This window comes from Emydura macquarii, unplaced genomic scaffold (assembly GCF_026122565.2).
Source record: "Emydura macquarii macquarii isolate MOO-44397 ecotype Brisbane River unplaced genomic scaffold, CSIRO-AGI_Emac_v2 contig_3477, whole genome shotgun sequence".
NCBI classification, from domain to species: Eukaryota; Metazoa; Chordata; order Testudines; family Chelidae; genus Emydura; species Emydura macquarii.
This window is the reverse complement of record NW_027133614.1, coordinates 1,843,975-1,988,153: the sequence shown is the minus strand read 5'-3', so window position 1 is coordinate 1,988,153 and position 144,179 is coordinate 1,843,975. Positions and strand designations below refer to the sequence as shown.

Sequence of the window (144,179 nt, the reverse complement as noted above, 5' to 3'; positions counted from 1 at the left end):
CAAAATGCCAAAGAAACACAATGTACCTATTTCACAGGCAGTTGATGAGGAGGGTATATATACACCAGTCTTAAGTTGGAACTAACCCTGGGGAAGTAACATACTCTTATTGCCCTCGGTGTGAGCTCACGTGGAAAATAATTGCCTCCCTGTGCAAATGCTGCTGTCCTTTTTGTGAGCAGGGATCCGGTTGTTAAGGTCCACACATTACCGGTGAATTGACACAGCTCCATAGACGTCAGTGAAGGTGCCCCATCCACTGTGGATCTGGTCCTCTGACTAGGGCAAGCGCTAGAGATGTGCAGTGCGCAGCACATACTTGCTATCACCTTGCTGATTGTGCCCCCTGCGTGGCTAAAAAGCTGGGAGCAGTGGCAATCTGATTTCCTCTTTGAAACAGTGAGAAGCTGAAAGAAGTGAGAGCAGTTTGTGCTGGAGAGCTCATTTCTGTGGGGTTTTGGAGGCCAGAACCCAAAACCTCAGTGTAGTTCAGGTCTCTTTGCCTTTGTACTTGCAGGATTTGGCTTTCTGAGGGGCTAACAAATTCACTCCCCTTTCCCCACCATCCTGAAATTATTAATTCTCCCAGCCCTAGTGTCCCTTGTGTTGGGGGAGGTGGGCAAATTAAATGCAAATGGTATGCAATGGCAGTTGAACCCTGATCTTTATGAATGTGCTGGTAAGTTAGGAGGGGCAGAGCAGAACTGGGAGAAGAGTTGATTCACAGGATGGAAAAATACCGGCCAGCCCTTCTAGCAGGCCATACCAAGCACTGTGTGCTTCCCTGCCATCCCAAGTCTGAGGATCTCAGACTCCCTGAATTCCTGGTAACTACTGACTCCATCCGCTCTCCTCCATGCTGCATCAGACCATGAAATTAAAATAGATGTGCTCAAAGCTCAATAGTTTTTGTAGAACTGGAGGGGAAGAGCTGGACACACTCTGGCCCCCCACACCAGTAAGCCTCTGGGCCCTGGTGTGCTAATTAGACGTCTCTCCCCTCTCTGCCCTGTTTGAACAGGGTGGCTTGTTTTTGTGCAAGCACGAAGTTATGTAAAGGCAGCTGTTAACGTAAACACTTTTGAAGCACAGGGCGAGTTGATCCTGTCCCCACTTTCCAAGAACCGTTAGAGGGAAAAAATAACCCCCTCTGCTGTCTAAGCCCTGCCTGCTCTGCTTCGCCTCTCCTCGCCACTGCCCCCCCCCCCCCGGGCACCTAGTGCCTGGGGCGAGGCCTGGCCTGCCAAAAGGAGAGTGGCACGGGGTGTGTAAGCAGACAAGCGCAGTTTTGCAATGCTGGGAATCCGGGCCGGGCCGGGCGAGGGAATGAGCTAACTTCACCCTGCCCAACATCCCTCTTCCCAGAAGTGCAATTCAAACCCAGGGCTGCCGTCCCGCCGCGCCCCACTCAGGGCATCCTTCGCCCCGTTCAGAAACGACATGGGAACCGGCCCCCCGGGAGCAGCTGTGGGGCCAGCCCTCCTGATTTAATCGCAGGGCTCCCGGCAGCGATCCCCCGGAGCCAGGGCTCAGGTAGGGGCCAGCCAAGGCGTGCACAAAGCAGCCCTGGCCCGCGGGGAATTAATTCTCCGCCTCTGCGGCGGCTCTGAGCTTGTTTTCTCTCCCCCTGCTGGAGAAGGCGGGGTCCCCAGCCCCGCAGGAGCTCGCTCTTGTTTTCCTCTCTCCCTGCTCCCTCCTGCCAGCCCAGCAGCAGCTGAGCTCTCCCTCCGTCTCCTCTCTCTTTCCTCCCGCCCCTTCTCTCCCTCCCTACCTCTCTCTCTCTTTCTTTCTTTTCCCTTCGCTGCTGTCTGTGGCCCAATGGCTGGGATCCACGGGCCGCCCATCAGCTGATCGTGTCGTGCTCCCGGCTGGAGGAAGCCAATCAGACAGCCCGGGGGCTGGCACCGGGCAGCCGATAAAGGGGCGGGCAGAGAGCCCCGGCTTCTCCAGACGAGCCGAGAATGGGAGTGGGTGCGCCTCTGTGAAAGTGACTGTCCGTCCATCCATCCATCCATCCGCCCAGCCTCCATCCTTTCTCCGCACCGCACCGCACCGCACCGCCAAGGTAACTGCTTCTGCTCAGACAATGGGGGTGGGGTGGCCCAACCCGGTGGCGATCTCTGTCTGTCTCCGTCCCTCTCCCCCTTCCCCCGATTAATATGTGCTTTGGCTGGGGGCGGGGGGGACTCTGTACTGTGGATTCTCTTGTCGCCGCGGTCCTGAGACGGGTGGGTGGTGGCCCCCACACGCTGCTCTGAGGCTGTTCCCGGGGCTAGGCTGGCGCTATTATTTTAATGGGGCTTTGTGGGATGTTGCTGCTTTTCCTTAAGAGAAATGCCGCCCCTTTAAATGAAATACGCCCTTCCCCTGGCAGGCTGTTTACCCAGAGGCAGAGAAATTCCCCCGGGGTGGAGGGAGTCCCCAAGCGGCCCAGGATGGCAATGCTGTGTTAACAGGTGACTTGGGGTTTATCTCCTGTCCTCCTGAAATGCCTCTAAATGTGTCTCGCTATTCAATCGTTCTGGCTTCCAATCAAGCTCCATCTCCTGGAGCAGGGAGATTCCTGCCCTAACAAAGGGACGGTGGGGTGTGTGGTACCTTTATTCCTGATGGGATCTGCTTCCTAGGCTGCTGTGCTCGGCTGCTTGGTATCACGAAGCAGGGGAAAGCTCCGATTTAGCTGTCTGTAAAGGGGGTGGGGGGAATAGCTAGCTGTAAATTTTCTAAGGGGCTGCACTCTGCTGGGAGCTCTCTGTGAAAGAAAATCTCCGCTCCACAGGCTCATTAGCAGTTTCCTTAAAAAACCCGGAGTGCAGGCTCCTGAGGGAAGAGGACAGGGAGGGATTTTGAGTGAAGAGAGAAACTGGCAGAGATCACATTTCTTCACTGACCATAAAGAGAAGAAGCCGTGGGGGGCAGCACTGGGTCCTCCATTTGGAAGCGTCTATTTGAGCAAACCTGGACTGACCCGATCTAAAGGCATGCAATCAAATGGGCAACACATACAGCGGTAGCAAGAGGGACTCAGAGGGAGAAAGGGATGCAGGAGGTTGGTGTCTAGAGAGTCTGCCTTCCGGCCAGTTGCAGGTGAGACACAGGCTGGGGATCCTGGTTCTGAGACCCCAACTGTTTCCAGGCTGGCGGCACAGTAATGCTACTTTTATTGCTGAGAAATAAATAAAGGTAGGGAAAGTGCTGAACAAAATCTTCGCTGCTTCTGAGAGTACTAGGGAGGACTCAAACCGGTGGCCTGCTGGGAAGGCTGAGATAGGATTGGCAAGGGCTGGCAGGGTACCATTGCCCATGATACAACTGCCGGTGGGACAGAGGCAAATCTACATTTGGGATAAGGGAATACACTGTCTTGAGTCAAAGCAGCTACTTCTCAGAGTTGGGGGGTTTCACCCCAGTATGCAGAGCCAAGGGGCTGAAAAAGATCTCCAGTGAACTCAGCTTGCATCCTTTGAGTCTGCCCCCGCTCTCCCAGTACACAAGCAGGGCTCCCCTGTCTCACTGTCTCTTTCTAAAGGGATTTGAGTCCCGGTTTTTCCTCTTTGGGACGCTCCATGACTTAGGGATCTCTGAATCTCTGCTGTTCAAAGGTTATACTTACTTTGCCTGGGGCTGTAGTTAGGGCCTCTCTCCTTTTCCTTAGATAAGTGTTGTGGATCCTCAGGTCACATGATCTGGAAATGGAGCTCTGGCTGGCAAGTGGGCCTTATTGGAATGGGGAAGGCCTCAGTTTAAGCCAAACTGGACATAAACGCTGCTCCAGGGCAGCAATGGAAAATGCAGTATTGTACCTTCTTAATTTGCATTTTGTGAAGTGAGGGGTTCATGGTAGAGTCAATGAGCCCTTCTGAGGTCATCTGCTCACTGATCTCTTAATAATCATAATAGCTAGAGACGGAAAAAACCAAGTCCAATTGGCTGCCAGGGCAGGACCCAAGCCCTCAGGAGATGAGATCTCAGATATCATCCAGATACCACAGTACATTTTTGAAGCCAAATGATTTTTCTAGCTAGTCCAAACCATGTCACTGCTCTACCATATTGATACACTATAGGAAACAGACAGAGTCTAACCTCCTATGTTCTATTTGTGTATAGAAGGCCAGATTCACAACTGGTGTAATCAATTGTGACACACTTTAAGGGATACCAGGTGCACACATCTCTTTCTCTCTTCTGTTGCTGAGCTGTGAAGATCTCCAGTTTGGTCATTCTCTTGTATAGGGGCGTGAGAGTTCATTTGCAGCACAGAAATATTCATGGTTGTTTGTTTTTTTTCTTCCCCTCCTGTCAGGAGCCTATAACACACCCTGCAGCCATGGCCACCTCAGCAAGTTCTCATCTGAGCAAAGCTATAAAGCAGATGTACATGAAGCTGCCTCAGGGCGAAAAGGTGCAAGCCATGTACATCTGGATCGATGGGACTGGGGAGCACCTACGTTGCAAAACCCGAACACTGGACCATGAGCCTAAGAGCATTGAAGGTAAGAGGACAAGTGTGCAATTGGCTCCATCCCAGCACACACAAGGCAAATGCTGGGACTACAAGCAGTGCATGGCCAGCTTCAGCTGGTGGGTTCGTGGTAACATAGAGCTTGGCTTGGGGTGTCCGACCACAGAGCTGCAACACTCTGCTGGGCTGTTGGAAGGCAAAGCTCCTTCTTTTCAAGTTGAGAGTAGTGGTCTCTCCCTCCTGCATGGGGGAAGTCTGGACCAGAGACAATCAGTGTGCTCAGCACTTTGAGTTATTTGTATCACGAGCATCACGTGAGAGAGCCTATCCCCCGTCTCACACACACACACACACACACACACACACACACACACACACACACACACACACACACACACACACACACACACACACACACACACACACACACACACACACACACACACACACACACACACACACACACACACACAGAAAGAGGTGAGAGGCAGTTCATAATCTCCTGATGTGGCAGGAGATTCAGGAGACCACCTCTCTTATTGCAGGGCAGAGGTATGACAGAGCTGTGAATGGGTAACATATCCCCATCTGCTACAGAGCGGTGTCTGTCTGCAGTGTATTTCCAGTATGCTGGCTCTTTACCTGTAAAGCTCTTCTGGCCCCGGGGAGATGGCAGGAAGAAAGTGATGAGGAAATAATAGACCTGTGCAGTGTAATTAAGAGCTTGTGTCTCTCAGAACAAACAGTCCCGACTTACACAATAGTAGCATTAGGATTTCTTTACTTGTTGCCATGGCACTGGCCAGAGACAGTTATAAAACGAAAATACTGTGTGTGACCAATCAGAATTCTTTTCCCCCTTCTCCCCGCAAGGAAGTGGCTGGCACAGCTTGTTTGAAAGCTTATCGCCTGCAGTGCATGAAGGAGATAATATCGGCTGGGGGCAGAGTTAATTCCTTCCCAGCTGCCTCAAACATGCTCACACTCCAAAAGCATTCAGTGGGGGTGCAATCCATGCTCGGCTGGAAGGGCACAGGTAGGGTGAAGGTGAAGGGTTCTCTCCCCACAAACATTGGACTATCCAGTTGGTGCCCCTCTGCCCCAACCTCATGCATTCTTACGCCTGGTTCTCTTTGCCAGCTCTGTGCAGCTGCATCAATGTGGAGGAGCCTGTTTCAGGGCCATCCAGCACTCAGGAGACAACTGAGGACACCGGTCTCCCTCTTTCTCATTCCTTTTGACTTGCAGCATTTCCCTGATTCCCTTTGTTTTGGCTAGGGAAATCCATCTGGGTCTTCATCTTACCATAGCATGTTTGCTGCAAGATACGAAGGGTTTGTCAAGGACGTCTGCAGTGCAGTTAGCTGAATGGACTTTGCAAAGATCCCAGCTTTTTGCTTTTTCACGGGGTAGCTCTAGTAGCAAAGAGCAGTTCCCTCACCCCATCTTTCACTTGGAGCAAAATCAGCAAAAAGTGCAGAATGTGCCAGTGTCATGTAATGAGCAATCTCTTTTGCACAATGGTAGTGCTGAATCAGGTGGTGACCTCATCTCTGTGGTTAAGGAAAGCTGCTAACCTAAGGTGGTGAATTTCTCTCTCCTGCTCCAGATCTACCCGAGTGGAATTTTGATGGCTCTAGCACCTTGCAGTCTGAGGGTTCAAATAGTGACATGTACCTTCTCCCAGCTGCCATGTTCCGGGACCCTTTCCGCAAGGACCCCAACAAGCTGGTTTTCTGTGAGGTCTTAAAGTACAACCGCAAGTCAGCAGGTATGGTGCAGGACCCCTCCCACCCACTGCATTGGCTGCAGTAGTCCTGGGAAGGGTGAAAAGACAGAAGGCCTGCTCCCTCTTGAAGTAAAGGAGAGTGGGTGGTGGGGTAACTGTCAGAAGAGTAGTTAATGGAAGACTTGACCAAATACCATTAATGCATTAACATTGTTTAAGACATACAAATCGTCCTGCCCTGAAGATCTTAGATATAGAGAAAACAAGATGCAGTAGGCGGCACCAAGGGGGAAAGTAGCTTAGATATTTGTCTATTCTGGTCTAGCCTGTCTCTCCACTGGCAACACTGGTGTGACATGGGTCAGTGCATGGGAATACTTGGGACTCTTCATGAGGAACAGCAAGGCAGCGAGGGCTGTGGGGACTGGGAAATCATTCCATGGGGCAGCATGAAAGAGAGTGGAGAAAGAAGTGAATTGGGTGGTATCACTGATGGAGGGGATAATGTGAACCTGAGGAAACAAAAACCTCTGAGATGTGGGATGTAGGCCTGGTCATGGGCGAGTAGCTTCTGTGCACGTGATAGTCTCCTGAACCAAATGCTGGTAAAGAACAGTATTTAACAATACAAGGAAGTCCATAAAATGGCACCGACAACCAACAGGAGTACCCTTTTTTTAAGGCCAGTGGTCCTACCTAGTACTTAGATCTTAAACTGGCTAATGATGGTGGGGACAGGGGATAGAGCAGAATAAGGCTCTTTGGGTCTGAATTTCTGGGCTGCCCTCAAGGTCTGGATGGGGAAATGAGTCCACCAGACAGCCTGTACAGTAGTGGCTTTGTCCAGAGTACGTTGGCAAGTCCTAGCTTCCATGGTAGGATAAGAATCTGAACTGTTCCACTAGAGCACTCTAACCAGTGGGACACCCAGTAGGCTAGAGCTAATAAGCTTTGTGCTTCTCTTCCATTCTAGAGACAAATCTAAGGCACACCTGTAAACGGATTATGGATATGGTATCCAACCAGAGTCCCTGGTTTGGGATGGAGCAGGAATACACTCTTCTAGGAACAGACGGACATCCATTTGGTTGGCCTTCCAATGGCTTCCCTGGGCCTCAGGGTAAGCTCCCAGGAGTTAATATCTCAACTCAGAATGAGATCTCTCATGAATACTTGTTATGATTTGGGGCTATCATCAATGAGTGGGATTAAGCGAAAATGTTTGAAGCGAGAGGAAAGATTGAAGGAGTTGCTAAAACTGGATCTCCACAAGCTACACCGACAATGACCAAAACTAAACAATGAAAGTAATCTTTTTTGTGACTGTACTGTAATCTTATATAGGCCAGATTCATATCTGGTGTTAGTTACATTAGTTTGCAATTCATTGACAATATTACAAGTTAGATAGGGTTTTCAGAAGTAGGAGCCCAAGTCCCACTTCCTCTCAATGGAGTCGGTCCTTATGTAATTTGTTCTACTGCTAGCTATTCCACAAGGAAGGCTAATTGAGATTTTCCAGAGACCTTGTGCCTTCTGGGAATCCTTTCCCAACTACACTCTGTGCTCTTCACTGAACTCCTGTTACAAGCTATCGGAAGACTATGTTCACCTTTCTTGTGCTCTGTGCCACTGCAGGTCCATATTACTGTGGTGTCGGAGCAGACAAAGCCTATGGCAGAGATATTGTGGAAGCCCATTATCGTGCATGTCTGTATGCTGGTGTTAAAATTGGAGGAACAAATGCAGAAGTGATGCCAGCTCAGGTAACTATATTGGCTTTACCTGCCACTGCAGACAGCTGGCACTGGCCAACAATGCATTGAGGGAGCTGATGCTGCTAGAACCCTGCCGCTGCAGTCGGACTGTACCCGGGGGCTTTGAAAATGTTCAGAGTGTAGGAGGGTGAAGGGGGAGAGAACAGCAAGTGGTTCTTCACCAAACTGAGTCAATGCTTCTTTTTCCTCTGCTCTCTGTAGTGGGAGTTCCAGGTGGGCCCATGCGAAGGGATTGAGATGGGGGATCACCTCTGGATTGCACGCTTCATCCTACATCGGGTGTGTGAAGATTTTGGGGTAGTTGTGTCCTTCGATCCTAAACCCATCTCTGGGAACTGGAACGGAGCCGGTTGCCACACCAACTTCAGCACCAAGTCCATGAGGGAGGAAGGAGGCCTCAAGTAAGTTTCTCTGCAGCTGGGCTAGTTGCATCAGTCTGGCAAGCTCAGATAGGGGAAAATGAGCTTAACCATAGCAGCAAGATTCCTGCAGAGCTGAGACTGCACTTGAGTCTGCACTACTTGGATTGCCAGGAGAATAGTGATGTGTCCTGCTCCATGCAAGAGATTTTTGGCTTGAATACCCCAGAGATTATAGATTTTACCGGTACTGAACTCCTTTCCCACTGTAGTGGTCGCTGCACTCAGAGGTTGTGCCTGCACTGAGGAGTGAGGAAATTCTCCCAGGAGTGGTCTAACACTGGGACAGTTCCACCAACACTAGCAATGGTGACAGTGCCAATAGGCAAGGTGCAGCCGTTCTTATCGCTGTTGTCTAACATGGGATTATCCACCTCTGTAATAAGGCCTGTGGTCAGTCTATAGTAGGAGTTTAGCTGGTACTAGACCAAAGGAAGGCAAATTTCTGCTTCACTGTAAACAAGGCCAAATATTGAAAGTAGATTCAGATGGGACTGTTTTTAGACCTTTGGCTTACAAATTCCACTACACTTGAGATTTTGGGACTTCATTTTTCAGGGACTGGATTAGACTTTTCAAGTACAAAGGAATTCTGTTGAGGGTCAATTTGACCATTTCTCTGCCCACTCCTCCCCCCCCCCCCCAGAATTTCAATTGGTGCATTCAGATGATCACTACACTTGCAGAACTCATGAGCTTCCTAAATAAAACGTGTCAAAGCACAATCAGTAGCTTCCCCCAGATAAAGAAAGCTGTGCCAGGCGTATTTGGTGGTATTGCAACTCAGCCCAATTATTGGTTCTAACTGGCACCCACAGAAGCTGTAATGTTCTTTACCTCTAGTCAGTGAGATTCTTACCTGCCTTTGGGATCCCCCCAAAATTCTCTGTGAGAGCCTCACTGTTCTGAATAGGCAAGGAGGGGAAAACGCCTAGCCCTACATGCAGGAGAACTGGCTTTAGGGAAGTAGGATTTGAACCATGTAACCAAGTGGTGCATTGGGAAACTGAATCCACGGTAGCTCACTAGAAGGGGCTCATGGCTGGTACTAGCTGGAGTGGAAATACTTGAAGATAAGGGACTGAGACACAGGATTTGTGTGTTTGAGTGGGGTATGGGAGAAGGCAGGATCTTGCCCACTGGGCCATCATTCTCCATGACCAAGTGAACAGTGGCACAGCCAGTGTTCTCCCCACACTCACAATGTCTTGCCTTCTGTCTCTAGGCACATAGAAGAGGCCATTGAGAAGCTCAGCAAGCGTCACCAGTACCACATCCGCACCTACGACCCAAAAGGAGGGCTAGACAATGCCAGGCGCCTGACAGGCTTCAACGAGACGTCCAGCATCCACGAATTCTCTGCTGGCGTGGCCAATCGTGGTGCCAGTATCCGTATCCCCAGGAATGTGGGCCAAGAAAAGAAGGGCTACTTTGAGGACCGCCGGCCCTCTGCCAACTGCGACCCTTATGCTGTGACGGAGGCACTAGTCCGTACGTGTCTTCTCAGTGAAACCGGGGACGAGCCCTTTGAATACAAGAACTAAGTGCTCTACCCCGCCATAGACACCGCCTCCCCCACCCCCAAACATCCCTTCTAGATGTAATCCTGAGGGCACAAGATACCACATTGTTTGTGTCCCAGTAACTCTTGTTGTGTTGCGGGGAGGGAGCGTTCAGTTCATGTTGATGTCTCTTGTTGATGATTCAGAAGAGGAGAGGAGAAGAGGGTGTTAGAGAAGAATTTTAACCACTGTTTTGTCTAATTAATCTGTATGTCTGACAGGACCCAGTGGCTTCCATAGACAGACAGTGCAATTGGCTGAAGGAAGGTGGATGGACAAGAGGCTGTAGTGGGTTTTGCCCAAGAGAGTTTAACTCATATGACAGTAACATACATAACAAGCTCTCCATAAACCAGTTGTCCTTGGATTACTGGAGTAAAGCAGTTGTGATAGATTCTCACCCCTTTGCACATACACACATGGTGGGAAATTTCCTTTCTCTGGCTATAAGAATTCTGGGCATCTTCTTGCATTCTACTGTCCCAGCCATATGTGGGAGCTGGTAGCAAAATTCCTCCTTGTTCTGTCACTGGAAGCCACTTGATCTCCTATGTATAACAGAGTGAAGTAGTATTTTTTTATATTTAAATGTAAAAACAAAAAAAATACTATATATACATTTTTTAAAAAGATGACGTTCCAGTAACTCAGCCAGCTAGAGCAGGCGGGGTTCCTGAAGGTACTGTTGGAGGTGGAACTCCAGCATGGGCTAAAGCAGAAGGAGGAATAAGGGGGTCCAGGAGGGGACAGTTGTTTGAGTGACTTTTTTCACTTCGAAGTGTGGCTTTGCCATTCCTGGCAGGACGTCAGTTCAGCACTTGGAAGCGAGTGGCAGCGAGCGTAACTTAAACGCGAGCCAGTGTGAGCCGCGTCCGCATGGCGTGGCTGAAATAGGAGGATGTTCTAAACTATGAGTTGGCTGGTCAACTTAACTGTGTTAACGACGGGGCAGTGCGTGTTTTATTTTCCAGTGGGATTAGCATGTCACTAAAGCAGGGCTTTTGATAAAAAGAAACAAGTTTTAGATTTTAATAATATTTCTAGGGTTTCTAAAGTTGTACAGTTTTACAGAGACCATTGGTGTTCCTGTTGGTGTGTCCTGGTGTGCAAACTGCCTGCCACCTAGCCAGGACTATACTAATGAGGGGGCTCTAAGCCCCTACCCTCACCCCTGGCTACCCCTAAGTTCTCTCAGGGGAATGCCTAGTGGGTTCAAACGTTCTGGGGTTTTAGGTGATGCCAGTATATTCCGTTGCATTTGGACTTACGAATAGTTTCTTTTATAATAATAACAAAACCCCCTTAAATCTGACTTTCTCCTCTCTGTGGTTTTATTCCTGTGAAATGTCACTTTGTGCGCTCTTCACTATCTGAAGGGATTTCAATATGGGTTTTTGGAAGGAATTTTCTCTCTCTCCTGGAATAAGATGGGGAATCTCGGATACGTGTTCATTCTCTACTGAGCAAAACTCCATCTTTGGGCTGGAGGGACTCTTGGGATTAGGATGGGGTGTATTCCTGGAGGTATCCTCACATGACATAATCTTTAATTCCTGGAGACAATCCTGGAGGGTTGGCTACCCTATGTGGGATGAGCTGGGGAACTCAGACCTGGGCCTTTTCCTTTAAAAATCCCCCTAGCATCTGAAGCCATTTAATTGTATTGGGACACATTTTTACAAAGACATTCAGCTCATTATGCCTGTATCTGTGTACCTGAAATGGGACTGTGACCTACTGTTGCTTAAATTCATTTTCCTTTAGTCTTCCCCTGAAATATTCCAACAAATCAAACCCTGGCCCTTTCCCTTCGGAAGAGGTTAATGCAGGAACCTGGTGCCTGTAGCAATGACATCGAGTTTGCCAAGCAGAACCTGGCAAGTGCTTGCAAATCCTGTCTGTTTCACTTGGGAACAGGGTCACTGTGATAAAGAATTAGGCACACATTTCCTGATTCCTAAAGTGCGATTTTCAGAAATGTTCCATGTTGACCTTCCTCTTTTCCCATCTTCGGAGTTTTACTGTTGACTTCAATGGAAGCACTTAGGCCAATGTTTTTGTGTAGCCCACGCAATCATTTTAGACCAATATTTATCATTCTTTACTTCCTTGAGATAGGCCTCACCTTCCTAAAACTATACAGTCCATGTGTTGAGCGTGACCTCTAGCTCCCCCTCCCAGGAAGACTCATCCCATTTTCTAGTTGTGCCAGGTAGCCTCCAGTGGGAGATGCCCTCACAGAATTCACATAGCATTACTGGGGACACTCTGGTGCTTAGTACAGGGGCCAAGTCTGTGCTCATGGCTCTGTGGTAGCCTTGATACCAACAGGTTTCCAAAAGTGAAGATTGGTCATACAAGAGCAGGCTGTCTGGGTCTGATGACTCAGGTCCCTCTATAGAGGACAGTGGATGGGAAAATGAGCGTGTGCCCCATACAGCCTGTATGGCAGCAAGGGCTTTAATAACCCCTGCCATCAAGAAAACCTGTGTCTAGAAAGCCTGCAGGCATGACTCAGATGGGCTGCTGCCCTAGCCTCTGAAGCATACAAGGCCTGATCATGTTGGCCGCACTGGGAAGGCGGGAGCTTGGCCATTTCAGCTCCACAAGGAAGGCTGCTTGCTCCAGGGGGAAGAGTACAGGGCATGGAGGACTTTCTTGTGTGGTGGTGGTTTGTGAGGCACTCTGATAAGGCTGTGGACATGGTAGTGGGCAAGGCTGGGATTATCGCAGGTGGAGAGGGGACTTGCATGCCCAAATCAAGTGCATCTCAATGGGATTTGGGAATTAAACTCTTATCAGGCCCCTGGGAGAATGCCAGTCTAAATGCTTAGATAAAGGTGAAAAACTTAACTGGCCTCTGAGCATCTCAGTGAGCAGGGAGGATTTCTGCTTAAACACTGACTCGCTGGTTTTCCTAACGCAGCAAAGCAGCTTCCCACAAACAAAGCCATGTTCGTGGCAGCTAATGTCAGCAGCCCTGCTGTGGCTGCATGACTCAAAGATTAAAATGTAAGTGGTACTCCCCGGAGGGAAGTGTGGGCTGCTGACTAGGCTAGGCTAAGGGACTGGGAGGCAGAAATGCGAGTTCTAGTCCCAGCTGTACAATACTCTTGCTGTATGACCTTGGACAAGGTATCTCTCCCTCCTCTTCCATGCTGGTAACAGGCAGAGGCTGCTTTTTTAATGGGTGTCTTGTGGCTTAAATCATAAACACAATCTGCCCTTGGTTAGCATATGCTATGGAAGTGCTGCATATTATTAAAGGTAGAAGTGAGCCAGTCTGAATCCCCTCATGCATATGATGCTCTGTCTGCACATGGTTCACAGTGCTTTGGGATAGTTTTGGGCAAGTGTGATATGCTGCCTATGGATCACTCCCATTTCTAACATGCAGCTACTTGTGGGGTGGAACATGTCAGCAACACAAGTGAAGAGTAAATTGTCCAGAGGAGCTTTAAGGAGCTAGAAAGTGGTCACCCTGCATCTGAATTTGGTCAAGGGAGTTAATGTTCCTGGTCTTGTTAGGAGTGTCATGAGTGTCCTGTGATCAACCATGAATGGTGAGTATCTCAGCCTTACCCACATGACAAGAAGCACCAGCACTGTTATTTATGAGTTTCCTCCCTGCATCCTGCGTGTCGGCTCAGTACTGCCAAGCATTCTTTCCACGCCCCTCCATCCTGCAGAGCCTGGGATTTCCTTGGATGTCTCCCATCCAGCACCAATCAGGCCTCACCCTCTGTAAATGTGAGATTTGACAAGCTCCCTGCCCGTGGTGGCACAGATGCAGGGTACCAGGAGTACAGGTATTTCCTCTTCTCCATCTTGACACCCCACTTTTGTTTCTTATAGAGTCCTTCCCATCAGGTGTTAGCCTTAAAATACTAGGTAATGGAGAGGTTCCCCCGGCACAAAAGAGGGCATGTGAGCCTAAGTTAGCCCATAAAGGATGCTGAGTGCCAAAGGCTGCAGGGCAAGGGTGTCTGCGTTTTATGATAGGGCTAAATGTAACCTATTCCTGTTTCCTGCCCCAAATGGCATTGGAGAACATGGAGCCTTTTTAACCTATACAAATAAAGGTGCTTATAATTGACATAATCAGCTGCCTTTGAGTTATGGGCATGACTAAGACAGTTGCACAGTCTCCCCAAATCCATTGCTTCTCAAGTTGTCTAACAACTACTAATTAAAACCTGGTACTTGTATAACAGCCCTGCTTTGTTCTCTGCTGATAAAAGAATAATCTACTCACTTTTAAGATGTCAAATAAAAACTGGGCTGAAATTTTACAACGATCATTAAACTATAAAACTGATGTCCCAGGTTTTAAAATCTAATTTATCTACTTTTTTTAAATTAAAAAAAATCCAAGCCTAAATCAACAGAATTCTTCACTTACTGAGAGAAAAAAAATCCTTTCTTTCTAAATAAACTCTTTGGTATTTTTGCTAAATCTTCACTTTTGAGTCTCTTATTATTTCCTGGGTATTACCTCTTAATTAGAGTGCCCAGAGCTCATTTTTTTATATTAGAACTTTTTAAAAGTAAAGATTCTTCACCTGAGATCCTCAGAAGATTAACTTACTATTTTTTTAAAATAAAATGTTTTGACTCCTACACTAAGCTCTTCACCCAATATGAAATGAATTAGTTTTATCATCATATTTTAAGGAACTGTTAATAAACAATGATGCAAAAGTAAATTCTTTATAAAAATAGAAGCATAACAGACAATTCAAACCTTGCTATATGATGCCTCTCAAGGTCCCTTCCTGCCCTACATTTCTGTGATTCTGTGCTGTACTTAGGGTTTGAAGAGTTTTGCTGTGTTGGCTTTTGGAACCAAGCCTGGCTGAGTCACAGTACATTTATTGATAAAATCATGGGTTTTCTCCAAATGTGTGATTTGCCCCCTTCTCATCTGCTGTCCTGTGATAACATCAAGCCGTATGACTTCCCTTGCTGTAGTTCTTCACTGCACTGTGAGAATGGGATTGTGGAGGGTTCACTGATGACCTTCACCAGAAGTAGTACAAGAGTGGGGGGGGGGGGGGAGGGTGGAAGTGTGGAAGAGGTGTCAGACTTGCTCAGAACCTTAGTGCCTAGAATGCAAGCCAGTCATAAAAATGTGTGTCAGCACTACAGTAGAGACCAAGACGGCCTCCAGCATCACCACTCTAGCACAGTTGTTGAACTTTCCCAGAGAGCCAACCAGTTAACCATCCCAGCTGGATGCCACCTGATCTGAGGCCAGCAGGTTGCCTGCTGTGAATAATTATCATATTTCATTTCAAAGATCAACCACACCTGGAATGACTTCACAGAACGTAGAATCCTAAGGCTCTGGAGCGCTCACACCTTAGCTTCTGTCAGGCCGGGGCACGTGAGCCTGGACACCCAGGAGATTCTGAAAGACCAAGGGATGCCTGTGCCACCCCAAGCATGGAGAGACCCACAACCCTTATGGTTAGTGAGGGCAAGCGAGAACCACTTGCACCCATTTCTGTCTGACAGTGCCAACACCCTCCTTTCTGAAAGAGGGCATTGCCCTGATAACCCTAAAGGGGGGTAGAAGGAGCTATCTATGAGTGAAATGAGGCAGGTCCTGCCCTTTTGCATGGGGGCCAAACTCTGTAAAGCAGCTTATTAAAGCAGAGTGGGAAGGTTGCTCCACCTGTGTCTGATTGATTGTTAATGTGCTGAGGTTACCACCAGGAACAGAAGATCGTGTCTTCCATCACCGTTGTTCTCTGTGACAAGGGCAGTGGCTCTGAACTGACTCCTGGCCTGCAACAACAGTTTCATTGGAGAATATGGGTGATGCGGTGTCACGCTTGCTCCACTTTTTATTTCTCTTCTTTGCTTTGGGTTTTATTTCTCACCTTTCAAGTCCATTTTCATTTCCCCCTGCTTTGCCCCCCTCCAGCCAGCCTCCCCCATGTGCAAAGTCCTAGAGTCATGTTGCTGGTGGCAAAAGGTTTGCCTGTTGGCAGAGGGCACTAGCTGAATGCTCCAATCGATTGTTATTTATACCACTTAGTAGATGTGCAGGGCAGATGAGAAGAGTGTCAAGAAAACAGACTCCTTTCCCTGAGGGGCTTACAAGCGAGATACAGTTGAAAATTTACTCATATCACACAGCAAAATTTCAGCTTTCTTTCGAGTAGTGACCAACTCATAGCTAGCTTGAACTGCTTCTTGAGAGCTCTGTTCATTTTTTCATATGGGTAGTCTGACCAACAGAGGGCTTTTAATTAAGAAACCCACTAAGAGTCATGGGATTTTGTGTCCAAAAAACCATGGCTGTCCATAATATTGAGTCATAACGCTGAGTTTCTCTGTCTACTACTTTTTTCTTAAAATCCTATAACTATAATGAAGACCCACTACACAAAGCTTCTGAGGAAGGCTCCATAAGCCATTCCCCTACTGAGTTGAAACATACAAGAGTATTCTGTAACTACCCTATTAAAGGAGTGTCTTAAAATGGGACCTGGAATCAGAATCTTTTGTATCCAACCTATGTGGTGACAGATTCAAGAGACATAGTAGATGAGGGAAAGGATAAACATCACCGAATAATACTGTGACTGTGTACTTCTTCTTATAGACTTGACGGCATTCAGTATAACTTTTTGCTGACCAATTTGGCCATGAACCAGCCTAGATCACCAGATAGTTTGGATAAATATTTTTCAGATTGTGGGTTTTTCAGATTGTTGACTCTGACTGTTTGCTCTTCATTATTTGTGAGGTATGGCTGGTCACCTAACAAAGGCATTGTTTTGCTTTCTGATTGGATGACAAACTTTGTCAGTAACAGAATAACAAATAGTTAGCACTAAATAATGCATTTCCAGCCTGAAATTTCAGACAAATAATCATTGTTGGTAAAATCTGTGAAACTTTCAGTACTCGCAAGCATTTTCAGGAATAACGAGCTAGTGGCTGTCTGAAACACAAATCCACAAACTCAGATCCATGCTTTCCTTCTGAAAATATTCACAGTCCATTTCTTTTTACTATTTGATCACCAACTTTATCTTTAACACAACTGGATCACCCCTGCCTTCCTCTTTTCTGAGCCAAACACTATTTAATATCAATATATTAAAATAAGGAACCAAGAAGATGTGTGTGCAACTAAGCAGATCTGATATCTTCTAGGGCTTGTCCATGTGGTGTGGCAGTATGGACTAGAGGGGTGTGATTTGATTTCTAAAGTGCATCAGTATGTTGCACACTAACTGGCCTGTGTAGACTCTGTTGGCATGCATTAAAAGTTCCCTAGCATATCTTAACTTAGTGCTGTTTGTTAACATGTGCACTTGATGGTGTGCTTTAGTAATCACACCTGTGTCGTGTGCATTGCTGTGTCACACAGACACTAGCCCTTACCATTTCAATCCTTGTCCTTCCTCTACCTCCACCCCTTTGCGTGTCATGCCTTACTGTCTAAATATACCTGGTCCTGAAACTGCTTATGCACCTCCTCAACTTTACTCATGTAAGTAGTCCCATTGGAATCAATGAGGATGCTCTCATGAGTAAAGTTAAGGGAACACATAAGCATTTGCAGAATCAGAGCCATTGACTGTAAGCTCTTTTGGTGGAGACCTGTTCTGAGGTGCTGGTAAAGACCATGTACATCTATGACACCATAGCAATGAGGGCCCTTTGTTAGGAATCAGGGCCTGCAGCTGAGCTAGTTTCCAGGCAAGCTCATCAGGACAGCTGGCCTGCAGCAAGTTGCCTGATTGTCCAGGACTCCTGATTGACTGGAGGGACCAGCAAGCTGGCTTTTAAGCCAGCAGCAGCTGACTGGCTGCTTAGTGTTCATACCCATCACTATGGTGTCTCCTAGGTTCCTATCTTGCACCCAGCCTTGCCTGTTACCCTGCTTGCTCCAGTTCCTGACCTCTGGCTTGACCTGTGGCTCTGGCTTCTGTTTACTGACTCCAGCTTTGATCCTGGGCTCTGGTATCCAGTTCCTGCCCTCTGGTTTCACCCTGGGCTCTGGCTACCAACTACTGACTTGGGCTCTGGCCCTTCCTTGGTCCTGACACTTGATTCTTGATGCCTGCTCTGATCACTAGGCTAGACTGTCCTCATCCCAGTCATCTGATTCCCTCTAGGTTCTGTCCATACTGACAGTTTTGGCCTGTATTAAGAAACTTAACATGGTTTTAAACTGAGTCACATTAAAAAATTCTAAAATTCATGTTGGAGCCCTGCTGGGAGGCTAATCTTGTACCGGCTTCAGTTTTGGACACGATTTGTCGTAAACCCATTTAGCTGTAGGTGTTCCCGAAGGTTCATGTAAGGCAATCCAACAATACACCCTGGCTTTATGCCTCAGCTGGACTTGCCTACTTATACATCTAACATATTATATCAGCTGGTGGAGAACGCTCCAACTACTACAGAGAACAATTCTCTCAGCTCTGGGAAGAAGCGTGGTGGCTGGATGACGAACTTCTGGCTGAAAAAAGGTGACTGGGCCTCAAGTGGCCAGGTCCAATTTCCAGCTCTGTCACAGACTTGCTGTATGACCTTGGGCAAGTCATTTAATCTCTGTCTCAGTTCCCCTTCTTTAAAATGGAGATGTTAACTTTTCTTTACTGTCTTGTCTCTATAGACTGTACCCTCTGTGATGCTGTCAGGATTGGGGTGACCAATTATAATATTATTGATATAAATATTGCAATATTACAATAATTTGTATGGGATATGCCATGTCAGGTACCATGGGAAAGGTTATAATTTGCTAAATATGATAATATTGTTTATGTGTATGTATCATCTTGGTACTGTAAGTTATAAATACGGATGGTATATCTGTATTTCAACTTCTGCTGTGTTTCTAAGCAACACTCAAGCAGGTTTAATGCTTCTGCCATCCTGTCTGAACAGCCCATTAAGGGAATTCACAGGTACAATAACAGGCCCAGGGAGAGAAGCCAGGGTTACACCTCATGAGTCACCAGGACATGTAAGAACATACCCTACGGACAGGGGCTCTGGGGCTTTTCCATGCCATGTGCTGTGTTTGGGACAAGCCACATGGGCAAAGGGTCATAAAAGGCACCTGCATCACATCCATATTGTCTTCATTCCTGCTTCCTACCTCTGGATCAATTCATCTACAACTGAAGCTGTGAAACAAAAGACTGAGAGCCATCCAGGTACTGGATGTACACCAGAGGGACTATACAAGCCTGCAAACGCCACAATCCTGCTGAGAATCTGATATATGTGGACTTGACAATCATTTGTATGTGTCCAATTGCTTTGAACACTTAACATTTCTCTTATTTGTTTTTTTCCTTTTATAGTTTTAGTTACTAAAGGATTGGCTGGCAGTGCGGTATTTTGGGTAAGATCCAAACTTACACTGTTTTGGCAATGTGTCTGACTCTTTGGGGATAAGCGAAACCTTTTTGGTAAAGGGAATGTTTTAATAACTTATCTCTTTACGGGACCTATTTGTAATTGGGGGCTAGAGACTGAAATGCAATACAGGGAGCTGTGTATTTCTCATTGTAGCTTCTTGATAACCAATGTGGGAAATTGGGAGCACTGTGACTGACTGGTCGGGGAATCTAACTGCAGCATTAGCCATCAGTTTGGGAGAATCTGTCCTCCTTTTTCCAGCCTGTCCTGACCTTGGCATTTTCAGGTGGGCTACCCTAGGCATGGGCAGGCCACACCCAGTTCAGGGCAGCCTGACTGGTAAAACTGGAGACAGAGGGCCATGTTCCCTGGAGGGGCTGTTACTGAGGAGACAGCAGGAAAAAGCGAATGTGGGGCGTTAAGGTGGTGTATGCCTTAAACGTTAGTTTCCTAATTCGTTTACCTGATTACCGGATCTGTCACGGGGTGAATTGACTGAGACTGATACCCAGCAACCAAACAGCTTTTATTTTGGGATGTGTCAAAAACACGATTCCCACTTAACACAGATGTAACACCACTTGAATAAACACGGGTGTAGAGACAGGATGGGGGAGTGAACCCCAGGACCAATACCTTAGAACACAACCCCTTTGGTCCCCTCAGTCTGCGAAGGTATTTACAGTTTCTTTTCTCTCCCTCCCAGGGAGTGCTGGTCACGATCTCCTTCGCTGGGTCCAGATCTCAACAGGTAAGTTTGCTCCGTCTGCTTCTCGACCTCGATCCGTAGCCGTGCAAAACAACGGTACCTCGCCATGCTACTGCTCAGATGGGCAGCCCCTTGCTCCAGCACGCACTGCCTTAAATAGCTTCCCAGGGGCTGATCTTAGCAATTCACTGCTGGGATTTTCCTGCCTTGCTCAAGCTTTGCACATGGCACCGATTCTTAGGTTTCCCGCCTTTCGCTGTTACTCGGCAGACTTCACCTGCTGGCAGCCTGCCAAGTGTTAGCATCCTGCCTGTCTGAGGCCAATTCAAAATGAATTCTAAATCTGAGATGGAGTTTTCCCTTCTTATTTATCCTATTTACAACCAAAAGAAGGGCACATAAACATAACTATTATTTTCACCTAACAGTGGAAGCAACTCAGTCACATGACCAGGGCAGTCATAAAGTTTAATAAAGTTCCACTTAATAAAGTTCAGCTTCTCCTGCATTCAGTGCACTCTTAGCAAATGAATCAGGCAGACAGTCTCTTAATCTGTGCATGTATAGTGCCTAGCACAATGGGTGCCTTAACTGCAATATAACTAATAACAATGAGAGTGACCGTGTCTGGGCGGAGATGCTCGTCGTATTCAGCAAGGGGAGAATGGTGGGAGAGGTACCAAGCCCAGATTCACATAGGTAGGATCCTTTTTCCCCTTCTTCTGCCCTCATCTTGGCTGAATCGGAGATGCCCCCTCTCAAACAGTGGGGTCTGCTCTCCATCAGAAAGCAAAAGGGACCAACTGAGAAAAGGAAGGCGGTGGAATGAAATGGGGAACTGAAAAGGAAAAGATTTGTCCTGGTCCTATCAAAGCATATTAGGTTAGCTCACCTGTATTTCTAGAGGCTTTTGTAACACCACTAGCAAGCTGGTGTAATTTAAGAACCTGGCCCTATTGAAGTCAATGGGAAATTTGCAATTGACTTCCACAGAGCCAGGATTTCACCCCGATCACAAGGAGGACACCAAAGCAGAGAGCCACTGAGGAAACCAGTATATAGGATGTGAATACTTCTTGAAAATGTCTTGAAAATGTCATTCAGGGTTTCCCTGGGGAATAGGCATCATAGGCGTGGCTGGAAGGCAAAGTGCTCATGATATATTTGGGATTGCATCCTGCTCTCCTGGGAGCTTTCTCCAGTCAAAGCCTAGAGAAATTCATTTCCAGAAAGAACAATGACTGCATCAGAGTCCTTAAGGCATCAAAGCTTCCCTTGTGTTATCTCTGATTTTTAATTGTAGTTAACCAGGTTATATAGTTGCCAGTTTCATGCTATTATGGCTCTTAATTGCAATTGCAGTCCTTATTCTGCTCACTCTAGTGCACTGGACTGGAGCCCTGTATTACTCCAAGCTGCGGTTGTGTCAGCTCTCACAAGGTAAGCAGGCTTTAGCTGGCTCAGCACATTCACAGTTTACAAAAGGAATAATAATACTTGGCTCACTTTCAAGCAGCAGCTCTCAAAGTGCTTTACAAAGGGAGTCAGTACAAATATCCATATTTTACATGTGGGGAAATTGAGGCACAGGGTGGTGATGAGTCATGCACAAAGTGCAGGCCAATGGCAGAGCTGGGACTATACTCAGGGTGTCCTGAGTCCCACCCAGTGCTCTACCCACTAAGTCACACAGTCTCAATGCTTTATTCATTCTGTTGTCCAGGCCAAGTTTCAGTTTGGCTAATTATCCGTCTAAAATCTTGTTAGTTCTAACTAGAAATGGGCTTTATTTTCCTGTCCTAACTCTGACTCACAGTATGTAGCCACCCACCAATGAAGGGCGAAGAGATCCTATAATACCGTCTAGTTTGTATAATCAGTTAATCAAGTTTGTAAAGTGCCTTGTGAGCCATTGTGAGGTGTGATTCCACCGTGCCAAAGGGCACCTTATTTCTTTTGTTGCTTTAGCATAGATCAGATTGCACTTCAGCCAGGAGGAATAATATTCACTGAATAGCTTAATTTATTTGTCAAAGTTTGAAATAATAAAAGATTTTTCCCCATTACCTTTTTCATCTTATAGAGCTGGGCAAGTTATGTTATCCTTGTTTATTGTTTGTTTCTGGTGCAGCTAGCAATGTGCTAGCTGCTTCGAGATTAGTCCCCTCATTTATGCTATGAATTTATTCACTTAATTTCCTGGAAATGTATGAAGGAGAGGTTTGTGTAGTTCTAGCTGCCCACTTCTCATGTACAGTACCCTGATCATCACTGAAATATGGCCCATCAACAAAACAATTATATTCTGTGGTACTTTTAAGGGGGGAAAATTAGAGTTTGGTCAAATTTGTGACAGGCAATTTTCCTCTCTTCTCTCCCACTCATCCACATCTTCCTGCCCCTTCTCTTCCCTCAAACTGCTTCCATTTCCCAGCAAACCCTGGCCTTCTCTCCATTTCCCTTTAGTTATTCACTGTGCTGTGGGAGAGGGATCATGGATCACAATCTTTTCTACAGCTCTGTAAAATCATCCAGCATCTTCACAGCAATCTGGGGTTAGGAACCTGGACCACAGCCTTTTCTCTGTCTTAGCCAGTCTGACAAGCCCCATAACTCTTGCTTGCCTTCTCCTCCTCCCTCTGAAATTCAGGGAAGTTTGAGCTTGAATAACTGTGACCACTGTGTGTGGCCACTGAAGCTGTACGGTCTGGAACATGCCATGTGCTAGAGTTCTAAAAGGCTGGGAGAATGGCAGCAGGAGAATGGAGTGTGTCCCGATCCAGAATGGAACAGGCTGGGTTGAGCTTGAAAGGATTGACTGACTCAATTCACTTTCTTGTTCTTCTGATCCAATTAAAGCTGAAGATAATTAAACAGTTGGGAGCTGTAACACTAGCAGTGAGGATGGGATTACCTTGAGTGATGGGATCCTTTGGCATAAACAAGGTGACAAATGATCATTGCGAGAAGGAAGAAAAATTAATTTTAAAAACACCTAAAAATGGACTATTTCTATGTAGATTGAAGGTCAATGCTTTGAAATGTACCTACAAATGTATGGGGCCCTGGGCTGACAATTGACTATTTCCAGCTCTGCCACTGGCCTCCTGTGTGACCTCAGGCAAGTCACGTCACTGCTCTGTGCCTCAGTTTCCCCCTTCTATCTATTTAGATTGTAAAGTCTTTGGAACAAGGACTGTCTCTCTCTCTCTGTCTTACAAAATGGGGCACCAATGTGTGTTGGGATCTCTCGGAGTTACCGTAACAAATAAGACTCCAGCAGTATTCTATGCCATTGAGATTCAAGTGAGCCACAAGAAATGATCCATTTCCCTAACTCTGGCTGGAAAAGAGACATTTGCAATTGCAGGGGACTTATTTACCTCAAAAAAGAACTAGGTAAAATGGACTATCAGGACTTTCTGAAGTGGCTAAATTCAGGTTGCAAATAAGGGCCTACTCATCTACTGTGCTAACTCAATTTATTGCTGTTACCTAATTTATCTTATTGTCAGACCTGACCCTCAAAGGAAAGCTGCACAACACTTTCAAAAGATGAGCCTGGGAGTTTAAATTCTTTACTGTGCTAGACACTAAGAAGCATGGACTAACAGAGACACTGGATTTATGACTTATTACAACAAAGCCACTAACACCCCCCTTTCTCCACCAGCCTTCCTTTCCTCCCTGTGACTGGGGTGTGAGGGGCAAGGGGGGATGTGAGGGGAGAGAACAGGCCACTTCGCCTTGAAATTGGAGGATTGGGCCAAAATAAATCTGATGAGGTTCAACAAGGACAAGTGCCGGGTCCTCCACTTAGGACAGAAGAATCCCTTGCACAGCTACAGACTGGGGACCGACGGGCTAGGCAGCAGTTCTGCAGAAAAGGACCTGGGGGTTACAGTGGATAAGAAGCTGGATATGAGTCAGCAGTGTGCCCTGGTTGCCAAGAAGGCTAATAGTATATTGGGCTGCATTAGTAGGAGTATTGCCAGCAGATCGAGGGAAGTGATTATTCCCCTGTATTCGGCATTGATGAGGCCGCATTTAGAGTATTGTGTTCAGTTTTGGGCACCCCACTACAAAAAGGATGTGGACAAGTTGGAGAGAGTCCAGCGGAAGGCAACAAAAATGATTAGGGGGCTGAAGCAAAAGATTTATGAGGAGAGGCTGAGGGAACTAGGCTTGTTTAGTCTGCAAAAGAGAAGAATGAGGGGGGATTTGACAGCAGCCTTTAACTACCTGAAAGGGGGTTCCAAGGAGGATGGAGCTAGGCTGTTCTCAATGGTAGTAGATGACAGAACAAGGAGCAATGGTCTCAAGTTGCAGTGGGAGAGGTCTAGGTTGAATATTAGGAAAAAGTTTTTCACTAGGAGGATAGTGAAGCACTGGAATGGGTTACCAGTGGAGGTGGTGGAATCTCCATCTTTAGAGGTTTTTAAGCTGTGGCTTGACAAGGCCCTGGCTGGGATGATTTAGCTGAGGTTAGTCCTGCTTTGAGCAGGGGGTTGGACTAGATGACCTCCTGAGGTCCCTTCCAACTCTAATATTCTATGTTCTATAAATGGTCCCTTGAAACACGTATTAATTACTTATGTGCTACACAATCTGTTCAAATCTTGTATTAGCAGTGACACTTGGAGTTAGTTTCCCAGCCCTGAAGAAGACCTCTGCATCAGCTCAAACACTTGTCTCTCTCATCTCACCCACCTTGTCTCTCATCATCACTATCATTTTCATCCAATTACAGCCTATGACCCCAAGCCACCTCTGGTGCAAATTGGTGTTGATTTCAATGACGCTCTATTGATTTACACTAGCTAATGAGCTGACTCTATTGTAATTAAGATGAAAAGGCATGATTGGCGGGTTGGATTTTGGGAGGCCCAACAAGCTCCTGCTCTTGTAGCCCTATGGCAAAGAATACGTGGGCGGGTACGCTAGAAACTGGGATGGCAGTTTTGGGTTAAATGCAGAGATTACACTGAGTGAGGTTCTCCTGTCAGTGTTCTGCAAGAGGTCAGACCAGATGAGTACCTCCAGGCCTGAAAATCTATGAATAAACACGAGGGATTTTATTACAGGGGCAATAAAGTTGCATACATCTGTCACTCTAATTTCTGTATTTCTGAGCTGCTCACGTACAACTGTCTGAAGGGGTTAACTGAGACTATCCTGGGCAAAAGTTCCGTTCCTCTCCAGAGCTCCTTATTGATCCTAGTTCAGTCCATGCCTCATCCACGTAGGTCCCTCGAACTGCTCAGCCAATGTTACATCATAGGTTGCTGGGGCAGGTATTTTGAGAGAGCTGCTGGTATGGTGGATGATTACACCCATCTGAATCTGTCACCAAATTTTCACATGTTCAAAGAAACCTTTGAGTGAAACTTTTCTTTCCTTGTCTTTCTACTCCTGACCCCACTGGCCAGAACGATGGGGGCCAGGGCCATATTATCAGACAGAAGCCACCATGAACAGCTTCCCCGGATGGTGTAACTTTTGTGTTACACCTAGTTTTACCTTCTTAAAAGACCATTTGTTAGGATTTGGTTTTTACCCAATATTAAACACATGACTAACTGTAACCCCATACCCAGAAACATGAGTGCCTGGAATAGGACCAGAATTCTGCACGCGTGCCATTTCATGTTTCTTTGCTGCATCAGATCACTTTATGCAGTTTTTAGTGTCTCGAATAAGCATCACTGAGCTGTGGTGCATGACACTGGCAGTGTGACGTCAAGATGACATTAATTGATATACTGAATAAGCTGTTCAGAACTGTATTTCATTGAATAGAAATACACTGAAATGCAATAGGGCAGAACTATGGAGATGACCTCATCAATGATCCAAGCCACATGCATAAAGCTGTAGGGCTCTGTTCACAACTGCAGCCCCATACCAAAATGCTGATGATGGCAAAGAAAACAAACTGTTCTTTTACTTCATTTTTGTAATTGCTCTGATTTTTATTTGCAGCAAATTCAAAACTTAAAACTCTCCTTTGCTGCAATGCCTAAAAAATCCCTTGACAACCGTTAGGCTGTGGGTGTGTTGACATCACTGTCACACTGACCAATATTGTCTCACTGTTTCCTCATACTTCCCTATTTGTCTGGATCCATCTGTCATCTTGGTCTGATACTTACAGGGTAAATTCTTTGGGGCAGGACATTTCATTTTGTTCTGTGTTTTGTATATGGAGTCCTGTTCCATGGCTCAGGCTCCTCGGTCCAATGGTAATACACTTAATAAATCCTGTAGCTATTTGTATTTGGGACCTTGCAGAATCCTCAAGCTGGAAGCAGCTTTTAAGACCTTTAAAGTCCTAAAGGTGTTCCCAGTCCAAATCAGTGCCCTCAGCCTGGTTTCGTTGAGAAGTTAGCCAGTATATGTACACTGGAAGACACAATCAACTGAGTGAAGGAGAGAACGTCCACTTTAACTTTGAATATCTTGCGTTTTGTTAATACAAGGAAGAGAGCTAGGATTCTATTGATCTGATTTTTCTAAATTTAATTTCAGTAAAACTTTGGCATTTGGTGAGCTATTCAAATAGACTGGGGCTGCTGAGGACTCTCTGTACAGTGCACATACCCATAATAAACAATAACTAATGCTAATACAAAGAGATTAGGTTCCTGCCAGGTGGGACAGAATGGTTTCAGGTTTCTGTCCTCATCTCCACCTTTTATGTAATCCTCACATCCTTACTGTTCTCTTTCCGGACTACTAGGTAAAGCTATGCAAACACATGATGCTGTAGAAACCAATGGCATGCTGTCACTGGGCAAACTGGCTTTCAATTTGAAAGCCAATTATTATTTGTCTGCAGCAACATCTACACTGTTTTAGGTGCTTTCCAGATATATAAAAAGGGATGATCCTTGTCTCAAGTTTCTCCCAGACTAAGGAAGGATAGAATAAAAGAAAAGTAGGTTAGGAAAGGGGAACAATAACAGGATTTGCTATCCAGCAAAACAAGATTCACGAACGATCTCACAGCAGAATGGATTTTTTAAGAGCGACTTAAAGAATCCCTGGAAAACTTGCCCAAAATGCAAACCAAATTACAGTCAAACACAGAGGTTTAAAAACGTTCAGATAACTTGGAAATTTCTTTTGCATATTCATGGGGTCTCTGTGCTTTTAGAGCCTGTTAGAGCAAAATGGCTGAATGACAGCCTGAGAAGCTATTCTTGCTGTATTTTCAGCCTGAGCAGAAGCAAGAGATGGCAAAAATCCTTCTCTGAAAGTCTGTTCTCATGAGATTTTTGGCCCAATTTAGCAGACCCAGGAGGATCTGACGGTTCAGCTAAGCTTCTGAACTTCAGTTCTGATCAAAACCTCCAGAGACTTGGCCATCCTTCATCAAGGAAGGATGCTGGCAAACCTGACCATGGTTGGCACATTTTTCTAATTCCCAAACTAACTTGAAGTTGGAGTTCAGGTGGCAAACATAGATCAGCAATTGTAGGGGAAAGGAATTCAGAGAGCATTGATACTTTGAAAAGACACTAATAGGAAATTCTAAGTTAACCTAAAACTTTAAAACTAAGTATGAGAAAGTATGGGAAGGAGGAGGTAAAGGAGAGTCCATGCTGGGTTTAGAGACTTCGGTGAAGCTTGTGAGCGTAACCAGCTCTGCTAAAGGCTTTAGGGAGCACGCAGGCTTTGATTGCCTGATCTTCAAAGTCCTTTGAGGGATTTACTGAACTGCTCATGCAAATCAGCTAGTTTAACAGCACAGGATGATTCTGAAGTGCATAAGAGTGTGGATCTGTGAAGGTAGCAACAGAGCTCACGAACTGGGACTCCTAGGCGCTACTGGATTACAAATAATAAATAATCAGCTATGCAGAGGCTGAAAAGACCATAGCAAAGAAGTCCAAATTGTAACCAAATCAAACATCTCCTTAAATATGCAAAACATGGGCTTTCCTCAAGGATAGATGATTAAAACACATTTGTTTTAATTGTATCATAGCAGAACTATAACATACCAGACACACAGATAAGACCATACAAAACTGGCAAACCCCTCTCACAATCTAATTGCCACATCTCTGCAAGGCCCCATCCCAACCCCCTCAAATGCACCCCAAAATTCTCCTGTGACAAGAGATTGCAAGGAAGCAATTTGGGGCCAGGTCCACCATGGCGGAAAGTGATGTAGCCACATTGACATCAGGGAAGCCATGCTGGTGTACGCCAGGCGGGGAGCCTGGCTCTAGTGTCCCACATTTGGTTGTGGGAACAGAAGGAAGAGGAGGAGACCAAGGTTGAGTTCAGTCCGGCTAATAGTGGAAGGCTAATGATAATGTATAACCTTGAGGCCCGATCCCAAGGGGTACTGCACCCCCACAGAGGTCAGGAAGTGAGGGTGCTTTCTGGGCCAGCTGCTGGAAATTAGCATATCTCCATTGACTTCAGCAGAGTTATGTCCATTTACACCAGCTGAGGTCTGACCATTGTTAATCTCTTAGGAGGATCAGGCCCTTACCTACGGATTCCTTTACATCTTACCGGTTGCTACTTTCTTATTCCTTTCAAACCTCTTCCCCATCCCCTTTAGCTTGTTTCCCTCTTTATGTTCCTCTCCTGCTTTCTTTCCACCCCTACCCCGCTTGCAACTGCCACCTCCTGATGTAAGGGTGTCAGATCAGTCAGCCCTGGTACCAGCTCAGCTGTCTGGGATCCTCCACGCTGCGCTGCTGCCCGGCTCTGAACTCCCAACCCTGCTTTACGCTCCTGAACAAACAGCCTCAGTCAGGGGCTGCAGGAGCGTTAAGCGTGATCATGTTTTTCTCTTCACACTGGGCTTCGCCCAGGCTGGCACAGCCAGGTCGTTTTGAGTCCATAAGCTCTGTTATGTAACCCACATCTTGAGTGGTGACAAGGTGCCAGTTTGGAATTCATAGAGAGGGAAAGAAAGGAAGGAACAGCATTCTTTCACTGCTGGGTTTAATCTCTGCAGCCAGTCGCTGTTAATTCACCTGGAGCAGTCAGATGTCTGTGCACTGAGGTTTCTAATCTCTCCTGCCTTTGCCAGCCACAGGTGTGACTTCTGTGAGTGCAGCCTGGAGGGGAGCCAGCTTCCATTGTCCAATGAAGGCTTAGTCAGTCCTGAGGGCTGCCCTAACTTGTGCCCCTGCTTTAGTGGCTCCTCTGGAGCTTTGCAGGGGGGGAGAATTGCCAGGATGCAATTGCTGTGGGCCTACCTGTCCCCAATGTACCACATCTATAATGTGGCCCATGCCTGTCCCACTTTCTCTCTGCACCTGCCTGCTTGTCCCCACTTGTCCCCAGCGCTGTTGCTGCACATGGGGCATGGAAGTGGTGGAGTTGATTCTGCCCCAAGGTATAGAGGCCATCTGCTCTCCAGGGTTATTCCCCCATGGGCCTCGATGAACACAGCCTCACTCAGTTTGCTTCCTTCACGCCTATAAGGGGACGCTGACTTCACCAGCTGGCGCTGGCAATGAGAAGGACAGGCTGGAGAATCCCATGCAGTGTCTCTCTACCGAAGGAGCAATTCTTGTTAGTTGGGAGGCTCGCCTCCTGCCCTTCAGCTCATGGTCTCCAGCCTGAATCCAGTCCAGGCCATTCAGTGATCTGCATGAAATGAGCTGGCGATCTCAGCCATCTCCCAGAGGATAGCTGTGCACATCAGTGCCACAACTGGCGCCGAGTCAGTCTGAATTCGGCAGTCTAGAGATTAGATTGGGTAGGCCAGAAAAGGTCTGTCTCTCCAGGTTAGTGTAGGTACATTGCTATAGTAGAATGGAAGATGTTTGCACAGCCAGTATCCTGTACAGTAGCCCACTCTGTGGATTAATAGGTGACTTCTGACTCCAGAGCTGTCAGGTTGGCACCTTTCCCCAGCACTAAATTCACTTGATTTATTATTAAAATTAAAATTGGATTTCCACACTACATGGAATTCTCCATGCCTTGTTTTAAATTGTACGTATTCATGCATATTTGAGATTTCAAGCATGCAAATGTGGCTTGTATGGATGCTGCCTTGTTCATTGTGTGATGCTAAGGTGTTTCTGGCTTGCTGAGTCCAGGTCTTGGAAATCAGACCTGGCTCCGTTGTCAAGATAGATTGGAGAAGTTAGAGAGCACAATCCTAGAAGATCTCCCTAGTTTTCTGTAAAGATCTAGGTAGGGATACTTGGATATATATAATTAATTCATGATCTAAAAGTACTGCAGGGTTTCAAATCTATCCTGTAAATCCGCCCAAAGAACAATCCTCTTGGCCCAGAGGCCTTCTCCCTGTCTAGTGAAAGTAACAAGAGTTTCTGTGTGAGCTATCAAACCAAGTGGATAACAATGTCTAGGTCTCTCTCTGTCTTCCGTTATGAAGCTGGTCTGGCGATTGTGAGGCTGTCTGTCTGTCTTGAAATTTGCCGGGTAGCACTTTAGCATACAGGAGCGTTGAAAGCCGTACATTTGCTTGTAGCAACTCATGTGCAAAGCAGACCACACCCCTGTGACCTTACCTCAGCACTGCAGCGCTGCATCACAACCCATCTGGGATGACAAAGCCTGAAACATGAAGCAGGAGGATTAATTTGCTCAATTTCTCATCTTTATTTTTGTGGTCAGCAGCTTTTGCCAAGATCTTAGCATCACTTCCTGGAGCAAAAACAGTTTAGACAATTTTTTTTGTCCCATTGCACAACCCTTCCTCCCTGCAATGGGGTATGTACCCTGCACAGGAAATGAAAGAGTTAATTGGAGACAGAGAGCAATCAGTGCACCTGGTTGCACCTGGCAAGTGGGCCAGGCCCAACTCAAGATGAAGCCCAGCTGGGGGGAAGAGGGAGGGTGAGCATAAAGGAAGGAAGCACAGAGGAGAAGGTGGTGGGTGATGCTGCTCGCTAGTGTGTGGAGGGAAGGCCTAGAGAGAACAGGCATACAGTAAGCCTGGAGGGCTGGGGGAAAGGAGGCTAAGTTAGGAAGAAGTCCAGGGAGGCTGCTGCCGCCGCCCTTGCCCTCCAAAGGGTCCCTGGATAGAGAAGAGGGAGGGCCTGGGTTTTCCTGCCTGTCCACCTGAAAAGGTAATGCAAAAACACCCTGACACAAAGGAAAGAAGGACTATTGAGTTTGGAGCCAGGCTTTCAGGGAGGAAGCCCTGGGAGGCGTCACTCTGAATAAGAGCTGGAGAACAGTCCTACAGAGCCACAGAAGAGGGGAAGAATGTGTACAAGGGCAAGCCTAGATGGAGGTGAAGAATTAAGTTTGTCTGAGATTACTTTATTGCACTCTGTTTGCCCTTGGAAGTGGCAGGACTAAATGTGACTTGGCTGAGTCCTGAGAAGAGGCAGAGCACCGTGGGGCCAGAGCGTACGGCAGCAGGGGTGCCCCGAGGAGAGTCTTCTACACCGTGCCCAGCCACAAGGGAGTGTGCCGCTGAGTTCTACACTCATGTGCCACTGTTACGTTGGCATTCAGGTCAGCAGTGCTGTGCTGTAGGGTGTGGATTTCTTGGAAGAGAGTGGCTGTTTTAGCCTGCAAGGTTTTGTATGAAGAGCTCTAAACACAGGGGCTCCTCCTGGGTGTCCCTGCATGGTCTCAGGGCAGCCCTGCACTTGGCCCCTCACCTCAGTTTCCCTCTTTATTCCTCAGATAAATGCAGTACAGCCTTGAAAATATATAAATAGCCCTTTTGGCAGGGTTAATTGGTTCCCAAAAGTCCCACTGCCATAAGCCAGAATCGCCCCCAGCATGGTCTAAACAGTACATTCATCCCAACGGCTCAGCTCTCCGCTCCAGCATCTCTCAAAGCGCCTCACCCCAGTGCCGCTAACTGGGGTGTTTCTCTGCTTCCCCCTGGGTCTGGCTCCAGCTCTTGCCTGGAGACATCAGCGGGCTCACGCCTCCATCATTCCCCAGACTTCAGCCCTCTCTGGCCCTCTATCTACCGCTGTCCAGCTCAGACAAACAGCTGGCGTCTCTCTCTGCTGCTCTCAGCGTCTTCAGCTGTGACTCTTTGGCCCTGTGGAGTTTGTAGGTGACACTTCCCCTTCCCCCATCACTGCTCCCTCTGTCAGAGGCATCTCCTCACTGGAGTGCCTGGCCTAGCCTGTCCTCTGAGCTCTTTTTACTCTCATGGCTCTGGTTTCTGAACTCCCATTTGTAATCCCAGGGGCCCTTCCGGCTTTCCCTTGATCCTGCAATGACACATATGGGAACGGTGATGTCTCTCCTGTGCCTTTCAGGCTTCAGTTTAGTAGCTCAGCACCTTTAGCCTTCCCAAGATGCCTTTTCTGGAAGGCATTTTCTGCATAAAAAACATTTTAAAACAATTTCTGAACAAATCCCAATACAGATGTTCAGACAACCATGAGGTGTCCCTATAAAGTAATCATGCAGCCACCATCAGGGCATGATCTGCGACTGTACAGCCTCGGATGTGATTTTGCTACATGTCTCAAGGAAAATGGGGGTGGCCTGGATTTGGATGGGAAAGCACCAGACCCCCCTCAAGTGGTGAAGAAAGCTGTGTTGCTGCGTCAGTGCTAGACCTCTGCTCCACCATAGCACTGGGTGGTGGGGTGCTGCTAGACCCTCTGGGCCTAGTTCTCCAAAGCCCTACGTTGTCATTGCCACCTGTGCAAAGTGGCTATACCGTGGCACCACTCTGATCTGCTGAGAGTTCCCACCCACTCTGTACAGGTTTGGGTGCACAAAGTGTCAGGTATGTACAGGTTTGGGTGTGCTGCGGGGACCAGTACTTTGGATGGGATGTCAAACTGTGTTCCTACCAGCTTGTGGTCATTAAAGATTTCATGGCAGTGTTAGTGCCAATCTTCTGCCCAAAATCCAACTGAGATAATTACATTCATGCTTTAAAAAAAGAAATCTGCTGTTGTTTATTGTCCCCCCCACCCCCCACACACACACTTTGTGTTGTAGGTGATTGTTTTGTGTGTGCTGTTGAAGCTGCTACATTTTGCCCAGATGGCTGCATTTCAATCGGAGGTGAAGTGCTCATCACAAATCTTGGGCTGCATCCATGGCTGGTGTGAGTAAGCTATGCTGATCTCAATGGAGCTATGTTGATTTACACCGGCTATGGATCTGGCCCAGGGTTTGCAAAGCACTTTTGGGATCCTTTATGGAGAAAGAGTGTGCTATATACTGTGACTGTAACAGCAGTCACTTCCTATAACTCAGTCCCTGCAGAACTCAGCAAGCTACCACAAGCCACTGCTTCCAGCCAGGACTGAGAGACTTCCCATTCCTAAAAGACAGTTTGATATAAACTATACATCTTACAAATTATAGCCTGTATACAACTTAGCACAGTGTATAGTTCAGTGCCCTTTGTGCAGAACACCTTGTGTGTAGTATATGGCTATATACTGTGCCATGAAAAGAGACAAGAATACCAAATTTTGTATTCTTATCTAGTCCTTCCGGGACGTATTAGCAGCACTCAGTGTTTGTCCCATGGGATAAGCTGTGTCTCACTTTGCCAGGTGCTACAGGTCAAACTCCAGGCCCAGTTTTGGGTTTCAAAAGCAACTTGTTTTGAACTTCAGCAGTGCTGAAGTCAAGAAAGAGCAGGCACAGATCTTCCAGAGATTGAAGTTGACCTTTTTTTCTAGCACACCTGAATGTATGTGTTTTCTTTTACAACAGAGACCATTCATTATTGCACAGGAGTCTCTCCACAGTGGTAGACTTCTAGGAGCTCTTCTGATTTCTCGGGCTGGTCCAGCTCCCATTGAAGTTAATGGCAACCATCGACTCTGGTGAGGGCAGGATAGATTCATACAGTGGTATTGGGGCTCTGATTCGAAGACCTCCTTTTCTAAACACTGCATTAGCCTGGCAAGCTGTCGTATCACCGCCAGAGCCTTCTGCACTCTGCTAGAGGAGAGGGTCTCAGATCCTGGGCTCCAGCCTGATCCTGGACATCTACACAGCTATTGTTAGCCCCACAAACCTGAGCCAGCTGACCCTGGCTCTGAGACTCCGTACTGTGGGTTTTTTATCACAGTGTAGACATACCTTGTCTAAAAAGACACCTGAACAATAATACAGGAAGCATCTGCCCAGGATAGAGACGTGCAGTGTGCCTGGGTTTGTTTTCAGTGTGCATTCTTCCTTCAGTGGAAGCCTGTGCCATGGTGCAATGCTGTATCTGCCATCCCCTTCCTTCCTTCAGCTCCTCCTGGCCAGTGTCCTGCTTTTGGGCCAGATTCTGTGGTCTGACTGATCGGTACTTAGTGCAAGACAGGCAGGGCTTAACTGGTAATGAAAGAGATGCCGAGGATCAAGCAATTTTTTTTTACCTTCTTAATTGAGGTGGCAAGCCCAGAGGTGCCGGGGCTATGAACCACCAAGCCTGAATGTGCCGGGGCTCAGCTCTGGCAAGTCCTGGCACAAATAAGCACTGAAGCTGGGGTGAATGATGATCCCGGGGCCAGTTAGCACTGACCTGGTCCCAGGAATACAGTAGAGCAGTCTCAGGACTACTCTAACGTACACTAGCTGCCAGTGACCAAAGGAGTCATTCCTACAGCAAGAGATCAGTGGGATGTAGGGACATCCCAGCCATATCTCCTGCTCCTCACCCACACCCCCTACTCCAGGGGCAGGATGGTGATGGTGGGGGGTGACCTAGAAGCTGCCTCAGCAGCCCTACACCTCCGGGGAATTCACCTATATGGGGGCATCCTCCAGTGCACTGGGTACAGGCATAATATTGCCTTATGGAGTCTCGGGCTCAGATATTGGAGAGCTATTGCCTCTGTTCTACACTAATGCCATAATGTTTACATTGTCCCTCTTATCCTAGGGTTACAAAGTATGTTACAGTGACAATTAAATGTCCCTCTCAACATCTCAGCGTGGACAGGGAAACTGAGGCACAGAGTGGTTACACGACCAGCCCAGTGTTACACATTTAAGCTTTAGCTTCTAAGCTAAAAAGAGAGCCCAGAACTCCTGACTCCCAATCTCCTGCTCTGGTATATATGAGAGTTCCTGTTGTCTCCTCACACATTGGCCGTGGGAGAAAGAGAGAGAGAGAGAGAGCGAGCGAGCGAGCATGTCTTGTTCTAGTGGAAGCAATTACAACAGCAGACTACTTTTTTTTTTTTAGAGCAGAGGAGCTCTCCTGTAGGTGAAGTGGTAGAGGCTGGTGTTTATAGAAGTGGTAGAGGCTGGTGTTTATAGAAGTCCTGAGCTTGATCCGTGCTGATGGCCATGTGCAGCCATGATTCATTACGCATGATCTATGTTGCCCACTTCTTCACTGCTGGCTAGATATGCTTTGCTTGCTGATGCTTCATATCATATCAACATAGAGAACTGTTCTAGGAGCCTTTGCTCATCAGATTCGTGTTTATTTTAGGGCTGAATGAGTACCTCCAACTTCCCTGCAATTTTGTTTGTTAAAAAGAAATATGATTTTGCTCAAATTATGTTTGCACCACTTTCATGTATGGATATCCTTGTGATTGAGTTTATTGGTAGGAATATTTGTGGAAACATCAACTTTTAAGTGAGTATTAGCATATTCATGGAAGGTGAATTTTTGAACTTGGAAAATGTGGTTGCCCTCAATGTGATTCCAAGAGTAACACACATCCAATTAGAGAACAGAAACCATACCATATAACTTAAGTTAATTTTGATTGGACACATCTTGAATACTCACAACTATTTACAGCCCAATATTTTCAGAAAGTGTTCAGGCAATGATAAAGAAAATCCTGATTTTAAGAGTTTATTCACTATCTTCTCATAGACCACTTGCACACAGAAAAAGGGAAAAAATGAATCAAATTAGTCCCATAAATTATTTTCTCTATTCTTGTTGGTTCATCTTTACATTTACTCTAGATTCAGTTTAATTTTCTGTGCCAATAATTTGTACGTGCGTATAAATACTATAACGGTATTGTGCCTTTCTAGAGGCACTTTCATCTGAGGATCTCTATTGCTTTACGGATTAATGTTTGTATGTGGCAAGAGAGAATTCAGGGGTGAACTAATTAAACCAGCTCCCACCCCACATATATGAAGGGGATATCACTTCATGCATGCCAGGGGGGGAACATGGAAATGAAGACTATTGTAAGTGCGGGGGGAGGATTCGGGCAGGCAGATGGGTGCTAGCCAGATCAGAAAGTGTCATGGGATTTGTAATGGTCACACAAATGGTTCAAACCGTAGATTTGTCTCATCCAAAAGACAACTTGGGGCTAATCCTGCAAGGTGCTGTGCACCCTCCCCTTCTATAGACTCCAATAGGCGTGAGATCATGCCGTATCTCACAGGATCAGGCCCTGAGAGGGAGCAGGACCTCTGAATGAACAAATGCCAACACCACATCTTACAGAACGCTGAGTGCTGTGAGGTTTCCCAGCCAAGTGCTAATCTAGCCTTCCTGGTTAGCTGGTGGGATCGGAGAACAGCCAGGTTTCAAGCTGTTGGTCTCAGACCGCCTCCACTCCACAGAACCTTTGCCATCCTGCCATAGGCTGCCCACACTTGCATATTGCAGCTAGGCCACAAACTCAGAGAGCAGTGGGGGTCCCTCCCACTCCCCCCGGCACCAGTGAAGTGGCTGTAATGCCCTCGGGCTGGCCTAAATGTGAGGGATTCTTAGCCCCTCACTGACACTGAGTGGGTCTTTTTGGTTGGCATCTCTTGGCACCAAAGGCCAGGGGAAGGGTTGATGAGGAACGGAAGCAGGTTCCTGAGACGGACAGCCCCCAAGGCCAGTAGGGAGAGGCCAACGCTTCGGATCAGCCTGACTGACAAGGCGGACAAGCCAATGAGGGAGCCAGGAGGCTGGGAAGGGACGAGGGGGGAGATCCCATTCTCCATGTGAGCTGGAGCATTGGGCAGACAGCGGGCTGAGCTAAGGACAAAGCAGCATCCTGCACCAGGCAGGCCAAAGGGGCCTGAGTAGCCACCCAGGGTGCTGAGCTGAACAGAGCTAAGAGCCTGGGGGCGTGTGGCCACTGGCAGAGCAAGTGTCTGACTCTGCATCTCTGCAGCGTAGCCATGGCCTGGGCAGGAGGACCGGGACATGTGAGAAACACTGTGAACGTCCTTCACACCCCAGGGATGCTGTGTGTGGTGCCCCTGGGCTAGGGGGCAGCTTTAGGTGTTTTCCTTTCACTTTTTTCCATTTTTTCCTTATTTTTTTATTGGTTGCTGTTTAATAAATTGTATTGATTTGAACTATATGCAGTGATCAGTGGGTCAAGGAAGTGTCCAGTGCAGAGAGGGTACCCTGCAGTGGGGACACCCTAGCACCTGCTCTAAGTGACCATGACAAGGTTGGGGGTCGAGCCCCCAGGAGTCCTGCGCCCAGGCTTGTTAGTGTTACGAGGACCCTGTCACACAGGAGAGTGGGAGGGGCTGCTCAAGGTCAGGCAGGCCTCTGGGTAAGGGAGTGGTGGAAGCGAGGATTTAGATCCTTTGGCTAACCAACTCCACCGGGTAGTGTACAAGCCGGGAAAGTTCCCCACAATAGCAGGACTATTTCCCTGCTTACATAAAGAAGAATAAGGAAGTGCTGAATAACCAGACTAAGAAAAGACTGAATACAAGTTTCCCTATCTCCTCACAGACGAGCAAATGAATGATTCACTTCTGCGGTAAGCATCAGGGTTGTTCATTTTCTTTGCTTGAAAGAACTCTCCCACCCACTGCTGTGCTGAGCATGTAACATAACTGCTCAGGCACATGCATTTTTCTTAACCTGTTGGGCTGAATGCCTAGCCCTTGTGTAGCTCTTATAGTGAATCTCCCTTCAGTCTGTCTGCTATTCCTTCCCATTGTATTGAGAGGTTGGATGGCGTAGCACAGGTGTTCTCAAACTTCTTCTGCTGGGACCCCTTTGAAAATATTTCAGGCTGTGACAACCCCCCACAAAAGCGATGACTCTTCTCCCCATGCCATGCCACTCTTACTGGCATGTGTGGGGACTGACCGCTCGGGACACCCTCCCTCATAATAATCTTGTGACCCACTGAGGGATCACAACCCCCAGTTTGAGAACCCCTGGTGTAGTGGGAGAAGCATCAGGTCCAAAACACTTCACCAGCCTGGAGCCATGAGTTTGACTCATGGCAGGGTAAACTCAACCCCTTGTCTTTTCAAGGCACCGGACACAAATTGCATCCCATGATATTTGTGTGGCTGTCTTTTGGAAGAGATCTTTAAAATTGAGGTCCTGTCTGCTCCGTATGTATGTTGAAATGTGGCTCTGCTCTTAAGACGGGCTCTGAAAAAAGGAACATGTGATTCTATGTGGATAGTGTCTCAGTCCCATTCAGAGCAAGTGCTCAGCTCCTAAGTGAGAAGAGGGGCTTTCTAACTACCAACCCTTCAAACTCAGCCTAGGATCTAAAAGTCTGTGTTTTGGCTTGTGAATCACCAGGAATAAAAACTCCAGAGACCAAATTACACCTTTAATCACACCTCTTCAACTCCACCGTCTTCCACTTCTGCCCTCACTTACACCTGTGTGCTTGTGTTGTTTTCAGAGGGATTGTACAGACATGGCTGAGGGCAGAATTTGCCCTTGCAATTGGAACTTAATTCCTGACGATGATGGGAGAGCCAGAATAGAATCTAGCTTATGCTTCCGCAACTGCATTGGCTCTGGCAGTGGCTAAAAGGAATAAAAACTGATTTGGACAGAAAAGTATATAGACATCACTTGGAATGCACAGAGAGCATATCTGTTGAATACAAAGGTGCTGTTTTTACACAGTCACTTTACTGACCAGACCCATACTGTGAAGAGTTTATGGCACGTTCGGAAGAGCTAGGTGTCTGTAGCAGGAAGGCAAACTACATTGTGAGCTGTTTCATGGTGCTGTTCGGTGGGAGTGACAGCTACTTCAGATTGTACTGTACAAGGATATGCTACAGGCTACTGTGGGGTGAGTGGTGGGAACACAGGCCATTGTGTGGTGTATTGCACAACATGCTGTAGAGAATGACCTGTAAAGGGGTCTTGCAGTATGTCTATTCCTACCCCACGCTATGCTCTCATGCAATATTCCATTAGGGATGTGCGTGCATAAAGAAATATTGAAATTCCTGAGCAGCCTGATTTTTTTGAAGATACTCCCGGGTACTCTGACACTCCGAGTCAGCTGGTACTTGGTACAAATGGCAGCTAGGGACTTGGATTTTCAAGAGGCTGTGGACAGCCAACCCTCCTTAAGTGCTTCTGAAAACTCCACCTTGAGTGTTTGGAACTTGAAATGCAGCAAAAACACCCTCTCTTTTGCACGTGTGTGTGTTTTTTCATTCATTAAAATGCACCCATCCCATCATTAGATCAACATATTCTTGTTACAAAGATACAAGATGCTAAATAACCAGGGATGTTTATTTTAGTAAGAAGAGAAGACTTCCTTCCAAGAGAGAAGATAAATCAGCATGGCCCTTAAACTGTGTTTCTTTAAATTATACAGGGTTCGTACCCTGTAATGACAGATGTACATACAGTCAGTTTGATACTTATGGAGAGGGGAGGTGAATGCATACCTATGAGGACAAAGGTCTTCGCTAGGAACAAGTAATAAAAATAGTTGGCAAATCCAATAATGCTAAGCATCCTGGCCAGACACACTGCATCACTACAAGAGCACACGTAAACCCTAGGGGCCACATCTTCAAAAAAATGCTCATTTAGACACCAGTCTAACTGACTAGCTTTCCAAAGGATCCCAGTACCCATGTGCAGACATGCACTCTTGACAATCTGGTGCCAGTTGTGAGTGCTGCACACTTGAAAAATCTGGCCCCGAGTTCTTCTGAAAAAATGGTTCCACTTAGTAGGCCTTCTATTTAGGGAGGGACAAATGGGTTGGGATACAATAAAAGCAGACAGGAACCTAGAACTGAAACCCAGACTTCCTTGATGGCAGGGGAAAAAAATCCTTTTATTGCCTTTTCATACCCTATCCACTTCCTGATTCACTTCCTGTGAGCGGTCCAGCCCAATAGCCAGACAAAAAAGTTTGGGGAGGAGTTGGATTAGCATCCAAATGCTTCTCTGCCCGGAATTTGGCAATGTGTTAACGTTTTCAGGGTTGTCAGCAATCCTACATCGCTGGGAATTATGCCTACACTCATGCCAGCTGAGCAAAGTGGCTCAGACTGCACCGTTACCAACCACCAGCTGCCAGCCAGGCTGACCGTCATCACCCTAACTACATCGACATAAGGCCTATGCCTCTCATGAAGGTGGAGTCATTATATTGGGGTAGTAGGGCACTTACATCAGTGGGAGGAAGGCTGTAGAGTGCACATGGACATAATTAGGTCGACGTAAGCTGACTTATGTCGACCTACATCTGTAGCGTAGACCAGGCCTTGGGAAGTGAACAACATGGCCTCAAAGCACTCTGTAGCCTCTAAAGATTTGGTCTTTCAGAATGAATTTTCCATGCCCTAGCTCCTTCCTCCAGCAAACCTGGTGGGACGATGTCTTAGGCGCTATGGACCTTTCACTGTTAGAATGCCAGTTCAAGTCCAGCTGAGGTCACGAGCGACTTATTTTTGTGTTCAGTGAGTTTGGTGTCTCAGTCAAATCTATGTCCATGGCATAAAACTGCCATGTCTGGTATTGACTGACGCTTAGAGTGTCTACTTCACCTGAGAAGCACAGGAGCGAGTGAGCTATGGAGACACTCCCTCTTCTCGTCTTTCTTCTCCCCTCTCTGGTGGTCCCTCCAGGTCAGGGTCAAGATACTGTGAGGTGGAGATACTTGCACTGCTTCTCCCTGTGCTGGACCTGTTCTGTGGATAAACAGCAGGTTCCAGGCCCCCAGGATCTCTGACCAACATCTTTCACCAGCACTAAATCCACTTAATCTAAACAAAAAAATGAGCTGATTGGCTTTTAAAATCCTTTAGTCTTTTAGGATGGGCTGTTTTTCTCCAGTGTATTGTGGGGGATCTGAGGAAAGCAATGCTGACGGTGTGGAGACAGATCTTTCTCTTTCCCTCTGTGTTGATGCTGCGCCCTTTGGAGACTGATATAGACTGATGTATATGTTCCCGTTTATTGTACAAGAGTATGTCTCCATAGTAACAAGCTAGCTGAGCTGCACTCCCTGCGAAGCCAGCGCTCCTGAGACTGAAGGAGTTAATTCCTGATCCCAGCTGCTTTCCTTGCCCTGTTCAGCAGGAAAAGGGATTGTGATAGGCAGGGGCACCACAGAGTGGGGGAGGAAAGAGCTTTATGTTTGGACCTTTTACCTAATTTTCTAAGGTTCAGACCTGATAGCCTTAGCAACAAGCTAACAGCTGCCTGATTGGAGACTCTTCCCAGCTCCAGCCTGCCCTTCCAACTAGACAGCAATCAGATGAGTTGCCTCCACTCTGCCAAAAAGCAGTTTGATTTGGTTCAGTACTTTCTAGGTCTCTCATTCAAAGGGAGGAGATCAAATAGCATCATCCGGGATCCGAAACTGACAAATTAGTGAGGATAGCAATGTTGTAGCTGAGGTGGGGACTAATGTAGCTGAGTGACTATTTGCTAGCAAATTCTATAGCTAGGGTTGCAAAATGTTTATAACCTCCTTGTTTCTTACAAAAAGCATCTCGTTTTGGATGAAACCTTTCCGCTGTGTTTGAGTGGCAAGTGTATGAAAAAATAGACTTTTCTTGCTCTCATACTGCAATATATTTCCTCCTCCCATACCAATCACACAAAATTATGCTTGTGAGTGGAAATCAACAAAGTGATGGAAATTTGAAAAGCTGTACTTATGTAGTAAGGTGTGCCTGGCACTCTCCAGTCAAATAAAAAACAGGGTTTTCCCCACAAGAAGCTTAAAACCACAGGATCCTGATCCTGCAAATTCTTTTCATGTGAGTAGTCTTGCGGTAGTAAAGCTCTGCAGCATAAATTAGATGCAACTGTGAGATATGATAATAGACCAAAGGCAGAGGAAGGTTTATGGGGCAATGAGGGATGAAAGATCATGAGTTATTCTTATTGTTACATATGCAGCTTGTTAGTCCCTCTTTTGGCTTTATTTATTTATGTTGCTCAGACTTCACATTTGCATCCAGGCAGTGCCCAAGCTAGAAAAATATAATGTGGCTCTAGTTGGAAAAGGAACCCTATAAAATTTGCATCTTCTTAATCAGCAGATCTGCTCCCTGTGTACATTCTAAACCACAGCTGCACACTTTAGTCACACATCCATTTTATTACTTGGTAGCATTGCACAGCCTATAGGAGGGTGAGCTAGATTCTATTCTGGCTCATGCAGAGTTAATATTAAGATACAGTAAACATGGAACATCTTGGCAATCACTTCTCAGAGCAGAACCGCCCTTTCAGCTGAACTTTTCAGAAAGTTATGAGCCTGTGACAACCGAGAATTATAACGACTGTCAGGAACATTAAAAACAGCAGGTGCTGTAATTGCTGTTAATTTTTCTGGGGTGGGGGGAAGAGGAGACAGAGAGTGTGTGTGTGTGTGTGTGTGTAAGTGTAAGTGTAAGTGTAAGTGTAAGTGTAATAGCTGACCTGGTTTAAACAAAATAAAGTTCACTGCCCAGAACCTTCCCCACCCGACCCAAACTCTGTCAAACCTTTTGAGGCTTCAAGAAATTTGGTTACGTTTATTTTCCCTGTGTTAGAGTGATGTTATACAACATGTACAGACAGTGGCAACAGCACCTTCCTTTGTGATTGCCAAATGAGGGCCTTGGTAAGAAGAAGGCAAAGCGTTTAAGCAGATGCTTAACTTTAAATCAATGACACTTAAGTGCATGCTTAAAGTTAAGCAAGTGCTAAAGTACTTTGCTAAATTAGGGTCTAATTCCTCTCCAGTGTGGGATGGCTTTGTTATAGCAACTTTTTTCCCAGAATGCCTTTCTGGACCTCGTCCTTTAAATTTGGCTGAGTTTACTGCATCTGTGTCTTTTGCACCTGGTAAGCATTAATGCCTGTTATGGTTTCCTTTTTCCATTCTGGAGGAGATGGCACATTTTCATAGGCCTAATTTATTTTGCACTCCCTTCTACACTTCTGACTCCTGGCTGGGGAGGGGAGTGCTGATGTATTGTAGGGTATCTCCAGTTTAACTGGAAGCAGGAACTTCCCCCACATCACAGCTGTTGGGACAATGACTCCCTTCAGAGCCTGCTAATGCTTCCCTTAAATCAACCATAGGCACAGAGTGGTGAGCAGTTCAAGGCACTTCTTCTACTCCACCTCCCCTGGAGGGATGAGCGTTTGTTGTCTCTGCTTCTACTGGACCTAAGAGCAAGTAATGAAGTCACATATCTTAAACTTTAGGCCATTTAATAATAAGTGTTTAATAAATCCAGAAAGTGACTAGACCACATTGTGAATCAACAGTTTGTCAAAAAACCATTTAGTGGCCTTAAGTCAGGCTGTCCTTTTATGGGTTGTATTTTGTAACACATGCATTCTCTTTGGATATGTAGGCAAGAAGGTTCCTGAAAAGGTGCTGAGTCGGGTTGGTGAAAATTTGCCCTTAAAACTGTCTGATGGAAAATGTGAGTTTGTCAACAAAACAATTTTTTTTTTTTGCAGAAAGTGTGTTTTCTGTGGACATTTTTTTACCTTAAATTGAAAGACCATAAGCCAAAAAGTGAAAACTTCTCATCAAGAAAACAAAACCCAAAAGCTTTTGAAAATTTCAATTTCCCCAACAGAAAATCAGAACTTTCTGTGGAAAAAATGAGCACACTCAATTCTTTCTGACCTCAATGGGGGATAAGGCTTCTCAGCGCCCTGCAGGATTGAGCCCAGAGGCAATGGCGAAATGCTCAGCAAATCTCTGGTGGTGGTGGTGGTGGCATCTGCTGTGAAAGTTGGTACCTGGTTTTTCTAAAGTTCACAAATCAGAAGTTCCCACAGGCAATAATGCATACCTCGAGGGTGTGGCACTAGTGACTGTGAAGGACAAAGAAGTAGTCGGTGATTTGTAGATATGAAAGGTCGGATTCTCTCTCAGTGATGTAAACCTGGAGGAATGCCATTGATTTTAAATGGAGTTAGTCCTGATTTATATTAGTGTATATATATTATACACTAGTGCTGACTGCCATATTGTATGACCCTGATACACCAATCGCACCCAGATACCAAGATATTTCTGTACATAATCGATAAAGCCATCTGCACCTTCTGAACCACTAATCTAGTAAAGACATGCTACGGTATTTCTGTGCCAGCCTCCAGCTTTCTGCCAGAAATGCCTGTTGAGGTGAGATTCTCTCTACATCCACATCCCCACCCAAAGCTGATGGGATCATTACTGGGTTGATACAGCCAGCTCAAAATTGAATGACTAAGGATGAACTAGAATTTGGATTTGAATGGGCTTTGGGTGATAGTCTGCATGAAGGATGCTGTAGGCATGCGGCCTGACCCAGCAGGGGGGGTTGCAGCTGTTCCTTGGGCCCAGACTCTGAGGAAGACCACAGCGCCTTAGTCTACAGCGGGAAAAAGCTAGCGGTCGGTGGGTCTTTAGCCCCCGGCCCTCGAGCAGGGTGGGGCAGGCCAAAGCAGCCTGTAGCCCCCGGTCATCAGACAGGCGGGGCTGGTAAAGTTCAGTATCCTCTGGCAGGCGGGTTCAGAGGAGCCAAGCACTCCCGGGGTGGGTAGGGAAGGGGGGAGGGGGACATAGGCCCACCTGACTCCACTGCGTCCCAGCCCAGGGCCCTATCAGTGGCAAAGCGGTTTGCTACTGAGTCAGCGGGGATCCAGCCGCAACACGCTGACTGGTTCAGCCACAGCCTCAGCCAAACTATATTTGACTGTCCCTGGGCTACTTCCTCCCACCCTGTACCCGAGTACCTGCAGCCAGGTGTCTTCCTCCAGGTCACTGGGGTAAAAAGCAAGTGGGAGCCCCACAAGTCCCTCACTGTCAACAGGTCTGGAAACTCCTCAGGATCATCAGCGAAGGGCAGCTCCTCCGGGTCCCAGGGGGTCCTCCGGTATATCAGGTGCAGGCAGCTCCAGTGGGTCCCCAGCATCGGGCAGCTCCTCCAGGTCAGGGCCGGCCTCCAGGGGGTTGTTCCCGTTCAGTGACCTCGGGTAGCTCTTCCCAGTCACTCGGGCCTAGTAGCCTGGCAGGCCCTGGAGGCTCCAGTTGATGGGGCGGTTGCTCCGCAGGGCCAGGGTCAGGCCTAGATCACAGCTTCAGGGAAGACACATCTGTCTCCAGCAACAGCTTCCCCCTTGACTGAGCTGCTAGGCTGGACTTTTATACTGGCCTTTCCTGTCCTGGCTCTGCCCCTTTTCTCCTGGGGTATTCGGCCTGCAGGGCTTTGTTCTGCCCACCAGGGGGGGTTTGCAGGGCCTTGATCTGCCTACCAGGGGGGTTGCAGCTGTTTCTTGGGCCCAGGCTCAAGGAAGGCCATACCGCCTTGCTACAGATGCCTATAAAACAAATTTGTATTGTGTTAACTAGGACCTTGACGGGACCTGTTTTGAGATGTGGCTGCCTTGCACGTGCTACTGCAATAGTGCAAAGCACATGTTCTCGCTGCCGTTCTGGTCCAGTTGAATGTATTCACTGTCTCTTCTCATGAGATTTCTAGACCCAGGAGGGTTGGCTAGTTCTGTTTAAGGTTTAGATGTGGATGCAAGGCTTTTCACCCATCACTATTATGAGAGATATAGCAATACCATGGACAAACGTTATTCAGTTTGGTTTGTGTCATTATGGGCAAGAGATTGTATATAATTCCTCTTATCCAGCAAATGGACAGGACCTTTGGTCCAAAGGAGGCCTGTTGCCTGATTTCTGGGTGTTTAGTAATTTGAATGGGGTTATAGGCTCACCAATTGATCTGATCAGAAGATAATGAGGTTCTAGTCCCGGAATCAGGCTCCAGAAGAGTTTTTTACAGGGACCCCCAGGATGCATGACAGGAATGCTCACACTGATAACCGAATCTGTATAATTTTATAAGCTTTTATTAAGATAACATAAAATGATAGACAAATGACTAATTAAAAGAAAATGAATAGTCAAATGGATAATGGGTAGGATTACAGTCTTATTCTAAAGACACGTGATCTATATATTTATACTTTATGCTTTGGATTGATATACTCATACCCTTTCCTGATGACCTGGTTGAGAGAGGTATACGTTTCCTCAACCCTTGAGTGGAGGGGTGGAGAGCTAGGCAATGCTCAAGAGCTAAGAGCTATAAGATTAAGACTACAAATAATACTAAGTATAAACGAAGAACAAAAGATCTTAACAAACACTAACTTAAAGAAGGAGTAGCTGACTATCGCACCCAAGCAACATGGCTTGCCCCTTTTTATACCCTGAACAATATGGGTCCTCCTTTGAAGTCCAAACTTGGCTTCTTCACCCCTGAATTATTAGGGTACACTTATTCTATAGGGTGGCAGGTTCATGCATATTGATGACAGATCTGTATCCTTTCCAGATGGTTCCTGATAGTTCACTTATCTCACCTTTGTTATTTCTGGCCCTTTCTGTGGGTTTTGTGGTGTACCTGTGAAGTTTACTTGGGCCATAAACTGAGGCAGCCCCCCATCTTGATGCCTCCTGACTTAACTAGGATAAAGGGTATAATCATATATATCTTATTCTTTAACTCATCATTATTTAACTGGGCCAAAGGTCCCGAACATATGTATGCTGACTGCCTTAGCTTTCATAAAGGATGTGGCCTGTAAGATACCATGCATTACAGCTATAATACTTTAACTTATATCTATGACTCTATTATAATAAAACAACAGTACTTAAATCTATAAGGAAAGGTATATATGTGCAAGCAAGCAGGCTAGTCCTATAGACTACAGGACCCAATCCTTCTGGGGAAGAGCTGAAAGGACTTGACCTATTCACAGGGTTGTGTGTTGTGGGCTAACTGCTGTTATGAATGTATGACCACAGAAAACTCCTTGGTGGGGTTGAAGGAGTGATTAGCTGCCAGGACCGTTGAGTTGGGGTTATCTCTGGGAAGGTTATTAGCATGTGTATAGGTTCTTTTATTATTTCAATGTTTTCTCTGTAATGCTTTTAGTTTAAGGATTAACGCGCTTGCTTAGAAAGGGGTGCTTGGTAACTTATAACTGGGCAATTATGCTGTTTATAGTCCCTGAGGAGCAAAGGAAAGCAGGCCTGCTTAGATAGTCTGGCTTGTTGGGGATATTGCAGTGTAGGCAGGGAACTGTGCAGGCTGAAAAACCCTTGTCAGGAGCGAGTGAGAGTCAGGTTTCTGCGTAAGAGCAGTGAAAGCTGTGGAGTCGGAAGCTGAAGGGTGGCTGTTCTTCGTGGGGAGAATACAGGTGCAGGTGCCCTAAACTGTGCCAGCTATAAGTGACACAGAAGCCTTTAGGGGCCATTTGTCAGTTTCATAGCTGTGTGGCTAAGAAATCAAATTCCCTACCTGTGCTCAAGAGCATCTGCTCTCAAGATCTGTGCAAATACGAATAGGGTTCTTATCAGGCCAGATTCATCAAAGGGACAAGGAGATATTGTCTGTAGAACTTTAATGAATAAAGAGCATTCCTTCCAATACCTGATTTATCTACTTCTAAATTCCAATGGCTAATTCTAGTGATAGCCACAAAATTTGCATGTTTATGGAGAAAAAACAGCACTTCATAGAAACTGAATTGTATTCAGATCCTGTATGGCAGGTACTGGTTTTATATAGGTTACAACATACCATGATTATAGTACTACAACCATGTGTTAAGGAACAAGAATGCCATTTATTCCTATGGGGCAGAGTATGGTCTTCTGCTCAGAGTTTGAGACTGGGAGTCAGGAGACCTGGGTTCTGTCTTTCAATCCATTGCTAACCTCCCGGTGTCTAGCTGATCACCTGAAAAATAAGGGTGTTAATAAAAATTTGTCTCCCATCATCTTTGTAAAAATACTTTGAGATCCTCGAGTGAGAGGAGCTGTGCAATTCTAATTCTTATTAAGTCAATAAATAGAGGAATTGGTAATGAGGTCCTGGAGAGCTTCACCTGCCCAAATCCAGTGTAGCTGGGTAGTGACCAAAAGCTGTTGTGAGCATTGGGTAGTTGTTTGATGAGCTCTTCTGTAGGAAATGAGTTCAGTAGGTTTGATCCAGCACCTAGCAGACTGGTGTCTGTGTCCCCCAACTGCCCACAGTGAGTGCTGAATGCTAATCTCAGCAGAAGCCAGGGCTGAATGGATCATGGGGACTAAGCTACCTTCTCAATCCAGTGGTAAGAGAGGAGACTTGTTGACCAGATAGCGTGGGGGAAGCTTGCACTGCTTCTCTCTGCACTCAGCAAAATTGTCAATCCAGCTCTAAATTCACACAAAAATGTAGTTAACCTCCCCACCCCTGGCCCCAAAATCTCTCCCTTTTATCTTCTGGCTGCACCCAGCCAGCCCTCGCTTTGGCAGGGACGGAGCTTTGTTTTGCATGGACTCAAAGCCAGCTTTGAAAAAAACCACACCAAAAAGCCTTCCTTTTCACAGAGCAATAAACAAGTTCAGTTCCCAAATGTGCAAGAGGGAAATGCCCAGCATGCTTGTTCCTGAACTCTTCCCTTCCAGATGTGAAACGGTGGGGATCCATGACATCAACAGCTCTCTGGACAAGAACATGTCTCTTTAATAAAACGTCCACGGCAGGAGCCCCGGAGGAAGCCCAGAGGCAGCTGATAGCTAGCCAGGAAAAAGGCTGCATGGGGAACATAGTGGAATTTTCCTCTGGAAAACCCTTTGAACCTCAGTGCTCGGATTCAGTGGTAAAATGGTTTTGTCTGCATTTCCATTCGAGTCACTGTTTCACAATAGCTGAGCTTGGCCTTGCCAGGTGGTTTTGTGTTGCAGGTGAAGGGGGGACAAGGAGGAGATTTCCTTACTTTGAATTCTTTCCTTTGTGATTTAGGCAACACTTGAACCCCCACCCTGCAACCCAGGGTGGGAAGAATTAACCGAGTTGTCCAGACTCTCCCCTAGTCAAGTGCACCACAGGTCTGGCTTAACTTGCAACTTGGGGAGCACCAGGTAGTGAAAAGCTGGCATAGCAGCTGTATGGCACATCCACTCAGCCCCTTGATGTAAGGAGTGTGGCTGAAGCATCTCTGTGCTCAGGTTGTTCCCGGCTGCTGGAATGGCTCTGTTGGCATGACAAGGGTCATGGCTACCTGGGACACTCTGTGTCTATCCACAGGCTTCTGCAGTATTTGCAGTAAGCTGAGGTGCTCATGCAAAGGGTCATCTGGCGTATGCAAAAAGCTGTTTGTGGAGGGGGAGTCCCTGGGGAGCGTGGGGTTGCAGGTGGGCTATAGTGCCTTTATGCCTCTAGCTTGCTGGTTCAAGCCAATCCAGTGACTGGATCCTACAATCTTTACTCAGGTAAGTAGTTCCCTTGACTACAATGTGGCTACTCCTGTTAGTAACAACTTTGGGTCACTGTCACCAACCCAAGGGCTCAGTCCTGCAATTTTTACTATGTGATGTCTAAGATGATTAGTGGGATTAGTTGGGTGGTGTCAGGCCAGATGACCATTGTGCACATCACCAAACTCACCACCACAGTTGGCTTTCTTGTTGCAGTTTTATCAGATGTACAAGGATTGAATGGGCCAGGATACTGGAGCGTCCTTTTACTCCTAAATAGTAGTTCCATGCCAACGGTAGCTTCCTGTCACTGCTCTTACCTTGTAGCTGTCTGTTCTGTGGCTGGACAGAGATGTTCAGCATTCACCAATCTCAGAAAGCACTACAATTCATGTGTAAATTACTTCCCCCCTCACTGTTCCATGGCCAAGATTTTGGGGGCCCAACCTGAGACATCTTGCAGGGGCCTGTTTTTTCAGAGAGTGGGTGCTCTTATGTCTCCAGAGGCACACCCAGATATGAAAGCACCCCAAATCACTCCTCCTGTTAGAAAATTGTGGCCTGTGTCTATATTTGAAGAAGCAGCACTCCAATCTCCCCTTCCAAACTCCAACACCCACCAGTTCAAGCTTGTGTTCTATCCCAAATATGGGAGAGGGCTGACTCTCCTTTTTCCTGGCTTTGGGCCGTCTGTGTCCCTTGCTGAGCCTGTGTCTCTCCGCTGGTGACACAGCTCTGAGGTAGTGCACTTCCACATGACCCAATTCGGACTTACCTAGCCTGTGGAAAATTTTCTCTGACTGGTAACATGTTATTAAGTGGCCAGCTAAGAATGCAGTTAGCATTCAAAGATAATATGTGTTGACAAGAGACTGGCTGCTAATTGGACTTTTGTCTGTGCCTATGTGAATGTTCTTAATTAAAAAGTTGGGAAAAGGCTGGGGGGTTAGTAGGAGGTGGGGGGAGGGGAGAACATAGATAAAATATTGAGTGGTGAGGAGCAATGGAGATAGAATTTCTAACAAGACTGGAAGCCCTCTAAGGAATGCACAGGCAGATTCATATGCTTACGCTAATAGCCACTGACCCTGTTATTTCTTATATCTGCAGCTCCAGCATGATGGTCTTAGACACATGAAAATGGCAGGCCCCAGGGTGTTGCAATCTGTGTGTGGGAATTTACTGTCTATAATTGAAATCATGGTTCCTTTCTGGGGACAGTGTGAACACAGGGTGCTGGAGCAGTGACAATTTAAGTGACTGAGACTGACCAATACACAAACATGGCAAGTTAGATTTTTTTTTTTTTTTTAGTTTCAATGAGAGAGACACAGAGAGCTAATTCTTAGACACTCTTTATTGCTACCTTCTCTTTCCCTTCATCTTTTTTTTCTTCCTCCTCCTCTTCTTCTTCTTCATTATCTGTATTGTGGGAGCACCTAGGAACCCCAGTCCTGGACGAGGACCCCATTGTGCTAGGTGCTGTGCAAACATAGAACAAAGTGAAGGTCCCTGCCCCAAAGAGCTTACAATCTTTTTAAAATTCTTTGTCTTGTGTTTGCTTTTTACAATTGAAAATGTCTTAATAAATGTATAAGTGGTTCATAGATGGTTACAGAAAAAAGATACTGCATAAAAAAATTTGATACTTGGGCCCTGATTCTGCGAAGGGCCATGGTTTTTAAAGGTACTTAGGTCCCTAATGGTGCAGTTAATTAATAGGATCTTCCAAAGCACACCCTGGGAGCTAGGCACCTACAGAGGCCTCCTGGGATCTTCTGAAGTGTCTAGAGGCCAAGGCAGCTTTAAAAATCTGATCCTAATGTCTTTGGTTCAAATTCATCCCTGGTCAAGGATTACATGAGGGATGAATTTGGCTCGTGACATTTTTGTTTGATCTTCAAGAATTTTCTCTCCCTCCTATTCCCTCTTCCTATCTATTAGTCTATCCTAGTACTTGCAGAGCCCCCATCCCCATGGTATCTGAGCACCTCAAAATCTTCACTGTATTTACCAAAAACAACAAGAGATCTGTGGCACTTTAAAGACTAACAAATTTAATATGGGCAGACATAAGCTTTCAAGAGACTTCAGCTCTCTTCTTCAGATGCAGTAATACAGAAAATAGGTAACACAGGGGAGTGCTGTTATCCTCCTCCATTACCAGGCTGTCACTGCCTGTAACTTATAAGCATGGAAGGGCGGACCAGTGTATTAAGTATTTATCTCCAGCAGTGAGCACATGGGCCCTGGAAGGCATTCTTCTGCGGTGTGATGAAAGAAGTCCTTGAAATATGTTTAGAATTGATGTCGCTCCTCGCCTTTGGTAACCATGGAACACATTATCAGAGTTTGGAGAAGCTACTGACTCCGATACAGATAGTCTGGTGGTTCAGACTGAGACTCAGGAGAGCTAAAAGGAAAGTCCTGCCTCTGCTGAGCAAGTCACTTATCTCCCTGCCTCAGTTCCCATCTGTGAAACAGGGATAATGATCCTTCCTTTCATCCGTGTTGTGTCTATGGAGGGTGTAAGCTCTTTGGGGCAGCAGCTGGCAGTTACTTGCACAGTGGGGCCACAATCTTAGCTGTAGCTACCAGGTGTTACTATAATAATGCTAGACTATAGTGGTCTGACTCTGGCATCACAAAGTCATACTGGGCTGTAACGGCCTTTACACACAGAGAAGAGCTAATGCATCTGCTATTTATCTGTCTGTACCGTCATATACACACTGACAAATGGCAGTCTCGCCCCATATCTCCCTTCAGACTTCTGACTCCAGCCCACTGTTTATCCAGATCTACTCCCCCAGCCCCAGGACTGTGGATTTAATAAACAATGTCATTTCAACAGCTCTCTATCTCCAGAGCACAGCCTATCAGCCAGGCTGACAATACACAGAGGAGCTCTTGGAAACTTGCATGAGGAAAGCTGCAAAACAAAGGGAACTTAAGGTGTCTGATTTCCCCATATGAACACTTAAAGCAGTGCTGGGGGAACAACCATCCATTTTAGGAGTCACAGAGCTGATTTAATGCATACAACATAGGATTTGGACATTGTGTTCAGGGGTCTGCATTTGAAAATTGGGTCCATCGTGTGTATGTGGCGAACACAATAACATATGTGTGAGCACACGTGTGCTTGTACATAGCAGAAATGGGATGGCATTAATTTTGGTTTAATTTACATGAAGGGGAAGCGGTACATGTGGGGCAGACAAATACCAGGTGCCAGTTGGAAACAAAGCAGATGGTTGGTTAGAGAGGAGTAATACAAAGAAAACTGTGCAGAGATCTAGTAGCAGCCTAAGGCCTCTGCTAGTTATTTACAAGCTCAGTCAGGGGTGCTATGTGCATACACCTGACACACCCGCCTGTCTCACAGGCCTGAGTTATGGATGAGGACCCCTCATGTCTCACTCTGCATAGTGCCCTGCAGCAAGCTAGGGCTGAACCTGGTGATGGCGGACAACAAATTAAATATTAGCTCAAGGCATGAGGCTGTGCCCCTCTCCTCCTAAGAGAAAGAGTAAATGTTATTCTGGGAAGCAAACACAGGGCTGTTATGTGCAAGCCTGACGAGTTAATCATTAATTCATTATTGACCCTCAACGTGTATAGAGTTGTACAAAGCACAGAGGAAGACACGGTCCCTGCCCCATAGAGCTCACAATTTAAATGAGGCTGGACAAACCACACGAGGTTAGGAGGATCCATGTGAATCAGCATCTAAAATACCAACCCCCTTTTTGCTCGACCTACTGGATGTCCTCTTCCTACTGGGCTGCAGGATGTCTGGGATGAAGGGTGGGATTTAGGGCAAGGGGAGACACCAGAGGATTCTAGTATCTGCTCTGATATCCAGGACTGAGTCTTGTGTGGTACAGAGAAATAAATGGAATTCCGTTGTGAGGAGGATTTTGATATTTTGAAATTTGGTTTAAGTCCAATTTGGAATGAAACCCCCAAATTTTGAAATTCTCCACAAAGTGGAATGGCTCCTTTTCTCCAAGCCAGGCAGCATGGTCCGGCTGCCCTGGAGTCGCAGACCCTGGAAGTCTTGGGCTCCTCAACTCTGTGGAAGTCCAGGAGGCAGGCCACCAAGGAGCCTGGCAGGTGAGCTAGCAGGAAACCAGGCGGGTTTTGAAGTGGGCAGGCAGGGTTCTGTCAGAAACCTGCCTGGGTACCACTGGAACTTCGTCAACACCAAGCCGTCCTTGCAAAACATTTTGATGTTGACAAATCTCGAAATTCCAGTGAAACATTTTTTCACTGGACCTTTCCGACCAGTTCTAAGTGAGTTAATACTGGATGCTACCTGGGGGGGGGCCTAGTCAGTATTACCATGACTCACTCAGGAATTGTACCTCCACTCGACAGGAAGTGGGGCAGCAAGGCAGGGACAGATTTGAATTTATCTTCCCCTTGGATCTCCCGGGACTGTCAGGTTTTGGAGGTTGTACCTCATGCTCCCTCTGACTTCCCTCTCCCTTACAGAGCAGATTTAAAGAGAACTCACAGCATTTCTAGCCCCACGCCTCTTCCCGTCTCATGACTAATTCTGCAGCAGGGTACCATTAAGCCTTGCTTGGCTGATGACTGGCGTTAACGCTAGTTCAGATGAAGTAAATTCTCCCAGTCCTAGCGATGATGATCATCCCTCTGTACGCCGCCTTAGTAAAGCTATCCTTGCTCTGTACAGCTTTTGGCTCCTGACTAAATAATAAAAAAGGAGATAAATGAGATTGAAAGAAGCCGAAGGAAGGAGACAAAGATAATAAAAGGATTTAAAAGTTTGACCTTTGCAGAGAGATCAAGGGAATTTAATACATGTAAACAATTGGGGGGGGGAAAGACCAATAAAGGATATGCATATCTATAGTAAGTATCAAAGATGGGTGGGGGTACTACTTAATGGGGTAAAAGGGAGAAGAAGTGGGGAGTGAGTTTTAAAATGGAATTGTGAATGGAAAATCCAAAACAAGAATACTCAAGGGAGGCTCTTGGAGATGTTCTTTATCAATAAGTCTGACACAGGAATAAATTGTCAAGGGAGTTAGTTAAGAAGTCATCACTAGGGAGTCCAGGAGGAGACTATATAGGAAAAATTGAAATTAATGTTTTACCCCTACCCTTCTCAGTTTGCCCAGGAATAGAAATATTTTCCAGTTCCCTATTCTATCTATCTTAGGGTTTTATACTGCTGCCCATCACCATAATATCTGAGTGCCTTCCACATAAAATCAATAGTAATAGCAAAGTTCCAAGTGGACTATGTGGAGCTCTGGCCTGTCTCCCTTTACAGGGCCAGAACTCTGCTTGGGGTGGATGGGAGGGGGAAGGGGAGGGGAATTTGAATCTGGGGTTTGAATTGTGAGCATTACGTATGTTGAAAAGGTTTTCTCAAAGAGGATGGGTTTGTAATGCTTCCTCAAGATGGTCAGACTCGCTAGATGCACCTGATCTCTGATGGAGATTGTTTCATAGGCAGATCCCCTTGACAGTGAATGCTTTGTCCCGTTCTCACTTGCTTCCTTCTGGTCTTTGTGGTTTGCATTGTCTCAGGAGAGTGCAGCTGTCGTGAGGGCTCCTAGACTGAAATTTGGTCTTTGATGTAGCTGGAGCTTGATCCATTGAGAGTCAACTAAGGGACTTGAGCACGAACACGATCTGCTCACACTTCTGTACCAGCTGGAGCCAATACATCATCTTCACATGCAGCTTCAGGTACAGTGAATTACAGCCATCCAGCCTGGGGCTGACAAATTCATGGATTGCTATGGCCAGCTCCTCATCTGGGTGGGACTAAAGTTTTCCTAGCAAGGTGGAAGAAGACATTTTTGGACACTGATGCTACCTGGTCACCCAAGTTTAGTGAAGAGTCAAAGAGGATCACAATGCTTCACACCACTTTGACAATCAGGGGATGTCAGGACTCATTTGAAAGTGGAGACAATATCTTGACCAGCTCTGTGAAGCTTTTCCTCTTTCTGAATAACATCACTTCAGCCTTACCTTGGTTCAGCTTGAGCCAACTGCTCTTCATCCAAGAGCTGATCTCTTCTTGGCATTCTGACCTTCAGTTAGTGGCTGGGATTGCATCAGTTGAGAATGGGGTGTATAGATGATTGTCATTGGCATACCATTGGCAGCTGAGCCCGTGGCATCTCACTGCCTCTCCCAGTGGTTCCATTTAGATATTGTAGAGAAGCCAGGGTATTAAGGATCCCTGCAGGACCCCACAGGTGAGGGCCTGAGCTCTGCTGGAGAAGGACAAATAGAACCACTGTAATGCTAGGCCGTCTACTCCTGCTGTGCCAAGTAGGCGGATTAGCACTCCACCGTGCCAAAGGCTGCAGAGTAGTCCAGGAGTATGATCATGATGAGGAGGTCATCTTTCAGTGCCACTAAAGCTGTCAAGGTGCTGTGCCCTCATCTGAACCCTTATTTGGAGGCAGCCATGTTGGAAGATGTCACATGTTGGAGCTTGATGATTGTTACTTTCTCAGTTTTTGCCCAGCAACACGAGGCTGGAGAGGGGATGGCAGTGGAGAACGCTTCAGGGCCAAGTGTTGGCTTCTTGAAGACTGGTTGAACAATTGCATTTCTCAAGGAATTTGGTAAGGGTGTGTGTCTTGCTCAGGTCAGTCAGGACTGTGAGCCACCATGTTACCGCTCTGCCATGCTAGGACTGAAGATGCCTTCCCTCCCTACCCCGCCATTCCCACTCAATTGTTTTGCCATCCTCATAATTCCCTCCTGGGAATACAATATTCCTTCTTCCTGTGGGTTACAGTATTAGCAGTTTTAGACATAGTTAATACATCATTTTGCACAAGAACTTCTGCTGGATTGCAATCCAACACGGCAACTCTTCAAATGCCTTCCACACCATCCCACTCCAAGTGTACATTAGCTAACAGCACACAGGTTTTACATCTTCCCAATGCCAGGAGCGCTACGCTTTCCCCCTGCAGCATGCCCTCTCTGACCAGAGAGATCTGGGTGCCCAGTTCTCACCACCCTAAGCATTCTTTGCCATTCACTCTGGTAACTTTAATAAACCTCCAATGGGTCAGACCTTACAAAGTGTCAGGAATCCTGCAGGCCCTCTGTGGGTCCTGTGTTTACAATAGCTGCCTTAACCTGGGCTGGGGTGTGGATTAGATTCCCTTGTTTAAGGCAATTGTCCCTCGGGTGCTCAGTGGAGTTACATGTGAAACACTTACTGGGATTGTTCTCCTGTACAGGGGGTCTGAAAGTGTGATTATCAGAAGGGGGTCGATTCTGGGGAGATGAGTGCCTGGGCTCCCTCCTGGCTTCCTTTTCCACAGGGATAAAACATGGTCCCCCCTTTTACAACAGGTTTCTGCCCTTCTCTGTCTCATGCTCATTAGGTGCTCCAGCTTGCACATAGAAATCAGCCAGATGTACAACATCCTGTAGAGAACCCAAGATTTATCCCAAATCGCTTCACTGATCTCCTCAGAGCATATGGTCAGGAAATACTCTTGTGCAAAGAGGTTAAATAATTGGTCCTAATTCTCAGCCCCTTTCCCCTTTGCTCATTTCCTCATCAAATCATATTTTATAAACCGATTCTCTGTGACTCATATTGCCACCTGTTTATAACCCTGTACACCTCAGCAGTAATTTGAAACCTTTGCAATTGAGCCCTTTTAAATACACCCGATTTTAAAGCGTGACAAGCTTCCATCTCATTAAATATATTGAATGCTTTACCAGACAGCTGTGCAATCAGTGTGGGGACTCCCTTGTCCTCTGGAATTGATGTAGCTCAGCAGTGGTGAGGTATTCCTCGATGTACTCTGCTCTTTGCAGGTCAGGTACAGCTTATCCCAGCTGGATGTTCGATGGGGGGAAGAGTACCTGTGGACAGTGAGATCTGTCTGTGCTTATCCAACAAGCTCAGGTTATACAGCCTCTCTTTCTTGGGCTTCTTTCTCCTTTAGTTCCACGGTTTATTGGTATGTCTCCTCCTGCTGTTACTTTTCTGATTCCCTCTCCTGGGCTCTCTGGGCAGCTTCTTGGGCTCTCGGGGCAGCTTCTTTGGTTCTCTGATCGGCTTCCCATCTTTGGTATTCATGCACTACTTTTGCCACTTCCCATTCTTTATCGTTCTGATCAGCCTCCATCATGGCCAGTTCTAACTTTGCTGTTGCTCATTTTAAACTTCCTTTTGTTCTATTTCCTCACCCAAAATGCGCAAACAGAAAATAATACAGCTATAACTCTTCTTTGACTGTTCCCAGCCTTCTCGCTTAAAATCTAGTATATCGGTGCTCAGAGTGTGAACATCAGTCAAACAGCAAGCTGCGTGTAAATCCTCTTTGACTATGCCAATGTGACCTCATGCTCAGCTCACTCAGAACTGCGAGCCACCGTGTTACTGCTCTGTCTCCACAAGAGAATTTTGCTGCACCTAAGCTAGGTGTCAATGCCCCGACACACCAGCTTGTCTGCCTTGCTTGCAGACTCTTCAGGAAGCTGCCAGTCCAACCCATGCCTTGCAGCTAACAGTCAGTGAACCCAGTTCGCGAGTTCCCCAGAGACGCCTTCCGCCAGTGTCCAATCCCTCTCCCTACAAACTCGCAGAAGTTATTATTTAAGTTCACTGCCTCCACAGAGACAGGGCACACCCCAGCCTGTTAGCTTAGCTCAAGATTTCACCCTTCAGTATAATACACCGCACTGAGATTTTTTTGTAATAAAACAAGAATAAGTTTATGAACAAAGAACAGATATTTAACTGATAAGTAAGAACAGAAGACACAGGTATGGTTATAGGTAAAATAAAACACACTTTCTAGAGACTATACCTTAACTTCAAATTACAATCTTTGTCAAAGCAGGTTACTCACTTATAGTCAGTTCCAGCTACCCTTGGTTTTCAGGCCAAGAGGATCCACTTTTCATGAGCTCAAAGGGCGCTGCTCCTGCTCTGTCCCCTATGCGATGGATGCCAAAAAGGTGTTCTGCCTTGGCTTATGTTTCCCAGGGTCTATTGTTTCTGATCAGGAACCAGGAAGGCTTGTTATACACCCACATCTATTTACCTTTCCTTGAAGATGCACATGATAGTAATGATATGAATACAGAATCAAGGTTGTTTGGGAAACCTGAACTCTGAGCATTCATATTTTCCAGTGGTTGGAGTTCTTTATGAGTAACCTTCAGATATTAGTATTTGTTGTTAACTTCCTGGCTTTCGCACAGTTTTTGGGTTTTCTTTTGTCCTTTTAAAACTGAGGTTCTGTTAAATTCCTCCCCCATTTTGCTATTGATCGGTATTTAACATAGCCTTAACTCTGCCTTGCACTCTAAGAGGTAGAGAGGAATTAATGAAGCAGAACAGTAAAATTCATGAATTCCTTTCTACTGCTCAGTGGGGTGATCCCAGGGCGGAATGGTGGTAGAAAGGAGGCAGTGGATGTGGTTAGGCAGCTGTCCTCTTGCTTGTTCTGTCTTGGGAGACTCCAGAGGAAATCTGCTTTAAATTAAGACAAGAGGAAAGGTTAAAGAAATAAAATCAAAACAATCAAGGCAGCCCCGACAGAGGAAATGTGCAGTTTGGAGGGGTCGTCACACACAGCCTGCCATTTGGGCAACAGTATCAGCTAGAAGTCACGTGCTGGGATCTTCTTTCAACAGTCTGTATTTTATGTGGGTTTTTGGGGGGAGGGAAGGGAGGCTGACATGAATTCTGATTCCAGGAATCCTCCTAACACAGGATATGCAGCAGGGAACTCAGTAAACAAGATACAATAGCCATCCTGTAATGGAATGGGTTCTGCGTATTAGCTGCTCCCTGCTCGTGGACCTAATTAGCGCAGCAGCTTTCAAAGCTTTAGAATACTGGCAGCTTGGACAGCTGTGCAGGTCCTGGAGGGTTAGGGAAGGGTATAAGGACCTGGCATCTGGGTCGAAGGGAATGGCGGACCAAAGACACCTGGCGTGAAAGAAGAGGTAGAGAAAACCTTCGATTCTTAGAACAAGTAGCGATGGGGCTCCCGAAGGTCTGGCTGGCTGGAGCAGGTGCCTGTGGATTAGTCCCACTAGCAGGGCACATCGGTATTCTCCCATGGGACACCGCCATGGTGGCATGTGATAGAGGGAGGGAGGTGTGGGTGGGGACGAGAGCACAGTGTAGATTTACAGTAACCCAATGGCAACCGCTCAGGTGCTCCCAACTACTCATAACCATTATCGAAAATGCTGCTGTGTCTGTGGCGAGAGGATTAGCCCTTCTGAAATGTAGGGAAAACACAATCCTGCTGCTGTCTGGTTTCTGATGACTCAGTAAGGGCCTCCTCCCTTCCCTCCTTCTGCCATGCCCACTTGAAAACATTCTCTGACCTCCTCTGTCTGCTTATCACCTCGGGCCCTGAAGTGCTTGGCTGGTGAACACATTTCTCCTCCCTCCCCCAGGCTGGTCTGTCTTCGAACGTCACTAACTATTCTTACTAACTAGTCACATTCATTCCCAAATGACGTGGACTCTCTGAACTGGGTGGCAGTTCCCAGGTGGATTTCCTTCAGAAGTAACTCTCCCCTCTTTTTAGCGCTGTGTGTAGGAAAGCTTTGACCATTGTTCTGTCACTCTGCCGCCTGCCTCGCCCCTTCAGATATCCCCTCTCCTGCTGCCCCCGCCAGTGAGTTGCAAACTGGACAGAATGCAGAGAGGTAGCTTACCAAGTTTGTTTAGCAGGCTGAGCGCAGAGGTGGTCAGAGGCTGGGGGGTGGGGATGTGGAGATCATGCTAAGCAGAAAACCAGAAGTGGTGTCTTAATACTGCCTGCACCCCAAACTCAACTGTGTTCCAATGCATGCAAAGTTTAATGCAAGAGGTTGGCTGTGGAGCTGGTCGAAGCGTTTTTTTCAATGGCAAAAACAGCTTTGCAACACAAATGGAAATGTTCTTGAAAAAGATGTCCATTTTCATCAATTTTTTGTGGACCAAAAAAAAAAATTTTTTTTCTGCCCAGCTCTAGCTGTTAGGCACCGTGCTGGGGCTAGCAAAAAGGCAGCCAGGCCCCAAGAGACAGAAGAGACAGGCAGTACATCTTGGAGGGAGGCCAGCCAAGTACTGTAATTATATCACAACTGGAACCAAAATCCTGCTTACATCGTAATAGCCAGCATGTTCCTGGAGGAGAGCAGTGGAAAGGCAAGCCTTAAATCTCAATCCCATGGGAAGATGGGAGAAAAATCAATGGCAGGTGAATTAGCAGCAGAGCCGGTTGGAAATTTTTCAATGCAATGTAGTGTAATTGGAAAATGCTGATGCGTTGTAGTGAAATGTTTCTCCAATTCTGTTACAGCTTCGACGAAACTGTCTCCAGAACAAAGGTAGGGTTCCATTTGAAACCTGCCGGTGTCTTGGGGGCCACAGCTCCAGCAGGAAGCATACCAGTTTTTGGAGCCAGAGCTGGGGTTTGAGGTTTTAAGGTTCAGCTTGCTCTCCTGGGGCTGACAGGATCCCTGCCCCAGAGTAGCTCCCTGGGGCCTCAACTTCCTGATTACACAGGGATGCCCCCAGCTCTATAAATACTAGATTTCTCCATCATCTTCCGGCACCCATTCCCTGGGTAACTACAACTGCATAGGACCAAGGACCAGTTAGACCACACCCCAGACCTGAGCATGCTTAATAAACATCTGAAATTGCCAACTAGCCTTCAATGCTTCCTCCGGAGGGAGTGACTTAGCCTTTTTATTGCAAGCTGACATCAGTTTCTAATTATTATCCCTTGTCTAAAAAGAGGAAGAATAGCAAGGAGCGCCTCTTTTTAGATCCTCTCTTGATTGATTTTATAAAGGGAGACAAAAAGAGGGGGGACGAAGGGAAAAGGGTAACCAGCCAACCTGATTCTCTAGCGGGTTTCTGCCATGCCCTGGGTCATTCAATTTGATTATTTTTAGCCAATGCAGAAGGCACAAGGCCTGGCATCTATAGAATGTCCCTTTCCAACCAACTCCTCATCCCTTCCCTCCCTCCCATGGGTTGGTCTGAAACCAACAGCTGAGGAGGGGCTCAAGTGTCCCAGTAACATCCACGTCCAGGATGATGTCAGAGCTGTACAGAAGCAGGAGCTGTTCTTTCAGTCCTCATGATTATTGCTATTCTAACCAGTGCAAAACACCATCGCCCCATCCATTACCTCACAGACTTGCATTCGGGTCCAAGAAGTGAGTGAAGGCTTCACACTAGGCAGCAGCTGCGAGCTCTGGGGAAACAAGATTGGTCTGTTTGTAACGACAGAACTGAAGTTGGAAACAACAACACATCAGGCCTGGCTGGAATGAATGCTGATTTGTAGCAAAAGTTGATTGTTGTCACAAGGATAGTTGTACTGGTCGGTTCCTTTCTTTCTCCCCACCACCTCCTTCCACCCCTCCTCTCCCATTTCCTTTCTTCTGCAACACTGCCTGTGTTTCCTCTCTTGGAAACCAGCCACTTTATGAAGTGGTTAGGTGACAGATCCCACTCCTGTTCAGGTCAAAGGCAAAGCTTCCATTGACTTTCTCCCCCATCTTTTGAAATCAGTCAGGTAGCCTGCTTTGTGTAAGCACCAATCCAGGTTGGCCCAGGGGAGTTAGGACTATGGGAGTTACAGCCCTCCACTCCCTGATTCAAACCCAACCCAGGTCCCTATCTTCCTCTGGCGGTTTAGTGGCCTTAGTGAGATGACATCACAATTGACATTTGGCCCCTTTCTTGGCTGCCTCAGCAGAGAAGCTAAGGACTAACAGGGCCCAGAGACAGAACTGCCCTCTTACCCAAAAGGTGGTCCCTGAAAGTCAGCAGTGGGGCACATCGGTGGGCAGGACAGGAGAAGCTTGCACTGCTTGTCCATGCGGTTCCTCCTCTGTGACCATAAAGGAGTTTGGTCTTAGGGCTCTCAGATAGGTACTTTTCACTAGCACTAAACTCATTTAAAAATAGAAAGATCAAACCAAAGCAAACAACAAGGTAATGGTTTATACAACCAGAATACCTGGGCTGGTCAAGGACGGTCAGCCTTCCTTCCCTGCAGGGCCTCCAAACCTCTGATGGAGTCCCAGGATTGCAATCAGTATCTGCCATCCTTCACTCCATTCCCCTTGAAGACTCCATATCGTCTTAGAACAGGAAGTAGGAAAAAGTACCACAGGGGCTGGGCCTGCAAGATAATAAGGTATCATAATCCAGCAAAAACCATGACTAGGGGATAGGGAGAGTCTCTGTGTGAAGGAGAACTTGGGCTGTAAGCTGTAGAGGTTCCTCAGGGAGAAGACAGACAGCTTCGCAAATGGCATGAGTCTCAATAGAAAGATCAAGGTCAGAGAGGACTCTGGGGTGGCAAACTGTGTAAGACCCCACACGAGGAACAGAAGGCCCAAAAGAGAGGACAGTGACGAGACCTTCTTCCCACTGGGAGAGAGCAATCCAAGCCCTGTCTTGTCAACTCCACCATTCGAGACACTCCACCCGAGAGACACGTTTTAACCTCAGAAAAGCAGATGTGCTGTGCAGAGCCTGAAGGGCTGTGGGGACAGATAGCTTTATCTGAGTGTCCTCTGAGGTTGCCTGACGTGGAAGACAATGAGCACAGGTAACCAGGGCCCAAGCATAATTTTTTCGGGCCCAGGACAAACTTGTAACACGGGCACCCTCCCGCATATATACACAATCCTGCATCCCATACATACAATCTCATGAGCCATGAACATTGTTTTCCTCATGGTAATGGGGGTTGCAGCCTGGACCAGGTCCCCCAGGGTAAAGTGTACCCTTTCCCCCCACATGTGGGGGCCCCGGGGGTAATATTTGTGCAAAGGAACCCTGCTGATTCAGAGAGGCCAGTTGGCAAGGCATATCCTAGGGGTGCTGAAGATGCAGATGATGGCACCACAAAAATAGCCCAAATAGCAGGGGGCGTGTCACCCCAGAGGCAGAGCAATGCAGGAGGTCAAACGTGGCAATGGAAGTCACTGGCCAAGATGGTAGCAGTATGGCTGCTGCCCTGGGGTCTCCGCCTCGAGTGCCAGGGCTGAGCTGGAGCTGAGGAGGGAGTGGGCCAAGGGCAGCGATGTTCTTGCCGCTGTTGTTTGCATTACAGTAGTGCTTGGAGTCAAGAATTGCTGCCTCGTTGTGCTTGGCGCTACCCATGCATGGGAAGCTTCTGGGCATCAAAACTTGCCGAGTTTCTTGCCTGCTACACAAGAAACCTGGCCCAGCTTTCTCTTCAGACACGAGGCGATGGCCTGGAGTGGCGCAGTTCTTCTTCAGCACTCTCGAGCACCTTTCTGCTGGTGCTGCTTCTGGAGGCCACAGGCAAATCTCAATGGAGGAGCATTAACACCTATAGATTCCCCGCGGTGGCTGCTAGTGCACAGGTGCCTAGATAGTACCATGGTGAGGATGGATCACTGAAGAACATAAAGGAAATACAAGAAGTCAGTTTAAGGGTGAACAGCAGCAGCAATAGTAACACCTAGATCTTCTATTGCTCTTTTGTCAGTCGATCTCAAAGAACGTGACAATGAAGAGAAGTATCATTGTCCCCTTTCCTACAGATGGGGAAACTGAGGCACAGCGCAGACACGTGCCCGCAGTCACCCAGCAGGCCTGCAGCAGAGCTGAGACTAGAGCTCCTGAGTCTGACTCCAGTGCTCTGCCCACTAGACCACAACAGTGGTAAGTTGCTAAAAGTTCAACAACAGAATCCCAAAGCACTTTGGAGTTTGTATATTTACAGCAGAGCTCACTCACCATTGACATGCAGCCACTTCTGGGTGCAACATAGGCACAATTTTGTGCCAGCAGCACTAAACAACACTATAGTGCCCAGTGCACAGTAGTCACCTCCAGCAATTCAGTGTCTGCTAAGCATGCCTAGCCTCTTGCTCGGGCATTGGGTCAGTAATGACTCAGGGCCCTCTAGCCTGGGTAGACAGATTTGAGCTAGCAAGCTAAAAATAGCACTGTGCACGTTGCGGCTCCGGTGGAGACCTAGTCTGCACTCAGCACCTGGAGCGGGGGGGCGATATTGAGTCCTGCTCGGTCCCAGCTGCAGTTTAGGCACACAGTCAGAGGGAAGGGTGTACCACCTCCTGAATCATCACTGACAACATGTCTTGCAGCATCTTTGGTGCTCCTCCTTCCACATACTCATCAGGCTCACCCTGGCCCGTGTGGCTTATGAGAGGGGGTGAGCTCACAGCCCACTGTGGCATGGCTACAGTGAAAAGCTTTGCCAATGGTATGTCCCAGCAAGAGCGAAACTCAGAATCTAGAAAGAAACTGTCTTCAGGGGACCACTGATGCCGAGTCAATTGGAGAGTGAAGCGAAGCAAAGCAAAACCAAACCAAACCAAAAAAGGCTCCAAAGAAGAAGGTGCAAGTTCTACCCTTGTGCTTCAGACTGTAAACCAGTTGGTTGTGCAGCACCTAGCACAATGGGGTGCTATCATAATTACTAGGGATTAGGATGAGACCTATGGAGGCTGGCTATCCTATAGCTGTCTACTGTGGGGTTTCTTGCACATTTCTCAGAAACATCTAGTGCTGGCCACTGTTAGAGAAAGGACACTGGACTACATGGACCATGGGTCTGAGCCAGTCTGGCAACATCTATGTTCCTAACAGGCTGACGCTGAGGAGGAGAGAAAGGGGGCATCACCACCTTTCCCCTCTGCCAAGATCAGATGTGTGTCTGGGAGCGACGTCTAAAGAGGAGGAACAAACTGTCTTGCAGAGAAGTTTTGCTAGCATGGCAACCACTTAGTTTAGATGAACTGAGACAGGCTAAGATTCAAAACCCAGCTCAGACACAACACAAACAAAGGCAGAACAAAAGCCAAATGTACGAACCCCAGTCCTGTGTTGGAAACATCAACAATCAGGCTACAGCACCAGCTCTAGTATCTCTCATATGCAGGGTTCGTGGGGGGTATTTTGATAATTGAATAATTAATTTACACTCCATCTTGCTTGCACCAAATGCAGTTTTATTGGATGCTCATGTTTCACTCTGATGATTGGAGCAAACAAGTCAAACTGCACTGCCGTTGTCCTGGCTTTTTGTGGGTTCCTCTTCTGTCCGTCCACCATAAGGAAGTGAAGACCTCAGTGCCTCTAAAGCACTAGACACTGATGGCTGGGTCGACTGCAGTTTACATACACATACCTCAGTGTATTTCGTTTTCCTAGTCCATTATTTACCGGCCCTCCAGAGATTCACTTTGCCAGCTGGATGACGTCACTCTTTAGCATACCAGCTTTTCCCAATTATTATTTCCAGTGGATCACCCTTATTTCAAATGCAGCTTGTTTCTCCTAATAGTGGGTGAATGGTCAGCAGGTGAAAGGTCAGTCATTCTTCCTTTTATATTAACCCTTCCATCTATATTTGTGTCTCTTCAGTCTCTGCTCAGCTTCATGTTTCCCCAACCTCTACCCCATTAAAGTATAAAGGAACCATATACTCAGGTTTGTTCAAAGTTCTTTGTAAAAGAAGCTGAGGGGTGTGCTGACCTCATGAAGAAAATGTGTTTTGAGACTTTGCCCTGTGTTTCATTCAGGGCTCTGCATCTCTGGCTAAACAGCAGCTCACAGTCTGGGGACGGCTTGACTTTCTGAGGTCTGTGTGAATTTATGTGCACATATGCAATTACACCCATGCTCTGTGTGGGCAGTTATCTGGATTACTTGTTCAGCTGTAGTATTTGTAACTGCAGATCAGGCTAAATACCCCCTTGTGCACATAAATATGTAAGTGTGAATGTATGGCAGATACACATCTGAAGGTTTAAACGAACTCGCTTCAAAGTTGCATCCATGCGCCTCTTGTGTTCGCTTTCTGCAAATGTTCTAGCGAATGAGTTTACCCGTTGGAATATTCACCCAAACAGCAAATTTTAAGCAAATATTCCAGAATATTTCTGGAAAACTCATTCTAAATCATGAGTATGTGCAATGGAAATCTGATTCTAACAGTTATCCTCATCCTTTCAAGGACCATGTGACCTGTGTGTACAATCAAAAAGGCTTGCATGTTGAATATTGCACACTTTTTATAATGAACTGTTCATGAACCAGCTATAGACCAAGAGTTAATCGAAGAAATTACTTGGCAATTACTTTCGAATCAGAAATAAATTGGAGAAAACTGCAATCTCTTTGCGGCCAATGCACCATCAGCAAAAGAGTTGAGAGTCACAAGTCACAAGTTACTCATTAATTATTCCCTTAGCTGGTTAAGGAGCAATCCTGCTCTAGTGAGGAGTGGACAAGATGGGTGGATCGCATAGGTATTTTTCCCCCTCCAGCTTCTCCGATTCTATTAAAACACTATGGTTATTTTTTTCTGTACCTATTTTGCTGACATCTAGGAAGTAAAATAAAGCCCTCAAAGCTGACTGGAATATTAATTTATATGGCAGCTCCTTCTGCTGCTGCTGATCAGTGAGGGGGCTGGATTGCTCTATTTACAGTACAAGCGCTGCTATTTCAGACCCTCTTTGTGTGCTGAAGTTCAGAGCTATTCATAGACAGATCAATACTTCACAATCACTAAAGTTCAGTGCCTTTCCCCTATCCCCACTTCCCTGTAATGAGAGACTTTGTGATTTTTCTGGACTTTGAAAGCCAGGGAGGGGCTGGGATGAGTTTGGTTATCTCTCACAGCCATTGAGAACACACTCTCATTGAAGGGGGGGACTGCTGGCAGATTTGCATTACATGTCATCAGTTATGTGATCGAATCCATAGGGCACCCCCTTGTGGAAAAGGAGGCAAACTGAATAAACAGGTAACGAGATGCACGTATGCTGATTGCAGGGGTTGGAAGGGCCCTAATAATTATACATAGACTAGTGGAAGCTTTTGTGTCTTGGTTTGGCAGCAGAAAGAAAAAGACAATAGTAATTTCACTGAGTTTCTTAAAGTCCTTCTTTATTTCTATGGTCATCTTTTATGTATCTCAGGGCAGGTCGCCACTAGAAGTGCTACACCGCTGAAGCTGCGCCACTGTAGCACATCTAAGGAAGATGTTTTATGCTGATGGGAAAGTGCTCTCCCGTCGGAATAAATACTCTACTTCCACGAGAGGCAGAAGCTATGTCAGTGGGAAAGCATCTCTCACCTACATAGTGCCGGTGTGGACGGCTCTTAGGGCATTGTAACTTGTGTTGTGTGGGGTGTGTGTGTCTTTTTCACACCCCTGTGACGTAAGCTAGATCGACTTAAGTGGTAGGGTAGACCTGCCCACAGAAATACCTCTACTCACATTGACTTGAGTCCCCACCTCCCCCCACAGAGGAGATGCAGCAACTTGGACTTGCTGCTGAGCTGGCCCAATCATTGTATCCCTCTCTTATGCTTCGCTCTAGGGGATTCCCTGTATCTCCCCATACGCCTGTGTAGGAGATGTGCTGTTCTTAGCTGTGTGCTTCATAGAGTTGGTGTGGAAATTGATGTCTTTTCCCATGAAAAATTTAGACAAAACCCTTTTTTTCATTATATTTTGGGTGGTTCTTTTGTTGTAAAAAATGTGGAAAAAATGAACTTTTGGTTTTGGGTATTTTTTGGCAACCAGCAGAAAATGTTCAATAAGCTTGAGTGCTTGCTCATCACGTGCATGGTGAAGCATTTGTTTGACTGGAACAGGTCAGAGCTGAGTCCTAGTTTCCTAGATTTCTGCCTGCACCTGTTTTTCATGCTCCAGAGCAAGAGAGACTTCCATCCGTGCATACTCCACAAATGTTCCCCTACATCTGCAAGCCTTAGTACTTGAGTTGCCTCCTCTTCTGCTCATGGAAGACACACCTATATTTGCATGCCTTTGCATCAGTGATGCTCCTATCTTTTGCGTGTTCCTTTGGGGGAGTTGTATCTGTCTTTGCATGCTCCTAAGCAAGTGATACACCTCTCCTTGCATATGCCTATTGGAGAGACAAACCTCTGAGGAACATGCCTCAATCTCAGTAAGTATGAAAAGTCACATTCATCTGTAAGGCCTCTGCCTAGTGCAAGAGGTTTTTTGTGTCTCGTGTCAGGAGGTTCACATTTGGTTACATGTATAAATATTATCCTCTCTGATGCCAGGCTCCTCCTTGGGGCTACGTCTCATTTTGCACAGTTTTTGGGGAGAGGGAGCTGCGGGTAACTTCCCTGTAGACAAAAAGCTTTGTTGTTTGTTTTGAGTTCCGTGCAAACAATAAAACATCTGTTCCTGTGCCCAGCAGCTGGACCAAAGTGAAATGACATTAGCATTCATTATCCTCTGGGGGAGACACAGGACGATGGTGCTGATTTCCTTAACAAAAAATAGCAAACCAAAAAACCAGGGTGTATAGCTGTATTAAATATCCCAGTCTATGTTCACATGACATCCCTGCTCTGGGGTGAACCAAGAAAAGCTTGACCTTCAAATGTAAGGGTGTGACTAGCCTTATTTTAAAAACATAAAATGAGCTTGATCCTTCTCTCAGTTTTATGCCAGCAAAGCTCTATTGGGTTCAGTGGGATTAAATCAGTGGAATGGATTGGTGAATCAGGCTATATATTTATGATGAGAAGCTTGCACAGTCTATATAGGAATTATAGACCTTTTAGAGTATTACAGGAATGGGGATTTCCTGAATGTACAAATTACAACCATTTTTATCTAACATGTTTCTCTTTAAAAGTAAGGACCCAATCCAATCCCCACTGGTATCAGTGGAAAGAATCCTATTGACTTAAATAGGTTTTCTTGATTAGGCCCTAAGAGACTCCAGTAGATATAGACAAGGCACCAAGAACTGTGGGGCAAATTGGACCGAAAAACGATGGCTCTCTGGTGGTGCAGACTGGAAATTCTGCAGCAGCTTCAGCTACATTCAGAAATAGCACTGATTTTCCTTTTCGTTTTTAATCAAATTAGTGCCTCTGCCTCTCTTATTTCTTTTGATATCAAATTATTTTGCAGTGTCCTCAAATTGGTAATGTGGCACAGAATTTTGTACTAAAAATTAGAGTGAATCAGGCAATGTTTTTTGTACCAGTAAAACATCTAGATGAAAGCAAAAACAAGTTTTCACCAAATTTTTTCTTCAAAAGTTTTTATTTTGGGGGTGATTGTCAAAAAAAACCCCACGCAACACCCCAATACTGAACATTTTCTAGTAACAGAAAACCAAAACCCAGTTGAGTTTCAAGATTTCATGGGGTTTTTTTTATGAAAATCCCCCAAATTTTGTCAAAAAAACCAGACATTTGTCAGCAAAACGTCCATTTTGATTAAAGGAATTGGGTTTTTTTTTTGCCTTTTTATAAAAAAAATGCCTGATTGTGAAATTTCAGCTAGCTCCACGGGTGCCTTGTAGACGGTGTGATGGGGGTGTGGAAGGTTTTGGTGGCTCAGAAGGGGATGGTTCACGCTTGTGGCCCCCAAGAATCACGCGATGATGTTTTGGCACAGGGAAGAGTATGAATTTCTGTTTTCGCTTTCCCTTCTAAGCAGGTCTGGAGGTGGTTTTAAATTTTTGGGCATGAGGACTTGAACTTCTAAGTTTCCTTCCTCAGCAATCCTTAACAGCCATCAGCTGCCCCTTTGCCTCCTGCCCCAGGAGCATTCCGGGCAGCTAACGAATGATCACTGGGTGCGCCTGCTAGGACGTTCTGTAGTGAGACAACTAGTAATATTGACATTCACGTTGTCATAATTAGGTTTCAGAGTCAAGATCCCATTCAGGTCAATGGGGCAGTTCACATCTCTCAGAGCGATTGTTTAAGGCTGTCTGCAGACTCAGGCAGACATTGCTGTATTGGTTTACAATTAGCTCCTATCTGGAAGTAGCCCTATCCAACAACAGCCAGGTAGGCTATGTCCATGCCCACTCCCACCCTCTCTCTCAGTCAGATTGTCCTTATCACCAAGGCAGCTTCTTTCTGCAGTTCCCCATGCCACTTCTACACAACACCCCTCCAGCACGAAAGATATGGGGTGGGAAGCATCTAGTGAGAGGGGAGGAAGTGACACGTGTCTGTGTGACTGGTTTTCAGACAGGCGTAGCCAGCCTTAGTCACCGGATTCCCTTTCCCAGCTCCACTGGTGGCAGTGATGCTGGGAGCTCTACGGTAGAAAGCCAGCGTTTGTAACAGTCTGGAGTTTAGACTGCTCTGGCTCAGTCCAGGCTGCTCAAGCCTCAGCCAAACAAGCTGAAGCTGCTGCTCCAGGAATGTCACAGAGGCCTGCCTCTAACTGTTAGCTGAGCAAGCTGCAAGCTCTGAGTCAATGATGATATAATGGTCTGTGCGGTAACAGCCAGAATGGTCCACATTGTAAGGGAATGTGAAATGTGCCCGGGCAGCGGCCAGTTTTTGAAAGTAAACATACGTTAAACTTTGAAGGCCAAGGGGAAGATAAACAGACAACCACCTTATGCAAGAAAGGCCCTTGGTAGCTAAAACATTTGACTTCCTCCTGTTTGTCTGCAATAAAGCGGGAAAGTGTAAAGGAGCTGGCATGCTTTGTTTAGTTTATATTTAGAGCTTAGCAACAGCCCAGTAGAATCAGAGGATCCATAAATAGGCATTGATGCAGAAAGGTACCGTTGCATGTGCATAAGCCCTTGTCTGTGCTAGCAAGTTGTATTGCTTCAACTATACTAGTATAGGTAAAGCAGTCTAACCCTCCTAGTGCGGGCACAGTTATACTGGTATAAAGGTGCTTTCTACCAGCATAACTATTCCTGTATGGGAAGGAGACTAGCTGTACCAATATATGCCACCTTTTATACTGGTGTGACTGCTTCCACATGCGGGTTTGTGCTGATATAACTGTATTGGTCAAAATTCTCAACCCCAACTGAAATAGTTATACCTGTAAACTAGTGTAGACCAAGTTTAACGTTAAGCAAGTGTCTAGTCCTACTGCTGTCAATGAGATGATGTACATGTGTAAAGGTATGCATGCGCTTAAGTACCTTGCAGATTCAAGGCTGTGGAGACAATACCCAGCTTGCAGGATTTCTTTCATTTTCTTCTTCTTATGCATATCAGGCTGGGGTCAAGGAAATATCTCAGATCAATAAACCCCCTTGAAGAAAAAAAGCAATGACAATTTGTCTGCAATGATGCATCCTGGGAGAGTGGATTAGCTACCTTAGCGGTGATATGCTTGAGTTATTGTGGCCACATATTGCCCTGATCTCCCCACACAGTTCCCCCGGGCATTGCTCCAGAGAGTGAGCGCTGGAAGATTTCTGCAGCCTACTGCATGACTCCTACCTTGTTCATAGACTACCATAATGGCTCTACAGTCATCCACCTGCCCACAGGCTGCCTGTTTAACACCCTACCGAAAGGGCGAAAAAAGTACAGGCACAGGTAAGTACAAGAAAGTACAAAGCAACTCAGGCAATTCAGCCTCTCATTGTCTGTGTCTCCCACTTTCTTGAACAATTGACTCCATTGTAGGACATTTCCATTTAAGGAATAGGATCCGTGTTGAGTTATATAAGACTGAAGACAAACATCGGATGCCATGACTTCTCACACTCCTATCACTTGTCTTTTGCTATAGGGAATTCAATATTGTTTTGGCATAACAAGTGATGCAGGCTTGCCAAAGTTAATATGTCATTGGCCTCATTCACCGCACTGATACAGTGGTTTGATGCCAATGTAAATTCATTCGAAACTATGGGCTAGATTGTCTGCTGTGCCCATTTCCTGCGGGGCACAGAAGAGCATGGAAGCTGTGGGGGAGTTGACTGCAACTGCCTAATCCTGGGACTGGGTCTACACTGACCCAAGATTAGAGCAGACTAGAAGCTTTCCTAATCTGCACCTTCTGGTCACAAGCTCCCAAGGGCCGTTGACCAGCCGGGGATTACTGGCGTTTAACATGCTGTGGTCACATGCTTTGCTGGAATGCCTGCTAAACCAGGGAGTATCAGCTGGGGGCCTCCAGCCATTTCTGTCCCCTGTGCGCTGCCAGTGCAGCACATATGGCATGGAGTGGGCCAGGCAGCCTGGAGTAACACCAGTGTTAAACTGGTATAGTGGGGCGGAGAAGCAGGTTCCTTGTGTATAGGAAGGGAGTGTTAAAAGAAGTAATGCAGGGAAGAAGGGTACATTGAACACAATGGGCCTGATTCTCCAGTGCCTTGCACATGGTGCAGTCATTTACCTCAATGCAAAGTGGGTGTAAAATGCTGCCAGGTCTGAGAGTTAGTGTATGCCACTCACCTTGCACTCACTTTTTGCTGGAGTAAATGACAACCCAGGGTGCAAGGCACTGAAGAATAAGGCCCACTAAGCCTGTTACCTATTCCTGCCCCATCCCACTCAAGTCCCACCTACTTACACATGTGCATACTAGAGGGTTGCACACTTTATTGTTTATGTAGGCTGAGCTGTATACCCAGCTGGGTCCCTCTCCCCCACTATGGCCAGTCCTGTCTCACCATGCCTGCCCCAGCATAAGGAATGAGAGGCCTGGCTTAGCAAGTGGGGGAGGAGGGATCCAGGCCACTGGGGAATGTGTGTGTATGTAATATATATAATAGTGTGTGGTGGGTTTTTACAGACATTCCTTTGGGATACCTGCAGAACTCATGTGGCCAAGTCATGTACACGTAGGTGTGACTCAAAACAAGGACAAAAAAACCCTTGTATTTCACTGGCAAATACCAAACGGGCTAATGCAGCCTCTAGTTCACCACACACCATTATGCATTCGATACAGGAAATATTTTAGAGTTCTAACATCTGTATTAACACTGTTTTTCATAGCCCTCTGCCTGTTGAGCAGATGCCACAATAACTATGCGCAGGCCTCGGGAAATATCAAACTAATCCAATTTTCAAACCTCTAAAACGGCTTTCCCATTAATCAGGGAGCCAGGATATTTTTTTAGGTCTGACATCTCACAGAGCACCTAGGCCTGGAAATGCTGTACAGCACTAGAGTCCCATGGAGCCTGACATGCTAGCTCTCCAGTAAGATAAAGCATGTGTTTCTAGTCTTGGTAGTTGTGGACTATTGGACTTTAAAAATGTCACTGGTCTAGTTGTGAAATTTGTCAGCCCCACCCTTTAGACCTTTACAATTTTGCAGATAAACAGTTTGGAAAAATACATTAAAAAATCTGAGGCAGGTTCTTACAGCGTTTAAATAATGTTAGCGTCCCAGAAGACAGAACTTAGGTCAGCGTGCAACTCAGGCAACCAAAAGTTCAAACTAAGCACAGGTTATTTAATGATGCTGCCGTTTATTTTATGGTTGTAGGAATAAAAGAATTTATTCCACAGATGGTGAGGCTACATACCGCATGTGTTAGATGGCACAACATACATATATACACATACAGTGGATGCTTATCCATTGAATATAGCCCTTTATTTCTGAAAAACATGATAAATTCCACAATTGTGGCATAAACAGAATAATGCAGAATGACCAAGCAAAGAGACCTAACAGAAAATCGTTTGTAACTTAATCACTCAACCCACTGCATTCAGAAATGCCTGCACTTCTTCACTCCTCTGCCAAAAAAGGCAGAGGTTGAAAGCCAGCACGGGAACCTTCAGCTCCAAAGAATTTATTAGAGAGAGGATAAGCAAGTGTAAAAACCAGGGTTGTCATAAAAGGTTCACTTCCTCCTAAAATATAGCTGGAGCTATCTCCCGATATATGTTGCTGTTACTATACTAGACTGACTATATTATGCATATTTTGCATTCCTATTATTTGAAAACCGGTTGATTAAATTTGTTTTTTGAGTGTGGTATGAACTGGGCCCCTAGGTTGAGACTTTAAGATCACAGCAATTTTATATTCACCTGAATTATGCACCCACAAAGATAGCCTGTTTCAGCAAACAAAGCGAGCTGCATGTGAGTCCTACGTCACCTTGTTGTTCACATTTGTTCTCATTGTTGTGACCTGAAGAAGAGCTCTGTCTAAGCCTGAAAGCCTCTCTCTCTGCCTCGCTCTCTCTCTAACAGATGGTGATCTGGTCAGACATGGGAGCAGGTGAAATGCATGTTTTTAGAGAACTCCTTCATTTAGAGGAGGATTCAGTATTGTTGATCTTGTTTAGAAGAGCATTAGACTCAAGAGGGACATCAGTGATTACACATGCTCCCTGCTCCTGCTGTTTTGGCCTGAGTGACGACAAGAGGAAATGTGCTGGGACACTCCAACCAGGACAGGGATGGGAGATAAATTTAATAAGATAAATCCCCCAAAGCTGGATTAGAGAAGATTTCGTAAGTCGGACACAGGACTTTATAATCCTCTCGTGGGATGGGGGTGGTGCAGGGAGGGCTAAGGACGAGACAGCTCTGAAACTGGCATGTCTTAAGAAAGGATTTTGTCTATCCATACCCTCTCTCCTGTCCTCTTCCCTGTGTGAAGATGGTTTGAAAGGAAGTTTGGTTGTCTAGGCTGAAATTTTCAAAGGGCTGAAGTGAATTTGATGGCCATCTCCCCCTGACATTCAACTCCCTCTGGCCTCTTCAACGTCCCAGCCTGAAAGCTCAGGCCCCACGCACGCTGTAAACCGAACTGGCTTGCAACAGTCTTCAAGGGACTGTAATGCTAGTGAGGAATATTGGAATGTAGTACTTTATGGTTATGCTCTCTGTACCCTATTGGAGGGGGGGGGGGGAGCCCAGAGCCAGCTGTGCCAGTTCTATATCAACCAAGGACTCCCCAGCCTGGTGAAATCATGGGCACCTTGCTGTCCCCTTTATATTGCTGGAGAGGGCCCAGGTTCTGGTCTTTGGAATGCTGCACAACAAAGTAAAGGTAAGGCTAATATTCTAAAAAGATGATAAAATATCATCCTCTTACAGTGCAAACACGTTTAAACAGAAAAGAGGGTCTAATTTAAAATAAACGGGCCGGATGGCTAATTAAGCTCAGAAAGTGATTTCATGGGAAATTCCAGACTTCAAAGTAAATGATCAAATGTCCTTCAAAGCACACACCTTGAAGCTTACAGGTGTGTAAGGCACTCGCTGGATTATGCTCGATGTGGAGTGACTTGTGTTGTCTCAAACGTATGCTGGCCTGTGATCACTCTCCAGATACACTGTACTGTTGTCCTCTGCTGAGCAGTAGCAGCAATGGGAGCCATTCGGGTCAGCTTCCCACTGGAGGTGAATCACTGATGCAGAGGCTGGGTATTTCCTTAGAGCAACTTGTTTATTTCATACTATACACACTAGTCCTGGAACAGAGGTGGTCACAAACAGCACGCAGGCAATCCACTAATGCCCAGTTCCCAGGGAGTAAGCCTATCCCCAGAGCTGACTTTATTGGGCAAGAATAAGGCACACAATAAACAACCTTGCTGCTTGTCACAGCTCCTCTGCATCACAAAACTCATAACACTACAAGCATTTCGCCCCTGACTGAATAGAGGGAGCTCATGCACTGAGTACCTGTAAGACGGTGTAACTGCACCCTCAGGTGGCCCCCACTGTAACGGTACTGAGATGATGCAGGCTTGCCGAACAGGAGCTATAATCAGGGCTGTGGCATCTAGCAAATGAAGAGGACCACAAATGTAGCACCCTGAGTATCCGCACCAACTGCTGCAGTGTGTGGCCCATGATTCATCTGTTGGGGTGTAACAAGTATGTGGCACACAGCATGGCTCTGACATTCAACGAGCAAGACTGGGGACTGATGGTGTCCCTAGTCACACACCTGAAAACAGGGGCTGTTTGACAGCCAGGCTAGTTGGCATCGGCCCAACATTGCAGTGCGGGAGTGAAAAAGTTGGCCTAAAATACACATGCATCGTTCTTTCTGCTTAAGTTTCAGGCCTGCAGCCTTTTGCTTTAAAGGACTTTGGATTAGGCCATTAGCTGGGAAGTCACTGAACAGGACATGCAAACGCCTCTATTATCCCAGGGCAGAGTTAGTGAAGGAGCGTGAGTGGGGGATGAGAGGGGGGAGGGGTGTGAAGGTTACGACTGAACGAGCACATGGACACTGTCTGGCTGTTGGATGCTTCACTCCATAATGTACCTGATGGCTGTGCTGCTAGTACAGCATGGATCCATTGTCCTCTAGAAACATTTGCCAAAGGTCGTCTTTATTTTCCCCTTCGTTTTCATTCTGCTGTTGAGAAAAGGGCATTTGAAGGAGAAATGAGGGCAACATGACATGTCCCGGCAGGCACAACGCGCACGGCATTCAGTCCTCATCCCAGGCAGCATGCAGCGGTGGGAAACAATATAGCAGTAAAACGAGAGTCCTGTGTCACCTTAAAGACTAACAAATTTATTTGGGCATAAGCTTTCGTGGGCAGAAACCCACTTTGTCCAATGCATGAAGTGAAAACTTCAGTTTGGTAGGTATATATATATACACATGCAAGGATGGGTGAGTTACGTCACAGTGAGAAGGGCAAGTGTTAATCAGGGTGGATGAGGCTAAAAACAGACTAACACGGCTACCCCTCTGGAACTCAAAACAGCAGTTGTGGCAGCGGTGAGGGAGGTGGTGGAGAAAGCGCAGCCAATCAGAGCCGCTGCATGGCTCGTGTGTGGAAAGATGCATTGAACCAGGTGTGATTTAATTCTGCAGGCAAACAAGAGACCTGGAGTGTGTTATAGAACGGCCCATGACTGTGGTTCCTGGGGGCTACTGGCACTGGCCTACCATGACATATTCAGGGGAAAGCCAAAAAATTTCCCATCTATTTTTCACTTTGGCGACTGCCTTCCCTGGTTCGTCTCTTTCCCCTGGTGAAGAGACTCCAGGAGCAGCCCATTTCCCACACAGCTTCCCCTTCTCCTCGAGGCACTCTGTCACTGTTGTTGACTGTGCCACCTTTCCCTAGGCACTTGGGGAGACTCAGTGATGAGCCCAATGTGGGGGGGGGTGTGTCATATGTCTCCCCCAGCCTGACACAAGTTAGAGCAGCCTGAGGCCTACCCTAACTTGCAACCTCAGTTGCAGCAGCCCCCGGGGAAGTGCTGGTGTGCAAGTTGGGGACTCTTGGGGTTTACAGGGAGCACAGAGCCTGCTAGGATAGGTCTTTGGCTGCCAGGAAGGCCCCCTATATCAGGGTTGTTTTCTAGGGGGAAGGGTAAACCAGACAGCTAGCAGCCACTACACACTGGAGTAAACTAGCCACAACACAACCATGATTCCCCTTCTCCCCCCTTAGGGCCTGAGGTGTTCCCTGCCTTGCCCCTTGTGCAGCTCTTTACCCCGGGCAAAGTTGATTTAAAAGGCTGCCAGGTCAGCATGGGAGCATTCTGCACCCAGGTACCCCCCTTCTCCCTGGGGGTGCACATGATGACAAAATGTACAGGGCAGGGGAGAGCAAGGCCCTGACTACATATCATAGATCCTGCTATGCCAAACAGACCAGCTCTTATTCCACTACCTAGCATAGCTCTCCAGTGGCCCTTCTTGCAGGTCCAGCTGGCCTAGCCAGAGACATAGGAGGTGCCCTTCTGGACCAGACCTGCGGTCCTTCTAGCCCAGCCACCTGTTTCTGATGTGTCCAGTACCAGATGCTTTAGCAGAGGGTGTAAGAAGAGCAGCAGGCAAATGTTGGATCCAAACTCTCTAGTCCATTCACTAATATATGTACTTTTATCAAGTGCCCACTGATTCTTCTCCTTTCTAAGGTAAACAATCCCAGGCTTTTCAATCTGCCTTCATAGAAGAGTTTTTCCCAGCCCTCAAACATTCTCATCATCCTAGTTTGAACCCTCTCTAATTCTACACTAGCCTTTCTGAGACAAGGTGACCAGGACTAAATTCAGTATTCCAGGTGAAGCTGCACCATTGCTTTATAGAAAGGCAGTATCCTATTCTTCTGTCTATTCCTTATGCATTCTACCTTCTTGAACTCCCCCTTTCAGCCAAGTCCTATCGTACCTAATTTGCTGCTGCTTTTAGAAATGCAAACCTACAACACTGCTCACCAGGGTTGTTACCCAATACATGAGCCATGTATGTTTTCTGCAATACTGTTAAGGGACACAACAAAGTATTGGATGAAGAGGTTGAGTTTGGCTGCTTGGGGGGAAGGGTCAGGACACTTGTTTTTAGGGGTGCATGAGAGAATTGTGTCAGGCAGAAATGTGTCACTGAGGCCTGCGTCCAAGGCTTTTTATGTTATGGTACATGAGAGCCATCACTGCAACCTCCTGGCCAACTAAATGAATGCAGGGTGCAGCTAGCTCTTCTACCTGCATTCACAGATGGGTCGATCTGTTGCCCCCGCCCTGCAATCTACTGCTGTTCTTCCAGAGCAGATTAGTTACTACATACTCTGGGCCATATGAATCCACTGACGTCAAAGGCACTAAGGCCAGTATGCTCATTGCCACAGCTGATGTGGCTAGAGAGCGCTAGCAGCCTTTTCATTAAAGACCAAAACCACCCCTTGCCAATCCTAATTCAGGGAATTACAAATTGCACTCAGCTGTGTACAAGGTCTCTGCTCAACTACACCCAGGACTGGGTGCATAGAGGATATACGGACACCAGCGTTAGTCACTGCTTGTCCAGGCTTGGGAGCAGTTTCTTCCTTCCTGAAGGGCAGCGTTTATTGCAAGATACAAATGATGTCTTCATTAATGAAGAGTGTGTGATAGCTGCTGACATATATGCTGTCTCTGCAGCGAAACACCTGTGATGGCAACTCACCAGAAATTCTATACAAACTATGTGTTTGCTAACAGCACAAAGCTGGGCAGAATTACTGGGAAAAGGTGGGGGCCACCTCCTTGATTATCTTTTGTTAAAGCTTGTACAAGCCTGCACTAACCTCCTAGTACCTCCTTCCTCTCATACCAAGAACAAAAGTAACAATAGGAGAATCCACTCATATCGTATCTTGGGGTAGAAGTAATGGCACCAAGATATTCCCTGCTCCTTTAAACTGTTTTATTGCAATCTACAGGCTAGTGCCTGTGTAGTTCTGCCCTCTACTGGAGACAAGAACTCAGGGGATGTATGGGCTTTGTGAAATGCTCTGAACTTTGAAATGCATTGTGGAGAGGAGCTAAAATTAGCCATTCCAGGCAATTTGGAAAAGGCATTTTGGTTCGGGCGATAAGTGCTGTGAGTGGAAGATGAGGAGTGGAAGCAGAATTACAGCCTGGAAGCCATCCTCCCTGTACACTTCAATGGAAAACATTGTGTTAATGCAACCTCATATTTTTGAGCCTCTGAAGCCCTGAAGCCCTGAGCCAGTGCCACACTAAGGAATATGAAGAAAAAAAAAATTAAAAAATTCCACTGGAGAGCAAACTATGGCCTCTGGCTGCTTATTGGATTTTGCCTACCTGGTTATCGTTTAGACACCCAAAACTCCAGCTGAATCTGAACCAAGCACGTCTGCTTTCTGAAAAAGCTCAAAGAACATTATAAATTATTTTCCATGTTTGCACAGTGTCCACACTTCTTGTGTTCCAGCTGAGGCTGAAGTATCCAAATCTCTCAAGAAGGGCTGTTCCCACAGCATCTCTGGCCCAATGAGAAGCAGGCGTGAGCAAAAAACTTCCAAGAACGCTTGTTCTCAGCCCAGTTTTGCATACTCAAGAGGACTGACTGGCTAAGCAATGCTTGGATACCCATCCAGAACTAATCCAGACTTCCCAGTCTTCTAAGCTTCACAAAGCACAGCCAGTAACTCAGATGCTAAATCTGATCTAAGGGTAATTCTGAGATGCATGCAATGTACGTTAAATGGAAGGTGATCAAATGTGAGGAAGCCCTCTGGAGGGATGAGCTGGCTTTTGTCAAACCCACATTGTGTCAAATCCACTCACACTGTCTACTGTATGCGGGCCAAAATGAAGACAGTTTATAGCACCTCCCATCCTGCAGTATCCCTAAGCACTGTCGTATGAATGCACGTTAGCCAGCACTAAGTCCAATCAGGCGTCAGTATGGAGTGAGGCCATCACACCAGAGTGGGAATTAGGTAGCCTGGATTCTATCTCCAGTTCTCCCATTGGCCAGGTCATTTAACCCCTTTGCACTTCAGTTTCCCCCCTTTGAAAAATGGAGCTAAATAATTAGAGCCAGTCAGAAAATTTGCCAATGGAATGGTAAAAATGCTGAGTTGACAAAATCAAAACGTTTTGCAGGAACATATTGATTTTATTGCAATTTTCCACAGGCAGTTAGACAACATTCTGGTTCAACCTTATGGAAAAGTTTAGTTCCACAAAGGTCAGAATGTTACATTTTTACTTTATTGTTTTGCCATCACATGATGTTACGTTATATTTTATTGTCGAAATAAAATGCAATAAGGTGACAATGAACTATTTCAGACTCTTTCCCTCTGCAAACAATTCTGAGATTTCTACTTTTCTTCTTGTGTTGAGACAAAAATGAAATTTCAGCGTCTCAGAATTTCCCATGGAATGGGAATTCCATTTTTGGACCAGCTCTAATATTTACATGCTGCTGTAAAGTGCTTTAAGCTCCTGGAGTGAAACGCACTGCAGAAGTGCGTATTATCGTTATGGCATGGACTACGACAGCTGTTTAACAGCAACAACACTGTGCAACCGTTTAAGACAGGAAGTGGAGCAGATTGTTGAGTTCAGTTGAAACTGCCAGGGGGATTTAGGGAGAAGGAAACTGAAATGTCACCAAGACAGTAGAACCAATAACCCTATTCTTGCAAATAACAAGCGGTCAAGTCCTTGTTCTGTAATCTAATCTAATCTAATCTCTCTTCCTATGTGGAGTTACAATGTGTACCTGTTAATATATTTTGCACTCTCTCTGTCCTTGACTCAGCAGCAGGACTTTGGATTGAATTCTGGACTGTGTTTACGTCCAGTTTTTGTTGGTGGTGTTGTGGACAGGCTAAACTTAGGAATCACAGTTTGCATTTGCCAGCATGCTCCTGGGGTTTGTGCTGTCTCGATCTCTGCCAGGCGTCAGGTGAAAATTCATAGGCTGGTCCTTGAGAAAGCTCTAACTCCTGCATGCCACATCTGTTTCACTCTTGAGGTGGACAGGTCCATTGTAGTTCTCATGGGAGGGACATGATCCTGCAAGGTGACATGTAACTTGAGCCAAGAGGAGGGTCAAAATATTTAATTTGAGCCAGTAATCAAGAGGACGCCAGCAAAGAGAGCCCAGCTGGGTAATGTGTTCTCAGTGCCTTGCATTGCCGAGCAGAGGTGCAGCTCTTGCCAGCCCTCCATTCTGAGCTGAGTGACTGCACAAGGTGCCAGGTGGTGGAGAATCAAGGCCCTGGAATACCCCCAGCTGTCAAACTATGGCTGCCTCATGCAGACGCGTTCTTGGGGGTGGGAGAGAAGAAGCCACCTGGCCCCACCTATTGCACACTTGCTAGAGTGGCCATAATTTGACCTTCTGACTAGTTTCATGTGGTACCTAATTATTTGTGGTGCTTCTAGTCATTGCTTCCTTAGCAAAAAGCAAACACTGGCTGAGTCATTTCTAAATGCCTGTGATCTATTTATATAGGTTTCCGGGCAAGTTAGTGCACCCAAGGACAGTTCAGGATTCTCTCTCTCACTCATGGGAAATCGGTGCTCTCCAGTATCCGTCCCGAATACCTGATAACCAGGACTCAGCCCCCTCCCATTTCCAGGCTGCTTTAGAGGGCGGTGCAGTGCGGCGCAGCCAGGGCCGCAACATCATGAACTGGGGGACACGCGGGACTGAAACTGAGCAACCAAACTCTGCAGCAAGATGGGGGTTCTGGGCAAGGCTCTGATGAAGCTTTGTAAAAATGGGCAGAGTGGGTGGGCTGAGCTGAACCAGTCAGGTCATCAGCAATAGCTACACCACTGCTTTACCTCCACTGGGGTTTTAGGAACTGGCAGAGCTGCACAGCCCACGTGTAGACACAATTTACACTGGTGCTCTATTCAGTGTACCAGTGCGGCTTCCCGTTGGATAGGTTTCAAACCGAGCTATGCTGCAACAATGTAAACAGGGCTCCAGCTCAGGAATGCACCTAAGCATGTGCTTAAATGCTGTACTATATAGGGATGCTCTCCTGCAACAGGGTTTGTCTCTGCATTAGGGGTTTGCACTGTGTAGCTACAGCAGTGGCTATAGACCCCAAAGCCTAAGCAACAGCACATGGGGCAGTGCTGAAAGGGGCCACAGCCGGTCCTAAGACAGTGAAAATCCCCCTTGGCACAGGAAGCCGCAGCAGTAAAGCTGGCATTGATTTTTTTTCTAAAAATAGACAGAAGATAGCAGGATTGTGAGTGAAAGGAACCTCCTAGTGGGAAGGTGGGAGTCCAGGAATATTCTGATGAGATGAGAGGAGGAAGGAGACCAGGAAAATAGGTGTCCCTCCACCTAAGCATTTCTTTTATTTCCTCTCTCCACCATGTAAGGCCAACCAGTGACTACTGCTGTAGGTGCATATAGCTGTGTATGGTGCTTGACTCCCTTTTCTCTGCAGTGTATCAGGAGTTGTCCTTGGTGCAGGGAGCCTGCCATTTTGTGAGGAGCCACGTTCAACAGGAAACATGCACGCTGCGCTCTCCCACGGAAACCTGATCTTCTCCTTGTTGTTTCCTGTACTCTAAAAAGAAAATCATTCAGGCCGGACATGTACTGTTTGTGCAGGGAAAATATAAAATGTATTTCATTGCTTGGGTTAGTCAACTGGTGTGTTTATTTTTTTTTTTTAACAAGATCATTTAAAAATGAGCCCCCAGTCTCCTTTTCCTCACTGGGAAGATCACTTACCTCATTGTCCCCTTGTTTCCCATCTGTCTGTATCCAGCTATTGCCTCTTGTTTTAGTCTTAGAATGGGGCAGTGACCCTCTTTTTGTTCTGTGTTTGTACAGCGCCTAGCACAATGGGGGTTCCGGTCTGTGACTGGGGCTCCGCAGAACAATACAGTGCAAATCATAAATAGTAATTTAGCGCACGGCTCAGCAAGCCACGTTATATATAAAATCCACAATGTTTAATTTGTAAAACTTCTCTTGAAAGCCTAATACCCTTACGACTGGACAGTGCCTTCTGAATTCTTGGGCCTCTTATAGGTGAGGTGCTTGGCTCACGAGCTGTGTGTCCCAGATTTGGCCCAGCGCTGGGGCATTCATGCTATTCTGCTCTGCACAGTCATACCAGACGTTTATCTAGCAGCTCTGCACAGTCTCAGTCCTGCACACACGTTCTTGCTTCATGCTCTGGTGATGCACAGATGAGGGCACTGGGAGGCTGGGGATTCAGTGAGGCTCCGGGGTGGGTAGATCTTTGCCTGGGCTGCCTGCACTGAGATGAACGTCACTGTGCAATGCATAGACACGCTCTCTGCAGCTGCCTCCTGCCTGCTGTGCTCTGCTTACAACATGCTAGCTAGCTTTAAGAAACCAGATATGCAGCCTAATAATATCTGGCTGTCCCCAGCATAAAGGCTCGCCCACGTGAGGCCAAGCTCATCTTTGGGCTAAGTCCAGTGGCTATCACAGGGAACCAGGGATGAAATGGCTCTGTTCTCATTCTGGGCAGAACACGCCACTCCTGCACCCATTCTCTCTTTCCCCTGCTTACCTGGCTCAATCAGCCCCTTGCTGATCACAGCCCTCCCCCTGCCACACTCACACGGACATGTGGGCAGTGTTCTTCGGTGGGCTAAAGAGCCTCTGGGGAAAGCAATCTCCTCACCCCAGAGACTACCCACCCTCCAGGCTGCTCTCAGCCATTTGTGCTTCCTGCTGCAGAATGGCCCCGCCGGCGCCCAGAACTCTGCGGCCACATGCCCATAAATCCCAGCTGTGTGCTGCTAGTGGGTTTGGCGCTGCTGTGGCAGCCCAGTGCTTTGCATTTTTCAACCCAACATGTAATGTCAACAGCATGGCCAAGGCCTGCTTAACAGCGGTTCTGCTGCCCACTCCTCTTTCCCAGCCTGGGGCGCTGGGGCACAGTCTTGTCCCAGGGCCCCTGGGAGCTGAGCCCTGGACCCAGCCCTTGGGTTTGCAAAGCTGAGCCAGGGTGAAACCTCCCTGCCCTGGCAGGTGTCGGGGCACTCAAGTCCAGCTCACTCTAGGGGGTGCGAAAGCTGGGCTGTCGGAGGCTTTCCAGCTAGCAGGTGTGTTTCATAGTCTTTTAGGAAAGCGTCTGCCAGACAGGAGCTCACGGACTACCACGCTATCCGCGTCTAGATCACTGTTGTATTCTAGCTGGAGCGCTGGCCTCCACGGGTTACCCATGTACAGTGGCTATTAAGGGAGCCCACTAGAGAGCGCAAGGTGCCCTCTCCCCACTCTGATAGGGTCAGTCATTTATACCCACTGCAAATCCAGACCTGCCACATGGACTCCTGCCATGGAGCTTCCTCACACCACAGTCCTGCTAATGCAAGTGTGAGTTTCCTTCCTCATCCTAGCTCCAGCTGGGGCTCTAGTTATGTGTGCGCTTCCTCCCCTCAGGGCCCGAGGAGCCCCTAGTATTGGGCACATTCTCGCCACGGTGCCCCTCCATGATCGCTACAGCGCCCAGCTGGAGCTTCCTCCCAGTCACCCCCCAGGAGCCTAGGGTTGTCATCTTCCTCACAGAATCAGGGCCACAATTTGAATCTCCTGCCTCACAGCTCTGGGCAGCCCGGGCTGCATGAGTGCTAACGTCCTCTGACAGTGCCCCTGGAAATGCCACGGCTCCTGCCAAAGTAGTGCCACCCTAATGCAGTTTGTGAGCCTGATCCTGTCCTGTCCTGACGTGACCCACATGCATTTGCACTGACGTCAAAGGGCTTGCCCCAGGTGTAAACTCAGGGCAGATTTGGCCCTGTGTCTAAATTCTCCTCTCAGTTACTCTCGTACAATCCCAATGGGCTCGCATCCATGGGACTGAAAGAAAATGGAGGCTACACACTGTCTTAGCCACTGCCACTAACACTGGGGTTGTGTTAGCCAGCACCAACTGCTGGAAACTTGCTTCTTCCCCTCAGGCCGTGCTGGCTTGGAAAGGAGTTTGTGAACTGGGCCTACATCTTTTCCCTTCAACACTATTTTATTGAGACACTTTCTCCATCTCCCTTCTCCCCCCCGACCCCTGGCCATGCTGGGGCTGACAGTAGAGCACCGCTATTTACGGTACGTGTCCCAAGCTGAACAAACATCCCAAAGTCCTGGTTCTGAGATAATGAAATCAATAGAACTGTCTGCCAACATCAGCTCAGGAAGGCCCCCGTGGGGAACGGCGTGTATTCCACCAGTGCCAGATTTCATCAGCGAGGGCTCCTGCAGGGTGAGCTTCCTCCCCTTAGTGCCCTGGGACTCTCTGTGCTGACTCCAGTGGGGAGGTTCTTCGCAGAAGCATCCTCTTGGTGCCAGCTGCCATTCCCTTCCTACCCAGCAGCAATCGGCTGGGAATGGCAGTGCAGAGTCCAGTGTGGTGAGCTTCCTCCCAGCAGTGCCCTGTGCATGCCAGTGAGGTTTCTAGCTTAGGGCGTAAGGTATCTGGAGTTTTTATGCGGGTATAGTTACATTGGTTAGGGGTGTGATGACTTTTTTACTAAATCCAATTATACCAGTACAGCCACTAGTGTGGACGCATTTAGACCAGGATAATGGTGCTTTATACTGGTAGAATTGCATCCGCTCTAGGGGGTTGTACTTCTGTAACTATACTGGTATAATAACTTTCGTGTGTCTACAAGGCCGAACCGGGCTATTGCTTTGGGTGTGCAGGGCAGGAGCGAGCCGTGGCTAGTAGGGTGAATGCTCAGGGTTCAGCGCTGTTTGTAGTCTTCAGATAGCGGCTGCTCTTCTCCAGCTGCTCACCTGCTTCTCATATGTGCACTTGGCAAAGATCAGAAGCATTAACCTTGGACATGGTCTGCCCAGACTGAGTGCCTGCCTCCTTCTCTGCAAGTTCCCAGAATGCAGAATTCCCCCCCAGGGTGAGCTCCCCTTGATGCTTCCTTCCTGGTGCCTGCCCGGTATGGCAGAGGGAGCTGGAGGGAAATTTCTCTCTGTCTCTCTCTTCATTTGGGATCCTATCTCATTTCAAGCTGCTTTCCACCCGTCAGAGCTGCACACAGCTTCTGGCTGTTCTGATTGGCTCCTGCACCAGTCTGAGCAGCTGCCGCTCTCGCAAACCCAGGGGTCCATTGAGCTGATTGTGTAAGAGAAGAGCTTAGCAGACAGCGCTGGAGCAGGAGGCACCTCAGATGAGCATCACTGTGTCAGCTGAAAGATCATGTGGAATCATTCCACCTGCACAGGCTCCAGCCGGGGAGTGTCTGAAATAAAGGGAGCCAACCCAGTGCTGAGGTACAAGGAAGGAGGGGTCCCTTGTCTCTGTCTCAAAGTTGCAAGGAGGAGCAAATGCAGGGCAAATGGGAGCATTGCATTGGGCTAACCTCAGGCTTGTGAATCACAATGGACTCGACCCTTTTCTGTTCACCTTTGTGTTTGCCCTGGGAATGAGTGGGTCAGGGACTGTGGGTGGGTAGCTGTTTTCAGCTGATGCTGTGACAGCTTCACAGAATGGGCAGGAAGGGGCTGCAAATATTGAAACCACTGGCAGGGCCTCCTTGGCTGTAAGATCATCTTCCAACCTCACCTGGACTCAGCAAGTGCAGGCCGTGCCTCTGCCTCAGGATAACTGAGTGTTCCTCTGCGAGCACAATAGCAAGGAACGGACAGTCAGCATTCGGCGCCTCTGAAACCCTGCCTCACGTCCAACAGGACTGGCATTTATTTATAGGCCTCTGTATAGCAGGTAGCACTAAGCAGAAGGCTCTAAGCACTTTCCCGTCATTCATGCATGTATCAATCCCCACAGCACCCCTGGCAGGTAGGCCCAGAATTAACACCCCCCTTTTACAGGGGGGGAAACTAAGGCACATAGCGAGACGTGACTGGCCCAGAGTCACACAGGGCGCCAGTAACAGAGCCAAGGACGGAACCTAAGCCTTCATGAAGTCCAGTTCCTGGGCTTCACCCCAAGCACATCCGTCAAGCCATCATAGAGGTGTCTCAGGCTTCCCACAGCAAGTAAGGCAGCCGTATGGCTCTAGGTGAAATGAACCATGCCATATGCCACTTATCCACGGCATTTCCAGCGTCACTGAGTTACTGGTTCTGACCCAGATGCGGTAACCACAGATATCTTCTTCCCACACCATCCATCTGCTCGATCCTTCCCATCATGGGTGCTTCTACTTCTGCCTGCAGCTGTGACTGACTCACAGCATCGTGGGCCTCATCCACCACGGTCCTTTACACAACAGGGGGAAATGCTACCATTCTGACATGCTCGCATTTCATGTCAGCCCTACGTGCACTGTGCATCGGGGCAAGACTCACAGACTCTAAGGTCAGAAGGGACCAGTATGATCATCTAGTCTGACCTCCTGCACAACGCAGGCCAGAGAACCTCATCCACCCACTCCTGTAATAGACCCCTGACCTCTGACTGAGTTATTGAAGTAAGTCTTCAAGTACGCAGAATCTACCAGAGAATCCACCAGCAAATGACCCATGTCCCAAGCTGCAGGGCGCAGGCCAGCAGTAAAGCGGGCCCTTTATCAGACCCAACTGATTGGAAAAGTGTCATCTGCTCTTGTCTTGTCTGCATGTGCTGGTGTGACTGCCGGGGGGGCGGGCGGGTGTATTCTCAGGGTCCCCGTTCCAGCCACTAGCTGCCACTCAGGTGTGCATGGGGCTGTAAATAAGCCATAAGAGGGTGTGGGAGTTTGCCCTTGGGGCAGGCACTGTGTAGGGCTGACAGAAAAATTCTGACTCTCAGAGACCCCAGAAAGGAAGAGGGGCAGGGCCAGGCTAGGGCAGGGCTGCAGCACGCAGCAGGAGGGTGGTTGCTGAGCTAGAGTGAGGCCCACCAGCACATGCGGTGCGGCAGCTGGGAGTTGGAGCAGCCCCTAGAGTGGGGTACAGCCCCTCTTTGCACCCCACACTATGGGCTGTGAGTGCGTGTGCTACAGCTCTCGGTAGGGAGCGCAGAATTGGGGCCTGGCTTTTGCACCCAAGAATGGTGTCAACTTGGGGACGCGTCAGGCTTGCCTAGCTGCACCCACTGGCCTGTGTTCATCTTTTCAGGGTGACTGCAGACGATTAACCCTCCAGTTGCGGATTTCCAAGAGCTTCCCACCCACACTTGGGATCAGATTTTTAAGAGCTCAACTCCCATGTAGGCCACAAAACAAGTGCCAGATTTTCCCCAGTGCTCAGCCTCCAACATCAACACTGGTGACATTCACAGTCAGCTTGTCAACAGAGCTGAGCCCCCCGGCCTGCACTCGTGTGCTGAGCTCTTTGGAAAATCTGGCCAAATTATATTGGTGCCTAAATAGGAGCTGGGGGGGGGCCTTTGAAAAGCTGGTCCTAGATCATTCTCCCCATCCCTCTTTCATTTGACCTCCTTGATGTCTTGATAGCTGAAGTAAATAGGATGAAATTCAATAAGGACAAATGCACAATACTCCACTTAGGAAGGAACGATCACTCGCACATGTACACAATGGGAAATGACTGCCTAGGAAGGAGTAATGGGGAAAGGGATCTGGGGTCACAGTGGCTCACAAGCTAAATAAGAGTCAACAGTGTCACATGGTTGTAAAAAAAGCAAATATCATTCAGGGATTGTATTAGCAGGAGTGTTGTAAGCAAGACACGAGAAGTAATTCTTCTGCTCTACACCGCACTGATTAGGCCTCAGTTGGAATATTGCATCCACTTCTGGGAGCCACATTTCGGGAAAGATGTGGACAAACTGGAGAAAGTTCAGAGGAGAGCAACAAAAATGATTCAAGGTCTAGAAAACATGACCTATAAGGCAAGACTGAAAAAAAAATTGGGTTTGTTTAGTCTGGAGAAGAAAAGACTGAGTGGGGGAGGAGAGGTAATATGATAACAGTTTTGAAGTACATAAAAGACTGTTACAATGAGGAGGGAGAAAAATAATACTTGTTTGAGGATAGGATGAGAAGCAATGGGCTTAAATTACAGCAAGGAAGGTTTACGCTGGACATTAGGAAAAACTTCCTAACTGTCAGGGCAGTTAAGCACTGGACTAAATTGCCTAGGGATGCTGTGGAATTTCCGTCATTGGAGGGTTTCAAGAGCAGGTCAGACATACACCTGGCAGCAATGGGCTAGACAATACTTAGGCCTGCCTTGAGTGCCAGGGATTGGGTTAGAAGCTCTCTCGAGGTCCCTGCCAGTCCTACACTTCTATGATTCTATGTTCTTCTATAGTGTCAGTCCCAAATTAAAATGACAGGGGCAGCACCTGACTTAAGTCTATCAGAACCGGGCCAGTCCTGGGATCCCTTTGTCTGATGAAATCTCTGTTTAACTAACAAAGCTTTGTGAGCTAAGCAAACAGCTCTCTGTTTTCAGGGCTTTGTTACATATTAATGGATTGTTGAAAGCTGGCTGTGGATCACATGGCTCGTTCTGTGGGATCTGTGAGCAGAGCAGCAGGACAGGATTGTTTTTGTCTGAGAGTCATGTTATAGAACCAACTTATAGTTTTTCTAGGGGTTAGTCTCTAGCCCCTTTTGGCTCATCTCAAATATAATCATGCATTGCCTGTGCATTGCTCAGGGGAATCTGTGGTAGAACCTTGCAAGCAACAACCAGGTTGGAGCTGCAGTGGTTGTGAGCTCAGTGTGGGGAGGGTCAAGAAAGAAACTGCAAGAGGCCAGGCCAGAATTATCACATTCATCAGAGGAAATATGCTGTTCTGAGGACTGGGTTGGAATTGCAATCTAACACTTTAAGAGTGTGGGGGGAGTGCAGGTTTCCTGCTTCTGCTCGCAGGTGAGTAAAGCATCTAAGCAGTCATTCTGGAAAGAGCCAACTTAAAGCAAGGTGGAATGAGTTGGGGCTTGCTGCCTTAGGGAGCAGCCTGTTTTCTCACTTTCTGGTTTTGGGTTCTTGAGTGATGTTGGTCTGAGTCCTCAGAAATAAAGTGTTTCATTGCTACCTGCCAGCAGGAATATTTCTGTTTTTCTCTCCTCTGTCTGTATGCCATGAAACATAACACCGTGATCCTCGCTCAGGGCTGGACCATGAGCATTCCCTGTACAGGGGAAAGGGGCTAGCAAGGAGCCTCCCACACCACCAGTGTGGCTACGTGGAGGTCACGAATCATAAACAATCACTGCTGTCCGGAGACTGCTTGCTCCTCCTTGCCCTGGGGAGCAGGGCTATGAGAAGTGGGTGTGTGGAAATGGGATTGGGCACTGGCAAGTCTGGCAGGCAAATCAGGCTCCACTCTAGGGGGAGCAGTCTGCCTACCTGTGCTGTCTCCTCCTCGTTTACTGGAGTGGGTCACCGTGGTGCTATTGGAATGCAGCCTCCCGGCAGCACGTTGTCCCTGGGTGAGGCACCTGCTCCTGAAGGCAGGAGGTCACTGCAATGTTTTTTTTCCCCTCCCATTGAGCCTCCTTAGAAGTTGTGAGGCCCTGCAGCATAGTGCCTCTGATAAGTGTTAGGCATTCTCAGCCACTCACCTCACAGTCGGGCACGGAGCCTTATTTCTTCCTTATTTTAAGCATGTTTGCCGTGCTGACACGACATGAGTTTGGTGGGTCTCAGTCCAGTGCCCAATGGGTAAGTCTCCAGATCACAAAAACCCACCTTGGCAGTTGGCATCTCTGTTAACTCTGTTAATCATCTCAGCAGAGCAGCTGAATGAGTCTGACGGTCTATACCAGTGGCTCTCAAACTTATTTGATCACGCCCTCCTTCTTTGTATCTGTATTAGAATACACCCCCTCCTCCCGCCAAACAAGTACATATACTGATTAAAAAAAGCAATATGCAACTCTCACCAAATATTAAAAACAGTCAGGCATTGATTCAAACAGAGCCAATGATCCACTGTAATAAGAGCAAAAGCAAAACTGTGATTGTGGTTGATGCTTACAATTAAATGTGCACACCAAATCGTAGCAAATGGATTAACGCACAGAAGGCAACAACTTTGTATAATGCTATGCAAGCTTAATAGAAATCCGTCAAGATGCACAGCACCATCTAGAGTCAAATGTACAGAACCATCTGAGGACCAGATATATCTGGAGGAATCACCATTTCTAGTTATTCATTGCTGTGGGTAAAATATGTGAAGTAAGGCTTTTTTCCCCCTAAAGTTTCTCATGCCCCACCCACGAATACATTCTGTGCTTCCCAGAGAGGACCCCCCACCCTGCAATTTGAGAACCTCTGTTCTCTTATGTTCACCATTTTTACAAGACTATGATAGATTTTGTGCAAAGTATGCCTTGTGAGGTATCATTTGAAAACTCAATCTGCTGAACGTAATTGTCCTGGTAAAATATGTGTATCAACATTGTCTGTAAAGGTATAGGTTTTCACTGTGTAACATTGCTGTAACATGTGCCAGAGTTAGAAAGGCAGGCCCAAACCAGTTTTTCAGAGACAAAGACACACTGAGACCCCTCCTCCCCAGCGATCAACAAAGTCAAGTAGGCTATCGCTTAGGTAAGCAGCCATTCTCTAGCAACAGGAAGGCATGAATGAGAAATTTACATTCCATCACAGGGATGGGTCAACCTTCACATCCACAAGAGACTACTTGTCACCTGCACCCAGCCAGGGTAATCCCCGAAGAGGGGAGGCCGGTATAAGACTGAGAGACAGCAGCCTCCAATTCACCTCTCTCCTCCTTCATTTCTGCTCATGACATCAACTAATTAAGGGGGAGGCATCCCAGGCTAGAAAGAGATCCAGTCTTTGAAATTTACTGCAGTGTTTGGTGAGACCAAACCCTTTGCTTTTAAATTCACTTTGTTTGTTAAATTAGGAATTAGCTTGCGTTTTATTCTTTTATTCATCTGTAACCAATCCTGACTTTTACACATCATCATTTGAAATCAGTAAAAAATCTAGCTTTCTGTAGTTAATAAAGTATCTTAAATAAATAAATAAATAAATAAATGTTCTATCTTAACCACTGCATTTGGATTAGTGTGTGAGGGAAACTCCATTTGGCATAACAAGGCCGGTGCGTTATCATTTTCCTTTGATGAAAGGACAGACTTTCTATGAGCTTGCCCTGTTCAGAAGGGTACTGAGCAGTACAAGATGCACATCTCTGGGGGGAACAAGGCTGGGACTAAGAATTTGCGGGTGTCGCTCTGTATGTAATTCATGAGCAACTGGTCAGAGTGCTCATATATTTAGCTGGGAGTGAATTTGCATGCTAAAGGCTGTGTGAGCAGACCAGGAGAGGATGTTCTGACAGCAAAGCTGTGTAAAAGGCACCCTAGGTTACAGAATTAAGGGGACACAGCTATTCAGTGGCCAAGACTGTACGCTGGGGAATGTCACAATGGGCTATTGAGACTGAAGACCCCTTTCATTCTCAAGGGTGCTCCGTCCAGAATGGGGCTGAACTGCATGGCAGGGAAGCTTGCACTGCTGCAGCCCATGCGGGGCCCATAGCATGTGAGCTTTCTAGGGCAGGTGCTGTCTGTGAGTTGTTTGGTTGCAACCACAGGGCCCAGAGACCTGTGTGGGGCCCTTGGACAGCCACAACAGACATCATAAATAATAACACTAACCAGCTGAGAAGCAGAAGATTGCAGTCTCCGAAGCTGTCTAGCTGGCGTGTTCCATTCAGCTATGGCCCCAGCTATTGTCTGAGTTGATGTTTCACCAGCATTAAATTGATCAAAAGCCTGCATTCAGCAAGAAATGATTGTTCATAAACATGAAGGCCAAAACTCAAGCTGATTAGAGATGTGGTTTCTGGTTCGAGCTTCTGCCCAAGTATGGCTCCCACCTCACTAAACTGTGATTTTCAGCCCATTCTAGCGTGGAGCTCATCCTACGTAGACATCTTCAAGCAAGTTCAGAGCATAAGGTGTTTTTATAGTGTCGACTAGGTTGAGCCCCACCAGCTCATTTCACTTGTGATCTAAGCAGGAGCAAGAACAGGTTTCAAGAGAGGGAAAACACAGCGCATTAACAATATGCTACTTAGTCCTTCCCACCTTCCACTTCAACTAAGAGGACTCCCTTAACGTCAGGGGATTGATTTTTTTTCAGCACATATTCTGTTGCCAGCAATGGGAGACTCAATCTATGCCAGCAGTGAAGATTCTGAATCTAGTAGTCTGTAACCCAGAGACCCTGGTTGTAGCCTATGTAATCATAATAACTAGACACAATGATCCATAGGAACCTAGATTAATTACCACTGACCTGCCATGGCTCTGGCTGGGAATATTTGAAGGTACAATTCCCTAGCATAGCCAAGGATGTGTCTAAACTAGGACACTGCAGCTGTGTTGGGGGTTCCAAGAGCGAGAGCTGCATCAGGCACAGGTGTTTTCAACACCGTGTCATCTAGCCCTGTATACACTGGTTGGGAAAACCATAGCCCAGGATTAGAGGGCATGACATCTCCCGCCTGTGGGGTGAAGATACTCCTGCCTGGTGATCGGAGCGTATACTGTGGTAGCATCAGTGAGCGAGACTGCACCATTGCCGAATGACGAGTGAGGAACACCCTGACTCTGGCACGGCCTAAGAGTGTAACTCGCACAGTTGTAAAGGAAGATGGACTTTGGCCAACAGCAAGGAAAACATTTACCATAGTTATAATAACCAGCGTTAAACAGTCAAGCATTTACCAAGGAGCCGAATAGGCCATGGCTTTGGGCAACAAGAATTTGCATGGAACTGCAACTCCAGAGAGATCTCCTTGCTAGCAAAGACTAGTCACAGGCTTTTAAAACAGCTCCCTGCAGGTGGATTGTAAAAGGACCAGTGAAACCCTCTGAGGACAGGGAAGACAATGGGAGAGAGGTGGCACTGAGGCCAGACAGCTGCCTGAGTGAGCTGATGTCCAGGGTCTGAGCTGTGAGCTGCAGAGGGTCTGTCTGAAGGTGCCTTCACCCTGGGTGAGGATGGGGCTGTGAGCAGCCTGTCTCTCCCCAAGATCACATGCAAGAATAGAGAGAAAACCCCAACCCCAGTAACTAAGACAGGCAAGTGCCGGGGTGGGGTTTTCAGAGGTGCTCCTCACTGGCCAAACGCTGCTTCCATTACGGTCAATGGGAGTTTTACAACTGCCCCGGGTTACTGGGGAGATAGGCCCAGGCTGAGCCCTTCAGCAAATCCTGTTCTGATTCACCCGCACAGAACATCTCTCTCGCTCCCATCAGCGTTGGAACCTGGATGTGCCTCTCGGCAGTCTCCTAATGAAGCCCGACCAGTGAATTTCAGAGGGCCCAGCTCCTCATCTTCCCACTGCAGCCAGCAAATGGCCTGAGATCTAGAACCCTAGTTTAAATGTACATGCAGCTGGAGCAGGGCTAGAACCGGGAGGGGACAGGTGGTTAGGGGTTACCCATCCCCATGTCTCACTGCTGCAAGTCATAGAAAGGGCAGCGGTTAGAATGTACCACTCCTTCCCCACACACGGGGTTTCTTTGCTTGTTCTGGACACCATCTGACGGGTAGGATTTCCTGCTCGAGCACTGAGCTTTAAGAACTATCTAAGCATTGTGATGCACCTGAAGGCCAGACCCTCTCTAGCAATATCTCAGTTTGTTCCCCCACCCTTTCAGTTCACAGACTTCCTCTCAGCTGTGTGTGCCCCACTCCCTCACCCTGTGGCAGGATAGGAGACTTCTTTGCAGTTTCATCAGCTCAGGAACCTTTAAATGGTTTCACTAAAACCTCTGAAAATCAGCTGCCCAACAAGGTGGGTCTCTCTTCCAGTTATACTTGTCCGTGCCTCAACTCTGAAAAACTGTCTACAAGAGTCACTATGAGGCTTGGTCCCTAAGTATCCAAGAAGGGTTGAAAAATGGGCCCCAAACTGCCCTGTAAGGGACAGAGAAGCTCAATAAAATGTGCTGAGAGGCGATATCGCTCCTACCTAAAGTTAACCATTCCTTAGGAAGTCAAGAATATTTTAATCAACCTACGAGGTGGTCCTGGAAAGGGGATCCATGTACCTTCGCCAAGGTTCTTCGAGGAAACAGGCCTCAGAGGTTAAAGAGGAGAGAGCAAGCAGAACAGGAGAGACATGCAGCCTTGGCAGCATTATGAAATGTAGTACCTGTTTCATCAGTGGTGCAGCTCCAGTCGCTACTACAGGGCTCAGGCAATTTTACCACCATGTCATGAAAACCTGCAACACGGCATGAAATGTGTCTTCGTCCAAAGACTTATCTGGGGATGAGGAGCTCACCTCACAAGCTCCCCCTTACTTTAAACCCTGGTCAATACCTCCAGCCTACAAGACTATGGCCTAGTCTACACTACAAACTTAGGTTGACAGAAGCTGCCTTATGTCACCCTAATAATGTATGCGTCTACACTACCAGGTCCCTTCCACCGACATAACTCGCCAGTTACATTGACTTAATTACTCCACCTCCGCAAGAGGCGCAGCGCTTAAATCGACATTGATGGTTGACAGAGAGGCAGTGTAGACGCGGTGTTGTTTAAGTTGACTGAATTGGCCTGCAGGAGGTGTCCCACAATGCTCCGCTGTGACCACTATGGTGATTGTTTTTAACTCTGCTGCACAGCAGCCAGCTACACAGGAAACAGTCCTTCCCTTGTTAAAGCCCCAGGACCTTTTGAATTCCCATTTCCTGTTGGATCCGCGTGGAGAGCAGGCCAGTCCAGCTGATCATGGTGACTCAATGCCTCAATTGCGCTCTAGCCTGGAGAACACAGGAAGTGGTGGATCTTATTGGTCTGTGGGGAGAAGTGTCTGGGCAGGCACAGCTCCGAACCAGCCTGAGAAACATTGACATCTACGAGAAGATCTCACAGGACATGGGGGAAAAGGGCTACACCTGGCAGTGCCGCGTGAAAATCAAAGAACTTCAGCAGGCGTACCAGAAAGCAAGGGAGGCAAACAGTCGCTCCAGTTCTGCACCACAAACATGCCGCTTCTACAATGAGCTGCATGCGATTCTCAGTGGTGACCCTACCACATTCCCAAAAGCAGCCTGGATACCTCACAGGAGTCGGAATCCGGGGCCACCTCAGGCAACAACAAAGAGGAGGTTTGGGGTGAGGAAGAGGAGGAGGAGGAGAATGGGAGACAGGCAAGTGGGAGATCCATTTTCCCCAAGAGCCAGGAGCTATTTTTAACCCTGGAGCAGTCCAGCTAGTCGCAGGACAGCTTCATGGCCGACTCTGATGCCAGGGAAGGCACCTCTGGTGAGTATGCAATTCCAATCTAACTGGAGGGGCTACATGCTCTTATATTTTATGTTTAATATGAAGAAAAAAGTGAGGTGCAGTGGGTATCTGATTTCCCAGTGGCTGCTCCAGCTGCACACAAGGATGGCCTGGGAATCCTCCATGGAGATATCCAGGAAACATTCCTGGAAGTACTCTGCAATCCTTTGCAGATTTCTGGAGAGGTCTGCCGTATTTCTTCTACCATGGTAGGACACTTTTCCATGCCACTCCAGTATTAATTCTGCTGGCATCTTTGCAGTACACAGCATAGCAGCATAAGGACCAGGTCTGTACCCAGATGCTTGCAGCATCTGCTCCCTAGCGCCTTTGTTACCCTCAGGAGACAAATATCACATAGGGTCCCCTAGGGGAGATGGTGGTAATCTTCATTATAAATGCTCGTACTGCAAACAATAGAGCATGTGATCCCCCATCCATGGTGATTTCCGGGTCCCTCAACCACCATTTCCCTAACCTCCTGGTGATTTGGGTGGCAGGGATCGGTGTCAACCTAAGAATCTGCAAGCCCAGTGCAACTACTACCAGCAGCATTAAGGGAAGGGGGTGGGGTTGCTTTGTGCTCCTGCAGCTGCAAATCCCCACCCGTACCCCGAGCCGCCTCAGACAAAGACTGCACTTTGAGAAGCTCAATGCACACCGTCCATATTGCTATGGGGAGGGGGCATTGTCCACCTGCTCCCCTGCGCTCCCAACAAGGGTTGCCCACAAGTTGCAGCACAAGACCCGTTGCCTATGCCCCTGGGCCATACTCACCGTGGCTGGAACAGCACACCAATTCATTGAATAGCTAGGGATATTGATTATGTTCTGGCTTGCATGTCAGTGGAATAAGGGGAGTGATTTTTAAACAGCAACTGTGTACTAGATTCAGGGTATGCACTGACAATGGTTGCCTTGTGCTTTGCATGCCTTGGAAAGTGGAAAGCGTGGCCTTCAGCTCATTCTCCTCACCGGCAGAGAGGCTTTCCCAGATTAGATGACGGAAAAAGAGAACGTGTGATGACATGTTTAACGAGATAATGAACACCACTGGGACAGAGTACACGGAGCAAAGAGCTTGGAGGATTTCACTCTCTGAAAAACTGGACATGAACATGGAAAGCAGCCCAGAAGCATGATTGTGGCACAGGATGAGATGCTGTGGATTATGAAGGAGCAATCAGACATGTTGAGGCATCTGGTTAAGCTTCAAAAGAAATAGCTTGAGGCTAGACTTTCTCTACAGAACGGCCTGCAAACATTGCCGTATTTCCCCTCCCCCTCATGTTCCAGAAGGTGTGGGAAGGGAAGTGCAGTATCCCTTCCACTCAGCACCAGGGAAGGGTACTAAGAACAAAAGGTGACCATTCAAAGACCTTTGATGGGCAAGATTACTGTGCTTCTAAAGACAAGCTGACTTGGTTTCTCCCCTCCCAATGTTACCATACCATTTGTCCGAGATTAAATTCTTTTCCTGGTCTTTCAGTTTTTTTATGTTTGTGCAATAAAAGTCAATGTTTCGGGAATGAAATACTTTATTTATTCCAAGCATGGAGGGGTTGGGGGGAGGTACAGGGAAACTGATGCAACAGAGGGGATAACATGGGAAGGCACAATGCAGATAAACAGCACATATTGCTGTGGGTCATTACTGAAACAGATTTTCAAAGGCCCCCAGAAACACAGTGCTCCTTGCTGGGCTCTTCTTATGGACCTGGTATCTGGCTGCTCAAAATTAGCAGACAGCCTATCTGCTTCCATGCCCTAGTCCTGCAGAAACGTTTCTCCCTTTGCATCACAGATATTATGGAACACACAGCAGACAGCTATAATAATGGAGATATTGTTTTCACTGAGGTGTAAGCAAACTGCACCAGTAACTCTTTAAACGTCCAAAGGCACTTTCCACCACCCTTCTGCTCTTGCTCAGCCTATTGTTCAACTGCTCCTTTCTGCTGCCCAGCTTTATGAGCCATCAGAGCAAGGGGTACGCTGAGTCTCCCCAGAATCGATATTGGCATTTCAACATAATCAATGGTTATTTTGTGATCCGGAAGGAAAGTTCCTGATTGCAGCTTTCTGAACAGCCCTAAAGATACACATCTTGCACCTTTCCTGATCATCCCACACTGATGTCAGTAAAAGGCCCTCTGTGATCCACCAGCGCTTGCAACACCATTGAAAAGTATCCCTTCCTGTTTATGTACTCTTTGGCAAGGTGGTCTGGTGCCAAGATAGAGATATGCGTGCCATCTATCACCCCACCACAGTTAGCGAACATCATCATGACAAAACCATCCACTATGTCCTGCATGTTGCCCAGAGTCACTACCCTTCTTAGCAGAAGTCGATTAATGGTCCTGCACACTTGGATCACAACAGCTCCCACAGTGGATTTGCCAACTTCAAATTGATTCCCCACTGACCGGTAGCAGTCTGGTGTTGCTAACTTCCACAGAGCAATTGCCACTCATTTCTCCACTGTCAGAGCAGCCCTCATTTTAGTGTTGCCACGTTTCAGAGCTAGGGAAAGTTCTGCACACAGTTCCTGGAAAGTGGCCTGCCACATTCAAAAGTTCTACAACCACCGCTTGTCATCCACAATTGCATGATAATGCCATCCCACCAGTCAATGCTTATTTCCCGGAACCAGAAACGGCACTTTGTCATGTTCAGCTACTGTGCGACTGCCAGCAGCAACTGGGAATTGTTTTGTTCTATGGCTTGCAGAAGAGCTGCTTGAAGGACATCGCAATATTCCGCATGGCAGCTCCTGTCCCGGCTCTGGAAATACTGCAGTTTGCTGAGCTGTCATCAAGGGACAGGCCATTACCATACCACTGGCTCAGCAAAACAGCCTCTTTTTTCTCCTTCTCACCTGTAGAAGAACTAGCTTGATTAGGCCACAGGGCTGGGTTTGCTGGATTGCTTGCTCGTGCTGGTATATATGTGTTTGTAGAACTCTTTGAAGAAATGCCTTCTGGTATCAGTTCAGAACCCCCATTGAACTGATACCAGAAGGCAATACCCAGAGTCACAAGTCAGACAAAATGCTGTTGACCTGTCTCATCATTTAACCCCTGTGTGGCTGTAGGAAATGAGCACACGCTTTGGCTGTAAAGTGAACGGACTTTGAGGATGTGCTGCATGCATGAGGCAGGATATTATATGGTGAGCTGTGCTGTGAAGGCTAGTTAGAAAAGGCATTCCAAATATGAGTGTAGGTACTGGGAATTCAGCCCAGCCCACAAAAAACAGACACCCATAACTGCCACTTCTGAAATTGACTCTTAGTTACCTCAATGCCCTTTTGTGACCCGTCCGTGCCTAGGGTAGATCACCTGAAAATGCCAAGGTCAGGGCAGGCTGCAAAGGGAGAACCAGATTCTCCCAGCACTGGCGGGTGACACTGAAGTCAGACTTTCCAACCAGGCACAAGCAATGCTTCTGATTCCCCACACTGGTTATCAAGAAGCTACAACAAAACATACACAGCCCCCTTTACTGCATTTCAGTCTCTGGCTCCCAATCAGCCACTAGGTCCAGTAAAGAGATCAGTTATTTAAAACTCTTTTAAATGCTCTTTACCAAAAAGGTTTCTCCTGACCCTAAAGGGTCAGCCACAATACCAGATCAATATAAGTTTGGATCTTACCCAAAATACCACCCTGCCAACCAATCCTTCAGTAACTAAAACTAAAGGTTTATTATAAAAGGAAAGAAACAAAGTACAGCTGCCTTTTATGTCCCTGGACCTTTGCCATGCTGCTTCTTGTAGAAATTTACAGAAATAAGATGGAGTCCAGGGTCACACAAGTAAGTCCTGGTGACTCATCAGGTGTAGCCCTGGCTTCTCTCCCTGGGCCCATTGTACCTGTGAGTTTCCTTACTGGGCCATTAAGCAGTTTATTGCTGCTGCCATCCTGTTTGGGGTGTTGCCCAGAAACACAGCACAAGTTGACATACAGATATATCAAAACGTATCCATAACTTCCAATACAAATATGACACATACGTATAAACAATTTCATCATAATTAGCAAACTATAACTTTTCTAATGGTACCTAACATGGCCTATCTCATATGAATTATTGTAATTTTGAAATATTGATATTAAATCACATTATAAACGGTCCCCCTAATCCAGCCAGCATCACACCCTTATGTCATTCTGGCAGTGTAAAGGGAGCGGAAACACCAGCTAAGAATAACCCTATCCAAAGGCCTGGCCAGTCAGTGTAAAATAGGCACAAAGACTCTACATTCGCCCTGATCCCAGCTCCTGAGCAGGGGTGGGCTGAGGACAGGAGAAGGAGAGCTGGGGAGGGCAGGACACTATGCTAGCTCTGTTTACTGCTTCGCAGGGCACACAGAAGCAGAGTGTAAATAAGAGCAGCCCAGAGGCTGTTTTAATTCACAGCAGGGCCCGGGTAAACCCCCAGTTTAACCAACCCCAGAATGCAGGGAGGGCAAAGGATGCTTAAAGCCCCCCCGTGTTGTCCCTCCCAATCTCACTTCCAAGGAAATGAATGAAGGAGCTCAGAAGGCGGGGGTGGGCCTGAGAGTTTACATTTCCATGAATGCTGTGGATCTAGCACAGAGCCGTGGTTTTATCCTTCGCAAACACAGAATGTTCTGGCCGAATGACTGAGGGTTTAAGTTGAATGTGCAAACACCATGTTTAAAGAAACCTGTTGGAGCAGGCTGGCTAGGAGAGACCAGCTGCTTTACATAAAGATAAGGTGTCAATTTACAAATCAAATTCTTTCCTTCATGTCTTTTTTTTTTTTTTTTTTTATCTAAAGAGGCCTATGGTTGTGTCACACCACCACCTGCTGCCAAAATGAAACAGACCAGCCTTGCCCCATCTCGATGCATGTAAAGAAAGGAGGGACTTTCTTGCCAGCCACCAGCTATGTTTGCGTAAATCAGAATTATAAAGCAACTCACTCATGCCAGAATATCTGCCGTTCTCAGTTCCAGTTCAGAGCTTTCAGAAGAACAGAGGTTGGTTATGGGCTAGCAAGGGGAGTGGGAGGGGCCACAGTGATTTTAGAACAGAGTATGAGGCAGTGTGGCCTAGTGGATTGAGCACAGGCCCATCTGAGTTTCAATTTTTCCTTTGTCACTGACTCACTGTGCCTCCTTGAGTGAGTCACTGTGCCTCAGTTTCCCCAACTGTAAAATGGCAGGTGAGGATTAATTAGCCAATGTTTGTAAAGTGCTATAAAAGTATTGTGTGGGGCCTAGTAGATCTACCTAAAATGAAGGCTGCTCAGGTATTTCCCTTTTAATATGGACTGATCACAGAGATTACTTACACACCCCAGCTTTGTTCATCATAAGATTCTTTAATGCTCTGCCAGATATGGCTAAGGTTTGCTTTAAATAAGGTATTTTACACACAGCGCCACCAAGTGGCTGAATAATACAATTTAAAATTCCATTACATCTGCCTCTAAGTTCTATGTTCCTACCATTTACCATCCCCAGTATGCATCTCAGTTATGGCACATTAATTGGTACATTCAATTTTCGAGTTGCTTTTACTTTTTTGGGGCTAGGATTGGTTCCATCTTTGTTTATTGTCTGTCCCGAAAACTCGATTTGGGGTAGATGGAAAATGCATTTTCTCTTGTTTAGCTTCACTCCAGACTGACTAATTAGGCCTAGGACTTCATTGAGGGTTTTTTTGCACTCTTCCACTGAAGATCCATGTATCAGAATATCGTCCATGAAAACTACAACTCCATTTGTTTTCATTAACTATTCTGCCATCTTTCTTTGGAAAATTTCAGGTGCACTGGTAATCCCAAAAGGTAACCTTTGAAAGCAGTGTTTCACAAAGGATGTGATAAATGTAATTAGTTTAGCACTTTCTTTGGCTAAAAGAATTTGTCACAAAGCTGCTTGAGCCATCCAACTTGGAGAATACTGTTGCTCCTTTCACTTTGGGGAGGAAGTCATTCTATGTTGGAAAGATATATTTTTCTCTCACAACTGCTTCGTTAAGATCCACACAGATTTGTATTCTTCCATTTTTTTTTTATAACTGGTACCACTGGGGCACATCACACTGTTGGCTCAGAGATTTTCTTGATTATGCCAACCCGCTACGTTCTCTTTAACTCAGTTTACACTTTATGAATTAATGGGATAGGAATCCTGCGAGGTGTATCTACATTATATGGTTCAGCATTGTCTCATAAGGTTATTTGTACATGATCTCCTTTCAAAAGTCCAGCGTCACCAAATATTCCATTGAGTTCTTTGGCCTTTCTCACTACACCCATCTGGGCTGCCACGCTGCAGTTGAGAAGGCTAGTGCTCTGTGGTCTTTTGATCGCACACACTCTGAATGCATAGTTTTGTCTTTGTAAACTGTTTCTGTGGTGAATTGGCCCATGCAGTTCACAACTAGTCAGAGCTGTGCCAGGTGACTTCAGCTCTGGTTGGGGTTGAAGGTGATTGTATGTCCCTTCTGAGATAATTGTGACGTCAGCTTCTGAGTCAATTTTAAAGTCAACAGTCTTGTCATGAATATTCAACTTCACTCTCGGGCATGCTCTGTATTATCACAAGTGATAGATCCCAGAAACAACAGCTCTTGATTGCCTGTAATATGAATCAACTCCCTGACTGATTCGGTGCAGCAAACAGCTGCAAAATGTCCACATTTCATGCATTTATTACACTGTGTGCCTCTGGCTGGAATTGGTCTCTCTTAGCTTGGGAGCTCTCTTTCCTTGCCTCAGAGGTTTTATGCTCTGTTGACAGTATAAATGAATCCAATCCACACAGCTCTCTGTAGAAGTTCTCACATGCCCATAAGCCTGCCAGACTCTTCTGTTCAGTCTGTGCATATTGTTTTTCTGCTTCTGTGAGCGTGTGAGAGCAAAACACAGCTGGCTTCCACTCAGAGCCATGCTGTTACAACAAGGCACTACCTAGGCTGTAGCTGCTTGCATCTGCACTGATCCCCACTGTGGGTTTGTTCACATCATAGTACTTGACAAGTGGCGCTGTTGAGATCCTTTTTTTAAGCTTTTTGAAGGCAAATTCTTGATTTGGCTCCTATAGCCAAGATGTGTTGGACTTTAACTGTTCATTCAGGGGTTTTGTCACTATATTTAGTTTACTCCTGACCTCAGCCATGTCCTTCTGTACCGGATATGGACTAATCACAGAGCTTGTTTATACACACCAGATGTGTTCATGATAAGATTCTTTAATGGTCTGCCAGGTATAGCTAAGGTTAACTTTAAATAGGGTATTTGACACACAGCACCACCTAGTGGCTCAACAGCATAATACAGGTTAACATTCCATTACAGTGACTGCAGGTGTAGACATACTGGAATTAGCTTTGATTGAGCTAGATCACTAACAATAGCAGTGTCGCTGCAGTGGCATAGGGGGTGGCACGGGATAGCTGTTGGAATACAGCCCTGCTCACCATCCTGGGTATTTATTTGGAGTATAGTTTTTGTTACATTTTCCTCTCTCTATTTTTATTAATAACTCAATATAAAAATATATTTTATTTATTTTATTTTATTTATTTATATATTTTAAATTGGACAAGTACTTTGAGAACTGCCTCTTTCAACACAGTGACATAGAAGTGGATGTGTGTTTCCAGGGGCAAATTATTTATTTGCATTGACAAGTAATATTGTCTTTAAAAGCAAGATTCAACAATGAAACACTGCTGATAGCGTGGTAGTCATTACAAGAGATTAAGGACCAAATGCTCAGCAGGTGTAAATCAGGGCAGCGCTAGATGAAACTACCCTTATTTACACTATCCAAGAATCTAAACAGTATTATTTAATTCTATATCCCTATAAATGTCAGCACTTTTCATTCTTATTACTCTATGTTGCTTTGACCCAATTAAGTATAATCACTAACCCAATGGTCAGTGGTCACTGCTGATTATAGAAGACCTGTTAGAAAATTCAGCTGGGCAAACCTAGAAGAAACTCCTCTGATTTCATTCAGTGCTTAACGAGGAACAAATCCTATTGACTTCAGTGGATTTTCATTTACACTAAACCCTTATATGCTGCCATGGCAGTGCAAAGAAACACATTAATCACTACACCTGCAGATCCAGTAACCACTCCAAACGCACCATGAAATCTGCTAGCTACAGCCAGGCCCTCAGATACCAGATAATATGCTCCAAGGAGAAAGTCCAGGATATATACTTTAATGCACTCAAAATTGCCTTCACCAAACAAGGACAATCTGCCAGAAGTAAATCACATCATAGAATGGGCCACCCAAATACCCTGAGAGAACCTGCTTCAATACAGAAATAAACCCTCCCAACCACACACCCCTCGTTGTCACCTACCACCTCTCACTGGAACCCATACGGTACCATTACACAATTACAACACATACTCCATGGGAACCACAGCCTGAAAGAAATCTTTCCTGAACCCCTCCTCTAGCCTTCAAACAATCCCCCAGCCTCTCCAAGTGCATCATTAGAAGTAAGTTCCCCACTGACCAGGACACAACAAAAATCAAAACGGCACCCTGCCAGAGCAACAGATACAGTATGTCCACAGGTTTTGCATCTCCACTGCTACAATGATCAATACTCCCCACAACAGTGCTTACCAGGCACTGAATGCCACAATAATAACTATGTGGGGGAAACCAGACAATCACTTCACTCTCAAATGAACTCACACAGGAAAATGATAAAAAACAAAAAACACCAGATCAACTGTGAGTGACACTTTTCACAAAATGTTCACTCTGTATGACCTCTCTGTCCTTATCCTTAAAGGAAATCAGCACAAACACCTTCAAAAGATGAGCTTGGGAGCTTAAATTAATAACTTTGCTAGACATTAAAAATCATGGACTGAACAGAGACACTGGATTTATGGCTTATTACAACCATCTGTAACCCCCTAACAACCCCCATGCCTTCCCCCTGACCTTTTCCCCTTATGACTGAAGGGCTGTTAACCGACCACTTCACCTTGAATGGTCCCTTGAAATGTGTGTTAATTACTTATGTTAAACAATCTGTTCTGCCTCATAGTTAGCTGTGACACTCTGAGTAGGTTTTCCAGACTTGAAGTAGAACTCTGTGTAAGCTTGAAAGCTTGTCTCTCTCACTAAACAGAAGTTGGTCCAATAAAAGATATTACCTGACCCATCTTATCTCTTAGGCCTTGTCTACGTTAGCACTTATGCCGGAAAAACTTTTGTCGCTCAGGGATGTAAAAAAAACCCACCACCCTCAGCGACGTAAATTTTGCCGGCATAAGCGCTTGTATGGACAGCACTATGTCAGCAGGAGAGCATCTCCCATCAATATAGCTACGCCACTCTATTTGGTGATATTATTATGTGGGAAAGCTCTTTCCAGAAAGAATAATGCGGCTACACAAGTGCTCTTACAGCGGCACAACTGTACCGATACAGCTGTGCTGCTGTAAGTTTTAAGTGTAGACTAGCCCTTAGTGTAAATGACAGTCAGGCCCAACAGGGGTTTGTTCAAGAAAAGATTGAATAAAATAATCTAAGTAAGAACTTCAGCACGTGAACCGATGTATTTCCCCCTCCCCCAGGTACCTGCTATATTCAGATAGCAAAAAATGTGGAACATAATGTGAAACATCTTTCTGAGCCGTCAAAAGTTCTAAATTCAACATTCCATGTGATGCATCAGTTCATGCCATGAATAAAATAAAAAATCAGCAAGACTTAACACAGCTGTTAAGATGAGTTTCAGAGGGTGTGAATATTCAATCTACTTTCCGGGCAGTTTCAAAATTGTGAAAATTGAGCGTAACTATGTGACCTTTCACCAAAGACCTACTCCAGTACCCACAGAAGTCAATGGGAGCTTTTGCTAGGCACTGGGACAACTCCCGAATGGGCAAGACCTGTTTCCAATTTTACCCAACAGGCCACGCATTGCAGTCTATCTGATTAGTTCTCCACTGAAAAATGGTTTCCTTATTAAGCAATCTAGATTTATCATGTACTAATCAAAAGCGTGTCATCTGTAGATGCCTGAGCGGCTTTGGTTTTCAAAACAGGTCAGCTGGTGACTAATTGCACAATCAGCTGGTTATGTGGATTTCTTTCGGGAAAAGCAATTTCTATCCTTCTTGCATCTTGCCTAAGCATGCCTTTCCTAGAAAAGCAATAGATGGAAGTGAGTGGTGTTTAGGAAGCGGAATTTTCTGTTGCATCATTCCTCACTGATCTCCTTCTTTTGCTGGAAATGGACAGAATTTGATTTTCTTGCAACTGCTACTGTAGTAGCCAAAAATAATAACTGCTTTATGAGTGAAACCTACCCCTATGCAGAGGGCCAGCACAATGCCTGTGCACCGCTTACATCCCACTTAATCCTGCAAAACAGAGCAAAAGGGGGGCAGAGGCCCTCTCCATGGAGTTGAATTTCATTCTCTTGGCTTCGCAGAAGTGGAAGGATACAACAACAAAGACATCCTCACACACTGTAACAGCCTGGGCACTGAAATGTAGACATATCACTTAGCATGCAGAATATGCAGAACTTGCATATGATTTATTGATTCACCCTGTCATATGACAGGGCCTCAGCTAGTTCTGTGTAACAGACAAGTCCTTCTGCGTATTTCACACAATGGGCAGATTCACTGGATTAGTTTGTACACTAGGCAATACTTACTGACTAATCACAATTTATCCAATTAGGGGTAACATGTATGGTAATGTATTACATGGAGCAGAGAGGAAAGCCAGTGAAAAGGGAGATGCTCAGGAAAGGAAACGTGTTCAGGCTTTGTGGCGATTTTATGGAGCGTTCCTACACTCTGGATTTGCTATAGAAGTGCTACTTGAAGAGTGTTACCTGGTAGCCAGGTGTGAATTTTTAAGGCAAAGGGATGGTATGCTCCCTGAACAGTGAATAAATAAATTGCCCTCCAGACAGTGGTATGTTCCATCTTCTTCTCACCCTTCCCCTCTTTTTTTCATTGGGCAGCCCTGATATGTGGAGCTATGGTGTATACCCTCCACCTAAATAGATTCATAGACTTTAAGGTCAGAAGGGACCATTATGATCATCTAGTCTTATCTCCTGCACAGCACAGGCCACAGAACCTCACCCCCCCACTCCTGTAATGGACCCATAACCTATGACTGGGTTATTGAAGTCCTCAAATCACTGTTTAAGGACTTTGAGGTATAGAGGATCCATCAGCAAGTGAGCCGTGCCCCATGCTGCAGAGGAAGGCAAAAAAACCCCAGAGCCTTTGCCAATCTGCCTGGGGGAAAATTCCTCCCCGACCCCAAATATGGCTAAACCCTGAGCATGTGGGCAAGACTCACCAGTCAGGCACCCGGAAAGAATTCTCTGTAGTAACCCAGAGCCCACTCCAGCTAACATCCCTTCACAAGCCATTGGGCATATTCATTGCTAGTAGGCAAAGAGTTAATTGCCAAATTAGGCTGTCCCATCATACCGTCCCCTTCATAAACTTATCGAGCTCAGTCTTGAAGCCAGCCAGATTATATGAGCACTAACTAGCAGAACAGTTCCCAGAGTTCCTTTTCATTTCCCTTTTATTGGCCAGTCTCTGGTCAAGCCATGGGCTGGGTACTCAGAGGGGGGTATAAAGGGAGATCCAAGACACTGGGACATTGAAACCATGGCACTGATGCTGGACATTCAGAAGTCATACAGTGGTGGTTTCTAATGGAAAGGAATGATTGCCAGGGGAGAAGGGTATGAAGCAGAGACAAACCAATACTACACAAGGAGACTACTGGTGTTGACTTGCGTGAGCTGAAAACTTGATCTACCTTTAACGATTACATTCTGACAAGGTGCATCCTCTGGATTCTCTAAAACACATTTTAAAAGATGTAACAAAACCACCACTTTGTGGTTGAGAAATTAAAAACACCTACCCCTCTCCACCCAGTCCAACAGCAGCCATTTTTGTGTGGGACACCCAAAATGATGTGCATTGGTTCCCCCTACCTTGATTCCTCTGCATCAAGCTGCTAGTGAACAAATACTGTTCCCGGAGCTCTACACACTGCTTTTTAGATCACTCATGATGCCAGTGCGCAGGCAGTGAAACAAGAAACAAGTCAGGCATGTTGGCTAGAGGAAACCAAGAAAACATGGGCAAAGAAGAAAGCAAAATTCCATTGTCCTACTTCTAAGAGGCTATGAAAAACAACAGGGAATTAAATGAGAATTCCATGCGATAAAAGCACGGTGGATGCTGCATATCCCTTTGACCACTTCCTGCTTTACAACTGCCTTGTGCAAATTACCTGGCACAGTCCATGGAGTACTCTCTTTATTGCTGTGCCGAGCCTGATCCCAGAGTTTCCTGTTTAGCTCTTAATTGAGTGCCTAAATTAAATTTGAGTTCATAATTCTTTTACAGCAGTTTCCAGTCAAATTGGACTGTGCTGACATCCATATTCTGATTTTTTTTGTTCCCCTGCTGAAGCGTAATGATCAGACCTCTCCTGCCATTTCCCCTTCCTTGCTCCATATGGTCTGCAAGCATGCAGTGTGCAACCCTGTTCCTGGGATGAAGAGGTCAAGCACAGATGCCTTGAAGGCTTCTACAATGCTCCCAAGATGTTCCCTGGAAGAGAGCTGAGATGGAAAAATGGAAGAAAACAGGATGCGTTTCAAATTGACTTTACTCTTTGATGACTGAAGAAGTCAAACTTAGATACAGTGAGAACTTGAACCAACCCGTCGCTCAAAACTCATATCTCCTTGGGAGCCTGAAAAAGTCTGTATTCCTTTATTTCTTACGTTCATTATAGTAGTACCTCAAGGTTCCCAAGTGGGAGTGGTGGCCCACTGTGCTGGGCACCAAACAGACACATTTATACCCCCAGGGCTTACAGTCTAAACAGACAGACAAAGGGTGGATGAAAGGAGGTTTTATTATCCCCATTTCACAGAGACATTGAAGCTTTAAGTGGCTTTCCCAAGGTCACAGAGAGAGTTCTCCTGAGTCCAAATCCTAGTCCAGTGACCTAACCACAGGACAATCCTCCCTCTCAAACATTTCCCCTCTTTATACCTGCCATACTATGGAGGACCAGATGCAGAGATGCTAGAATTCCAGGAGGTCCTGTTGTCACGGCAGTTCTGGCTGGGACCAGAGACAGGTAGTGCTGGAAATCTATAGATTGTTCCAGTGAGTGTTCCAGCAAACAGGAGAGGATCAACAAAGCATCTGCACGTTGGACTATTTTCCCAAGCCAAAGGCCTGACCCTGAGTAGGTTCAGCCAGCACTGTTTATCATGCAGAGGTGGGATCTCTCTTGAAATCTGTGAAGGATCTTCCCATCCTGTTGGGTTGGAGTATAGACTCCATCAGTAGTGTTAGAGGAGGAGGAACCGCTGTTTGTGCTTTTATCTGCTGTGAATAATATTGCATTTATTTCCTGCTAAAATATTACTAGGGCGCATTCACCCAGGCCTCCCAACCCTCTGTCCCCCATTGCCGAGCTCCTGTCCCATGATTTCAGCTGCAAATCAATAATGAGCAAAATCTGCTGGAAGATTTTCTTATGGCCTCAGTAAAGTTTGGATTTGTCTGCAGCTGGGCTACACATTCTACAGAACGAGTGCTATTTTCCAGGTGTGGGTTTCCAGCTGTTGGGGTCACTGTGTTTATGGATGGCCTAAAGGCAATGCTGCTGAGAGACCCATTGATTTAGTGACAGATCCATGCTCTGTCAGCCACATTTGTAAAAGCTATTTCAAGTTTATGTTCCTAAGGAAGATCATGACGCAGGGCCGCTGCTCTCCTCAAGGGAGACAGCCCAGGCGCGTGATTTCAGAATGGTTCCTCAAAGGAGACACTGCCAGTGGCTGTTCTCAAAGGGTAACTCAGGGAGATATCCTAGGTCTGCATTCCCAATATGGAACTCCCAGGTGCATGGTTCCCATAGCCATCCCTAGGAACGGATCCTAACTCTTGATGCCAGTTTTAAAATGCCAGGTCTGGGTCTGTTAATCCAGAGAGGACAGTCTCTTTGGTTAGTGTAGGCCTGATTCTGAGCTCACTGAGCCAGGTGTAAATCAGGAATATCTCCATGGATGTCAACAGAGTTACCCTGGTCTCACACTGTTGTGAGGTCAGCCTCAGGCCCCAGAGGTTGTACATTGACTGCACCATGCGACAAACAAACAGCAGCACTTAGTCACAGTGTTATGGCGCTGCGCCATCACATGGCTCATCGATTCAGAAGAGGTGCAGCCAAGAGCCAAAGGGCAGCTGGTCAGTCCAGTCAGCCAGCCAATGACACAGGGATATGGGGCAGTAGGGCTGTGTGGAAAACCATGGAGACGGGAGAGACTTGCCCAGCTCCAGCAGAGAGTCATCCTGCACTGCAAGAAGAAAAAAAATCAGGGAGCCAAATCCTCTGCTAGTGTGAATGTATCTCAGCAGTACTTATAGCTCACTGAGGGCCCATCCCGTGATGGGTAGAATCAATCAGTCACATGCCAGCTATTGATATCAGCAGCTCTAATTGGCTTCTCAGAACCAATCGGCTGCCTGGCCATCCGCAGCTCAGTAGCTGACAGCCCCCTCTGCACCCCCACACTCCCAAGAGGTCTAGGTAATGTCCTTGTGGGTGCATGGAATCACATACTGGCCATGGACATCTGTGGGACACATTCATTTCTCCACCTCACTTCCTCACCCCATGGTGGCTACATGGCAACCAGGCAGCCTGTGGTCTTCCACTGTGATACTTTTTGCCAGAATGAGAGTTGATCGTTCTAGCATCTTGGCCAAATTCCAGCTCTGGATAATCACTTCCTGCATCCTTAAATTCCCACGCAGGGCTAAGATTCTGTTGCATGCTCCTAGCAGCTCTTTTAATGTCACCCACCTTCAGATTACAACGAGGCACTAGACAAGCTACCCCTCGCTCCACTTCTTTTCGATGGCTCCTGTGACTGTTTAACAATCATCCAGAAGGCGCATCAGACGGGTAGCTAGGCTAGGGCATTCTGGCAGTGCGTGCTGTTTGAGAGTCTGAAAGCAGATGCGCTCTTACTCCTTAACCAGCCAGGGAAGCCTGTTCCTCCTCTTCTGGATTTATTTGCCCAAGCCCTGTGGAAAACAGGCTGCATGCAAAAGTAACCGTTGGAAATCTAACCAGAGCTGACCAGAGACAAACACTTCCCCCGCAGGATCGGCAGTGGATGTTTTCACTTGGGGGGTAAGCAGGAGGCTGGTTCTCTCCAACACAGCCTGAGCTGCTGGGCAATAAGGGAAGTAGTTGCAGGATGCGACACCTGTCTGTCTTTCACAGGAAGTGAACACTGACCTCAGGCTCAGTTATCTTCTTGCTAGGATTCCTGTGACGATACCAGTTCTAAGGGTGTAACAGCTACTGAAAACCTCATGCAGGCCCTGTGTCCTCCAGTCTCTCACAGGGTAAAGGACCAAACCCAGTATCTGTGAGGCTTGTTTATACCGGGAGCTCTCATGGCTGCCCATGTGGGTGGCTTGGGGAGGGAAGGGTTCCCTGACAACCTTCCCTGCGCAGCACAGACACAGGAGGCTGCTAGCATGCGGCTTGCGCTGCCAGGGTGCATGTGAGGGAGGTCCTGCCATCACTGCACCCCTGAGGGGGGTGTCAGGGCAGATTGAGGAGTGAGCGGGGCCCTACTCCCGCCAATGGTTACTGCTCAGAGGGCAGGGCCGGGGGTGCGGGTTAGAGCTTCTCTCATGTAATTGTTACTCATCCACTGTGGGCTGGATCCAAAGCCACAGAAGGGAATGGAACAGCTCCCATTGAGTTCCACGGACACTGGCTCAAGCCCTACAGCAGGAGAGGGCCTGAACGGAGACAATAACCCTTTCATCCCAGGGGAGAGGTCCAGGCCTCCCTTTGAGACCTGCAGGCCTAAGCAAAGGCCATACCTCCCCCTCCCTAGGGGTACAGCTACTCCCCCCCTCCCCCCCAGCTCCTTCTCCCTCTGTAGCTTTAGCAGCAGTGGGAGTCTCCAACAGGTTGCTGGATGCAGTCATATTGCAGTCATCGGTCAGTATCAGCCAGCCAGACTGCAGGAGGCTCAGATGCCGCCGTGAGGAGCGTGGCACGGACACCTAGTTAGAGTCGAGGGACAGCATTCAGTGGGCTGTGCACTGACACAGGGCTCCAGTCGGTCTACGAGGCAGGGGCGCAGGGGATCTCTGCTGCTGTAACCACTGCAAAAGGGGACAATTTTAAGAAAATGGAAACATCTTTATCTGCAGCATGTAAAGAATAACTGTGAATTGGCGAATGCTTCCTGGATATTGCAAAAGGGTGCACAGTGCCACCCAGTGCGTAAAGGAAGGTACAGCGCCTAGCACGATGGAGTCCTGGTCTGTAACCAGGGCTCCTCAGAACTATAGTAACAGGAAAAACAACGACTAACAATACAGCAACCCGAGGTGCTCACTGTATCTGAAATTCACCCTGGGGTGCAGGGCTGGCATAAAGGCCCCTGACCCCAGGGTTAGGGTTCCTCTGAGTGGGCTACTTGGAGCGAGGGTTGGGCTAGGGTTCCTATGGGCACCATTCCATTTAATCCTTACAGGCAGGGATGCTCCTATAAACACAACTGGGTTTGCTCTCCGAACTCTCTCCTTTCAGTGTGCGACAGCTGGCCCAGAGCAAGGCGGCTGGTCCCCTTTAAATCACACCAGCATTCGGCACAGTGCAGGTTGGATCTCACCTAAAGTTCAACCAGCAAGCCAGCTGGAGGTGGGAAGAGAACAGTGCAGTTGCCATGGCAATGCTGCCTTTTCAAAGGAATAGACCTGCTCCTTCCTTAAACCTCATTCTGGGGGGTGGGGGTGGGGAGGGGGAATGTTCTGGCCCCAGAAAGGGGCCCTGGTTCCACTCAGCCTGTCCAACCCTGACCCGGGCCAACGGCTAGCAACGGGAATTGTCAGTGTAGCTTCGTGGAAGCTCAGTTTGCTGCAGCTCACTGTCGGCTGCTCCCCTCAGAGGGCTCGGGAAGGGAGAGTTTGCCTTCATTTGTAAACCTTTCACGTGTTTCCTTCTGTTTCAGCCTCTCTCCTCCCACCCGCAGCGACAGCACCAGCCATTTCTGCATTCGGCTGCCAGCCTCCCCACCTCTGCCCCATTTAACTCATTGATTTCTCTTTCCCATCTCCCTCCGGACCTCGGTCTAGCACCTTCTCCATGACCCTACTGTCCACCCCTGGCCTGCAGCACCAGGTGCCAAAGAGAACCTCTATGGTTACACAAGAGGTATAGGGCTGGGCACTGAGCAACAATAGCCAGCAGAAGAGAAATGGGGGCAAGGGTGTTAGACCTGATTCTCCTCTCGCTCCCACCCCTGCATACCTCTGGAGTAACACCATTGCAGCCATTGGCATTACACTGATGTAAAACGGGGTGAGACAGAATCAAGCCCCGTGTGCCTTGCCTATATCTTCTGTCACCACGATAGGACGCTGCCTGCACGGCATGCCTAGAAATCCAGACTCTTTGTTAGGGCAGGTCTACCAAAACGCTGCTTCTCTTGTCAGCGTAGTTAATCTACCTCCACGAGAGGCTTTAGCTGTCGACGGGAGTGGCTCTCCCGCCAACATAGCGCTGTCTACACTGGGGGTCAGGTCGGTTTAACTACGTTGCTTGGGGGTTTTCGCACTGCTGAGCGACAGTTTTGCCGATATAAGTCTGTAGCATAGACCTGGTCTCAGCAATAAAATGTCTGAGAGGTCCAGAGCTTTCAATGTCCCCAGATTTCTTACTATTGCTGGTAGGCTGAGTCAGGGCCAGAGTCTGCACAGAGGTCTTAATCTGTGGCCATCACAGACAGGAAGAGTCCCTGGTTCATGGTTCTTGTGGAAGGAGAGAGCCTACAGTCAGTGGATCCTGTGAACAAAAGGGACTCTCCTCTAATAATCCAGTAGGCCGGAAAAGTGCCTGCCATGCAAAGAAGCATGGAAAAATCTCAGCCTGTGTGCCTTGCCCAAGGAAGTTGGAGACAGAGTGGGCCCTACCCCACTCACACCCCCCTAGCCTCCTGACGTGCCCTGCCACATGCCCTGGACCAGTCAGCGATCAACCTCCAGTCTTCATGCCTAAAGCTGCACATGTGGTTCATTTTGCACAGGGGTAGTGAAGAATTTAAGATCAATGATAAAATAGCTAGCAACAGCCTGCTGGGCCAAGGCAACTGGGTACTGTGGAATCATCACAGCACAAGGCTGGTGTGATTATGCCCTCTGGACTTCAGCTGATTGCTCCACTAACCCAAGCCAAGGGGGAACATTCCGCAATTTGAAAAAAATCTCAGCATCTGGCCCAGTCTACACTGGAAAACTGTCAGACCGGCCAGCACTCGACCCATCCCACTGTTTTGACGGACAGGAATTGCATAAGTGCCCCTCGTTATTTATTGCTGTAGTTTCCTAGATAGTGGCAATTCAAGATCTTTTTTTCCTTTCCCCTTTGAAGGCAGGGTAGGGTTACAAGGGCAAACACTATACACCACGCCAGGAAAACGGCCAATTAAAACAGGAACTCAGGAAGCATAGGACAAAGGCAACAATGGGACTCAGAGGCTGCCATCAGCCTCGGATCAGAATCTAAGGCAAGCGGCTTCTGGGATTCAGCAGCTAGGGTTTTTCATTGCTGCTGTTTTGCTTTGCTGCTGTGAGGAGTCAGCCTGAGCTTGCTTTTATCTCCTGTCACTTGGGATTTCGTGAGATCGCCCTATTGCACCAGCACTCACTAACATGCCTCAGTCACACTCATTTGCACAGTGTTAACCAGCACTGTCAACAGGCTAGAGAGGCAGTAGCAGGAACGAGACAGCAGTTTTACCGGTGACGTTGGAGGGTCAGTTTTGAGGATGGCCTCAGTGTTGCTATAGAAAATTCCCAGTCCCTACCTCTTGTTCCCTTCTGGATCCTGGCCAGGGGTGTTAGGTGCAGGCAGTATGTTCAGCCCATAGGTGGAGGGAGCATCTCTCACTTCTCTATAGCACCCCCTGCAGGCTGATTTGGGAAAGCATTCATGGGTTCCAAAGGAAGTGATGTTTGTGGCTGAAGGATGATGAATATAGGGAAGGATCTCAAAGATGGGAAAAAAGTGTTCTAGAACAGCGTTTCTGAACGACCAGTCCATAGACTGGCACCGGTCTCTGAGATCTCCCTGACACAGTATAGGAAGCCGGTCCATGATATCAAAAAGGTTGAGACACACTGTTTTAGAAAGATGTGTGAGGTTCTGGAGGGGATGGGAAAGAGCCAATGTTCCCTCCAATGAAGGGGTGGGACTGCTGGTGGGGCTTAGAGGGACATGGAGAAATGGACCAGCAGGGTAGAACATGGGAAAATAGACCAGAAGTGGCAGGACCCAGGAGAAATGGCCCAGAAGTATCAAAAGAAACGAGACCTGGCAAAGGTTGTGTTCACCTTGTCACTTAATACAGCTTTCAGAAACTTGCTCGTTGGCCCTCCCTCCTGATAAGATAGGTGTATGACTGGGTGTTAATTACATTGAAGCAGCCAGTATAAACCCTCTTCCGGGCAGTGAGCTTTCACACCACAGGGCTGCAGCAGAACTGTTATTTCCAGTTTGCAGAGAAATCCGAGGCAAAACATGTTCCAACATATGTGACTTGCGTGGGACAGAGAAGCACCAGGAATGCTGACACAGAACATACTGAACCAATTCAGCCCTCCAGGCCATTGCAATGCCTGACACTACACAAACAGTTTATATAACACTCGCTGGCTCTGCCAACATCCTGGCTGTGACGGGTGCCCCTCCTTCTGGCTGGGGATGTGGTACTTGAGTGACGAGGCCCATGGGGATGTGAGTTAACACACTTTAACCCCAGGGTGCAGATCTATAAGGCTACATAGCCAGCAGAAGGAGGCAAAGAATATTTCAGGGGAGGATACTTGGCCCCTGGATCATCAAGGAGCCTTTAATTAATTAATATTCTTGTGCTCAGTGGGCCTGATCCTGCTCCCACCTAAGTCAAGAGCCAACCCCTATTGACTTCTGTGGGCGCAGGTTTGGGCCCAATACAGACAACTTTAAGGAGTACATCTACTCAGCTAACTGAGCTTCCACCACGCTCCATTCAGCATGTACTATATGGGGGCTGGTGGAAAACCTGCGATGGGCTCTCCTGGAATGGTCTCGGCTGTCTTACTATGGCATGGGGGTGTGGGTGGCATGGCAGGAGAGGAGGGGGGGGTCATCACAGCCTGAAATATTTTCAAAGGAGGTCCCAGAAAAAAAGTTTGAGAACCCCTGCTCTAGGTCACAGCAGGAATCCCCCTAGTTTAATGACTGGAAAACAGACCTATGGATACTGACTTCTCAGAACAGCTGAAGAGGAAATATTGCTGCTAGGGCACAATACTGCAACTGACAAAGGGATGTAACAATTGTCATCTGCTCACTAGGGAAGAGAAAATACCTAGCTATCGGACACAAGAACATCCCTTCCCTACCCATCCACCTGCAGCCAGAGAATACGGCAGAGGACAGCCTATTCAATAGCTCAGATGATTCCCGACGTCAGTCACTTGGCAATCCTGTGGTTTTCCCATCACCCTTTGTGCAGCCCCTACAAAACAACCCCAGCCCTTTCCTGTGTGAGGCACACAATCCGCCTATCCATTTCCTGTGTAGCTGTTCTGCAGTACACAGGAGTTACCTCAGTGGGGTTGTCATCTGGAGGAGCATCATGGGGCATCATTCAAGAATGGACCTACCTGCTCTGCACCCTCCTCAGCCCACTGCCTCCATCAAGAGCTAGAACATCCTCAAGAGGGTCGCTATGGTTCTGGTGTCCCCCCACTCAGGTTAGCATTCTGTCCCCAAATCCAACCTTCTCCTGGTACAGCTGTGATGTTTGCATCTCCAAGCCTTGACCCAACACCGTTACATCATGCTGCTGAGGTGCAGGGTCCAAAATGATCCGAGGACTTAACTGCCCCCTGGGACAGATCCAGAGAAATCAGAGCATCCTGTGACTTTCCGAATGAGTGGCAACCTCCTTGTAGTTAACTTGGAATCGGATCTAATGGGAGTTGCCTAACACTGGTCCTAAGTAACCCATCAGAACAGCAAGGGGCACAGCCTGTAACAAAATACATAGAGGGAACAGCGAGAGTGTGGGGTCTAAATCAACAGATAGCTAGGACACCAGGATTGCAAATAGATCACACACCCCGCTGGCTAGCATGGAAATAAGAGACACAAAATCTGCTCTCCGATATCCAAGAATTATTTCCCTCCCTGCTACGCTTGCCAAAATAAAGAAGAAAACAAACCCGATCACACACAAAGATTGTTGCATATGGGCTCTCCAATTCCACATCTCCGCAAATATCACACCATGACTTCAGTGGAAATTTCCGATCCACGGCAGCCATAGCACCCAAATATCCAGTTCTGATTCACCCTTGCTCTCTCAGGGACTAAGGCTCAGGTCTGGCTGCATATGCAGCACCTTGGTGCTGGTTTACATTCCCCACAAATGGCTTGTATTTCATAACACCTGATTATTATTCATCCTCCACAAGAACTCAGGCCTGCACCTTACTATTTAGGGTGAGATTCTGAGCTAGTGCAAGTCAGCAGAACTCCTTTGGAGCATTGCCAATTTATGCCAGCTCAGGATCTGGCCCCCAGTTCTTATTCTGTTTCACTGGGAAAGAGAACCAAGGCATTGCTCTATATTTCATCCTCTGAATGTCATTCATCTGCCATAGGAATTGGAAGTGGGGAAGGCAGAACTGTACCTTAATATCCATTTCTGACTCTACTGAGAACCACCACCAAGTACTCTGGTCCCTAACTATTATCCATTCTGGTATATCCTGCAATTTCTGCTTATGCTTCCCCATACCAACCCATGACTTGCTGGAGAAGGCTGGTATTTTAGATGCACTATTTTCAACAGATTGAAAAAAAATGGGCCGGTTTCATCTGGAGAAGAGAGGACTGGGGGAGGGTGGGGGGACGTATTTTTAAATACGTAAAAGGTTGTTACAAAGAAGAGGGTGAAAAATTGATCTCATTAACCTCTGAGGATAGGACAAGAAGCAGTGGGTTTAAATTGCACCAAGGATGGTTTAGGTTGGAAAACATTAGGAAAAACTTCCTAACAGTCAGGGCAGTTAAGCACTGGAATAAACTGCCTAGGGAGGTGGTGGGATCTCCATCACTAGAGGTTTGTAGGAACAGGTTAGACAAACACCTGTCAAGAATGGGCTAGTTATTACGTAGCCCTGCCTTGAGTGCAGGGGTCTCTGGACCAGATGACCTTTCGGGGTCACTTCCAGTCCTTTACATCCATGGTTCTATGATATGCTTCCAGGCCAGATCCTCACGTGGTGTAAATCACTCTAGCTTTGCTGAAGGCCATTGATTTACAGCAGGGGTGGGGAACGTCCGGCCCGCGGGCTGTATAAGACCCGCGAAATCATTTGGTCCGGCCCGCGGGCTGTATAATAAGGCCCATGAAATCATTTGGTCTGGCGGCGGGGGGGAATTCAGTGGCGATGGCGGGGAATTCGGCGTGAATTCGGCGGCAGGAGGAGGACTCGGCGGCGGCGCGGTTTCACGGCGGGGGGAGAGGGGGGCAGTGCCCACCGCCGAAACCCTGTCGCTTTGCCCCTTTTCGGCGGCAGGGGGAATTCGGCAGCAGCGCGGTTTCACGGTGGCGGTGGGGAATTCGGCGCGAATTCGGCGGCAGGGGGGGAAGTTGGCGGCGGAATCGGCAGCATGGCCCGTGAATTAAGTTATAAATATAAAAATGGCCCTTGGAAGGAAAAAGGTTCCCCACCCCTGATTTACAGCCACTGAGAAACTGGCTCTGCATGTGTTTATAGGTTTATTGTGGGAGCAGCAGTTTCAATTGACTGCAGAACGGGTGCCAGGCTGGGGACGGGAGAGTGACAGCTCAGCAAAGTCAGGGGAAAAAACAACAGCAGGCAGGAAAGTCTTACAGATCTGGTCAGAACTGGTCAGAGCCAATCCCTTGCCTTCCTCTCACTGTCTCTCCTCCCTCCTGGCTCCGAGACTGGCCCTGGCTCTTGCTGAGTCAATTCATAGGCAGGGAACACTGTTCCCTTCCCCCTGATCTGGCTGCAGTCCCTGCTTGATTTCAAAAAGCGATTGGGAAGTTTCTGTGTATAACTCAAAAGAATGGCTTTTAGCCAGAGCAGACTGAAGCTAGCTGGGGGCAGGGTGGGAGGCAGGGATATGTGGGCTGCTTCCAAACTCACACAGCCCCTTGCTTCTCCTTGCCGAAGAAAACACACAAAGCTGGAGGAAAACATGTTGATCCTTGCAACTTGATCACCAGGCTCTGCAAGAGCTGCTTGCATTATACTTCTCAGGACACAGAGGCCCAGGGGTGCTGGCTGCAAGCTGATTGGATGGTGGGGAGGAAGAGAGGCGGTTTAACTGTAACTGGGCAGACTTGGAACACGTTAATGATGGGGGAGGAGAAGGGCGATGAGGGGGGCGAGGAGTTTTGGGGGGTGGCAGGGCTGGAACATGTACAGTACTTGTTTTGTGTGCTGGGATTCCAGTTCGTCTCCGTCAGAGCTTGGGACAGAATGTCAACTGCTCAGACCCCGTGATGGCAATTTGGGACACCGAGACGCAGGAACTTTGGGTGGGGGGTGGGGAGGAAGAGTGGGGGTCTTTCTGGGGCCTGTGCTCTGCTGAGTACTGTGCAGCTGAATGTGGCTATTGTGTAGTTAGGGTGGTGGCTAGAAGTAGAACAATCCCACAGATCTATGGCTGACCTCCTTCAAAGCTCTCTGCAGACTGGGTCAGAGCCGCAGCGGGTGGAAATGGGTGTAGCTAACAGGACAGGGTGGAAAGATCTCCCCTCCAACCCAATGGAAAATTTTGGCAAACAATTCTCTTTGATTTCCTGCCAACAACAAAGAAAAAAGTCAGGTTTCTGAACAAAAAACTGCAAACCAAAAGTGTGTTGTCACTGAAAAGAGGAAAAAAGAGAATGGGGAAAAAAAGGGAGAAACTAAAATAAATTAAAGAACTTTGAAATTTTCAGCTTTTGTTTTTTTGCTTTTGTCCAAAAAACAAATGAAACTTTTTCAATGAAACAAAGTTACTCCCATGAAAACGTTCATTTCATTCAAAAAGCCATAGCTTTATTGAGGTCAGTGGAGCTACACCAATTTACACCAGCTGAGGATATGTCCCATTAATCCTCCTAAACCCAAATAAACTTTCCTACCTGGAAGGAGTGTATCGCTCAGAAATTTCCCCAGTCATCAGAGTTAAAGGTCCTATTTCAGCATGCTGCTGGGCTGGCAGCTTCTACTGGTACTGACATGGTTAATGGAGAGGGTGCCTTGCTTTTTCATTCAGGGTTGCTATTTAAAGTTCCTCTCATTTTCTCTGGCAAGATTGCACTACCCTCTACTGGGCATGAATGATCCCTTTCCCCTTTCTTCTCCACATAGCAACACAGGAAGAGAGAAATGATGGAAAGACCTACTTGGGTCCTGTCTCATAAGCATGCAAATCAGATTCTGCAGAGACAGTGTTGCCCACACCCATGATTTTATTGGGGATCTTCCAATATTTGATGTTTTTCATAAAGCCCCAGCTCCTGGAGTTCTGTGATTTTGGGAGACGCTCAGGTAAATTTCTAGCCCTCTTTGTTTCTAAGAAAAATTTGAAAACATGACCTGAGTGCACCCTAAAGGCTAGGAAAACCAAAAGCCAAAGAAAAGAAATTCCAAAATTTGTGGTTTTGAAAAATATATCATTTTAAAACCCATCTCACCATTTTGTATACTTGGGGTTTGACAGTACTGCAGAGGTGCAAAGTTCAGATGCTTACTCATGGCCAAATACTTGGATGCCAACCTAGGCAGGGTTTTGGAAGAAGAGGCCTTCTTATGAGATTTCTCCTACTTCTGATTGGCTGAAAATAATATAAAAATTGGCTTTCACCTAATGTTTGGGAATTTCTCCTTGTAGCCAGAATCTGTGAGGGCAGAGGCTACTCAGAAATGAAATCTGTGGGGAAATATTTGAAAAATTGTGAACCTCCAAAAATAGGTAACATGAGGTCACTGTATGTTTTCAGTGATGGTTTAGAGTGGGTTTGTCTTAAAAGGATGATAAACCTCAGTCCCTTAAGGTTGCTTCTCACATGGTTGCTGGCACCAAAGCTGAGATCAAGGCCCCATTGTGCCAGGCGCTGTACAAACACCTAGGAAGAACTGGTCCCTGTTCTTAAGAGCTGACAACCAATTGGACAAGTTGTTTCCATGTAGGTAGACTCAATTGACATCAGTAAGGGCTAGTCTCCGCTAGAAGTGCTACATCAGCGCAGTTGCATGTAGTGCATCTGGTGAAGATGCTCTGAGCCGACCGGAGAGCACTCTCTCGTGGGCATAATTACTCCACCTCTGTGAGAAGCGGAAGCTATGTCGGCAGGAGAACTATGCTGATATAGCACCAGTGTGGACAGCGGTTAGGTCGCTGTAACTCGCGTCGCTTGGGGGGATGGCTTTTCCACACCACTGAGTGACATAAATTACATCAACTTGAGTGGTAGTGTAGACCTGCTCTAAGGCTCTGTTTGAGCACAAGGGTCTGCCCATGAAGAGGTTATCAGAGGAACAGGGCCTAAATAATCTTAGGAATCATCGTTTGAAAATCTTGGCCCTAAGCACAATAAAAAGCTATTATTAATTATTAGTGCAGAAGCACTGTGAAGAAATAAACTAACAGAGTAGCCAAGATCACACTCATTATCATTCTGTTAGTTAGCTCCGTGTTAGCCAGACCACGCGCTATCACTTCACCCTCATTCACGTGATTTCTAAGATACCAGATTTCAATGCAGTCACAGTGTATTCTAGTCCAGTTATAGGGCCTTCTCACAAGTCCCAGCGTCTGCAGTGTTTCTTGTAGAGAGCAGTGTCATAACAGTCCCTACTAGAACACCCCACTAGATACGTTTTAAATCAGCTTACTATGAACACTGAAAATATCATCTAGCTGGAAAGCTTTACTTCATCTTGAAAATCCTAGGAAATACCATAGATAGGGGAAGGGAACTAACTCCAGCTCCCTCACTGACTGCAGGGTGGTTGATTCAGAAACAGCCCCCATTAGAGATCAGAACTTACTCCCACTGACTTCCATGGTGCTGATGCCTAAGAGAGAAGAACCAAGACTAACTGGCAATGGGGAAAGGATTTTTAAAAGTGCAGGCACCAAATGGGTAAGAAACAGGCAGTTTGTTTTGGCCAGAATCCCAATAAAAATTCCCCTGTCAGATCCACACAGCCTCCCTTAACTGTGCTATTTAGCTTTTCCTGCAGGCTCTCACTAATCTCAATATAAATTCTGTGCTGCAGGGAGAGCAGAATACAGGAGGTGGGATTCAATGTGCATGTCTGAGAAGTGAATTTTGCTCCCCACCCCCAAACTTACTGGTTGCACTCTTTAAAAAAATTAAAGATTAAGGGTAAAATTTTCAAAAATACTTACATGACCTAGGAGCCTAAGTCCTGTTTTAAAAAGTGATGTAGGAGCCTAAACCCCATCAACTTGCAATGGGACTTGAGCTCCTAAATCACATAGATGCTTTTGAAAATTGTATCCTCAGGGACCTGGGTTGGAGCTGATTACCATTCTTCTTCATAATTCTCCTTGTCCAATAAAGGATGAATCAGAAAATTCTTCATCCCATCCCAGCTTCAGAAGTTATAAATACAAATCTAGCAGCTGGATACCATGGAAACTAGTATGATCCATTGTGTACGAGTAAGGAACCCAAAGTATTTCCCATTTCCCTCGATTTAATGTAATGAACTTTCAAAAAGGGATTAGATACTTGAATCCCTTGGAGTAGCCTCTGCAGTTAAAGCACTGCTGCATAAAACCCACGAGGGCTACCTTATGCTTCAAGGTATAAAACAGTCACCAGCTGAGATCAGGAAGAATTTGTCTTCTCCCCCAGAGATAGCAGTGCACAGGTTAGTGCACTGTGGGGCATGGAGAGTTTAGACCTGTATCTGAAGCACCCAGCCTGGCCAGGTTCTCAAGCAGGAGGCTGGATTGGACGGATCATTGATCTGTTCAGGAATGGAATTCAGGTTAGCTGTCATGTATGTATCCCGTAATTCACGCACACCTCTGTACTGGCTGGAATGTCAGACATGCTTAAGTGTTTAGGGTTTATGGCATCTTCTCAGAAAGCTCCAATCCTAGACAGTCTCCTTTTGCTCCTTTAGAAGCTTGCTTATATTGGGAGTAGAGGATTTATTCCACATTCTGCATACGTGTGCTTTAGCTTTAGCTGGTGACCAGGGTGAGTCTATGTATGTAGTCGTGGGTTCATCAAACCAGGTTCCTACATAAGAACTAACACACAACAACACTGCCCCATACAATAAAGGTAGTGAAAAAAATCACACTATGCAACTTGCCAGCATGAGAAATCTTACTGAAGGTTACCTGTCGACAGAGGGGAAGATGGGGCAGATGGCTGGTATGTGTCATGACGACTGGGAGTCAGGTTTTGAAGATGTAACAATCAGCACACTTGTATAAATCTGAAAACAAATCAAATCAAAGTGTCCACATAGTCTGCTCATTAGGGCCGGGACAGGGTGTTTTAGATGTGTGTTTGCTCTTGAGCTTTCTATTCATGGCTTCTCATTAAGACACAAACAACCTGTGGAGTTGTCCCAAATTCTGGTTGGCAGGATCTGAGCCCCCATCCGTTCCTAATCTTCTGCTTGGCCACAGCAGGAGGAGGAGGAGGGGGAACTGAATTAATTCAAGTGTTTGATTCAGTTTGTAAAGAATTTAAAAAGGCCCCACAAAATTAAGAAATGTTCCCTTCCATTTGCTCATTTGCATTGAGATGCAAATAGGATTACCTCAGGAAAACCCCTGTGGTCAGTCACCTGGTAGGACACGTGAGCATGACCTCTTCTTTCTCTCTCTCTTGTACCCCCTCTCACTCACCCTGTAACCTGGCCAAAGCCAAAGGATTTTAATTAAACCTCTTTGAAGCTGGGGTGGGTATTTCGTGTGTTAATTACAGAACAAATGGACACTCAGAGAAATAAACTACTGCCCTGTTGACTCACATACCCCTCTAAGCTGAGAGCTGGGAACATTAGCACCAGGAAGAAGAAAGTTCTTTCATGGTGAGGACAAAAGAGATCATCATCTTCATAACAAGAAGAAATCAGAAGAACATTTTTCCCCATGGGAATTGGGTCCAGAGTCTGTGGTTGCCAATTTTAAAGATGAAATGAGGGAAGGCATGGTTGTTGCTGGCCCTCAAGCTTATTGCACCCCTGGCTTGGTCAGAACAGCCATTTTTCTGTCTCTTGGGGCAGGGGGAGATCTTCATGGAGTGGCACCTGCTCCAAAGCATCTGTTGATCCAGAGTTTGGAATCAAATGCTCACCTTGGAAAACCAATCACTAAGCACTTACAGAGAAGAAAGAAAGAAAGAAACTCCTCACTCCCTCCCATTAATTGATATTCTTCCTCCAATGCTCATCTCTAACATTTGTGGACAACAGACGTCATCCAGAGCCACCACCCTTCCCCTGCAGCTGCATAGGCTTTTGTTAACATTTCCCATTACAGGAACATAAGAATGGCCATAGTGGGTCAGACCAGTGGTCCATCTAGCCCAGTATCCTGTCTTCTGATAGTGGCCAATGCCAGGTGCTTTAGAGAGAGAATGAACAGAACAGGTAATTATCAAGTGATCCATCCCATCAATCATTCCCAGCCTCTGGCAAAAAGCAATCCCTGCCTATTCTGACTAATAGCCATTGATGGACCTATCCTCCATGAACTTATCTAGTTCTTTTTGGACCCTGTTATAGTTTTGACTTTCACAACATCCTCTGGCAAAATGTTCTACAGGTTGAATGTGCGTTGTGTGAAGAAATACTTCCTTTTGTTCATTTTAAATCTGCTGCCTATTAATTTCATTGGTGACCCCTACTTTGTGTGTTATGAGGAGGAGTAAATAATACTTCTTATTTTAGTTGTCTCTTTTCCAAGCCAAAAAGTCCCAGTCATATTAATCTCTCCTCATATAGAAGCTGTTCCCATACCCCTAATCATTTTTGTTTCCCTTTTCTGTACCTTTTCCAATTCCAATATATCTTTTTTGAGATGGGGTGGTCAGATCTGCACACAATATTCAAGATGTGAGTATACCATGGATTTATAAAGAAGCAATATGATATTTTCTGTCTTATCATCTATCTATTTCTATCTCATTATCTAACTGAGCAGCCCCTTTCACTCCAGAAGAGTAAGATCCCTTCAGAAGTTTGAACAGTGTGTGTCTTGTATCCCAATGCTTAAGTTCTCTGAGATACAGTCGGGGTGATCTTTTTGGCATGTAGTTGAATGAATCATTTTCCAGGAGTCTGGACTTGCAGACCAATTTGCTAGAAGAGATTGGATCCCCCAGGATAAAGTATTTTGACACAGAGGACATGCACGTAGTGAACTTTGGAATTCTACAGGATCCTGCTAATGATTCTACTCAAAGTTGCTAGGAATGAAGTTTGCTTAGTGTAACGAATACCCCTCGGTACAAACTTGAGTACAAACCAGGTAACAGGATCTTTTAGCAGTGTCACAGGGATTTCATCATGACAGCACGCTGGATGTTTCTATGCAGGGGTCTTGGATTTTGTTCCAAACCCTACTATACATGTCCCATGATTACCTTGGGCTAGTCCCTTCTCCTGTCCACGCCTCAATTACCTCACCTATGAAACCTCCCTCACAGCAATGTAATCTCTTTACATAAAGTGCTTTGACATCATCCAGATGGAAGGTGCTGCAGAAACGCAAGGGTGAGTGCATTTTTGAGCTGGGTGAAGAAACCCCATATCCCTTACTCGCCTCTGTGGGGTGTTTGTGAATTTTAACTAATATTTGAAAATATTTGTCCAAAAATGCTTTATAAGTACACAGTATTGTCCACCTAACTGAACAAGCCACCAGTGGAGTCTGAAATCCTCTTTAGAATATTTATCTGAATGACAAATTTGTTGCATGAGGCTGGCTCCTTGGGTACCAGTACTGTATTGTTCCTTCTGGCTGCCTCAAGTAGGTGCCATGCAATTTGAAGCATGTATTTTCATGTGTTCTTTCGGCCTGAGTGAGCAGCTGAGTTCAGCTGCCCCTTTGCGCTATCTGCCCTCCATACACTTCGAATACAGACCAGACAAACACTGAAATAAACTAAGCAGCTAACTGAGATGAGATAAAAGGAAAATGCTGCTTCTACTGTGGCAGTCTAACCAGACAAGTTGATTGAAACTTAATATATGTATGGCACCCTCCCTTGTACAGAAAGGGATGTGTCCCTCCTTCGCACCCTATTATTATGATGATGATTTATTATTTGTATTACTGTAGCACCTAGGAGCCTTAATCATGGACCAGGACCCCACTGTGCTAGGTGCTGTTCTCCATCAACGTTGCCAACCTCAAGAGTTAAAAAATCCTGTCAGGCTCCAAAAAATGGACTTAAATTGACATGGTCTCCTACATGGCCTCGCTGTTTTGCTGAAGCTGAGAGTGCAAGAACACAGAGGACTCTAATAATGAGTACATTATGGGATTAATATATTATAGACCCTACATCCTTCACCTGCCAGTTTGTCCTACACCCATGGTTTACTTGCAAGGTAGTCCGGGCTAACATACAAGTTTTTAAAGGCATTCCCATCCCATTGTTTGGGTGGTTTCAGGTTGGATTCTGTTTTCATGTTTAATTTTTGGTGTGAATTTTAGGGACAGTGATAGCTGTCAGTGATGGCTGACAGACCTGGCAAATTAAGTTCTTCACAGAACAGGTATAGCATGGCATAACAGTGCCGCAACTGCATCAACCCTGAGACCACCTCAAGGCATGGAACAGGAGCTCCATCTCCAGGCCTATCCAATTATCTTTTGGTCTTTCTGCTGAGAGGGCTGAAAAGGGGGCCAGTTAAAGCCAGTTGTGGCTGTGTTCTTTGTATGTTGTAGATAATTCTTCATGTTCAAGATGCTCAACTACAGACAGTAACAACTTTCAATCATGACCAGCCTGTGCTGGGCTCGGATCAGTGACCTAGGGGCAAAAAGTACCGTTTCCAATAGCCAGTCGCCAGAGCCATCCAGTTCTACTGCATCTCACAACCTAATTATGCCCTCTCACTTATGAAGAGCTAGTCATTTCAACAATCTCAATGAAGCTCCTAATGTACAAGGGTTAGATATTTGGCAGCGAAGGGATATCCGGATGGTAGTCTGAGAGGTATTTTTAAACAGTAGAGATTGATGTAAACTGAAAGCTTGGATCTGACCCGCCCTGAATCTGAGAGCAGGCTGGACCCAGGTTCACACTTTGCAGCTCAGGTCCATTTCTATTGAAGAATGTAAGGCATCCATTCACTTGCTAGTCACAAGAGTCAAGGCTGATGCTTCAGTGCTATGTCTGTGTTTGGTCTATGGTTTAAACGGTGCCGTGGTTTAAAGCGTGTCATAGTGTTTTTGCTCAAAAACAGAAGATTTCATGCTTGACACAGCCCATAATCTGCAGGACTGGAAATTAGTGTTTAGTTTTTTTCAAAGCTACACATTCAAGGTTGAGAAGATCAAAAAGTCAGCTACCTTTTCCTCTTAATATCTTTTCACAAAATCCATGGAGCTATTTATGTCTATCTTTTCTTAAAGAAATTCCGGATAGCTCCTTTCCCTTTAACTCATCAGCAGCCCTCTTCAAAACAAACAGTCAATGCTAGCAGCCCAGCACTGCGGTGCAACGTTACACTAACATACCAGTAGAGATGTGTAATGGATGGGGAAAAATGCAATAAGAAAACAGTTTTCACATACAAGCTTCCAGGGGTTTACTGCTAGGGAACCTTCTTTACAGCGGTTTCTCATTTCCCTTCAAAGAGATTTCTCTTTCTGACATAAGACAGATTGTTCCATGTGAACACATCACTAATGTGTCTCAATTCATACATAAATCAGATCTTCAACATTCATTAGAAATGGACCTGGATTAAACCCTCATCCTTGCCGCCCAAACAACCCAAACTCTGGAGAAGATTGGATCCAAATCTGAAGTTCTTGACTGGCTCCATCTCTGTGAAAGGCTGAGCAAAAATTCCTGAGCCAAATACCCTGAACCTTAGGAAAGTTTAGATCCACTCCACACGTTACAGCTCAGGTCCTGCTTACTGAGCTCTTCCTATATCTGCCAAAGGCAATTGGGTCGGCAGTCCCCTTCATGACTGCTCTTCCAGGCCCTGGCTGAGGGAAACCCTGTGTGATGACAATGAGTAGCACAAGCTCTGTTTGGTTAGTCTGGAAGGTAGACAGCCAAAGAACTATGTGGTCTTGTCTGCGTCCAGGAGCCAAACTAAAATATCCCTTTTATAGTCATTACAATTGAAACCTCTCTGTTCCCCACTGGATGGGACACTGCCCCACTAACGATATTGCACTGGCCCATAAGTGCTGCACAAACCATTGAACACAAGCAGAAATGAAGAAAGCCCAAGCCCGAAATGGGAAGGCTTTTGAAGTTTGAATGAATTTCATTCCATCTTTGTGTGTTTGTTTTCTACAATATCCCCTGTGCTTTGGCACTTCCTAGCATTGACCAGGGCCAGATGTGGAAATGCCCAAACACTGCAAGAAAAGGTCATTCTTGCTAGGATTCCAGCTAGTGAGCAAGCACTGGCAATCCCATGAGAAAGCTGGTTCTCACAAAACACCAGCCCAAGAGCTCTGGATAAGCAGTTGAAAGTCTCAGCTGTGCTCATTTCCTCACGTGTGTGGACATTTAAGAGCTTGTAGCCCATCTCAAAAGAGTAGGGCTTTGCCTTGCTCTGCTTGGCCGCATGCCCTCTTCTCCCAACCATTGTGCAGTATGCTACCTGCCAGTGGCTACATTCCAGCAGTGCTGTTTGTACATAGCTTGGGATTCACATTAGGCTCCTGGGGCAGATTATTTCGGTTGAACATTTGCAGGCTGGCGTCTAGGGCAAATATTTGATTCAGCCTCCAGACTTTTAGCTCTTTTTCCACCATCCCGACTATAAACAACCAAAACTAGTTCTGAAAAATACTTCCATAGCATCCTTGCAAACTTAGCAGGGTAATAGATAGTCACTGGATAGGATATTAGTAACCATTCATACATAGTTGGGCTGTGATTCTCAGAGTGACCTAGATATCTAAATCCCATTTGCAACTCACATCCCTCTGGTAGTAAAACGATTCTTTTAGTGAAGGGTTTTCATTACAATGAGGTTTCTTTAGCCAGAAACGTTGACAGTTGGCCAGGACACACCGTTGGGGTGTGGGGGGAGGGGGGGGGGCGAAGGTGTCGAAAGAGGAGTGCAGCCTTAGTGAAAGGGGCAGAGCGTTTGCAGATCTATTTGGGATGACATCAAACTTCAGATGGGTTCTGCTGCTGAATTATAACACTCAGACTCCTGCACTACCTCTCTACCTGTCAAGGACTAAGTATGGGCCACTGGGTGGGACAGAGACTTGAAACATGAGACACAAGAGTATTATTAGTGAAGTAAAATGGTGTGGGACTGGGGCATATTTCTTTCTCATCCATAAAGTTTTCCTCTGCTCACCACGTAAGCACAGCTCGGCACTCAGCTGTCAGGAATACACAACTGTAGGAGCTGGTGGCAGATTTGTGAGAGCCGGAGCTAAATTTGAGTCTGAAATAAATCGCCGTTGAGGGCAGCGGGGGCTCACAAACCCGCTGAGCTATTCAAAATAAAGCAATAGTTAGAATCCCCACCGTGCGCTGGCCCTTGCACTTCCCATTGCAGACTCCAGCGGTGAAATCCTGGCCCGACTGAAGTCTATAGGTGTCATACCAGTTGATTTCACTGGGGTCAAGATTTCACCTCTGGAAAGTCTGTTTAGCCAATAACCATCTCAGGAAAGTACTGATTTCAAGGGGGCCAATCTTCAATCACAGACTGACAGTCCAGTACTGAGAGAGACCTGGGCTGGGGGCTCCAAAGAGGGCAAATCTGGAGAAGTTTCCCTCAACTGCAAGATAACAAATATTCATTAGTAAGGGGGCATAAAGAGAGATTATACAAACTAAGGGGCAGGCTAAACCCTAACGCCAACCCCAGTTTATGGGCAGGGTGAAGCTGTGCTGCCTCAGGTAGAGCTGGTGAAAAGGAAGGAACTGAGCCTCGATTAATTCACTTTCCTCTGAAGGGAACTCACTTTCCTGGGGGCATCTTGCAGCTGCTATCACACTGGCTCAGCACTGCTGGCTGGTACAGTAGGGGGCCTGGGGTATGCCTGTGCTGAGCCTATCCCCCACCCATTACTCTCCCCTCTGGGTGCACAGACCCTTGCCTCGCCACCATGCCTGCAGATGTGCTCTGGGGAATGCTAAGTCCCTCCCTAGCATGGACACACTGGGGCAGGTCACAATCCGGCCCTATATGCTAACAACATGCTGAGCGCTGATGAGACCTGCTGCAGAAGTGACTCACTGTGCCAGCTCTACAGTATCTTTTTCTGGGCCTGCTGAGACCTGTTGACTGAGTTCATGGATGGCTTTGAACTGTCCCTGATTCCCCCCTCCACAGCGCTTTGGGTGATCTCAGAAAGGACAGGCACAAACAGACCGAAGTTACACAGAGCTGGTTTTCAAAACAGCCCTCCAGGACTCAACTTGGGAGCCAATTTCCCTCCTCAGTCCTAACCAAGGGTGCTCTCACCATTCAGTTATTATACACTGGGAAGCAGACTGAGCTGTTAAGAATCTGGGACCCACCTAAGAACCTAACTCATTCCCAGCATGCACCAGTCACAATACTTCAGTGACTATTTGCAGGGCAATTGCACCCCTGCATCACCAGGACTGTCACCAAGTGCGGGCAGTTATTGGGGGCCAGTGACAGGTCTGCAGTCATCAGGGGTTACACGGATGGCAGGAGAAGGTGCGAGAGAAACCCAAGCCCAAATAATCACGGGATGGGGATCATCGTGTCAGGCAGGTAAGGATGGACTGACCCCGGAGCCCATATTCCCTCTGCCCCCTGGAAAGGGTGGCCTCTATGTGGCTGCTCTGGTGGTTTGGGCAGTTCAGTGCATTGCACTGGAGGTTAACACAAGCAGTTGGGCAGGTTTTATGTTCAGTTTATCCTGCTGAGAGGAACAGAGGAGTTCAGTATGCAGGAATCCTGCCCCCTCTTTCTGCTCCCAGCCCACATGAAAGCTGCTGAGCGAACAGAGAAATCCGAGACGATTATGCCCTGCCGGCAACGGATGTGCTTCCGCATGGCCGACCTCACTGCCACGGCCTTACATAAGCAGCGGGCTCTGCTCAAGCCTTTAACCAACCAGCTGCCCGTCTTCAGGGCCTGAATCGTTGCTGTGCTAAATTCCCTGTGTGCTGGCTCAGCTGGCGCAAAGGGGCCAGAGGGCAGGTGCACCAGCCGAGGGCTGAATCTGTCCCAGGCCCACAGGCTGCCACAGCATAGGCAGAGGTAGAGCAGTGTGAGCGCCCCCTTCCCACAAACTGCTGATCCGGAGGCATGGCGAGCCAGAACAGCCACTGATGCCTAAGCAGGCCCCGGCTGGCCCTGTGGGAAGAAAGAGAGGCAGGCGCTCCATGACTTTCTATCCATTCCTCCTGTGCCCAGTGCCTCCCCCGCTGCTGGGGCGCCATTCCCTGCATGGGGCAGTTGGCTTCTCTACTGCCATGCTGCACATGAGGGTCAGGGAGCAGGGGCTGGAAGGAGACAGCTGCTTACAGCTGCTTACTGCTGGTCTAATGACGGTAGTAGGGAGGAAAACCCCTCCCCCCTTTCCAAGCCAGCTCTAATCCGGATGCTCACGCCCTGCTCACGGACCCGGCCTGAGGCAGGGCAGCCTCTCCTGCTGGGTGAGGCAAACTCTGTCCCCTAGATTTTCAAGAGAGCTCACTGCGCTGGGTGCACATTGGGAGAGAGGCTCTTCTCAACTCTGGTCCTTAGGGGCCTGGCTGGTCCCATCCTAGTCATGTCCAGGGACGATGCCAGCTGGCAGAGATTAAACCACTCCGACACCAGCCACTCACTGGTTGCTCTTCACACAGCATACCTGCAACTATTTCTGCAGACTGACCTCAAAAGCCCTAGAAACGGGGGCAGGGAGGGAGGGAGAGGGAATTGATTGATTCTGATATGCAGTGAGAATCTGAGCATAAGCAGCTGTTAAGGGGCTTGACCTTCTGGACAAGCAGGTTATCCAGCGGTACCAATTCAGTGACAAACAGGATAACTTCTTTGGGATACCATATTGTATGTGAATGGTTTATGTATTGTTGTGGGCTGGGATTGAATGTAACCTCTCCAACAGGGAGACATGACAGATGTGAGACCTGGGAGTTCAAAAGACTATACTGAAAAATGTGCCAGTCATATATGGAATTCCTAGAGTGTGGTTAATGAAAATTCCCCAACTCCAGGTATTAAAAAACCCAGCCTTCCAGAGCTACACCCTGGGGAAGAGGGTCATTGTGGACTGATTAGCTGCTACAGGAGGCCAAGATCAAAAGGCCAAGCTGTGTAAAGAAATGGCTGCTCTGCCCAGTGTCTGTTCTGGGTCTAAGAGAGATGAACTTGTAACCACAGAGAAAACCCAATTGTGGGTTTTGAAGGACTAAAACCTATCAGAGCCCTAGGTTGGAGTTGGGAGGGTGACCTCTGATCAGCTTTATAGCATGCATGTACATTGTTTTATCATTTTCAATACATTTTCTCTCTAATGCTTTCACCTTAAGAATAAACGTGCTCGTTTCGAAGGAGCTGGGTGGTAACTTATACCCATGGGCAATACACTGGTCATTGGCCCCTGAGAGAAAGCAAAGCACAGGCGCCAGCCTGTTCGGCAGTCTGGCTTGCTGGGGATATCACAGCGTAGGCAGGGAACTGTGCCACCTTAAAATCCCTGGTCAGGAGGGAGTGAGACATGGGTCTCCTCCCAAGAGAGATGACAGCTGGGGAGCTGGAGCCTAGAGCGGATGTCTTTGGGGGAGGAATACAGGCAAAGCTGCCCTAAAACTGACAGCATCATGCACCTATATGATGGGCAGAGGGGTGCTTGGGAGAGGGTGACACACAGGAGCCAGGCTTGCTGTGCCTCCACTAGAGTTACCACCACCCTGGCCATACATGTTCTGAGACCTTTCAGACAGTCACTGGGGACCCCACTGGCATTAGCCAATCTGCTGGCTCCTGTGGCCTGGAAGACAGCCCTAATGCCATAGCAAGGAGGACCAGCATAATACACAACAAACTAAAATGCTATTCAATTAACATGGCACGTGTTACGCAAATTAAAAGCTAGCTGATGGATAGGTCTCAAAATGTAATTGTAAACAGGGAATCAGAATTGAATGGCTGTGCTTCTAGTGGGGTCCCGCAGGGAGTGGTTCTTGGCCCTTTTCTACTTAACATTTTTATTAATGACTTGGAAGAAAACATAAAAATGTGATGCTGTGTATAAGAAAGATGACCATTTGTATCATTGTTGCGACCACTGTTATAGAATTGCGACACGCCTTTGTACAAAGTATCTCATGTAGGGTGTCAATAGAAAAGTTATAATTTGACAAACAGGATCATCCTGTTTATATGCATGTATCATCTTTGTATCTGAAATTATGAATACTGGGTATGTACTTGTATCTTAAACATGTGTTGTATTCCTGGGTGAAACCCCCTAGATAAAATTTACATTAGGGCTAGACAACTACATGTTGATGGCCCATCAAGGAGGCTCCACGCTGACAATGGGCCATTCAAGAAACTCAGCCTGCCCAGTAGGTATTCCTGCAGACGTTACAGACAGCAAGGCACCCATGGCCACTCCTATGATTCAGCAAATAGTATAAGGACATGTGATATGCTCACGTGACCCTGGACTCTGGCTTGGGCCAGTAACTTTTCAGCCACCTGGGCTGCGGGATTTCTTTGGGACAGTAAATTTCCAGGCACATGGCAAAGGATATAAAAGACACCTGCATTTTGCCTCTTTCCTGCTCTAATTCCCTGGACTGTGGATTTACAACTAAAAAGGAGCATCTTGAACTATGTACTGAAGCCCTTCCAATCTTTTTTAAGATACCAGAGAGACTTTTGCAAGGCAGTAGTCTGTCTATTCCCTCACTGCTACAAACTTAATATAAGCACTTTGCAACCATTTGTATGTATATGATCTATTAGCCATTTTAACTCTCTTTTCTTTTCTTTTCTTTTCTTAATAAAACTTTAGTTAGTTTACTAAGGATTAGCTGACTGTGTGATATTTGGGTAAGATCTGAGATCCATATTGATTTGAGGATAAGTGTCTGATCCTTTGGGATCAGTAAGAACCTCACATATGGTGAAATGGGTTTTCACTGACCTCTCACTATAGTGGACTTGGACTGAATTGGAGCCAAAGGCCGGAATGCTTACAGGGGACAGTATTTGACTTCTTGTTAGCCAGCGTGGTGATACAGAAGTTTTTTGTTACTGGTTTGGTGAACCTAATTATAGAATAAACCACCAGTTTTTGAGGCTTGTCTGCCCTATTTCTTGCAGTCTGCCCTGAGTGTGGCATTCTTAGTATGGTTTATTCCAGGCACCCAGTCACAAAAATCATCACTGATATGTTGGCAAAGGACACAAAAATCAGGGAGCGGTAAATAATGGAGAGGCCAGGTCCCTGATACAGAGTGATCTGGATTGCTTGATAAACTGGGCACAAGCAAACAATGTGCATTTTAATTTGGCTACATGTAAATGTATACATCTAGGAACAAAGAATGCAGGCCATACTGACAGGCTGGGGGACTCCATCCGGGGAACGGAGGGACTCTGAAAAAGATTTTGGGGTCATGGTGGATGAGCTGAACATGAGCTCCAAACATGACAGTGGCCAAAAGGGCTTATGCCATCCTGGGATGCATAAACAGGGAATCTCACGTAGTGGCTGAGAGGTTATTTTACCTCTACATTTGGCACAGATGCTATCGCTGCTGGAATACTATCTCCAGTTCTGGTGTCCACAATTCAAGAAGGATGTTGATAAATCTGAGAGGGTTCAGAGAAAAGCCACAAGAACAATTAAAGGATTAGAAAACATACAGAGGCAACAGTGTGTGTGTGTGGAGGAGGGGGCATGCAGGGTCACGTGCCCCTCCAGATTTGGTGCTTGGCTTGAATTGAGCATGCTCATATGGACTGAGCATGCTTTGCAACACTGCTGAAGATGGCTGCCTTCACTCTTCTCCTTCTCTCCCCCACCCCTGCCATCAGCAGGCATGGGTTGTCTCTAAAAACATGCCTTATCTTGTGACAGACAAGGAAATCAAGCTATTTAGCTTAACAAACAGAAGGTTAAGGGGTGACTTGATCACAGTCTGTAAGTGCCTACATGGGGAACAAATATTTAATAATGGCTCTTCAATCTGGCAGATAAAGGTATAACATGATCCAACAGCTGGAAGTTGAAGCTAGATAAATTGAGACCGAAAATAAGGTGTAAATTTTAACATTGAGGGCAACCATGAGAAAAATTTATCAAGGGTTCTGGTGGATTCTCCATAACTGGCAATTTTTAGATCAAGATTGGATGTTTTTTAAAAGATCTGCTCAAGAATTATTTTGGGAAGTTCTGTGGCCTCATCATCAGACTAGATGATTGCAATGGTCCTTTCTGGCTTGGAATCTATAACCATGGACAGAAATAGACAACTAGGAAAATCATGCACAAATTTTGTGAAAGAGCCCACCTTCCTCCAGGGCCAGCATAGTGGATGGCTGAGGGCTGCCTATAGAAACTTACTCCACACGTGTGCATGCGCGCACATGCATGAGAAAGAGAGAGAGCATCATTTGCCGTTTTATATCTTGTACGTTTCCTCGGCCATGTTGGCTTCTCACATTACCTAGACAGAGGCCACCCCAGTGATCTCAACCTCAGCTTCCTGATGAGTGCTAGGGTGCCTGGGCAGTGCAGTGGCACTTTTTTGCATTTGGCAACCAGTTGGCACAGCAGCATCCAGGTACTACAATGTAATGTGACTGTGGCCTTTAAAAAATCCTTGAGGCTGAGCATGGGGACCCCATTCTCAGAATATCAGGAGTGCCTGTCCTCCACGCTCAAAATGCCCTCAACTTCAAGTGCATCTGAAACTGAGGACTCTCTCTCCCCTGCACACCTCACTGTGCGTGAAAATTTTAAACACTGGTTTTCAAGCAATTCCCAGGAGAACTCTGCTGGTTTGAGTAGCAAACCAGCCTGAGTTAGTTGAACTTTATGCATGTGAATTTTCAACATGCTAGGAAATTAAATGCCAGAATATACAAGCAGGGAGGAGGGGGAGGGAGTGTTAAAACAATTGCACGTGCTCTGCCTTCCATCCATCCAACTTCACAACAAGACATGGCTCCGCCTTTCCTTCCTACAGATAGGTTATTCTCTGAGCTTGGCAGGGAAACAGTTATCTAATAAGAGCAAGCCAGGCCCATGGCTATCTTGCCTTTTCTTCTCCATCCTGGGGCTTTTGTGAGCCTCCCACTGTGGGAAAATTGTTAACGTGTAAAGTTTGCCCTTTGTCTGGCCTGCACTCCATTTAACCCGGAGCCAAGTTCCGAACAGAGCTGCCTCTCAAAGTGCTCCACTTTCTCATAGCAACCCTGCTCGACCATTGTTAAACTGTCACTACCTCTTAGATAGGTGCTGGCTACAGTAATGGCCAGTTATGCAACTACTGCAGAAGGGTCATTGAGAAAGAGAGCAGAGGGAAAACCCAAAGGGTAACGAAGAGCTTAGATGTCATGCTGGCTGGAAAGCCGGAGAGCCTGTCAGCTCTGTGCTTATGTGCCAGAGTGATAAGCTGAGGGCTTGTTAAGGACCATGATTTTACAAAGCTTTTTATACTCTCAGAACAGGACATGCTGTACACTAGGGCAGCTGCCAATTAAAAACTTCCCAAAAAGGACCAGGCCGCCTTCCCTCAACCTGGTCCTATAGTGACCCTCCCTGCTAAGCAGACGCATTCAGTCTCCTTGTTCATTCCTCCTGGAGCCACCCTCATGGCTCCAACAACATGTGCCAGCCCTGGATGTCGGGACCCCTGCGCCAGGAGGCTCCCTGCACTGCTCCAGCAATGGAGTCTGGGGTAGCTCGTGAAGGACCCACTCTGTTGGAAAGAGTGCAGAAGCCAGTCTCCCAGTTGGGTTCAATCTAGCCTAGCATCCACCTCTCCCTCCTGGCGGCTCTCCACATAACCTTCACTTCTCCAGAAAGAACACAGAGATAGCTATATCCTTAACCTACAGGGCTTTTCACCCTTCTTGCCATTTCCACCAGCCAGGGACTCCTGCTCCACCAGCTCACACAGCAGTGTTATTGCAGCAATTTGTAATGTAGGGGGCAGGCGACGTGGCTCTTCAGAGTTACATTAGCCTCATTCTGTCTGAAGATTACTTGAATTATTTAATATATCATATAATCTAGTGACTGTCTGTGGTTTATGCTGATTCTGTCCTGGGCTTCTGCAGAAAGGAAAACCGCTGCTCACCTGCTCTTTCTGTTACATTAGACTGCTATTACATGGCACTCGCCTTCTTCTGGTGTCCACTGAAACAGATCTGATTTGAGGAGGATGATAACATCTTACAGATATAGAGCTCCTTCCATCCCAAAGGAACCAAAGTGCTTTATGGAACATCTCTGGGTATGTCTACACACCTAAAAAACCCATGGCAGCAAGTCTCAGCATTTGGGTCAATTGACTACAAGGTTAAAAATAGCCATGTAGACATTTGGGCTCAGGTTGGAGCCCAGGTTCTGAGAACCTTCCTCCTCATTGTGTTTCAGATTTAGACTCCACCTGGAGTCCGAACATCTACATGCTATTTTTAGCCCTGTAGCAAAAGTCCAAGTCAGGCTCTGAGACTTGCTTCTGTGGGGTTGTTTGTTTTATGCTGTGTAGACAGACGGACGTGTTCTCTCTCTCTCTCACACACACACCCCCCACTTCATGAACCACTGCCTACTGGTGGAGTGGAACACAGCCACAATTTAACAACTCAAAAGAAATGCTACCACTATTTAGGCTACAAGATGAAGAATGCATCCAACTGACATTGCAGGGGGATTTTCGGAAGATAACCAAACAACTAGAATATGTTCATAACACTGAGGTTGGTACCCTAACTCTGGAGAAAAGTGCCATGAGATCTTGGAGGATCACAAATGGTCAGGAGAGTGAGTTTACACCTTATCAAAAGTCAGCCTCTCTGGCAACACAGCCCCCAGACATTGATCCAGTATTGAAACAGATGGAAGAGTACTACCTAAACAATCCACAACATCATTTGCCTCCTACAGAAGCCTGGATTACTTTTCTTGGAGGTCTCCATCCAAATACTGATTAGGCCTGCCTCCATTTAGAAGATCTGACAAGCATGAGGCAATATGGCTATACGTGCTTATGGTAAATGTTAATGTGCAACTACCTGGCAACAAACTGTCTCCCCCTATGGACCATCTAAGGAGTCTTTCAACTTTACATATAAATTTTCCTTAATTATATTCATATTCTTCAGTGGTGTTTGTTTTTGCACCGAGTTGGACAAGGTGAACAGCTAGAGCTCCTAAGTAGGCTTGGCAGTATTTTTATTTTTAATAATTTCAATGGATAATATCAGAGTTTATTTGTCAGCTTTTAAAAATGTGTATCTGTTTAAATTTTGACAGTTGTGGGAAATTGTGGGGGAGGTCAGTTGATGGCCATAGACACTGATATTCCAAAAAGTCCAGGCTTTAAAACACTTAAAAGCCACATCAATATCACATGTCAAAATACACAAAGTAAATATCCTTAAGTCAAACTCTAATAAGTTTTCAAATAGCATTTTTCTTACTTTGTCTATCTGTAAATTTTGATAATTATCAATGGAAATATTTTTTCCTTGGTTTGCATGTGTACCGTGAAAGCAAAGCTTACTGATGTCGACGGATAAAAATCTAATCCTTCCAGGTCTATTTATAGGCTTCCTCAGAAAAAAAGATGTTCTTCCAATTTAAACAAACCCAGCGAGAGTGAGTCATCAGTGCCCTGGTGGCCCTTTAGCCTCTAGGACACATATTTGGCAGTTCAAGCTCCACACCAGAACTTGGGTTTACACTGCTGCTCCTTGGGTCTAGAACAGCTTTTGTGCTACTGGGAGAAATGGTGCGAGTGCTCCTGCACATCAGCGGCTCGCATGTTCTCTAACTGTGTCATCTAAACTTGCTCAAAGCAGGTACAGACAGCATGGCGGTTAAGACATTGATGGTCACCCATAAGTGCCGAATGTGCAACAACAATCATAGGAAAATTTAGCCAAAAAAGGCTAGTGTGGACAAGGCTTAGTGGAAGGTTCCACTCCACCGCTGGAGCGTTCATTCTTCAAACGAGGCTGCACTCCAACGGGGAGTTAAAATGCAGCACTAATTCTGGCCCATCTCAGGCCCCTTTCCTCAGGGCTGGACTTATTAACTTTAAGGAAATTCCAAAACCGGATCAAATTAACAGTTACACTCACAACAGCCAGCAGAGGCATTTCCAGCTTTCAGCAGCAGAGGCTGGGGCCTTTCCTTTAGGCAACTTTTCTGGGATCTCCCCTAAGCCTCCTGCCAGATCCTTGGAGAGGAACTTCGCTCTGAGCCCTATCCCAACCCCCATTTTCCTAGACTGAGCCAGAAGCATTCCTTTATATAATCTCCAACCAGCAGTCACATGACACTTAGTCATGGCTCCTCTCCATCATGTGCTCTGTCTGGAGACAAAAACTCCCAACATCCCCCAGCCTTAAAGGAGCCATGTCACTATAACAGACTGTAATAATAGTAATGCCTATTTCTTATATTGCACTTTTCATCAGTAGACCTCAAAGTGCTTCACAATCTTTTAAAGTGTTTATTCTCACAACACCCTTGTGAGGCAGGGAGGCATCATCAGCCCCATTTTTACAGCTAGGGAACAGAGGCACAGAAAGGCTGAGTGACTTCCCCACAGTCACACAGGAAATCCACAGCAGAGAAGGGAATTGAACCAGGTCTCCCACAGACTAGGGCAGTGCCCTAACCACTGGACTATCCTTTGTGTACTTTGTGTACAGGCCAGTGCTATGTTACAGAGACATTAAAGAGACAAACTAATATCATGGGACCAAAACAGCTACCCCACCATCCACGGAGATTAAACACAGGTCTTTCCCTCCACATGACTGGTGGTGATAGGTAGAAATAGCACAGAACTCTACAGGAAGAGTAGGAGAACTCCCCCCCATTCCTCCAATATCCTAGCTGGCATTCCCTCTCTCCAAGAAAGAACATCTGAGCAATCAAGAAGGGTCTGGACTCTTCAAGTGAGTTCTCTCGTTGGAAGATAAAACGAGAAGACATAGGCCCAAGATGTTCTTCCCTAGTCTGCTTTTAGTTATGATATACACACATTTCCTCTAATAGCTTTCAACAGGATACGTGCGGCAGAGCTTACACACAGGTTCCAGCCAAACTTTCAGCCTGTCAGCGTGCTTATGTTCAGACTTTGCTTCCAACTGCCCTGTATCTTAACTGCTCCCCAAACTCATTACAGGCCTCATCAACTGCCACTGAAAGAGAAAGTTACTCACCCTGTGCAGTAACTGAGATTCTTCGAGATTGGTGTCCCTGTGGGCGCTCCACTCTAGATGTTGGCACGTCCTTGTGACCTTAATCGGAGATTTCTGACAGCGGTGCTCATCTGGATTGTGCATGCACCGTCCCCATCTCACAGCACTATCGGTGCCATTTTCTGTGCGACCAGACACCCTCAATTCCTTCTCAATCGTCTGCGGTCCGAGATGGAGCCCTCAGCAGTTCTTACTTAGCTCATAGACAAATCCTGAGCTGGAGTTCTGTTTTTGGGTGTATCTTTGCAACCACAAGGGCTAGAAACTCAACTGAAGAGGGGAAAAAAATGTCCAAATGTCAGTTCCCTTCGATGAGTCTCCAGCTGGGTTCCCATAAAGGGAACTGCCCCATAGTAATGGTTTTGTAAAGGGACCACTCAGTGCACAAGGTTGAGCATGGTAGCTGAAGCCACTGAATCTCCTTCCAGCTGTACTGATTGTTTAACTCTACCATTACTTTGTAAGGTCCCCCTAGATAATATGTAGTGCATCCCTCCTCCGCTGTATCTTCCTTCCCCTCAAGGGAAAAAGCCCTCTGCAGTCTTCCCTTTTTTAGTTCTGGGGGCGGGTCACCACCTGGGATTGAGATGCCCTTTGACAATCACCTCTGCATTTTCTAGCTAAGTGTCCCAGTCCCACCCCTGAGGCATTGATGACCATTTTCAGTTTCCAGACTGATGCAAAAGGAACTCCTCCCCTGCCCTCAGCAGCAGCAAACACCTGTCAGGAGCCCAAGTACCTTGCCACTGGCTTTGCATTTTGTTGAGGGAACCAGTTTGTTGGGCCCTGCATCCTAAGTGCAAGTCTTGTAAGGTTTTTCACTGCTGTCGCCATTGCTCTGAGGCAGGTGATGTTCCCTTTGCCAACCACTACCTTTGAATTCTCTCATTAACACCAGAAATCAACAGGTCCCACAGCACATCCTGTCTAGGACATTTCCAAATGAGCAACAGTCCTTTCATTTTTTAGCTAGGCTACACACAGCACTCCACTTTCCCCTTGCCCTCCTCATTCTGCCGTGGAACTTGAAATGTTCCACAGTGTTTGGCTTTTGGCCTGCAGTGCTCTTTTAAGGTCCTTTGCAGGCCTTCTAAACTTGTATCATCTGATTTCCTTGGCTGAAACAAACTCCTCAAAAGGGAGTAGGTTTTACTGCCACAGATGCTCAGGAAAATTGCTTTCTGTTTGTCCTGATCTATAATATCATTTGCAAGAAAATAGTAGCCCAGTTTTTCAATACACCATAGCCAATGCTCATTTTCTGCATTAAACTCCTCAATTACCCCCAAAATTGCAAATTCTTATGTTTTTCCTCATCACCAATTGTGCAAAGGGAGCATGTCAGCCATAGGAAACAGGCTAGTTACTTACAGTTCTGCAGGCTGGGAACATGCTGCTGTTGACCTGATTCAACTGTATAGGGAGGGCAGGGCACACCCACTAAACTGGAAGTTAGGTCCAGCCCATAATACTCTGAGCAACCCAGTTAACCCCTTGATGACCACTTGACTACAACTGGTCACTACTTTAAATCTTGGCCTGCCACAGCTTGAAATTGTGATAAGGGAAAGAGGTGGTAGAACAATCTCCATTTCTGGGCCTTATATCTAACTGGATTAAAAACGGGGGGGGGGCCGAGGGCATTATGGATGGCAAAGAGCCAGCCCGAGACTGGCACGGCTATAAAAGCTCTCCTGTTATTCCAAGTGCTGGGTTTGGTTTAATGTGTGGGTCTATTGCACACACTGATTACTGCTGAAATAAGCCGCTGTTGTACCTGCTCCTCTAGAGGTTGGTATTGCTTTGCCCTTTGTTCAGTACCATAGAATGGAAGATAAAGACCGTTTAAAGGCCAAACAAACCAGGGCTTTCCTGACCTACTGAGGCTATCAAGCCCAGCTATAGCTAGGCAAACACGAGAAATCCATCATCACCTACACCATTCTCATCTCAGCCTTTCCTGATAGCAAGCAGACAACATTGGCTGCTATCTAGGAGGAAAATAGTACAGTACAATGTTTCTAAATCCAGCCTATTCCAGTAGGTGACCACTGCAATGACAGTCGCCCATCTAATCAATGCTGGTGGAATCTGTATGGACTAGGGAGTGAAGGAGACAGGGCGATGCAAGGTTTTCTTTCCCTCATCCCGCCCCCCCCTCCTCCCCCCGTGCTTGATGTTCTGAACCCAGATGGCCCAATACTTGTGGAAACAAAACTGGGGGGAGGAATTATGCACTGTCTCCCTTTGCTCCACAGAGGCTGGCAAGGCAGGATCATTCACTCTGGGCAGTCTCAGGCCCCGCATTCAGCTTGCTACTTTCTGTTGTCTCACTATCTGGGGTCTAGTACCATGGCTGGCAGCGTAACAGCACTTGAAGTAGTCCAATTTATTGGAGAGAGAGTGGTGTGATTCAGAGGGTAAGCTGGTGGTTTAGGATCTAAGAGAGCAGGAGTCTGGTCTGGTCTGGTCTGGGCTCTGCCACTGCCCTTGTGTGTGATCCTGGGCAAATCACTTAACCTCTCTGTACCGTTTTGTCCTCAGTGGGTCTTGTCTATTTAGACCACAGGCTCTTCAGGATGGGAACTGTCTCTAACCATGTGTCTGTACAGTGCCTAACACAAGAGGGCCTTGATGTCACCTGAGTCTCAAGGTGCAAGTATAGTATTAATAAAAATGCTAAAGACAGAATAGCTGGAGCCAG

The 144,179-nt window shown here is 46.7% G+C and overlaps 1 protein-coding gene and 1 long non-coding RNA gene across 2 annotated transcripts; both read left to right on the top strand.

Annotated features, from left to right (window-relative positions):
• The first annotated feature begins 1,930 nt into the window (after positions 1-1,930).
• On the top strand, positions 1,931-11,265 carry GLUL (glutamate-ammonia ligase). The gene is made up of 7 exons (XM_067535221.1): positions 1,931-2,065; positions 4,307-4,496; positions 6,075-6,236; positions 7,168-7,314; positions 7,833-7,960; positions 8,174-8,373; positions 9,617-11,265. Exons 2-7 carry the CDS (start codon positions 4,331-4,333, stop codon positions 9,933-9,935), a joined length of 1,122 nt encoding a protein of 373 aa, XP_067391322.1. The 5' UTR covers positions 1,931-2,065; positions 4,307-4,330; the 3' UTR covers positions 9,936-11,265.
• A 22,477-nt stretch (positions 11,266-33,742) lies between these two features.
• On the top strand, positions 33,743-83,008 carry LOC137144709 (uncharacterized). Its single transcript, XR_010917464.1, has 3 exons — positions 33,743-33,833; positions 43,534-43,605; positions 82,890-83,008. It is a non-coding gene; the product is annotated as an uncharacterized lncRNA (long non-coding RNA).
• Positions 83,009-144,179: the final 61,171 nt, after the last annotated feature.

What these genes read in the sequence shown, in the direction of transcription:
- GLUL (XM_067535221.1), top strand. Translation starts at nt 4,331, where the DNA reads ATGGCCACCTCAGCAAGTTCTCATCTGAGCAAAGCTATAAAGCAGATG. An exon ending in GTACAACCGCAAGTCAGCAG is followed by an intron (nt 6,237 to 7,167) that starts GTATGGTGCAGG and finishes CTTCCATTCTAG; the next exon opens with AGACAAATCTAAGGCACACC. An exon ending in TGGCTTCCCTGGGCCTCAGG is followed by an intron (nt 7,315 to 7,832) that starts GTAAGCTCCCAG and finishes GTGCCACTGCAG; the next exon opens with GTCCATATTACTGTGGTGTC.